Genomic DNA, 144,179 nt, shown 5'->3' with positions numbered 1-144,179 from the left:
TTTTCTTTTTACCTTGTCCAAGACGTACACAACTGGTGCCATATCCCGTGGTTTACCTTCATCTTGCACCTGCAAATCCTTTCTGATACCCAGGTGTGTCAAATCAATCCTATATTTTAAGGTATCTTTCGTCTGGCCTTCAATATTAAGAAGTGTGCCGATAATGATGTCACATATATTTTTCTCGATGTGCATCACATCAAGATTATGCCGCAGATCCAAATATTTCCAATACTCCAAGTCCCACAAAGTGGACCTGCGGGTAAACAATAATCTCTCTTCTGTCCTGCCACGCTTCCTTTTCCCGCTACCATTATCAGGATGGTTTCCTGGTGTAATATGCCTGACCTTCTCTAATTGTACTTGCAACTCATCGGCGGTGAGCCTGTTTGGCGCATCACGGTTTTCATGCTTTGCATTGAACACATGTCTTCGGTATTTTCTAGGATGCGGCTTGTCCTTGGCAAGGAAACGGCGGTGTCCAATGTAACAGATCTTGCTAAGTATTGCGTATGACAGCGGATTCCTGTCACAGCGAACACATGCATTGTAACCATGTGTCGTTCGCCCTGACATAGTGCCCAAAGCCGGATAATCATGGATGCACCAAATTGTAACAGCACGCAGAAAGAAATCAGCTAGTGGGCTGCTATATAGGTCTCAAGTGAGAACACCCCTCCATAGCTGTTGAAGTTCCTCCACAAGAGGCTCCATGAAAAAATCAAAATCCTTTCCAGGACTTTTTGGACCTGGGATGAGCAAGGCCATCATGTAGTTTGATTCTTTGGTGTAGACACTTGGAGGCATGTTGTAAGGGATAACAAGCACTGGCCACATGCTATATTTGGCGCTCTGGTGGCCAAATGGGTTAAATCCATCTGAAGCTAAGCCAAGTCTAATGTTTCTCGGGTCAGCAGCAAATGTTTCGTGCTTCTGATTGAAGCTTTTCCACTCACTACCATGAGATGGATGTCTCATTACATTCTGATCTCTGAAATCCTGGTTCCTAGAATGCCACAGTACATCCTCTCTTGTTTCAGCATCATGAAACAACCTCTGCAATCTTGGTGTAATTGGAAAATGTCTCAGAACATTATGAGGAATCCTCTTCACAGCATCGCCATCTTTCCATCTTGATGATTTGCATTTCGAGCATTCACTTTAGTTGGCATAATCCTTCCAGAACAGAACACAATTATTCTTACAAACATGGATCATATCATATCGAATTCCAACTGCACGAAGGAAATTCTTCATTTTACTGTAGGTGTGTGGCAGCTCAGACGCATCTCGGAAAGCTTTGCGGAAAGCAACCAACATCGCATCGAATGATTTGTTGGTCATTCGCTCAGATGTCTTAACCTGAAGAAAGGTGACCATAGCTGATAATACTGACAGCTTATTTCTCGGGGTGACAACCACGTTGCATTGTTCCAACGTGCGGGCCCACCATTTTTCTTCTGCAGGTGAAAGTTCACGGAATGCACGAGCATTTCGTAGCATTTTTTCAATGTTGGTCAAACTCACTGGGGTCACCACCTAGTCTTGCGCCGCCACCTCCTCTTCCACCTGAGCATCAGGCAGATCAAGATGGTGATCTGCTGCTTCCACGTAGTCAATAACATTGACGTTCACAGCTTCACCATGATGAACCCACCTAGTATATGTGACCGACATCCCATACAAGTGTAGATGATTTTGCACAGTTGATTGGGGTCTTGTAACTGAATTCATACAACTGCTACATGGGCAGAGCAGATCTGATTTCGGACCACCGTACTCAGCTCTGATGAAGTTCATGAAGTTTTCAACCCCCTCAACATATGCAGCGGAGAATCTTCGAGCAGAAGTTATCCAAGTCTTGTCCATCTGTTAGACATACAAATTAGTTCTTCTACTAGATATTATAGGAAAAACATATATGCTTTTTTATGAAGTCCAGAATAAAATACCTAGGTCGATGTCTAAAGCTATGGCAAGATATTTGGACGAGTAGATCTAAGTAACGAAATATATGTAAAGCTAATTCAGCAAACATGTTTGAGTGCTAAATTATGGCAGGTTGTTTCAGCAGTCAATGAGGCCTAGGACACAGCCATCGAACTATCGAAGGTCATCGCAACAACAAAGATCGAGTATAAAACGGTGTAGAGCTATTTCACCTAACAGATTGGCTACTAGACCATGGCAATCTACGTCACAATAAATATATGGTAGGATATTTTAGCAACTAATCGGCCTTGGCATGCCATCTCAGCTAAGCAGATTGAGTGCAGAACAGGGTAAGGAAGCTTCTTAAGCATAGCATATTGACTGTAAACTACTTCGGCAAACAGTGAGATTAACAGCGTCTATCAGCTAACATTCAGCGCTACACCGACATGCACGGGGCCTCAGTCTAGAATGCGTGTACCGTGGGAGAAGCTGACCGCCGTGCGTCTCCACAAGAATGTCGCCAGCGGTGGCGGCGCTGACCCCCGTGCGCCTCCACAAGAACGTCGCCAGCGGTGGCGGCGCGGGTAGAGGACGACAGTCTACGATAGCGTATTGTGGGAGCGAGAGGATCGCCGTGCGTCCCCTCGACGAACCGCGGCTGAGGGAGTCCTGGATTAGGGGGTCCTCGGACAGCCGGACAATATCCTTTGGCCGGACTGTTGGACTATGAAGATACAAGATTGAAGACTTCGTCCCGTGTCCGGATGGGACTTCCCTTGGCGTGGAAGGCAAGCTTCGCAATACGGATATGTAGATCTCCTCCCTTGTAACCGACTATGTGTAACCCTAGCCCCCTCCGGTGTCTATATAAACCGGAGGGTTTAGTCCGTAGGACAACAACAATCATACCATAGGCTAGCTTCTAGGGTTTTAGCCTCTACGATCTCGTGGTAGATCAACTCTTGTAATACTCATATCATCAAGATCAATCAAGCAGGAAGTAGGGTATTACCTCCATCAAGAGGGCCCGAACCTGGATAAACATCGTGTCCCCCGCCTCCTATTACCATCCGCCTTAGACGCACAGTTTGGGACCCCATACCCGAGATCCGCCGGTTTGGACACCGACATTGGTGCTTTCATTGAGAGTTTCACTGTGCCGCCACCATAAGGCTTGGTGGCTCCTTCAATCATCGGCAACGATGCGATCCAGGGTGAGGTTTTCCTCCCTGGGCAGATCTTCATATTCGGCGGTTTCGTACTGCGGGCCAATTCGCTTGGCCATCTAGAGCAGATCGAAAGCTATGCCCCCGGCCATCAGGTCAGATTTGGAAACTTGAACTATACTGCCGACATCCGCGGGGACTTGATCTTCGACGGATTCGAGCCCATATCAGGTGCGCCACAAAATCAAGACGAGGATGATTTAGCTCTGCCGTCGGACAGTGTTCGGAAGATCACACCTGCAACCACTCCGGCCCTCAATCAGGAACAAATTGCGCCATCTGTGGACGGGTGGATGGACCCCGCCACGGAGGTCGCACACTCAGTGGTGATAGCCCCGTATACCGACTTCACCTCCTACGAGACCCGTGCTGCCGAACCATTGGATTCGTCCCTAGCCATGGGCTCCGAGCCGCCTGCGTCTGTGCCCATCAAATCCGATTGGGCACCAATCATGGAGTTTACCTCCGCAGATATCTTTCAGCACTCACCTTTTGGCGACATACTAAACTCGTTGAAGTCTCTCTCCCTGTCAGGAGACCATTGTCCGAACTATGTCTGGCTAGAACGGGATGCGGACGACGAGGAAATCCGCGCCCCACCCACCACCCACTTAGTAGCCACTGTCGACGATTTAACCGACATGCTCGACTTCGGCTCCGAAGACATTGACGGTATGGACGACGATGCAGGAGACGAACAAGAACCACCGCCCACAGGGCGCTGGACTGCCACCTCATCATATGACATATACATGGTGGACACCCCCAAAGAAGGGGATGGCGATAAGACAACGGAGGATAATCCCTCCAAGAAGCAACCCAAGCACCGACGTCAGCGGCGCCGCTCTAAGTCCCGCCATAGTAAAAGAAGCGATACCGGCACAAGAGACAATAACGCTCCGGATAGTGCCGAACACGACGATAATCCCCTCCAGCCAAACCTCGAGTGGGAGGATGAACAAGCTAGCCCTCCGGAACAGGCAGCAAACGGAGAATCAGAGGATGACAATTACATGCCTCTCTCCGATGACGAAGTGAGCCTCGGCGACGAAGAATTTGTCGTGCCTGAGGATCCCATCAAGCAGGAGCGCTTCACGCGCCGGCTTATAGCCACAGCAAACAGCCTGAAGAAAAAGCAACAACAGCTTTGAGCTGATCAAGATCTGCTAGCGGATAGATGGACTGAAGTCCTGGCAGCCGAGGAATACGAACTCGAGCGCCGAACCAAGAGTTACCCAAAGCGCAGGTTGCTACCTCAACTCGAGGAGGAACCATTAAAACCTACATCACCAGCGTATGATGCGGCAGATCAGCCACCTCGTGGCCAAGACAGAGAGGCATATCAGCCCGAAGTTCAGCCCGCACCCCGCCGCCACTCAAACAAAAATACCAAGGCCCGGGGCAACACGCAGGACCTGCGAGATGTATTGCAAAACAAGGAAAAACATGCAAGATCGATCTACGGATCACGGGGGCGTGCACCAACGTGGGACGATGACCGTCACGCCGGATATACTAAAAGCAAATCCGGCCGGGCCGAATACAGCAGACAAGACTCATATGAACTGCGTCGTGATATAGCTCAGCACAGAGGCGCCGCACACCCCCTATGCTTCACTGATGAAGTAATGGATCACGAATTCCCAGAAGGGTTTAAACCCGTAAACATTGAATCATATGATGGTACTAGAGACCCCGCGGTATGGATAGAAGACTTCTTCCTCCACATTCACATGGCCCGCGGGGATGACCTAGATGTCATCAAGTATCTCCCGCTAAAACTCAAAGGGCCGGCCCGGCATTGGCTTAATAGCTTGCCGACAAACTCCATCGAAAGCTGGGATAGCCTGGCAGATGCATTCCTAGACAATTTCCAAGGCACTTATGTGCGACCGCCGGATGCTGACGATTTAAGTCATATAACTCAGAAGCTAGGGGAATCGGCCAGGAAGTTCTGGACCCGGTTCCTAACTAAGAAGAACCAAATTGTCGATTGTCCGGATGCAGAAGCCTTAGCGGCATTTAAGCATAATATCCGCGACAAATGGCTCGCCTGACACCTCGGCCAAGAGAAGCCAAAATCAATGGCATCCCTCACAACACTTATGACCCGCTTTTGCGCGGGCGAAGATAGTTGGCTGGCTCGTAGTACCAATACAGCAAGCAAACCTGGCACATCGAAGGCCAGGGATAGCAACGGCGAACCACGAAGCAACAAACACAAGCGCCGCAAAAATGGTGAAAACGCCAAAGATGCGGCAGTCAATGCCAGGTTCAGGGGCTCAAAGTTCGGTCAGTGGAAGGGGCCACTCAAGAATAATAATTCGGGTCCATCTAGTTTGGACCGCATACTCGATCACCAATGCCAAATCCATGGCACCCTAGGAGCGCCAGCCACCCTTACCAACAGAGAATGCTGGGTCTTAAAACAAGCTGGCAGGGTAGGCGCCAAAGACGGAGAAGGGGGGCCTTAAAGCGATGATGGCGACGAAGAGCCCAGAGCACCGAACACAGGAGGGCAAAAGAAATTCCCCCCGCACATTCAATCGGTGAACGTGGTAAATACCACCCAAATTACGAACTCGGACCGGATACGCACCCTTAGGGATGCCGACTTAACGGAACTAGTCGTCCCACAATATAAACTAGGGCCGGTCACCTTCAACAGCACGAATCGTCCGGTTAACGCCAATCATGGCAATCCAACCGCACTAGTCCTCGACCCGATAATAGACGGGTTCCACCTAACTCGAGTCCTTATGGACGAAGGCAGCAGTCTAAATCTGCTTTACCAGGACACAGTGCGCAAGATGGGCATCGATCATTCGGCGATCAAACCCACTAAAGCCACTTTTAGAGGCATTATACCAGCAGTGGAAGCCAGCTGTACATGCTCCATCGCCCTTGAGGTAGTCTTCGGATCACCAGAAAATTTCCGTAACGAAGAGTTAATCTTCGAAATCGTCCCACGCGGCGTCATCACGGTCAATGTCAAGGCCGAGCCTTCCCCCGGCACATACACCACTGCTTTAGCAGCAGAAGCAACGAGCAGCACCTTGCAGCCGAACCTCGAGTCAACATCCAGGCTCCCGGACACCGTCAAGGGACTCTGAACTGCTTCGCAGAAGGATAGCCCGGCTAGTCTAGAGCTTAATTAAACACTCCGGCGAAGGCCAGGACATGCCGAACTCAGCGGCTCAACCGCTCCTCGGCACGCAAATATTTCTTACATTTCCTTCGCAGGTTCACCTTTGCGCCGACCAGGACGGACTATACGGAGGCAGCTTGAACTCGCAAGGGAATCCTTAGATATTCCCCGCAATGACCATCCGGCTATATTACGGATCCGCACTCAGCTTCTCCCCCCTGGTCTCAGCAGGTTCCGCCATCATATTCCCTTTTTATCACATTACTTGTACTCATACGCATAGACGTACTATTAAATACAACATGTGGATTTATATGACATTTACCTGCCGTTATTTCTTATTGAAATTCTTATGTCAAGTGGCATCCGTACACAGCGATATGCCTTAAAATATGCCAGGGGCTTCGTTTTACCCATAGTACGACTATAAAGTCCGAACACCTTCATGGAAGTTCGGCACCCCGAAGCTATAGCATTATATGCATACGCTCCGAATCATGTCCTAGGTCAATAGTTGGGTTTGCCGGCTCCCACGTTTTGGTACCTTATGTTCCGCTATATCGGCTAAGGTAGCACTGGGAGAACTACTGCGATTGTGTCCCGGTTCTTCCGGACGAGCACCTCAGTAGAGAAAGCCGAAAACTAACTGTCATGATACGGCGAGAGCTGGTCAGCTGTTCGAGAGGTCACAAAATCTTTAAAGATTTATCCCGCATAATGCCATAACCAATGCAGTGTGCGATGGATCGGTTTTTTTCCTGATCAGGTGCTTATAGAGCCCCTAGTACGGTCTTCCGAACACCAGGGGCTGCGCCTACCATACTAAAGCTCCTATGTCTAAGTGAGAGTGATAAAGCCCTATAGTCTGATTGCCAGGTTCGTTGTGCTGAGCGCCTCCTTCGAAGGACCCAAAACTGGGATAAAGAGTGCTCAGGTTTATCCCGAACACCCCCGTACTTCTTACGTGGGGGCAGAAGCCGACAGCTGGCCAACTCTCAGGTTTAACATATAAAACGGCCACACAGGAGGGTAAACTTTTATATGACAAGCAACAAATCAATGACCCTATTCAATCATTACAAAGGACAACATGATGTGCATTCATGGGAATATAATGTCCTTGGTACATAGCTCTGCTGCAAGGTAGGATCCTTTCCGGACACTCTCATAAGACAATTCGAGCTTGCGGTGCTCCTTTCTCTCTGGCGGCCCTTCGGTCATCAGCTTCTCAGCATCCATCTTCCCCTAGTGCACCTTTGGACGGGCGAAGGCCATTCGTGCACCTTCTATACAGACCGACCGCTTAATGACGTCAAGTCGAGGGCAAGCGCTTACAAGCCGCTTCACGAGCCCGAAGTAGCTGCTTGGAATCGGCTCAGCAGGCCATAGTCCGATAACCAAATCTTTCATGGCTAGTTCCGCCGCCTTATGCAGTTCGATCAGCTGTTTCAGTTGATCGGCAAAAGCCACCGGATAATTCGGTGCCAAATACTACGACCAGAAGAGCTTACCTGCGGTGTTCCTTTCTTCGGCTCGGTAGAATTGGGCGGCATCTGTGTAACACCCCAAAAATTTAACCATATTTTGTTTATTAAAATTTTGCCAGGAAATTAAATTTTTATTTTCTGGATTTATCTTTTGATTTCAGAACCTCTCTTTTCTTTGATATTATGAGGTTTTTACCCCAAGTGAAAACATTCCAAAAATATTATTCGACTTGTATACCCTCTCAAGAAAACATTTCTTTTATCAGTGGGTTTATTTGCATAAGTTTTTCCTGAGCTTTATTCTTCTAAAAATGATTTTTCATAAGTTATGGAGCCTCTTTTGCACTGTAACCCTTTCAAATACTTCTTTAAAATTTCAACCAAAATTTGGGGATGTCATGTGATGTTTCCACATCACTTTTATGCAAAAATATCTTTTGGTCATTGGAGATTTTGAGCTCTACACCAAATTTTCAAATCTGGTCCAGTCGGTAAATTTTACACTACAACCTATTTATATATTTCTTTAAAAATTCTTCCAAGTGTTTGGAGATGTCAGTAGATGCATATAATTCAACTTTATGCAAAAACCCATGAGTGTTCTTTGAAAAATTTGAGCAAATCATCCTCTTTTGCTCTCTGGTCCAGTTTGGCATTTTCTACTGCAACTCTATTTTTGTTTGCTCTGTTGCCCATGATTCTTTTTCCTGCATATAGTCCACCCTGCAAAACCCTTAAGTCCAGGAGAGTGGACCCATTGGAGTAATTTTGGTCCATGCAAAGATAGCCTTTAGTTTCTGTCCAGATTTGGTTTTCTCAAAAACTTGCACTAACAAGTTTTTGTTTTTAACAAACTAACCTTGCCACCCTCTTTATCATCCAAAGAGACTAGGACCTGGAGTTTTTGGCCACCCCAAGAATTGCCTAGATGCCCTTAGCATTCTGTCGAACACCTTGAGTGCATGAACAGATTTGGCATAGTTTCATATTTGCATTGTGATCTTGATCCCCTGACCAAACCAACATGTCCACTAAGTCCCTAGATTACTCTAACCTAGACCTGTTAAACCCCACCTCCTCCCAAGCCTCCTGGCATGCCTTCGCATTTTGCCAAACGCCTGGCGTGCGTGCTCTGGGCGCGCCCGGAGCGCATGTTTTGCACGCGCGCGTGCAAACCGAGCTGCCGCATTCGCTCACCCCGCCCCCTGGCCTTTGCTCGCCCGCAGAGCCACGCCCGTCCTCATCCACTCGCCGGAACCATCCAAGTCCCCCCCTGGCACCCTACAGCGCCGCCGTCAGGTCGGCCGTGGCAGCGAGCGGGCGGCCGCAGCAACCTCTGCCATGGACGGCGCCGCCCAAGCCACACGCGCGCGCCAGCTGCCCCTGGAACAGCTCGAGCTCATCCGCAAGCTCGTCTGCAAGCGCTCATCGCTGCCACGTCGCCCTGCAACAACAGAACGGCGGTTCCCCATCGAGCTTATCCCCGGCTGCCGCGGAACCGACCTTCGCCGCCTATAAAAGGACCCCCGAGCTCCTCCGAACCCCCAGGCCACCTCAGGCCATCACTCTAGAGCCACCACCGCCAGCCATCGATGGGGGAAGGCCTTCTCCCTCGTCTCCGGCCAATTTGGCTGCCGCCACCCTCCGGCCCCGTTCGTCGCAAACAGAGCCCCCCCGTGTCCATCCAGTGCCACCACCTTCTTCCCCTCGACCGTGCGGAGCCGCCCAGCCCCTCAGCCTCGACGGGGAGCCACCGTAGCCCAGGCCCCCAAATCCTCCCGAAGCCACCTACGCCGCGGAGCTCGCCGCCGGCGACTCCCTTCGCCCCCGCCAGCCGTTCGACCACCGGGAGGACCGTCCTGGACCAGCGGATCCATCCCCGCCCTCGGAACCCCGCGGGAAGCCGCCATTCGTCGACGGCGATCGCCGGAGCCCCGCCTCCGCTCGGGCAGAGGAGAAAGGAGGCGGGCGACTGGTCAAACCTGACCAGTGGGCCCAAGGGACCCACTATCAGTGACCCAGAGCCGGTCCACGCTGGCATAAGTGAAGGCATAAAGCACAGAGTACGCTCCCCCCCCCACGTACCGTTTTTTCTGTTTCTTTTATTTATCTATTAAAAACAGATTTTGACTAAACTTTGACTGGCTATAACTTTTAAATATAAGTCCAATTGACTTGATTCTTTTTCTGTTGTTTCTCAAATTCTGTCTAGTTTATTTTCATATTTATTTGAAAATTTTCCAAACAACTTTTTTGTACTGTTTTGAAACTATGTGTTAATTTGAATTTTCTCAAAATAGGATTTTTGAAGAAGGAAGCAACTTTCAAAAAAATGCACCCACTTGCATACTCTTGAAGGCAAGCATTCTGAACCCTGGCATAATATTATGTGTGTTGTTTGATATGGTTACAACACCACCTTAACACAAAGTATTCATTATTTTATGTGATGATATGATCATACTCATGAGTGCATAAAGAATGTTCCTTGCTGTTGGAATTTGATATGCTTGTGATAGTAATCACCCTTGTATGCCTTTCATGCCTACCGGAAGGAATCCGGGAATGTCTCTGTCTTGGGTAGACACGACCTTGTCTCCAGTCTTCGTCGAGACGGTTGTGTCTGGTACGGCATAGTGAGGTATGATGAGTGGTGATTTTTGTCTGTTGGTTGAAACATATTTGTTATGCTAACCATGCAGGGAATACTTAAACCTCCTGAGTCGATCGTAGATCGAGTCTTGTTCCAGTAACCCCCATATTTGTTTCATACTACCACTTGTCCCTGCCACAGGTAGGGTACGGTTCAGTAAGTTGTCAACCCCTTCCTAGTACACACCGTACAGAGAGGCCATGGTGGAAGATAACGGAGGCCCCCGGTAGGCATGCCACCTGGTCCGGGGGCATGGGTGTTTTCGGTTGGAGCCGAAGGGGAAGCTCCCCTAGTTTGCGCGCGGTATAAATTTTGTGATCCCATGCTAATCGAGGTTGTAGCCTCCCCACTTAGAGTTTCGCTTAACGGGTGTCGTGGGTGATTCCAGACACCGGTAAGTTAGGCTGGTGTGTGCGGTTAGGTGTGTTTTCAATTAAAAGACCATAGACGGAATTAGTCCCGATGGACTAAAGAAATCCATTACTCGTGGGTAAAGAGTACACCCTGTGCAGAGATTATATCTATTCGAATAGCCGTGTACATGGTTAAGGACTACAGTCTGGGATGGGTCAAGTGTCGGTCTTAGTGTCGGTCTTCGAAGGAAGAACTACTAAACCAGAACATTGATTATGACCTGTGACACATGAGGATTATGATTATTATTATTATGGACTAACCATTTACATTATTTGAATTATTGAGTATCCCTGGGACGGTTCTACCTCCTGGATACTCACTGCGATTATTCTCTTATAAGCCCTTTATGTGGTGTCGCTCAGACGCCCGACTGTGGCATGCTTGTTATTTAAATTACTTGTAAGCCCTTTATGTGGTGTCGCTCAGACGCCCGACTGTGGCTTGCTTGTTATTTAAATTACTTATAAGCCCTTTATGTGGTGTCGCTCAGACGCCCGACTGTGGCATGCTTGTTATTTAAATTACTTATAAGCCCTTTTTGTGGTGTCGCTCAGACGCCCGACTGTGGCATGCTTGTTATTTAAATTACTTATAAGCCCTTTATGTGGTGTCGCTCAGACACCCGACTGTGGCACGCTTGTTATTTTAAATTATTTATAAGCCCGTTATGTGGTGTCGCTCAGACGCTCGACTGAGGCATGCTTTATATTATTATCCTTTCGAGGCATCGCTTCAGACACCCGATCGGTGCATTCTATTTCTGCTCCTTTATTGCATATTCATATGAACAACCTGCTTGCGTGCATCATGGATTTTTATTTCGTGGCTGACGTTGTGATCATTGAATATTTCAGAGCATGATCATCATTTGTTATATTATACCTGTGTTCATAATGTTTGCGAGTACATTCAAAGTACTCATTGGCTTCTCCCTGGCTATTGTCTTGGCCAGATTTCTTGCGTGGAGAGGAGCGTTGCGACAACAGACCCGGAACCTACGCAATGATGATAGCAGCCTCGTGAAGATAGGAGTTATCCTGGTCAGCTATTCCTGTGGGAAATGGAGTCCCATGGCCACTGATGAACCACAAACCGCTTCCGCCATCAACCACTAGAAGCCATTTGTTGTACTCATAGGCCAGAATGGTCTTGTACCACATATTTTGTATTTTGCTAGGAATTTCTGTATCAAGTTGGTGCCTCATCAGCTAACAGTAATCCTGGGGCTGGTGAGCACAAGGACCATTTTTGGGAAATTGATACCCCGAAAATCCGGTCCTGACAATCTGATATGCTGCGGGGTAGCTCGGCAAATACCCCTGAGAAATCCGGATTAAAAATTAGAAATATAGTTTTCCCCTCAAATACTTGCTTTACATGGAAAAAGCCTTACCTGCCACGATCTTCCTCGCCTCTTGGATCCCCTGCAGGGCGCTTTGGGTTTCCCCCCGGGCATCGCTCGCGGCCTGATGCGCCTGGGTGAGTTTGGATTTCTTCTCTGTTAAACTCTGCTCCAAGGTCTCGCACTTCCTCACGGCCCCTTGCAGCTCCTGCTCAGCTTTAATAAACCTGGCCTCGTGCTTCTCACGAAGAGCCTGCTCCGTGGCCGCCTTTTCCTTGGCCTCGGCCGCGGCCTTTTTAAGGACTCGACTTCGGTCACAATCCCTAGCACAAATCATGAAGCTTATTACATACTGAAAATTCATTCGCAATAAATGCGAACAAGGCTTGCGCACACCTTGTTTATCTCTCAACTGCATTCTCAATTGGCCAAGTTCTTCTTTGCCCCGCTCCAGACTTTGATTCAGTCCGGAGATCTCCCCAGTACGAGAGGCAGCAGCCGCTACAGACGCCTGCTTATAACAGAAGAGAAATCAATATCATTCAATGAGTCTTCCTGCGATCATAAGTTCGATCCCCTGTCCGGTTCTTTCTTTCACCGAATAGTGTATCAGGGGCTACTATCTATACTATGACACTCTTCGAAAACTCATAAAACATACCTCAAAGCCTCTTATAAGGCTGATTCAGGCTTCGTTCAGTCCACTCCCAGTTGAATGAATCTTCTCAATCACCGCACCCACAAGGGCACGGTGTTCATCAATGATGGAGGCGTTCTTCAACGCCACCAACAAAGCACCCGACACCTCCGGTTGGGAGGTCACCGATGGAACAGGCACGCCCCCACCAGCTGAGGGAGGCTGCCTGCTTGATTCTGGAGCCGTATAGATCTCCGGAATCGCATCCGGCTGGGATTCGAACTCAGGATGGCCCCCACCGTCAGCTCCCATGGGAATATTTTCCCCCACGTGTCCGGCCCCTGAGGTTTGACCCTAGGTGCCGCCTTCACAGTTTTCCCTTTCCTCCTTGGCCAGGGTCCTTCTGGGATGAAGCCTCGGTGTTATGCACCTGTTTGGAGGAAGGGGCCTTTGGGGGCGTCCCGCTCCATAGCATTTGAGCTCAGCAAGTCCTCTGATGCAGATTGTTTGGTACGAGACCTCGCCGGACTACAGAACATATGGCTTAGGTTGAAATACTATGCCATCATAAGTTCGGACGCCTAAAAAGTACTCGGACTTTATATACTTACGAGTTCACAAGGGGCGGGGCCCTGGGATCCCATGCCGGGCCGCTGTCGGCAGCGGCAGTGGACTCCTCCGGAAGAGGAGCCTTTCCCCTTTTGGGCAGCTCGGCCTCCAAATGTACAAAGGTCGTCCTCTTCTTTCTTCCACCCGCAGGGGATTCATCTTCCTCCTCCTCCTCATCCTCTTCGGAGGCGGAATGGGCATCGGAGCCTTCGGATATTGTGTCCAAGGTGCCGCGGCAACGAAGGCCGCCCCGGGTCTTTTTGGCCTCCTTCTCGGCCGTCTTCTTTGGCACCTTGTAAGGCGCCGGGACCAGCATCTTCATCAGAAGTGGGATGGCCGGTTCTTCGGGCAGCGGGGCCGGACAATGGATCCGCTCCGCCTTCTTCCTCGAGCCCTGGGGGAGTTGTATAAAACACGTTAAGCGCTTCCTTTGGGTTACGCGGATAGAAAAGTTTGATAACTCACCGAACTTGCAGGGCGGGACAGTTGGTACCCGCGTTCCTCGGCGGAGTCCGGCCACGATTTGTTGGACTTGAAAAGCACCTTCCAGATATCCTTGTGCGAAGAGCCGAAGAGCTCTCGCAGGGTTTGGTGCCTGGCCGGATCGAATTCCCATAGATTGCAAGTCCGGTGCTGACAAGGCAGGATCCGGCGAACTAGCATCACCTGGCCACATTGACAAGTTCAATGTTCTTGTCTCCCATATCTTTAACGCGCGTCTGGAGCTCCGATAGTTCATCGGACAAGGACCAGTCCAGGCCTTTCTTGACCCAGGATGTAAGCCGTAGGGGGGCGCCGGATCGGAACTCGGGAGAGGCGGCCCACTCTGTGCCGCGCGGCTCAGTGATATAAAACCACTGCTGTTGCCACTCCTTGACAGAATCATTAAAGGTTCCCGTTGGCCATATAACGTTGGGCATCTTGCTCACCATGGCGCCCCCGCACTCAGCGTGCTCGCCGCCCACCACCTTGGGCTTCACGTTAAAAATCTTCAGCCATAAACCGAAATGCGGCGAAATGCGGAGAAAAGCCTCGCGCATGACAATGGATGTCGAGATGTTGAGGAAGGAATTAGGGGACAGATTGTGAAGATCGATCCCATAATAATACATGATGCCGCGGACGAACGGGTGGAGGGGAAACCCTAGCCCGCGAACAAAATGAGGGAGTAATACGACCCTCTCATGGGTTTCCGGAGTAGGGACGATTTGTCCCGCCGTTGGGAGACGGTGGCTGATTTTCTTGGCCAGGTACCCGGCCTCCCGAAGCTTTTTGATATCCTTCTCTCGGACGGTAGAGGTCATCCATTTGCCTCCTGCCCTGGATCCGAACATCTTCGGAAGGCCTTTTGTGGGTAGAGAAGATGAACGCTTGGGCGCTGGAGCTTGAGCAGAGGGGAATGAATCGGGAAGAGGCGTGGGTGCAAAAGGGAGTCCTTGTCCCCTTATAAAGGCAGCAGGGATTCTGCGCCTCCCCACTTGCCTGGTAAAACCTCTTATTCCCCAAGCACCGTAATTAATGGCGCAGTTGGGTTACCCACACCCGTATTGATGAGAATCCCGTGATAAGGGGACACGATCTCTGCTTCGAGAAGACGTGCCAAGGAAACCTCCTCCCAATATGTGTAGTCGCTGGTTGTGAAAAAACGGTTCGAATAATGACCGGGCCGTGATGTGATGTCATGCTGCAAAATGCATCAGTAGATTAGATTTGTGGAAATATTATTCTCTCTATGGTGGTATGTGGAATTTGTTTTGCAGAGCCGGACACTATCCTTGTGTTCAAAATCTTCTACGGAGTATTCGGAGGAGGAACCTGCCTTGCAATGCCGAAGACAATCTGCGTGCCGGACTCATCGTTATTGAAGCCTGGTTCAGGGGCTACTGAGGGAGTCCTGGATTAGGGGGTCCTCGGACAGCCGGACTATATCCTTTGGCCGGACTGTTAGACTATGAAGATACAAGATTGAAGCCTTCGTCCCGTGTACGGATGGGACTTTCCTTGGCGTGGAAGGCAAGCTTGGCAATACGGATATGTAGATCTCCTCCCTTGTAACCGACTCTTTGTAACCCTAGCCCCCTCCGCTGTCTATATAAACCAGAGGGTTTAGTCCGTAGGACAACAACAATCATACCATAGGCTAGCTTCTAGGGTTTTAGCCTCTACGATCTCGTGGTAGATCAACTCTTGTAATACTCATATCATCAAGATCAATCAAGTAGGAAGTAGGGTATTACCTCCATCGAGAGGGCCCAAACCTGGGTAAACATCGTGTCCCCCGCCTCCTGTTACCATCCACCTTAGATGTACAGTTCGGGACCCCCTACCCGAGATCCGCCGGTTTTGACACCGACAGCGGCGCCGATGTATCGGCGTGGCGGGGAGGGCGGCTTCGGCGGAGCGAACGGAGTGGAGGGGGGCGGGGGAGGGGGGTTTGGGGAATATTATTGGCTAGTTGGCCGAAGGGCGGTTGAATCTAGGATTTGGGGGGAATTTTTGTGTGGGGGGAGGATTTTCGCGCGGTGGGCGGGGGGAGTTTGGCGCATGGTCGGTTTCTCCAAGTGCAGTCCCACGTGTCAGTGAAGAGGCAAGCTGAAGCGTGTTCCGTTTGCGTGACAGGGGTGCTGTGAGTGTACCGCATTTTTTCCTTTTTAAGCTAGGTGCTTCGCCCCCTCAAAAAAAGACTTGTTGCTTCGCGCGATCCAGTAATCCGGTAATCCCGACTAAAACGGCGCGGCCGGGTCTTTTCCCGCGCGATATGCTGGGAGGTTGGCTTAGTTGGGTTTTTCAGGACGAGTAATGCTACACCTACGTAGTCCCAGTTACGTAATTAACATAATGCGAAACGTGTGAGCTGTTGATTGTAGATTGGGGGGAGGGGGGGCCACCACCATGAAAATCAGGGGAGGAGAGAGAGAGGCAATTTACGTTAACCCTTTTGTAGGTTCCCGTAGATGTAGAAAAATGTGAAATGCATGAATGTGCATTTGCAGATAAGGCCTTCCCTCATTCATCCCTTTCTCCCACAAGATCTTGATCTTCCGTGCAACGAACGGGAATCTTGCTAGTACTCCTACAATATACTATATTATTGTGAAAGTTCATATACACTGGCCAAGATTAATGCAAACACGGCAGATTTTCATTACATTTCGAACTTTTATAGGACAGAAAAATAAAAGAAACACGACCCTAAACCTATTCTACGGCGGCGACCGACGTCCTCCATCTGCGATCTCCATGTACGGGGGCAGGGTTCAAGACCCGTGAAGTGAAGGTGCGGTCTTCGGCGAGGAAAAGTTGAACACGGGAGACGGACTGGCCAGTTGGCACACCATGCCCTGCCGCCTCCCATGCCCAACTCATCCTCGGAGGAGTCCCCGGCCTCGGCGGTGCCGGACGTTGGACGGCGGCAAGTAGGACGCGTGGCTGACGGTGCTCCTGTCATCGGGCGCCAGCGTGTCCACCGCTTGTGCGACGACTTGAGCAAGGGTGGCGACCCCGAGCTCCATCCCCGAAGACAAGGTCTCCCGTAGAGCGTTCGCGCTTGCGGTCATGGCGGATGTGGTGCCAGGTAGGAGGACGATGCGCTATGGTGTGGAGGTTAGCTGGGCGTTGCCGCTTTAAGTAGCGCATTCTGGTGAGGCCAAGCGTCCTGGTGCGTCATTAACTCACCGGAGTTGGTTCCTCGGGCACCGATCCTCTTAACGACGGCATACGGACGGACGGCATCAATGCGGGCAGATGGCGCCGGCTGGGACTGCACCGCGCAATGGCGCGAGGGATGAGGGTTTTTGGTGTGCCAGGGTAGTCAGCTCCGGTCGTGGCAAAGTTGGAAATTCCCTTTGCTCACATGCGATCCACGCATGTCATTGAAAAAGCAAGACGACCCGGCATGGTCTCAGGTCCTGAGGATGCAGTTGGCCACACTACACCACTCCGCGGACGCGTCCCAGCGCCCCGTGCATCCTCGACGAGCCGGGTGTTAAGGTTTGTTTGGATTGTGGCCAAAGTGCACCTTACCAAAATTTTGGTCATGACCCAAAGATTGGTCTTTGTTTGGATGGTTGTCATTTTTTTGAGGTTTTGGTCTTGACCCAAAACTGGATGGTTGCCATTTTTTGGCATGCCAATGAACTCTAGCCAACTCTAGTTTAATTTTCTTGCCGATGTCGGTCAAATCATGGGCAACCAAAACCTCAACCAAAATTTTGGCTACCCAATGCTTTGATGGGGCAACCTTGGGCACAAACCAAACATACTAGTTGTTGGTCATGCCACAGCACTAACGCCACCCTCGGCACACTGAAATCGACCGTGTCTAGCGACGATGAGTGTGTCGCTCACCGCGGTCGCCGTGTCCAGAGGCGGTGCTCGAGCTGCGCCATGTTGTTGGCCCCCACGACCCACATGAACGGTTTCCGGTGGCGAGGAGGTCGTGGGCCAGCTCCTCCATTGGACTAGTTTGCACTACGACGTCCCGACAGGTGTGCCCCACATGTCGATTTCCCTGTTTTCCCAGCCAAATTCGAGCGTCAGTGATCCGCGTTGCGCATTAGGCCTTTCACTATGTAGGCCAAGCGAGACAACTTATTGTTTATTTGAGCCGGTCAAGTATAATCATGTGGCGTTTGCTTATTTCTCATTCATCTCCAGCCCTCTTCTCCATCGATCATGTCGCCCTACGGTCGAGTCCATCCTCCCGCATGCCTCATTTGAACATTCTGCCGAGTATCATTCGCATGTGGGCCTAGACCATGCTTGTATTTCCAATGTTTATTTGTAATTTGTCCGACATGCATACAAACAAACGGTTCGTTTGAAGTTTCACTTTGCCTCCACTACGTGTCGCTTCGCGTCTTAGTTTTGGCATCCCATTCGGTTCATGCATGCCCCAACACATGTTGACGAGATCGATTGATGTTCAGAGATCAATTGCATGTCGTGCAAGGAGATAAAGGTTTGGTCTGTTTCTATGATAGAAATGACCCGCGGGGGGGGGGGGGTCTGTGTGGATCAGAGGGAGTATATTGTACGTTCATAAGCGAAACGAACATATTGTACCCACCCTAGTCCTCTTTCAATCGATCTCTAGACACCGACATGAAATCGAGAGAGAACGAGTGGGGGCATGTGTGATACCTAAGGCGGATTCAAAATTTTGAATCGGTGATCATAGCATCCGCCAATCATATATAAAGGGTATTCAATGTTCGTTTCGTTTTTGAACGTACAATATACTGCCTCCTATCCTTTCTAGTTTACATATAAGTTTTATGTGTAGTCAAAGTATCTCTACTTTGATAAAAAAAGGTATCAACATTCAACAATGCGCAATCAATATTGTTAGATTCGTACGTACTCCTAGATTTGTACTCGAGATGGTTTCCAATTTGTTTTCAACCAGGTGAATGTGCTTGTTCTCGTGCATGCTCTTCCTACTAGGATGTCGCCACATATAGCCAGTCCAATAGTAACTTTTTTAAGCTCCCTGTCCAATAGTACTAGTGGAGTACTGACAACATCTGTACTAGAGTATGCAGTGCTCATAGTTTTACTCCCTCCTTCCATTTATATAGGGCCTATGTGGAGGAGAGAGATGTGAAAAAGTAAGGGGAGTGAGCTCTCATGCAAGAGCCTAGCTATATACGCATTCCTAGTTAAATACGTACAATAAATATGTAGAAAGAGATGGAGAGGAGATGGAAAAAAGTACTAATACAATAGCCAACCTTATATTTTTTTTTGCGGGAAATAGCCAAGCTTATAGCCCACACTACTGTATGAGTGCATATAATAGATGATGGCTATAGATGACATGGCAGTTCCTTATAGCCATGGACTGGCTATATTATTAACCATGCTCTAATGCGTTTTTCAAAACCGCATTTGACTATTGACAAGATTAATAGTACATGAGATGTATAATGTGAAAATTATACCATTGGAAGCTCCTTTCACATACGTATCCCTGCCTTACCCTACCTTTCGGTCACTTACTGGCGGACCCCATGCTTGCTAGGCCCTGCATGTCAGTTACTCAATGGGTTCGGCCACGTCAGGGGATCCTCATCCGTAGTATACTCCCTCTGTTTTTATTTACTCCGCATAAAATGACGCGGGCGTGGGAGGGGGAAGGACGTCGGTTTGCTCTCAACTGCGGTCCCACAAGCGAGCGAAAACGCAAGACGAAGCGCGTTCCATTTGGTGAGTGACGTGGAGGGTCCGGCGTGCCGGGCTGCAACACGAAGGCGACAAGAGCGATGTACAATCAAAACCGATTGACCGGTCGTCACCGGAACCACTATTCACACCAGAACCTTCGCTGCTCGGCCTACGCCAGCCACAGCCCAAATACCACACCTAATCTCCAGCCCATTCCCCCACCTTTCGATCCCCTAGCCCACCTCAAGCGTCCCCTAGTTCGCCGGAAAGCCATGGTGCGTCGCAAGATCACGTACTACAAGATGCTGACGCCGGAGCGCCGCGCAGAAATCGCGGCGGCGGTCGGCGCCAGAGACCTCCGTTCCCAAGCTCGCTTTGCGGCAGGCCAATCCCCGATTTCTCTGGAGCCAAGCTACGAGGAGGAGGAAGCGGATCCATTGTTCATGGTGGATGTCACGGCGCAGAAGGCCCCCGATGGGTATGAGACGATGGACGTCGACTTCGTGCCGGTGTCCGAATCCCCCATGGTGCAAGCGGACCAGTGGTTCAACCTAGCGATACTAAAGGAGGACCGGGAGGCAGAGGCTCAACTCGACGCGGAGCGCGCGCATGCCGCTGCCATCGAGGTTCTCCTGCAGGCGGAATCAGATGTCGTGGATGTGAACCGGGCGGCGGAGGCTCAACTTGAGGCGGAGCGCGCGGATGCCGCTGCCATTGAGGCCCTCCTGCAGGTGGAACCGAACGTCTTGGACTTGAACCGGGCGGCAGAGGCTCAACTCGACGTAGAGTGCGCGGATGCAACTCTCATCGAGGCCCTCCTGCAGGCGGAACCGGACGTCCTGGACTTGAACCGGGCGGCGGAGGCTCGACTCGACGTGGAGCAGGCGGATGCCGCTGCCATCGAGGCCCTCCTGCAGGCGGAACCGGACGTCGTCGACTTGAACCGGGCGGTGCTCTCGTCCGTGCAGAGCGCCCGCACGCTCCGCGTGAACGAGTAGCTGGAGGCTGAGGACAACCATGGTCCGGAGACACATGTCGGCAGCTACGGTTGGTTCGCGCCGGCAGCCAAAGACGACTAGGTCGTCTCGTTCTGCGAGCATTGATAGTTTTTCTTTATGTTGTTGTTTTTATGGATCTTTTGTTGTGTAAAAACATATATTGTTATGCAAGTCGCCTGACTTGGGTCAGTCTACCATTTCAGGCTGTTGGATGAATATCCTACATCTCCTAACCCTTCTTCCTCACCTCTTCTTCTTCCCCAACAGACCACCGCACAGGCCGTACGGATACTCCCCAACATGCGGTTGCAGAAACATACTCTATGAACGAAAATTATGTGTCAGCGGTAGGATGGCTGAGTTTGGTTTGTTCACATGCGACAACACGTGTCAGTGAGGGTGCGTTCCCTTGGTTGGGTTTGCGGCGTGCAGGAGCGACCGTGTGAGGGTGCGGTGCGACCGCGGCGTGCAGGAGCGACCGTGTGAGGGTGCGGTGCGACCGCGACAGCCGTGCACAAGTGTACCTCCTTTTCATTTTGAAAACTTTAGGCAAGCTTGGCAAAAATGTGTGGCGAAGTATGGCAATGCAAGGCCTAGACCCAAACAGGATAAGTATGTAGTACTACGTACTAGGAGTACTAGTGTTAAAAAAGAAAGGCGGGGTTTTCCTTCGCGGGATTAATCGATACAAATCCTCGTTTCACGTGTCAATTAATGCGTATTTTTTCTCCACAGCACAAAGAGCTAACCATCTCACTCCTCATCGCTTGATTAATGCAGCGCCATGCAAACTAACCTTCTCACTTCCACATGCATGCAGGGGATATTAATGTCCCTGGTTGGTAGTACAAAGCAAACCCCATCAATTTTGCCTTGATTAGTGTTAGTGGCCTTTTGGAAATTGTAATTTTGATATACTGGCCTTGTGTACAAAAAAATGGAGGTAGTAACTATATTTGACTTCCTTCCCCATTGCGGTGAAGTCGACGATATCTCGAACGTTGTGGTTTGGCGAAGTGCGTTCGACGGAGAACACCATTGAGGGAGACCACGGTAAGTCGTTCGCAAGTGCTGCCTGCAAGCCGAGACAACCGCCTTATTTGCATCTAGGAAGTCCGTTGAACAAAAGGACGCGTAAATGTACTAGTACTACTCGTACACAATAGCGTCGTCCATCCAGCTTAGTGCGGTGAGATGGTTTCTCGAAGAAGACGATGGAGAAGCGGAGTCAGCAAAGAGTGAAATGATGGTTGCTTCGTCGGTCCTTTGTGATTTGATGCCTCACTGCTTTGTGATTTGTGATAGAAGGGATAGGGGAGTAGACTCTGTCCTCTATACTATACATGCGTCCAAGCACGGGAGAAAGAGGAGAGACGTTGCATTTTTATATTCCTTCAATCAATCAATCAATCAGGGAGCTTCGGTTCCATCCTTTTGGCTTTGGCAACACCGTCCACAATGGTTCCCATGATGCCAAAAGCTATTTTCACATTTGGCTACACATTGTGGATGCCCTTAACCGTACCACTTGGTTTTGCTCCTGTGTGCTATCTATACAAATCTCAATTATATTGATCTAAAAAATTATAGAATCAAGATTAGTAAAAAGGAGGTGATTTTGCCGCGCGGATGGCGGGGGAGGTTTCTTATATTTAGAGGACGTTGTCCTGGCGGTTTGCTAACATGCGGTCCCACCTGTCAGTGCTTTACCAAGCCGATCCGCTTCCCACATGAGGCAGAAAAATAGCAGAAGCAACACGTGGTTAACTCGAAGAAGATGAGGGAGAAGCGGATTCAGCAATGAGTGAAATGATGGTTGCTTCGTCCCTCCAACTTATTTTTTTAGCATTATTACTTCGTCCCTCCAACTTAACTGCGGGAAAGGTGCAGCTTTGTGATTTGACGCCTCATTTCTCATTACTACGCCGGCGCCATGACTGGGTGCTTCACTCCGGCTGCTCTGCACTGTATTCCGGTATGGCACGTGGACCCGGTAGCTTGATGCCCCACATGTCGGCGAAAGGGACTAGAAGATTTATGAAAGCGAGCGCTCCACTCTTACAACGGAGGAGTACACGACACGACGGCCCAGTGAACTGTCACTTGTACTGTATATAGTACTATAGTTTTGTTGTTTCGCACGATCCATCGATACAACCCCGATTAAATAGGAAAGGGCGGGATTTTTCCCGCACGGTATATGATACTGGCCATACATTTCAAAGGCAATTTTAATGTATGCAAACTGAATAATTAAGTAACAATATGATATCCAGTAAAACTAAAAACACATATGATTTATTGTGTTAGAGTGTAGTAGTAGTGGTGTATTGCATAGTTGTTAGATGTAACATGCGAGAACGTGTAGTGATGTAGTTTTGGAGGGCCTATAGAGAGAAAAGCGTAATACGTTCACCGAACTTCAGAATAAGCTGATTACGGTTACTATATACGTTTTGCGGTGATTATACGGTCACTTGCTCACGGTTCAGCATCGGATTTCACTCTGTTGACTGGCCAAATAGTCTGCGTGGCACCATGTTGACTAGTTAAATTGACCATGTTCCTTGTGGGTCCCACCTATCAGTTCACATAGGGAAAAGGTCAGATAAACACAAATTTATGCAGGCGCGACAAGACTCCACCCCGTGCGCGGGAATCACTCGATTGTGTATGTGTCTGTCAGGGCCTGATGTGTGTGCATGCATGTGTAGGTTGAGCACTTTAGCGTGAGAGTGTGTGTTGGTCGTGTGGTGTACTGGTGTGTGCATGCATGTGTGTGTGTGTGTGCGTGTGAGTGTTTCGTGCGTGCGTGGCTGCGTGTGTACGTGTGAGTGTTGCGTGCGTGCGTGGGTGCATGTGTTCGTGTGAGTGTTGCGTGCATGCAGTTCGTGTGCATGCGTGAAAGTGTGTATAATCACCACACCACCTCTTGTGTGTTAAAACAGACGGCTCAGCATACCAATACAAGGCAACCTTGTTCGATGTGCCCGCGGTCATGACTTCGAACCACCGTCCAATATTTTTTTGTCGTTTGTTTTCATTCTTACTAGCAAGATGCCCGTGCGTTGCACGTAACATCAAGATGCATTTGTATGACTAGTTTATCTTGTGAGAGAAAAGGATGAACGAGGGAATGCCTTATTTGCAAATGTGGAGAGGTGTGTGGGTACATCTTAGGCAAAATTGTCATAGTTTCTTTCCTATCCGTCAGATATAAATCGGACGGCCTATATTGTAGGATGGCAGGCACACCATCATCACCAACTCTGTTTTTTATAAGAGTGTATTTTATCCCTACTCTTATAAAAAGCATAGTCGGTGATGATCGTGTGCCTGCCATCCTGCAATATAGGCCGTCCGATCTATATCTGACGGATAGGAAGGAAACTATGGCAATTTTGCAAAAACATACCCACACCCCTCTCCACACTTGCAAATAAGGCCTTCCCTTGTTCATCCTTTTCTCCCACAGAAAAACTACTCATACAAATGCATCTTGATGTTCCATGCAACGCATGGGAATCTTGCTAGTATTTTATAGGAGTGTAGATGTAGAGTAGATACAAGCCAACAGGTGGGCCCGATGGTACTGAGATAATGTGATGCAACACTAGAGGTGCCACATGGAGCATTTAACTGGTCAACTAGTCGTGTCTTGAGCAAATACAGAGTTGTACGGTGAGCCCGTGACTGTATAATAACCACAAAACGTAAATGGTGACCGTAATGAGTGGATTCTGAAGTCCAATGTATGTATCGTGCTTTCGCTTCAAATACAACGATCGTCACTGTATATATCGCGAGAGAAAGATGAAACATGCGTGAATGTGCTGGGGGCTTACTTTTAGAGGACCTGGAGATAGTTTGTGTTCTTACCTGAAAGGGGCGTAGAGGGGGGTATGCGATGGTGCGAGAGATGCTCTTCATTTCTCTTTATTATGACTACCTTTATATATAGTATAAAATATACAAATTCACAGTGCGGAATAAATATCATTGTGGGCACCATGCAATGCAAGCGTTCATACTCCTCCATATAACTTTATAATGTTGTATATATGTAGAAATTCTAAAATATTTTTTGGCCACACTTTATTCAAAAGGAATGTTGTATGCGACATAAACGTGAAGAGAGGGCTTTTTAGATCAATGGGGTACGTGATGTAACATGTGTGAATGTGTTGTTGATGCATTTGGCAGGGCCTAGAGAGGTATGTGTGTGTACTACGTATTCGAGAGAGGCATGGATAGAGGGGCTGGCAGGGGGGCGTGGGAGAGATAGAACGAGAAATGAGAGTGGTCTAGAGAGAGAGAGACGAATATGACGTCACGGCTCGAACACATGGAACAGGAAAAAAACATGCACGGGCCGAATTGCAGCACACCGCAGCTGCCCAGGAGTGGATCAGGCCCAACAGGCCATATGTGTGCACGCTGGGGGAAAAATAAACAAAAGAGGGGCAGAAGAATTGGGGCACCCTGGGATTTGATCCCAGGACCTCCTGCAAGTGCGCGTGCGGGCTGACCAGCCGAGCTAGAGATGGAAACACTTGGGATTAGAATATATTCAACTAGATGCAAGAAGAATAAGAATTATGTTATGCGTATCCTTCACCAATTAAATTGATGAGAAACCATGGATTTGCATACTAATTATTCGCGTTGGAAAAGATTAAGGGGTGGATATAGCACAAAACTAGAGAAAGTCTTCATGAACCACCGGTAGGATTTGGAAAGAACGAATTAATTGATATGATTACAAATGACAAGGGGTCTTGAACGAACCACCGTTAGAATTCAAAATTGAATGACGAAGGAGAATGACTGACCGGGAAAAATAGGAAAAGCACAAATATACTTGAGGGAATCAAGATGCAATTGAAAGAAGAGATCGCGAGCTGATTGAAGCATACTTGAACGAAGCACCGGAAGGATATGTAAACGAACGAAGGGGCACGAATATAGAATAATTGGGGAACGAATATGAAACCTTAGGACGAAGAAATCTTCTGAAAAGATGACCTTTAGATGATCGAGAGAGAAAACAGCTCCTGAAATACTCCGGATGGATGAAAAGAATTGCACAATTTGAAATAATTTGAGAGGATAACATCAAGCTAGCACCGCGAATCTCCGGGAGAACGGGCAAGATTTAGGGGGAAACTCTTCTTCGGTCGACGAGAAACACCTTGAAGAAATAGAGAGATGCTCTGGGACAATGAATATTAGAAATGTTGATCCAAAGTTGAAAAGAATTCGAAAACGAACTCAGAGAAGGCATATGACTGATGGATTCCATACTTACGTCATATTTCGAAAAGAATTTGAGAATAACTCTAGAAAATCAGAAGAGTCAGGTAAGATTCTGGGAAAGACCTGTGGGTTAGGGCCCACTAAGAAGAAACACTGTTGGAAAGGATTGTAGAGGAGATGATGCACCGGAACAGCTGAAAGACTTGAATGAGGTGACAACCTCGAATTAATTGGATGCAAACACGAATCTTCTGAGATGTCTTCAACACTCCGGGATAATAGAATGGCGAGAGCAGGAACGAGCAAGGGGAAACACTTCAATCAAGGGACAGAATATGATCACCAACGAAAAACTTGAATTTGGATCCACCGGAAAGAAAATGCGACGAACAATGATGAACTAGACGAGACTTCACCAGTTGAGACAATTGAGGAAAGACTGAAGATACTCCGCACGAATGAAATAACTGCTCGAATAGAGGCTCAGACTCCGGGAAGAAAAAAACGGGTGGGAGGGCGGGAAAACAAAAGCAACTGGGACGACGAATAATTGAATAGAAAAGCGCCGGTTGAAATGATTGAGGAGAGAATGCTAAGGCTTCGCACGAGTAGGAAGGATACTCGATTTCGGACTCCGGTTCCGAGAAGAAAAAGGTGGGCAGGTGGGAAAAACAAGGACAACTTCGGACAGGGAAACAATGTTGTGGAGGAAGAACTGAGGATTGATCTCGCGAAAGACAAAGAGGTTTGAGTCGACTTGACAAGAGATGCACCGGATAAAATAGGATGGACAACGAACGAAAACTAACCGCGTGAACCTAAAGAAAATTTTTAAGGGGAGGAGGAGTAGTTCAAAACACCTACGTTAAGATTTCTTACCAGAGCGACGAAGGGACTGAGGAGTAAAACGAATTCCTACACTCCGATATAGCTAGACTCCAAAAAAGTTTTTTTGACTTAACAACGGCCAAACTATACTATCAATCAAGGGGGCTCCTAGGGTCGGTCGAGGCTCTGATACCAACTTGTCACGCCCAATATGCGACCCTATCCGAGAGGAACTTGAAGGTCCCGCCAAGGATAGACCCGCATATTGAAACGCTTTTGCAAGGTGGATATCATTACATCAACATTACATAATAGATGGGGATACATACACAAGGCACAAGCGCCCCAAGAAATATACAACAACGTACATGAGAACAACATCCGACTATGGATGAAACATAAACAGAAACTCAAACAATATCCACCCTGCTAGCCCAGGCTGCCGACCAGGAACCTAACCCAAGATCGACGAAGAAGAAGAAGAACTCCAACACAAGTAAACATCGCTCTCACGTCATGATCGTCGCATAACCTGTACCTGCAAGTGTTGTTGTAGTAAACTGTGAGCCACGAGGACTCAGCAATCCCATTACCATGGGTATCAAGACTAGCAAAGCTTATGGTAAGGAATGGGTAAGTGGTGAGGTTGCAGCAGCGGCTAAGCAAAGTATGGTGGCTAACTTACGCAAATAAGAGCGAGAAGAGAAGCAAAGGAAACAGTCATCAACTAGTAATGATCAAGAAGTGATCCTGAACTCCTACTTACGTCAAACATGACCCAAAAACCATGTTCTCCTCTCGAACATCCCCGAAAAGAGACAATCACGGTTACACACGCGGTTGGTGTATTTTAAAAGAGTTTACTTCAAGTTTACTACAACCGGATATTAACAAATTCCCATCTGCCACATAACCGCGGGCAAGACTTTCGAAAGTTCAAACCCTGCAGGGGTGTCCCAACTTAGCCCATGATAAGCTCTCACGATCAACGAAGGATATTCCTTTTCCCGGGAAGACCCGATCAGTCTCGGAATCCCGGTTACAAGACATTTCGACAATGGTAAAACAAGACCAGCAAGACCTCCCGGCGTGCCGACACCCTGATAGTAGCCGCGCGTATCTCGTCTCAGGCCACGACCGGATGAGCGGTCCGTACAACTAAAACCAGGCCTCGAGTTTCCCCAAGGTGGCGCTGCAAGGGGCTCTAGTTCGGACCAACACTTAGAGAAGCATTGGCCCCGGGGGGCTAAAATAAAGATGACCCTCGGGTTAATGACTCCCAAGGGAAAGGTATAGGTGGTAGGCAAAAGGTAAAACCAATGTTGGGCCTTGCTGGAGGAGTTTTATTCAAGGCGAACTGTCAAGGGGTTCCCATAACACCCAACCACGTTAGGGACGCAAAATCTGGGAACATAATACCGATATGACGGAAACTAGGGCGGCAAGAGTGGAACAAAACACCAGGCATAAGGCCGAGCCTTCCACCCTTTACCAAGTATATAGATGCATTAATAATTTAAGAGATATTGTGATATCCCAACATAAAACATAAACCAACATGGAGCAATCTTCATCTTTACCTGCAACTAGCAACACTATAAGAGGGGCTGAGCAAAAGCGGTAACATAGCCAAACAACGGTTTGCTAGGAAGGGTGACAAAGGTTAGAGGTTCATGGCAATTTGGGAGGCTTGATAAGCAAGTGGGAGGCATAGCAATAGCATCGAGGCAACTAGCATAGCAATGATAGTAATGAGATCCAAGGTGACGGTCATCTTGCCTGAAATCCCGCTAGGAAGAAGACCGAATCCATGATGTAGATGAACCAACGTAGTCGAACGGATCCTCACAATCGCAACGTTACCGGAACTATCAAGAAGAAGCAATACCGGAAAGAAGCAAACAACATAGTAAACAACCATCACATAAACATGGCATGATGCACAATCAAACATGATGCATGTCCGGTTTAAAGAGGCATGGCATGGTAAAGTGCAACAAACAATACTACAAGTTAAGTGGAGCTCAATATGCAACGAGTTGCATATTCGACGAAACACCACATTCAAATATTTAGTTCACTCTCGTTTATGAACCCAACAATATTAAATGTTATTAAACATGGCAAGGGGTGAAGCATAATAAAACTACCTATCTAGGCAAGTTTAAATGAGGCCGGAACAACAAACAACAATCCCGGAAAATCCTCATATGCATATTTCGAATTTGGTACTGTTCTGCCCTATGTACAATTTTAATATTTTTAAACAGCAAAATAAAGCGTAGCGAGTTAATCTATGCATTTTTCTAGACAAGTTACATATATAATTTATTAAATTCGGAGCTACGGTTATTTAGTTATGAAATAAACCATTTTAATAAGACATTTATGCAAATTGGTCAAACAGCAAGCTTAAACATTTTTAACATGGATGAAAGTTGCATATTGTGAAACTACACAAAATTCTAAGCTTTTTACATATTTAAAGTATTTACATATGATGCACGGTTAATTAAACATGAGCATTTTAAAATGATGGCAATTTTCTGTAAATATGCATGATAAAGAATAAATGCTCAAACGCATAGAACAGGAAAAAAACATGCTCCCAGGACCTCCTGCAAGTGCGCGTGCGGGCTGACCAGCTGAGCTAGAGATGTGTTGCTGATAGAGACAGCATCCTCATGTCCAAGAATCATACTCGAAACGCTCCAGGCTTAGCCATGGAAGCACGGACACAACCAACGATGACGGCGAGCGAAAGCGGCGGCCGTTGGGGTTAAAAACCTACGGCGGGCGTGCGGAAACTAAAGACAGTGCACGCGTGCTTGCGGAGAGCTGCTAGAGGGGCCGGAGCAACGGCATGAGCAAGGGCTCAAGAACAAGCTCAGGCAGGAGCACGTCCCGGCCATGGCAGCGAGGCATGGTGAGGCAGTGGCAGTGTGCATGAACGCGGGTAGAAACCTGCTACCATGCGGCGAAGCACAGCGAGGCAAGGCGACGGGCGAGCTACCACATGAGCGCGGGCTGCGGGCGAAGCAGAGCAAGATAGGGGAGGCGGCGGCGCTGTGCACAGGGAGCGGCGGAGGAGGTCGGACCCGACGAACCAAGGATCAAAACGGCAAGCTGAAAGAGGGAATCGGTTCTACAGAACGATCCGTCTCTATTGGATGCACACGGGCAATGAGGAGAGGTCGGAACACTCGCCAGAGACGAGGTCCGACGGGGGAGCGCTCGGGCTCGACAGAGATGGACGAAACAGGGCACAATTAGAGGAGAAGAACTGGTGGGGAGGTGCGTCTGCTCACATTGAGGGGCTTGACGGAGTCGTTCTAGCTCGAGGACGCAAGGGGCGACGAAAACGGCCAGTGACAGGTTCACCCGAGGAAGAAGACGAGACGACGGCGAGCAGAGAACAGCCTCCGGCTTGGTGTCCATGTCGCAGGGGAAGCAGAGGACACCGGTGCGCCGTCTTGACGTCCTGCGGCGCCGTAGTGGTCGGAGTCGACGAAGGCGACGTCAGGGAAGAAGATGGACATGACGGAACAGAACATGGTAGCCTCCAACCGCGCAAACAACGACGAAGCTCTCGGCTGTTCTCTGTTGGAAGAAGGAGAAACGGGGGAAGGGAAAGGGTGGCGGAGGTGAGAGGGAAACCCTAGGGGGCGCGGGTTGCTGTATTTATAGGAGGGCCAGGAGGCGTCGAGGGGTCGTGGTGAAACCACGATGGCCATGTGCAGGCGCCCCTGGAGGTTTTACTATGAGAGAAAAAGATCGGGAGGAGGAAGAAAAACAGGGGAAGGAGAGGCTGCAGGCGGGGCCTGGACGGGTGTCCAGCGTGGATTCACCACAGGATAGTGGAACGAGGCTGCGGGAGGAGGGCTGGGCTGCGGGAGGCGCTGGAGCTGGGCCGGGCTCGGCTGGAGCAGCGCTGCTTCTGCTGGGCTGCTCAGTTGCTATTGCTACTTCCCTTCTTCTCTTTTCTTCAGACAGAAAACAAGACAGAAAAGCACATGTATAATGGAGAGGGTTGAGAGAGATATGACAATATCCCTGGAGTCCAGAATTTGTGCAGGATTTGAATAAATTGACTAGGCAATTTTAAGTGGTAGAAAAATAATCCAAGTTCGAATTAAATTCAAACTTGAGCCATTTTTTAACCCTACCAAAACAACTCCAAAGGATATGAAATTTGGCAGAGAGGGTGTAGGCATGGTGTAAGATTTACAGAAAATAAGTGAACATTTTACTGGGACAGGAAAATGCCACTTGCAATAAATGTGTGAGAATTGAAAGGAAGAAGCTAGTCATGGGGTGTTGCACTTGATGATGGTTTAGATGGAAGGGCAAGATGGAACAGCAAAGAAGATGAGGAGGAGGAGTTCACAAATGTAACAAGCCCACCACAAGTATACACACGAAAAATATGCCACTACAATGATGATCATGATGCAAATGCAACATAAATGACAAAGGCAACATCACATCATGAAGCATATAACAAGGCAAGGATGGCGCAATGCAATATAATAAAAGATGAACATGAAGCAAGAAGCAAAACGACAATGGCACTCATCACGATCATGGCAACAACATAGGGAAAAGAAATATGCAAAACAATTATGATAATGCACAACCATAATAAACACACGTCAACAACTAAAATAAATGGAAGGGCAACTGAAGCGTCGGACTCGGGGCGTCACACCGGCCCTCTCTATGGCATGCCCTAGGGGAGTCCTACTCCCACCGGGAGTAGGATTCCCCCTTCCATGTAGTAGGAGTAGGAGAAAAGGAAGGGGAGGAGAGGAGAAAGGAAAGGGGGGCCGGCCCCCTCCCAATTCGGATTGGGCTAGGGGCACGCCTCCCACCTTTTCATTCCCTCTCCTCTTTTCCACAAAAGCCCAATAAGGCCCATATACTCCCCGGGGGGTTCCGGTAACCTCCCGCTACTCCGAAAAATGCCCGAACTCATCCGGAACCATTCCGATGTCCAAACATAGGCTTCCAATATATCAATCTTTATGTCTCGACCATTTTGAGACTCCTCGTCATGTCCGTGATCAAATCTGGGACTCCGAACTACCTTCGGTACATCAAAAACATAAACTCGTAATATCGATCGTCACCGAACATTAAGCGTGCGGACCCTACGGGTTCGAGAACTATGTAGACATGACCGAGACATGTCTCCGCTCAATAACCAATAGTGGAACCTCCTACATATTCTACGAAGATCTTTATCGGTCAAACCGCATAACAAAAACGTTGTTCCCTTTGTCGTCGGTATGTTACTTGCCCAAGATTCGATCGTCGGTATCTCAATACCTAGTTGAATATCGGTACCGGCAAGTCTCTTTACTCGTTCCGTAATGCTACATCCCATAACTAACTCATTATCTACATTGCTTGCAAGGATTATAGTGATGTACATTACTGAGAGGGCCCAGAGATACCTCTCCGACAATCGGAATGACAAATCCTAATCTTGATCCATGCCAACTCAACAAACACCATCGGAGACACGTGTAGAGCACCTTTATAATCACCCAGTTACGTTGTGACGTTTGGTAGCACACAAAGTGTTCTTCCGTTATTCGGGAGTTGCATGATCTCATAGTCACATGAACATGTATAGTTACGGAGAAAGCAATAGCAACAAAACAAACGGTCATCGTGCTAAGCTAACGGATGGGTCAAGTCAATCACATCATTCTCTAATGATGTGATCTCGTTAATCAAATGACAACTCATGTCTATGGTTAGGAAACATAACCATCATTGATTCAACGAGCTAGTCAAGTAGAGGCAAACTAGTGACACTCTGTTTGTCTATGTATTCACACATGTACTAAGTTTCCGGTTAATACAATCCTAGCATGAATAGTAAACATTTATCATGATATAAGTAAATATAAATAACAACTTTATTATTGCCTCTAGGGCATATTTCCTTCAGTCTCCCACTTGCACTAGAGTCAATAATCTAGATTACATTGTAATGATTCTAACACCCATGGAGTCTTGGTGCTGATCATGTTTTGCTCATGAGAGAAGCTTAGTCAACGGGTCTGCAACATTCAGATCCGTATGTATCTTGCAAATGTCTATGTCTCCCTCCTTGACTTGATTGTGGATCGAATTGAAGCGTCTCTTGATGTGCTTCGTTCTCTTGTGAAATCTGGATTCCTTTGCCAAGGCAATTGCACCAGTATTGTCACAAAAGATTTTCATTGGACCCGATGCACTAAGTATGACACCTAGATCGGACATGAACTCCTTCATCCAGACTCCTTCGTTTGTTGCCTCCGAAGCAGCTATGTATTCTGCTTCACACGTAGATCCCGCCACAACACTCTGCTTGGAACTGCACCAACTGACAGCTCCACCATTTAATAAAAACATGTATCCGGTTTGTGACTTAGAGTCATCCGAATCAGTGTCAAAGCTTGCATCGACGTAACCATTTACGACGAGCTCTTTGTCACCTCCATATACGAGAAACATATCGTTAGTCCTTTTCAGGTATTTCAGGATGTTCTTGACCGCTGTCCAGTGATCCACTCCTGGGTTACTTTTGGTACCTCCCTGCTAAACTAATAGCAAGGCACACATCAGGTTTGGTACACAGCATTGCATACATGATAGAGCCTATGGCTGAAGCATAGGGAACACCTGTCATTTTCTCTCTATGTTCTGCGGTGGTCGGGCATTGAGTCTGACTCAACTTCACACCTTGTAATATAGGCACGAACCCTTTCTTTGCCTGATCCATTTTGAACTTCTTCAAAACATTATCAAGGTATGTGCTGTGAAAGTCCAATTAAGCATCTTGATCTATCTCTATAGATCTTGATGCCCAATATATAAGTAGCTTCACTGAGGTATTTCATTGAAAAATTCTTATTGAAGTATCCTTTTATGCTATTCAGAAATGTAGTATCATTTCCGATCAACAATATGTCATCTACATATAATATCAGAAATGCTACGGAGCTCCCACTCACTTTCTTGTAAATACAGGCTTCTCCAAAAGTATGTATAAAACCATATGCTTTGATCACACTATCAAAGCGTATATTCCAACTCCGAGAGGCTTGCACCAGTCCATAAATGGATGGCTAGAGCTTGCACACTTTGTTACCACCTTCTGGTTGCATCATATACAACTCTTCTTTAAGATATCCATTAAGGAATGTAGTTTTGACATCCATTTGCCAAATTTCATAATCATAAAATGCGGCAATTGTTAACATGATTTGGACGGACTTAAGCATCGCTACGGGTGAGAAGGTCTCATCGTAGTCAACTCCTTGAACTTGTAGAAAACCTTTCGCAACAAGTCGAGCTTTGTAGACAATAACATTACCGTCAGCGTCAGTCTTCTTCTTGAAGATCCATTTATTCTCTATATCCTGCCGATCATCGGGCAAGTCAACCAAAGTCCATAATTTGTTCTCATACATGGATCCCATCTTAGATTTCATGGCTTAAAGCCATTTTGCGGAATCTGGGCTCATCATCGCTTCCTCATAGTTCGTAGGTTCGTCATGGTCAAGTAACGTGACCTCCAGAACAGGATTACCGTACCACTCTGGTGCGGATCTTACTCTGGCTGACCTACGAGGTTTGGTAGTAACTTGATCTGAAGTTTCATGATCATCATCATTAGCTTCCTCACTGATTGGTGTAGGAATCACTGGAACTGATTTCTGTGATGTGCTACTTTCCAATTTGGGAGCAGTTACAATTACCTGATCAAGTTCTACTTTCCTCCCACTCACTTCTTTTGAGAGAAACTCCTTCTCTAGAAAGGATCCATTTTGAGCAACAAATATCTTGCCGTCAGATCTGTGATAGAAGGTGTACCCAACAGTCTTCTTTGGGTATCCTATGAAGACACATTTCTCCGATTTGGGTTCGAGCTTATCAGGTTGAAGATTTTTCACATAAGCATCACAGCCCCAAACTTTAAGAAACGACAACTTGGGTTTCTTGCCAAACCACAGTTCATAAGGTGTCGTCTCGACGGATTTAGATGGTGCCCTATTTAACGTGAAAGCAGCTGTCTCTAAAGCGTAACCCCAAAACGATAGCGGTAAATCAGTGAGACACATCATAGATTGCACCATATCTAATAAAGTACGATTATGACGTTCGGAAACACAATTACGCTGTGGTGTTCCAGGTGGCGTGAGTTGCGAAACTATTCCACATTGTTTCAAATGAAGTCCAAACTCATAACTCAAATATTCACCTCCACGATCAGATCGTAGAAACTTGATTTTCTTGTTACGATGATTTTCCACTTCACTCTGAAATTATTTGAACTTTTCAAATGTTCCAGACTTATGTTTCATCAAGTAGATATACCCATATCTGCTCAAATCATCTGTGAAGGTGAGATAATAACGATATCCGCCGTGAGCTTCAATGTTCATTGGACCACATACATCAGTATGTATGATTTCCAATAACTCTGTTGCTCGCTCCATTGTTCCGGAGAACGGAGTTTTAGTCATCTTGCCCATGAGTCATGTTTCACAAGTACCAAGTGATTCATAATCAAGTGATTCCAGAAGTCCAACAGAATGGAGTTTCTTCATGCGCTTTACACCAATATGACCTAAACGGCAGTGCCACAAATAAGTTGCACTATCATTATCAACTCTGCATCTTTTGGCTTCAATACTATGAACATGTGTATCATTACTATCAAGATTTAGTAAAAATAGACCACTCATCAGGGGTGCATGACCGTAAAAGATATTACTCATATAAATAGAACAACCATTATTCTCTGATTTAAATGAATAACCGTCTCGCATCAAACAAGATCCAGATATAATGTTCATGCTCAACGCTGGCACCAAATAACAATTATTTAGGTCTAAAACTAAACCCGAAGGTCGATGTAGAGGTAGCGTGCCGACGGCGATCACATCGACTTTGGAACCATTTCCCACGCACATCGTCACCTCGTCCTTAGCCAATCTTCACTTAATCCGTAGACCCTGTTTCGAGTTGCAAATGTTAGCAACTGAACCAGTATCAAACACCCAGGCACTACTGCGAGCATTAGTAAGGTACACATCAATAACATGTATATCAAATATACCTTTCACTTTGACATCCTTCTTCTCCGCCAAATACTTGGGGCAGTTCCGCTTCCAGTTACCAGTTCCTTTGCAGTAGAAGCACTCAGTCTCAGGCTTAGGTCTAGGGTTTCTTCACTTGAGCAGCAACTGGCTTGCTGTTCTTCTTGAAGTTCCCCTTCTTCCCTTTACCCTTTTTCTTGAAACTGGTGGTCTTGTTGACCATCAACACTTGCTGCTCCTTCTTGATTTCTACCTCCGCAGCCTTTAGCATTGCGAAGAGCACAGGAATCATCTTATCCATCCCTTGCATATTATAGTTCATCACGAAACTCTTGTAGCTTGGTGGTAGTGATTGAAGAACTCTGTCAATGACACTATCATCAGGAAGATTAACTCCCAGTTGAGTCAAGTGGTTCTGGTACCCAGACATTCTGAGTATATGTTCATTGACAGAACTATTCTCCTCCATCTTGCAGCTGTAGAACTTATTGGAGACTTCATATCTCTCAATCCGGGCATTTGCTTGAAATATTAACTTCAACTCCTGGAAGATCTCATATGCTCCATGACGTTCAAAACGTCGTTGAAGTCCCGGCTCTAAGCCGTAAAGCATGGCACGCTGAACTATTGAGTAGTCATCAGCTTTGCTCTGCCAGGTGTTCATAACATCCGGCCTAGCGGTGCTTCCAGGACGTAATTCTTCTGTGCAGCAATGAGGATAATCCTCAAGTTATGGACCCAGTCTGTGTAGTTGCTACCATCATCTTTCAACTTAGCTTTCTCTAGGAACGCATTAAAATTCAACGGAACAACAGCACGGGCCATCTATCTACAACAACATAGACATGCAAAATACTATCAGGTACTAAGTTCATGACAAATTAAAGTTCCATTAATCAAATTACTTAAGAACTCCCACTTAGATAGACATTTCTCTAATCATCTAAGTGATCACGTGATCCATATCAACCAAACCATGTCCGATCATCACGTGAGATGGAGTAGTTTTCAATGGTGAACATCACTATGCTGATCATATCTACTATATGATTCACGCTCAACCTTTCGGTCTCCAATGTTCCGAGGCCATATCTGCATATGCTAAGCTCGCCAAGTTTAACCCGAGTGTTCCGCGTATGCAAAACTGGCTTGCACCCGTTATATGTGAACGTAGAGCTTATCACACCCGATCATCACGTGGTGTCTCGGCACGACGAATTGTAGCAATGGTGCATACTCAGGGAGAACACTTATACCTTGATATTTAGTGAGAGATCATCTTATAATGCTACTGTCGAACTAAGAAAAATAAGACGCATAAAGGATAAACATCACATGCAATCAATATAAGTGATATGATATGGCCATCATCATCTTGTGCCTTTGATCTCCATCTCCAATGCACCGTCATGATCACCATCGTCACTGGTTTGACACCTTGATCTCCATCGAAGCATCGTTGTCGTCTCGCCAACTATTGCTTCTACGACTATCACTACCGCTTAGTGATAAAGTAAAGCAATTACATGGCAATTGCATTTCATACAATAAAGCGACAACCATATGGCTCCTGCCAGTTGCAAATAACTGTGTTACAAAACATGATCATCTCATACAATAAAATTTAGCATCATGTCTTGACCATATCACATCACAATATGCCCTGCAAAAACAAGTTAGACGTCCTCTACTTTGTTGTTGCAAGTTTTACGTGGCTGCTACGGGCCGAGCAAGAACCATTCTTACCTACGCATCAAAAATCACAACGCGGTATAGTGATTGTTTTTTGATCTTCAGAAAGAACCCTGTTCATTGAATCCGATTTAACTAAAGCTTGAGAAACATACACCCACTAGCCACCTGTGTGCGAAGCATGTCGGTAGAACCAGTCTCGTGTAAGCGTACGCGTAATGTCGGTCTGGGCCGCTTCATCCAACAATGCAGCTGAATCATGAATGAACTAGTGACGGCAAGCAATATATATATACCCACGCCCACAAATCCTTTGTGTTCTACTCATGCATATAACATCTACGCATAAAGCTGGCTCGGATGCCACTGTTGGGGAACGTAGTAATTTCAAAAAAAATCCTACGCACACGCAAGATCATGGTGATGCATAGCAACGAGAAGGGAGAGTATCATCTACATACACTCGTAGACCGTAAGCGGAAGCGTTATGAAAACGCGGTTGATGTAGTCATACGTCTTCATGATCGACCGATCTAGCACCGAAGGTACGGCACCTCCGCAATCTGCACACGTTTGGCTCGGTGACGTCTCGCGAACTCACGACCTAGTAGAGCTTCGAGGGAGAGTTTCGTCAGCACGACAGCGTGATGACGGTGATCATGATGCTACCGGAACAGGGCTTCGCCTAAGCACCGCTATGATATGACCAAGGTAGATTATGGTGGAGGGGGGCACCACACCCGGCTAAAAGAACAATGATCAACTTGTGTGTCTATGGGGTGCCCCCTCCCCCATATATAAAGGAGTGGAGGAGGGGAGGGGCCGACCCTCTCTATGGCGGGCCCTAGGGGAGTCCTACTCCCACCGGGAGTAGGATTCCCCCCTTCCATGTAGTAGGAGTAGGAGAGAAGGAAGGGGAGGAGAGGAGAAAGGAAAGGGGGGGCGGCCCCCTCCCAATTCGGATTGGGCCAGGGGGTGCGCCTCCCACCTTTTTCTTCCCTTTCCTTCAGGGAGTCCTGGACTAAGGGGTCCTCGGGCGTCCGGCCTATTAGCCATGGGCCGGACTGATGGGCCCTGAAGATACGAAGACCGAAGGCTGCACCCGAGTCCGGATGGGACTCTCGTTGGCGTGGAAGGCAAGCTTGACGACCGGATATGTAGATTCCCTTCTTTGTAACCGACCTTGTGTAACCCTAGATCCTCCCGATGTCTATATAAACCGGAGGACTTAGTCCGGATAGGACACTCATCACTATAGCCATGCACGCTAGACATCTAGGGTTTAACCATTACGATGTCGAGGTAGATCGACTCTTGTAATACTCATATTCATCAATATCAATCAAGCAAGATGTAGGGTATTACCTCCATAGAGAGGGCCCGAACCTGGGTAAACATCGTGTTCCTTGTCTCCTGTTACCATCGACCATAGACGCATAGTTCGGGACCCCCTACCCAAGATCCGCCGGTTTTGACACCGACATTGGTGCTTTCATTGAGAGTTCCTCTGTGCTGTCGCCAAAAGGTTCGATGGCCCCTTCGGTCGTCAATAATGACGCTGTCCAAGGAGAAACCTTCCTCCCCAGACAGATCTTCGTGTTTGGCGGCTTCGCACTATGGGCCAACTCGTTTGACCATCTGGAGCAGATCGAAAGCTACGCCCCTGGCCATCTGGTCAGATTCGGGAGCTTGAACTACATTGCGGACATCCGTGAAGACTTGATCTTCGTCGGATTCGAGACCGTGGCAGCCGCTCCCGGTCACCCAGATGATCATGACCTAAATCTGTCATCTGGCCGCATCCAGGAGATTGCTCCTATAACCGCTCTTGCCCTAGATCCGGAGCAAGCCGCGCCATCCAAGGACGGGAGGATTGATCCCACTACGGAGGCCATAGATTCCACGGCGTTGGAGCGGCACATAGACTCAACCTCTGATGATGTCTTGGTCACCAGAACTCCGGACTCGTCTCCGGCCGTAAGTTCCAAACCATGTGAGCCCGCGGACGCCGAGCTTGATCGTTTATCGATCTTCGAATTTGGCTCCACGGACATCTTCCAGCACTCGCCTTTGGGCGATGTCCTAAACTCGTTAAAGAACCTGTCCTTGACAGAGGACTCACAGCCGAACTATATCCGGCTCGAACCAGGTGCCTCGTCACCGAGGATTTTATCATGCCTGAGGAACCTCTTGAGGAGGAGCGCTTCAAGCGCCAACTAATAGCCACCGCAAGGAGCCTGAAAAAGAAGCAGCAGCAACTTCAAGCCGACCAAGATATGCTCAATGATAGATGGACCGAAGTCCTAGCCGCCGAAGAATACAGCCTTAGTGGCCCAGCCAAAAGCTACCCGAAGAGTAGATTGCTACCCCAGGGCGACGACAGGGCGCTCGAGCCCACGCCATTGTCGCACAGGACGTCAGGTCAACCACAACTTGGTCCGGGTAAAGCGGCAACTCAAGCCGAACACCAGACCACCCCATCTCGCCGTAAAGGCAAGAACAAAACAGCTCGGGATTGTGCACACGACCGTCACCAGGCCCCGGGTAGCAGAGCAGGACACCCAAGAGCGACCTATGGATCGCAAGGACATACCTCGACACGCGACGACGGCCACCTATCTGGACGTGACAAACCTAGCCACGCCCGGGCCGAAAACCGCAAACAGACTCCATTGGAGTTACATCGCAGTGTGGCCCAACATAGAGGCGCCGCGCACCCTCTTTGCTTCACAGACGAAGTAATGGAGCATCAATTCCCAGGCGGGTTCAAACCTATGAATATTGAATCATACGATGGAACAACAGATCCCACGGTATGGATCGAGGACTTCCTCCTCCATATCCACATGGCCCGTGGGGACGACCTTCATGCCATCAAATACCTACCACTAAAACTCAAAGGACCAGCTCGGTACTGGTTAAACAGTCTGCCAGAAAATTCTATTGGCAGCTGGGAAGATTTGGAGGACGCCTTTCGCGAAACCTTCGAAGGAACATATGTCCGGCCACCGGACGCCGATGCTTTAAGTCACGTTGTCCAACAGCCCGGAGACTTAGCCAGGCAGCTCTGGACTAGGTTCTTAGTTAAAAAGAACCAAATCGTCCATTGTCCGGACGCGGAAGCCCTTGCGGCCTTTAAACACAGCGTCCGGGATGAATGGCTTGCACGCCACCTCGTTCAAGAAAGACCTAGATCCATGACAGCCCTTACCGCTCTAATGGCTCGCTCGTAGAAGCAATAGCGCCAGCGACCCAGGCACTTCCGAAAGCCGAGACGGCAACGGCAAGCCACGACAAAGTAAACACAACAGTCGCAATGATAATGAAAGATCACGCGACACAGTGGTCAACGCCGGATTCAGCAATCCTAAGCCTGGTGAACAGAAAAAGCCATTCAAGGCAAACAGAGACAGACCATCCAACCTAGGCAGGATACTGGACCGACCCTACCAGATTCACGGCCACCCCAATAAACCAGCTAATCATACCAACAGAAACTGTTGGGTCCTCAAGCAGGCCGGCAAGCCCAACGCCGAACACAAGGGAAGGGGGCCGCCAGGCAATAGGAACGATAGAACGGTTCACGAGCCAAGTGCCAAAGGACATAAGCAATTTCCCCCCGAAGATAGATCAAATCCGTAGTAGAAATAGCAGTTTGGCTTCCGTAGCCCATCTCATATACCCGTTAAAACTATACCGCGCATACATAACTACGCGCTTAAGATACCATGGGCATTGGCGAAAGCATAATACGGACAAGTCTGCAAGCACTCCGGTAACATTTTTAATCTACTTTCCTTTTTTCTTTTTTTCTTCATTACCTCTCAAAAACAGGTGGCGCAAAGGAGAAACATCTAAAACCGACTCTATCGGAGTTCGGATCCGTACACTCACCTACGGGGCTACTTCCTTCAAGGATTCCCCTCGCCGAGGTCAGGCGGTGCAGACGTGCGACAGGAGGTCCAAAATAACTTTTTGTAGACCGCACTCTTTTTCGAGGCTGTAACATGCCCTTTTGCTCTGCCTTCGACCCAGGGCATATCAAATAGCCGGGGTCGTGGCCTTTATATATATCAAGTAATCTTTGGCATATCACTCAGGTCCCAGTTCACATTACCAGTATTATTTATATACGTCTTTCCGCAATTGAACACACCTCCTATGGTTGTTTCATAGATATACCCCGGCTTAAACTTGCTAGGGGCTCGGTACGGGAACAATTAAGTTGCCAACAAAGTCCGAACAGCTCTTGCAGCATACTTCGTCGTCGCTAGTTTGGCCTTATATGCATCAGCTCCGAATCATGTCTTGGGTCAATAGTTGGGTTGCCCGGCTCCTGTGCTTGCTATCCTACGTTCTGCTCTATCGGCTAGGGTAGTAAAGGGAGAACTACTGCGATTGTGCTTCCGGTTCACCTGGCTCAGCACCTCAGTAGAGAAAGCCGAAAACTGACTATCATGATGCGGCGAGTGCTGGTCAACCACTCGATGACTTATCGGAATCTCTAGCGATTCCTCTGTTTCACACGAAGGACCTCTTTTCGGTCAAATATGTACACGCATCGTATGAATAAGCCGCATACATACCAGGGGCTATGTCGTAGACCCACCATAAAACTCCTTGTAACGCCCCGAGACCTGTGCTCCAGATGCCTTCCATGGATTCCAAGATTCATGATGTGATTTGTTTTGTTCATTGCATTCATCTTTACATCATGTGCATTGCATCATGTCATCTGGCACCCTTTTTTTTAAACCCAGCTAAATAAATTGTACGGATCTTCGATCCATTTAAAATCGAGGGAAATGCACATGGTGATTTTTCTTTATAACATATATCCTCCCAATATTATTAGGGAGCTATATTAAAAATATTCCATTATCTTTGGAATCACCATAACACACCTACAGTTTAAGTTCCATGCATTTTCTATCTCAATTCCTTGCCTCAAACCTTGCCAACAATTCTTATCTCTTTTATTGAGGCTCCACCAAAAATCTCAACATTTTGGTCACTCCTAAACCTTGTCCTTGTTCAAACCATTTGAATTAAATTCAAATGAGTTTGAATTTAAATCTTGCATTCGTGCCAACTTCTATTTTCTTGGATCAAGCTCATTTTGTGAGTTCGGGAAAATTATCCGCGTGTCCAAACTTCTTCCCCTAACCTCTCTTTCTTTTCTTTCTTATCTTTGTTTTGTTTTTATTTTCTTTAGAGTCAGAGAGAGAAGAGAGCCCAGCAGCCAGGTCGGCCTGCTTCCCCGCAGTCCATTTGGCCAAAGGCCCAGCCGCGCCTATAACCCTAACCCTGGTCCGATCCCCTTCTCTCCTCGATCCCCATCTCCTTCCCGTGCTCGCGCCGCCAGAGAGGAGTGAGAGCCTCTCGCTTGATCCCGCACGAAGGAGCCCCGCGCCCGATCCCCATCATCGCCAGCGCGCCCCGTCGCCCGGTCGCTGGACCTCGCCTGGACCCGTCAAGCCCCGCAAGTGGCCTGTTGCCCTGCATCTCCACCGACGCTGTCCATCCCCGCTGCCTGGGTATGCCCCTGCCTCATCCTCCGGCTGGGGTGCTCCAAGATCACGTCCGCCGCTGCAGTTCCTAGCGCCTCTGCCTCCTCGCCATGGCCCCGTGCAAGCTTCCTCCGACGCCTTGGCTCGCCTCCTACCTCCCGCGTGCCCCGATGGGCGCGTGTGTGCCCGCGTCCAGCGCCTCCCGCTCGCTTCGCCACGGCCTCCTCGACGTAGTCGAGCCCGACCACGACCCTCTCCACGCGCCACAAAGGTCTCGCCTCCTCCCTGTGGCATCGCGCGCCCGACGTCCATGGCCTCTCCAGCCTCCAGAAGCTCTGCTTCCCTTGCTCCACGCTAAGGCCGACGCCGGCCCCACTTCGTCTTGCTGCTGCTCCGCCATCGACCTCCTGTTGCTGCTCCGCCATTGACCTCCTGTTGTTGCAGGACCCTTCCCATCGTGCACTATGGCCGTTCTGTTTCTTCTCTCTCAAGGTCGAAAGGACGCCAGTTACACGAGACACCAAGAACCGCGACGATCCCGGAGACTATATACGCCAAGTACCAGGTCAACGAGGACCGGCAAGTTCGCCTTCCGCCGTCTCCGAAATCGCCAAGTACCACTACGCCCGGAGACCTCGGATCCGTCAAGTCCAACAACGACTGTGTACAACTACCGGTGACCCCGAAGCATCTACGGAACATGAACGACTACTTCCTCTTCGACTCATGAACCACTACTTCCACTACCGTCGCGAGAACGTCTACTTTCATCTACATCGCGTCGAACTCATCCCGTCCTGGTTGCACGCTTCGAAGGTATAACCACCGAGACGACCGTCGTGAACGAATGCATGAGTGATGTATGAGATGCCCGTGTTTGCACCATGTCCGAGATGTCTTTGCACGTTCCTCCTCGTTTGCCATGCCGTCGACTTGTGCGAACCCGGTAATCGGGATCACCCCACCATCTTTTGCATGTTCCGTTCATCCACACTTTCTTTTGCATTGATATCTCGACGAGTTGTCGGATCATCGGAATGTTACGATGGTATCATTTCCGTTGTCCTTGCCGTGGCACCCCTTTCGTTCCGCCATGGTGACCAAATGCTTCATAACATGCCTCATATCATATTATACGAACATTTTCATAAAATTGCATAAAACCTCTTTATGTCATCCGCATCATGATAACAACATTTAAAATGTTTAAAATTGTTGTTTCCATTAAATTGCTATTTATGCATATGGGGATTTTCCGGAATTGTTGTTTGTTATTTCCGGCCTCATTTAAACTTGCCTAAATAGTTAGTTTACTTATGCCTCACCTCTTGCCATGTTGACCAACATTTAATATTGTTGAGTACATAAACGGGAGAGAACTAAATAAGTCATGTGGTGTTTCGTCAATATTCAACCCGTTGCATATTGAGCTCGACTTAATTTGTAGTATTGTTTGTTGCATTTTGCCATGCCATGCCTCATTTAAAACGGACATGCATCATACTTGAATGTGCATCATGCCATGTTTATGATTGTGTGCGTACCATGTTGTTTGCTTCTTTTCGGTTTGCATCTCTCGTTAGCTTCGGTTACGTTCCGGAGTTGTGAGGGTTCGTTCGACTACGTCCGTTTGTCTTCTTCATGGACTTGATCTTCTTCCTAGCGGAATTTCCGGCAAGATGACCATACCCTCGAAATCACTTCTATCTTTGCTTGCTATTTGTTCCCTCTATTGCTATGCCGCGCTACCTACCACTTGCTATATCGGGCCTCACATATTTCCATGTCAAGCCTCTAACCATCCTTTCCTAGAAAACCGTTGTTTGGCTAAGTTACCGCTTTTGCTCAGCCCTTCTTATAGCGTTGCTAGTTGCAGGTGAAGCTGAAGTTTGTTCCATGTTGGAACATGGATATGTTGGGATATCACAATATCTCTTATTTAATTAATTAATGCATCTATGTACTTGGTAAAGGGTGGAAGGCTCGGCCTTATGCCTGGTGTTTTGTTCCACTCTTGCCGCCCTAGTTTCCGTCATACCGGTGTTATGTTCCTTGATTTTGCATTCCTTACGCGGTTGGGTGTTATGGGAACCCCTTGACAGTTCGCTTTGAATAAATCTCCTCCAGCAAGGCCCAACCTTGGTTTTAACATTTGCCACCTAAGCCTTTTTCCCTTGGGAGTCGCGCTCCCGAGGGTCATCTTTATTTTAACCCCCCGGGCCAGTGCTCCTCTGAGTGCTGGTCCAAACCGAGCGATGTCCGGCGCCCCCAGGGCAACTAGGGTCTATGCCAACCCGACGTCTGGCTCATCCGGTGTGCCCTGAGAACGAGATATGTGCAGCTCCTATCGAGATTTGTCGGCACATTCGGGCGGTCTTGCTAGTCTTGTTTTACCATTGCCGAAATGTCTTGTAAACCGGGATTCCGAGACTGATCGGGTCTTCCCGGGAGAAGGAAAATCCTTCGTTGACTGTGAGAGCTTATAATGGGCTAAGTTGGGACACCCCTGCAGGGTATAAACTTTCGAGAGCCGTGCCCGTGGTTATGTGGCAGATAGGAATTTGTTAATGTCCGGTTGTAGAGAACTTGACACTTGATTTAAATAAAACGCATCAACCGCGTGTGTAGCCGTGATGGTCTCTTTTCGGCGGAGTCCGGGAAGTGAACACGGTTTTTGGGTTATGTATGAACGTAAGCAGTTTCAGGATCACTTCTTGATCACTTCTAGCTTCGCGACCGTTGCGTTGCTCCTCTTCTCGCTCTTATTTGCGTGTGTTAGCCACCATATATGCTTAGTGCTTGCTGCAGCTCCTCCTCATTACCGCATCCTTCCTATAAGCTTAAATAGTCTTGATCTCGCGGGTGTGAGATTGATGAGTCCTCGTGACTCACAGATACTTCCAAACAGTTGCAGGTGCCGTTGACACCAGTGCAGGTGACGCAACCGAGCTCAAGTGGGAGTTTGACGAGGACCTTGGTCGTTACTATGTTTCATTTCCTGATGATCAGTAGTGGAGCCCAGTTGGGACGATCGGGGATCTAGCATTTGGGGTTATCTTCTTTTCATTTGGTTTTGACCGTAGTCGGTCTATGTGTGTATTTTGTATGATGTATGATTTAATTAAGTATTGTGTGAAGTGGCGATTGTAAGCCAACCCTCTTTATCCCATTCTTGTTCAATACATGGGATTGTGTGAAGATGACCCTTCTTGCGACAAAACCTACAATGCGGTTATGCCTCTAAGTCGTGCCTCGACACGTGAGAGATATAGCCGCATCATGGGCCTTACAAGTTGGTAGTTAGAGCCATCCCCGACTTAGGAGCCCCCTGCTTAATCGAATCGCTGACGTTGTTGAGTCTAGAACAAAAATGTTTTGAGTCTTAGGATTATATATATCAGAGAGTAGGATTCTTTTTACTCCTCAGTCCCTTGGTCACTCTGGTGAGGCCCCCTGATGTAGAAGTTTTGACTCTCCTCTCCTCTCCTCAAATCTCACGAATATTTTTTTAGGATCACGCGGGTATCTTGGAATTGTTCCGATGGTTTTGGGATGAGAACATTGTTCTTGGTGCCTCCTGACATTTAGGGGTTGTGGCAGTGTCCCGGGGAGTTGAGCTCCGAGGTGTTGTCGTCACAATTTTATCGTTGCAGTTCTGGAATACCTGAGTTTTGCCGACATCGACAATCTGTTTTATGCAGTTGTTCGTGAGATCACCTCGACACCACCCAGTACTGGGGCGGGAGTTCGGGAGTATTGCCATAACTCGTATAACGGATGCTTTTCGAAGGTTGAGGTACACGATTTCCGGAGCTTTCTTGGTTATGTGTTGACGGATGGATACAGCTGGATCTAGGGATTGTTAGTTTGGGTGAGATATATTGCGTCCCCTGTATCCCCAACACCTGATTGCATAACCAGAAAGTTTTGGGAGTTTATAGGTGGGAATTCAAGTAGCTCCTAGAATATCTTTTCGACAGATGTATGATTTGAGATTGGGGTCCAACGTCTAGTGGTTCGCTTTTCACGGTCGATTTACAGTGGTCGCGAGGCGTCTTAAAGAATCCTTGGCTATGCCGATTCGGGGACGTCTTGTTTGTCATTCGTGACTTCCGCTGTACGTCGTGCCCGTGGGGCCTCATCACGAACACTTTGGGCGAAATCTCTATGATATGTTTGTTTCCGACTTATTCTGCGAGCCAAGCCTTTGTTTTGTTTTAAGTTGTGGTATTCGAGTTGCTTCATTGTCACGTGTTGATTCCTTACCTTTCCTAAGCGGTGTTCTCATACTTCTATGTGAATACCAATCCTTCTTGATCATCGAGATTATCATGCCAATTCTTTTCCAACCGACGTGCTCTTTTTCAAGTGGATCCGATCATTTCAACATTCGCGAGATCAATTCTCAGTTCTTTACAATGGTGTTTGTTTCATCCGTCCCAAGTTGCCTTTGTTTTCCCGCCCTGCCACCCTTTTTCTTCAAGGACTCATATAACTTAATCAAGTATCCATCTATTGACGGGAAGTCTCTCCATTCTTTTTCGTCAATGTTCTTATCCGGTGATTCTCAGGAAGATACTAACGGAGCCCTAACTTCATCATTATTCGTTCTCTTTCTTCTCCAGTGGATTAAATTCAAGCTTTGTCGATCATATCTTTTCCTTGTTTCAAATGTTTTTCTCGTACTGGTGCACCTCTTAATCATCCACTTCTCGCTATTCAATTGTTCTAGAGTGATGAAGATATCTCAGAAGATTCAAGTGTCCATTCTCAATTCACTCAAGTTCTTTTGAGGATGCTATCTCATTCAAGCCATTTAATTCAACCAGTGCAATCTCTCTTTTCAAGCAATCGTTCAACAGTGGTTCTTTTGAGTGGGCCCTAACCCACAGGTCTTTTCCCAGGATCTTACCTGACTCTTCTAATTTTCCGGAGCTACTCTCAAATTCTTCTCCAAGTTTGACGTAAGAATGAGTTATCATCAGTCAGATGTCTTTCCCCAAGATCTTTCAAATTCTTTCATCATTGGTTCAACCTTTCCAATTTTCATTCCGGAGTGCCTCAACAGTTCATGGTGGTGTTTCTCATCGTCATTCTCAACATTTGAAGATCGAAGATGAGTTTCTCTTAAATCTTGCTCCATTCTCTTCAAGATTCATAGTTCTAACTTATGCCATCCTCTCATAATTGTTTTCGATTGTTAGAATTCTTTTCACCCATCCGGAGCATTTCAGGAGTCTTTTCAGTTTGATTCTCCGGAGCCCATCATCTCAGAATTATTCATTCAAGCTTTCAGCTCTTGTCTCCAAATCATACCGGTGCATCATTCAAGTATTATCTAATCAGCTCGGGATCTCTGCGTTCACTTGTATCTAAATTCTCTCAAGTATATTCGTTCATTTTCTAATTCTTCCCGGTGTTTCTTTATCTTTTCTTTGTTCATTTTCAATTCTTACGATGGTTCATTCAAGAGTTCTCTTCCTTCGCTATCATATAGATTCATTCGTTCTTTCCAATCCTACCGGGGGTTCGTTGAAGACCTTCCCGAGTTTGCGCCATATCTATCTTAATCGTTTCTACGAGAATAAGTAGTATGCCAAATCCATTGCTTGTCATCAATTTAATTGGTGAAGGATGAGCATAATGTAATTCTTATTCTTGTTTCACCGAGTAAATTCAATTCCTTATTCCGGAGGTTCATCAAAATTCTTGATTTCATTTGTTCATCATTCTTTCTGGAGTTCCAAGTTTTCTCGGTTATATCATTTCAAAGCTTCATCTTATCACTGCAAGGCTTCACATTGTGTTTTCAACTTCTCTTTCTTTCTATCGTCCTTTTATTACCGGAGTTCTTCATGGAGTTTCTTCATGGTGGTTCATCAAGGATTTAATTCATTCTCGAAGTCTTCTCAAGATTCTTGTTGGAAGAGCTCAAATATTCTTCTTCCTGCATTCCAAAGTGCAATTCGTTCTACCTTATCATTTGAGGTGGTGTTATGTCATTCGTAACAATTTGAGTTCGCGTTTCATGATTCACATGTTGTCAAGAATGAGATATTTTAAATCCACCAATCTCTTCGTTGGATTTATCTTGTGTCATGTTTCACCTAAAGCCTTCCCTAAGGAATGTTGCTATTATGGTGCTTATCAATGATCCAAGTTTTCTCCTATCCTCTTGGTGAAAGAAGTTTTTCATCGGCTTGGTGCTCTCACTCAAATCAATGGTTTCCTTTAGTGGCCGTTTGTCACCTCATAATGTTGAGATGTTTCCATAAGTCAACTACAAGCTTATTCTTTTCGTTGTTGGTTTTCCAACAACTCTGTTCAATCCTTCTTTTTAAGGAGGCTCTTTCAAATTCAATTGTGATAGAAGTTGTTGTTCTCTTCTTTGTTCTCTTGATTCCACTCTTTCATTTGTCCCGAAGGCATTGTGATGTTTTCTTCGACCCATCATCTCATTTTGGAGATCATGTTCTTTTCCTTGCTTATCCATTTAACCGGAGTGTCGTATTTTCATTCGAGCTATCTCATCTTATCAAGTTTTGCCTCCTTCCTCAACCAGAGTGCGGTCTGATCTTTCTTACCCCTTGTGCCATTTTTCAATAGTTCTGGAGGCAGTGTGTTGTTGATTTCATCAAGTATCATCCCATCTTCTCAAGTTCATGTTAGTTCCTTCCATTTTCAGTCGGAGTGCTGTCCAAATTATATCATTCTTAATCCTACTATATCTTGTTTTAACCGGAGTGGCTTCAAAATCTATCTTGTCCCTAAGCTCTTGGTTCTCATCATGTTCTTTGTTCTTCTCTGCTAACGCAGTGTTTGCAATCTCGTTCACCTCCATTGTATTCTTTCTTTCGATTTGTTCAACCTCTCAAGGTTCATTGGTTTCACTCGTTTGTCAAAGAAGCAACTTTGCTTTACCTCTTTCGCTTTTCTCCAGTGCCATCCTAGATCTCAGGACGAGATCCTCTTGTAGTGGTGGAGTGTTGTAACGCCCCGAGACCGGTGCTCGAGATGCCTTCCATGGATTCCGAGATTCATCGTGTGATTTGTTTTGTTCGTTGCATTCATCTTTACATCATGTGCATTGCATCATGTCATCTTGCACCTTTTTTTAAAACCCAGCTAAATAAATTGTATGGATCTTCGATCCATTTAAAATCGAGGGAAATGCACATGGTGATTTCTCTTTATAACATATATCCTCCCAATATCATTAGGGAGCTATATTAAAAATATTCCATTATCTTTGGAATCACCATAACACACCTGCAGTTTAAGTTCCATGCATTTTCAATCTCAATTCCTTGCCTCAAACCTTGCCAACAATTCTTATCGCTTTTATTGAGGATCCACCAAAAATCTCAACATTTTGGTCACTCCTAAACCTTGTCCTAGTTCAAACCATTTGAATTAAATTCAAATGAGTTTGAATTTAAATCTTGCATTCATGCCAACTTCTATTTTCTTGGATCAAGCTCATTTAGTGAATCTGGGAAAATTATCCGCGTGTCCAAACTTCTTCCCCTAACCTCTCTTTCTTTTCTTTCTTATCTCTGTTTTGTTTTTATTTTCTTTAGAGTGAGAGAGAGAAGAGAGCCCAGCAGCCAGGCCGACCTGCATCCCCGCAGTCCATTTAGCCCAAGGCCCACCCGCGCCTATAACCCTAACCCTGGTCCGATCCCCTTCTCTCCTCGATCCCCATCTCCTTCCCGTGCTCGCGCCGCCAGAGAGGAGTGAGAGCCTCTCGCTCGATCCCGCACACAGGAGCCCCGCGCCCGATCCCCATCATCACCAGCGCGCCCCGTCGCCCGGTCGCTGGGCCTCGCCTGGACCCGTCAAGCCCCGCAAGTGGCCTATTGCCCTACATCTCCACCGACGTTGTCCATCCCCCGCCGCCTGGGTATGCCCCTGCCTCGTCCTCCGGCTGGGGTGCTCCAAGATCACGCCCGTCACTGCAGTCCGTAGTGCCTCTGCCTCCTCGCCATGGCCCCTTGCAAGCTTCCTCCGACGCCTTGCCTCGCCTCCTACCTCCCGCGTGTCCTAATGGGCGCGTGTTTGCCCGCGTCCAGCGCCTCCCGCTCGCTCCGCCACGGCCTCCTCGACGTAGTCGAGCCCGACCATGACCCTCTCCACGCGCCACAAAGGTCTCACCTCCTCCCTGTGGCATCGCGCGCCCGACGTCCATAGCCTCTCCAGCCTCCAGAAGCTCTGCTTCCCTTGCTCCATGCTAAGGCCGACGCCGGCCCCACTTCGTCTTGCTGCTGCTCCGCCATCGACTTCCTGTTGCTGTTCCGCCATCGACCTCCTGTTGCTACAGGACCCTTCCCATCGTGCACTGTGGTCGTTCTGTTTCTTCTCTCTCAAGGTCGAAAGGACGCCTGTTACACGAGACACCAAGAACCGCGACGATCCCGGAGACTGGATACGCCAAGTACCAGGTCAACGAGGACCGCCAAGTTCGGCTTCTGCCGTCTCCGAAATCGCCAAGTACCACTACGTCCGGAGACCTCGGATCCGTCAAGTCCAACAACGACTGTGTACAACTACCGGCGACCCCGAAACATCTACGGAACAGGAAGGACTACTTCCTCTTCGACTCATGAACCACTACTTCCACTACCGTCGCGAGAACGTCTACTTTCATCCACATCGCGTCGAACTCGTCCCATCCTGGTTGCACTCTTCGAAGGTATAACCACCGAGACGACCGCCGTGAACGAATGCATGAGTGATGTATGAGATGCCCGTGTTTGCACCATGTCCGAGATGTCTTTGCACGTTCCTCCTCGTTTTCCATGCCGTCGACCCATGGGAACCCGGTAATCAGGATCACCCCACCATCTCTTTGCATGTTCCGTTCATCCACACTTTTTTTGCACCGATATCTCGACGAGTTGTCGGGTCATCGGAATGTTACCATGGTATCATTTCCGTTGTCGTTGCCGTGGCACCCCTTTCGTTCCGCCATGGTGACCAAATCCTTCATAACATGCCTCATATCATATTATACGAACATTTTCATAAAATTGCATATAACTTGTTTATGTCATCCGCATCATGATAACAACATTTAAAATGTTTAAAATTGTTTTTCCGTTAAATTGCTATTTATGCATATGGGGATTTTCCGGAATTGTAGTTTGTTATTTCCGGCCTCATTTAAACTTGCCTAAATAGTTAGTTTACTTATGCCTCACCTCTTGCCATGTTGACCAACATTTAATATTGTTGAGTACATAAACGGGAGAGAACTAAATAAGTCATGTGGTGTTTCTTCAATATTCAACCCGTTGCATATTGAGCTCCACTTAATTTGTAGTATTGTTTGTTGCATTTTGCCATGCCATGCCTCATTTAAACTGGACATGCATCATACTTGATTGTGGATCATGCCATGTTTATGATTGTGTGTTTACCATGTTGTTTGCTTCTTTTTGGTTTGCTTCTCTCGTTAGCTTCGGTTACGTTCCGTAGTTGTGAGGGTTCGTTCGACTACGTCCGTTTGTCTTCTTCATGGACTTGATCTTCTACCTAGCGGAATTTCAGGCAAGATGACCATACCCTCGAAATCACTTCTATCTTTGCTTGCTAGTTGTTTGCTCTATTGCTATGCCACGCTACCTACCACTTGCTATATCAGGCCTCCCATATTGCCATGTCAAGCCTCTAACCATCCTTTCCTAGCAAACTGTTGTTTGGCTAAGTTGCCGCTTTTGCTCAGCCCTTCTTCTAGCGTTGCTAGTTGCAGGTGAAGCTGAAGTTTGTTCCATGTTGGAACATGGATATGTTGGGATATCACATTATCTCTTATTCAATTAATTAATGCAACTATATACTTGGTAAAGGGTGGAAGGCTCGGCCTTATGCCTGGTGTTTTGTTCCACTCTTGCCGCCCTAGTTTCCGTCATACCGGTGTTATGTTCCTTGATTGTGCGTTCCTTACGCGGTTGGGTGTTATGGGAACCCCTTGACAGTTCGCTTTGAATAAAAATCCTCCAGCAAGGCCCAACCTTGGTTTTAACATTTGCCACCTAAGCCTTTTTCCCTTGGGAGTTGCGCTCCCGAGGGTCATCTTTATAACCCCCCGGGCCAGTGCTCCTCTGAGTGCTGGTCCAAACCGAGCGATGTCTGGCGCCCCCTGGGCAACCAGGATCTATGCCAACCCGACGTCTGGCTCATCCGGTGTGCCCTGAGAACGAGATATGTGCAGCTCCTATCGGTATTTGTCGGCACATTCGGGCGGTCTTGCTGGTCTTGTTTTAGCATTGCCGAAATGTCTTGTAAACCGGGATTCCGAGACTGATCGGGTCTTCCCGGGAGAAGGAATATCCTTTGTTGACCGTGAGAGCTTATAATGGGCTAAGTTGGGACACCCCTGCAGGTTATAAACTTTCGAGAGCCGTGCCCGCGGTTATGTGGCAGATGGGAATTTGTTAATGTCCGGTTGTAGAGAACTTGACACTTGACTTAAATAAACGCATCAACCGCGTGTGTGGCCGTGATGGTCTCTTTTCGGCGGAATCCCGAAAGTGAACACGGTTTTTGGGTTATGTATGAACGTAAGCAGTTTCAGGATCACTTCTTGATCACTTCTAGCTTCGCGACTGTTGCGTTGGTCCTCTTCTCGCTCTAATTTGCGTGTGTTAGCCACCATATATGCTTAGTGCTTGCTGCAGCTCCACCTCATTACCCCATCCTTCCTATAAGCTTAAATAGTCTTGATCTCGCGGGTGTGAGATTGCTGAGTCCTCGTGACTCACAGATACTTCCAAACAGTTGCAGGTGCCATTGACACCAGTGAAGGTGATGCAATCGAGCTCAAGTGGGAGTTCGACGAGGACCTTGGTCGGTACTATGTTTCGTTTCCTGATGATCAGTAGTGGAGCCCAGTTGGGACGATCGGGGATCTAGCATTTGGGGTTATCTTGTTTTCATTTGGTTTTGACCGTAGTCGGTCTATGTGTGTATTTTGTATGATGTATGATTCAATTAAGTATTGTGTGAAGTGGCGATTGTAAGCCAACCCTCTTTATCCCATTCTTGTTCATTACATGGGATTGTGTGAAGATGACCCTTCTTGCGACAAAACCTACAACGCGGTTATGCCTCTAAGTCGTGCCTCGACACGTGAGAGATATAGCCGCATCGTGGGCGTTACACTCCTATAGCCAAGTGAAAGTGTTAACGACCGATAGTCTGGTTGCATGGTTCGCCGCATTGACACCTCCTTTACGGACCAAGACGTTGGGTCAAGAGTGATCAAATGCTTTTCCAAACACCCCCGTACTTCCCACGAGGGGGCTGAAGCCGATGACTGGAAAACTTTCAGGTTATATTAAAACGGCCGCACAGGAGGAACACAAACTTTCAAGCAATATATAAAAACAGATTAACTATAAAATTGTCTCGTACAATTCTCATACACCTCACTCGAACATTATGTCTTTCGAGCACTGGCCCTCTATCAAGCGGGCAGCCAGAAGGACATCTTCAAAATAGTGCTCCGGTTCTTGTTGGTCCTTGCCCTTGGGTGGACTCTTCACTGCAACATCAATGGTCTTCATCTTCCCCCAGAATGTCTTGACACGGGCAAGGGCCATCCGTGCACCCTCGATGCACACCGACCGCTTCACAGTGTCGATACATGGCACCGAACCAACAAGCCGTTGCACCAAGCCGAAGTAACTATTTGGAACAGGCTCAGTTGGCCATAACCGGGTTATGATGTTCTTCATGGCAGCGCCGGATATCCTATGAAGCTCAGCCCACTGGGACATCTGCTCATTTAGCAACAGGGGGCGCTTCGACGCGCTGAATTGCGACCAGAAAAGCTTCTCCATTGCATACCCCTCTCGTGCCTGGTAAAACTGCGCCGCATCGGAAGAACTCTTCGACAAGTCTAAAAACTCGTCCGAAGAACTCCATAATTGGTTAAGCTGAGCATAGTTCGGATCGCCGAACTTAGTCTGTAGCAAAAATGGCTCACCAGCCGCAATCTCCCTAGCTTGCCGGATCTCCTCATGGGCGGCTCTTGATTCAGACCGCGCTTCCCTCACCTCTCGTAAGTCCTTGTCAACTTCAGCCGTTTTGGCTTTATTCTCCTTCTCAAGGAGTTCACAGCGGCTAGCAGCATTTTTTTAGTTTGAGTGCCATCATGGATATCTTCTCCTCGTCTTGACACCGAGGAACTCGTTCGGCCTTTAAATCAGCCGATGCCTTTTCGGCAGCCGCATTACTACACCGGGCTTGCTCCTTCGCCCGGGCTAGCGCCGCCCGAAGAATTTCAACGGCGGCAACACCATCTGCAGCCATGCATATTACGGTATATAAATTTCAGCATTATGCTTATATCACAAACATGTATGTGAAGGGACTGCCCTGAACACATACCTTGCGATTCGTCAAGATGCACATTGATTAACACAATCTCATCCCCGGCCATATCAAGCTTCCGTTGCAGCTAAGCAATATCCGTAGTCTGGGAAGTAGAGAGGGGGAAGCATCCTGTGTTCAAGTAAATCAGATTAGTCCTTGAATGTTTCTTCTTGATCCTCCGTTCGCCTCCCATGGGAAGCCAACCTGAGTGTCAGGGGCTACTATCTATACCCAGGTGTATTTTCCGAATAAAACACAATTGCACATATTACAGTACAAACCTCGAAGCCTCTTAGTAGGCTCGCAAAGGCCTTGTCCAATCCGCTCTTCGCGGACTGGACCTTTTCAACCACCGTGCCCATTAAGGTACGATGTTCCTCTGAGACGGACGCCTGCTGCAGCATGTTCGTCAAGATATCCGGCGCCTCTGGGTCTCCGGAGGCTGCCGTAAGAGTACGGCCACCCTTTGAAGGGACCCGTTCATTCGTATCCGGCTGTATATCGGATTGTCCGGGGCCCTCATTGTTTTCCCCTGGACCCTAGGCCACCGAAGTATTACCTTCGGGCAATGTCTTCATCATCCCTTGCACCACTTGTTGGTTGGGGGAGACCCTCCGTGACGACACCTCCAAGTCGTCCGCCCTATTGGACGGGGAATCCGGTGGGGGCGTCTTGCTTTCCATCATCTCTGGGAGAAGGTCCCCCGAGGAAAAGGATTGTTGAGGAAGACTGTCTGTTGAACTGCAAAAACAAAGAATATACATTCCGGGCATTATAAGAAAGGAACATGACATGTTTAAAACAACCTTGATTCACTTACGATTTGGCCTGAGGCTTGTCCTCGTCATGAGACTACGCTTCGACATCCTCCAAGCCCGAGCCGGCCTCCTAGGGCATCTTGCCTCGCTTAGAAGCCTGCTTCTCCCAATCCTCAGAGGTGGCCCTTCTCTTCCTAGGAGGAAGGGAGACAGTGGTCCCCCCTTCACTTTTGTCTTCGGATAGGGGGACTTTGATTCCTCCAGACACAATGCCCGATGCACCCTTGGAATAGGGGCCATCTTTGGTCCTCTCACACTCCACCTTGCCCTCCTTCATAGGCATATGGTATGGTGCCAGGGCCAGCATCCTTGTTAGAACAGGATTCGCTGGGCCCTCGGGCAGAGGGGCCGAACACATAATTAGTTCCTCCTTCTTTGTCCAGCCCTGGAAGAAGATAGCTTGCTTAGTACCATATTACAGTATGCATAATTATAAAGTGTTCGGGAGCCAAGTGCTTACCGGGGTATCTGGACGGTTGCAGTTAAGGCCAGCATCTTTGGTGATGTTCGGCTAGTGTTTCCGCTTCCCAAAAATAACTTCCACATCCCTTTGTTTGTGGTGCCGAAGAAGTGGTGAAGGGTTTGTGGTCCTTCTAGATTAAACTCCCACATGCGGCGGGACCTGCGCTGGCATGGCAGGTTTCGGCGAACTAACATCACTTGGATCACGTTGACAAGATCAATGTCTTCCTCGAGGAGGGTTCGGATGCGGCTCTGTAAAGTCTGTGTCGGTGTCAAAACCGGCGGATCTCGGGTAGGGGGTCCCGAACTGTGCGTCTAAGGCAGATGGTAACAGGAGGCGGGGGACACAATGTTTACCCAGGTTCGGGCCCTCTCGATGGAGGTAATACCCTATTTCCTGCTTGATTGATCTTGATGATATGACTATTACAAGAGTTGATCTACCACGAGATCGTAGAGGCTAAACCTTAGAAGCTAGCCTATGGTATGATTGTTGTTGTCCTACGGATTAAACCCTCTAGTTTATATGGACACCGGAGAGGGCTAGGGTTACACAGAGTCGGTTACAAGGGAGGAGATCTACATATCCGTATTGCCAAGCTTGCCTTCCACGCCAAGGTGAGTCCCATCCGGACACGGGACGAAGTCTTCAATCTTGTATCTTCATAGTCCAACAGTCCAGCCAAAGGATATAGTCCGGCTGTCCGAGGACCCCCTAATCCAGGACTCCCTCAGTAGCCCCTGAACCAGGCTTCAATGACGATGAGTCCGGCGCGCAGATTGTGTTCGGCATTGCAATGCAGGTTCCTTCTCTGAATACTCCACATAAGTTTTTGAACACATGGATGGTGTCCGGCTCAGCAAAACAAATTCCACATACCACCGTAGAGAGAATAACATTTCCGCCAATCTAATCTGCTGACATATTTTGCAGCATGACATCACACGACGGCCCGGTCATTATTCGAACCGTTTTTCACAACCAGCCACTGCACATATCACGAGGCGGTTTTCTTGGCACGTCTTGTCGAAGCAGAGATCATGTCCCCTTATCACGGGATTCTCATTAATACGGTTGTGGGTAACCCAACCGCGCCATCAATTACGGCGTTTGGGGAATAAGCGAGTTTACCAGGTAGGTGGGGAGGCACATAGCCTCTTCCGCCCTTATAAAGGGACAAGGATTCACCCTTTTCACCCACGCCTTCTTCCTCCTTGCTCATCCATTCTTGCGCACTCGAGCTCCAGCGCCCAAGTTCGCGTTTTTCTCCTCAAACCACTCCAAGCATGTCCGGAGCGGGAGGCAAGTGGATGGTCTCCTCCGTCACGGAGGAGAACATCACAAAGCTGCGGGGAGCTGGATATCTGGCCGCGAATATCACGCACCGGCTGCCAGATGCGGGGCAGATCATCCCTACTCCAGAACCCCATAGAGGGTGGTTTTCCTTACCCACTTCGTCCGCCGACTGGGATTTCCCCTCCACCCGTTTGTCCACGGGCTCATGTTCTACTACAAGCTGGATTTCCACGATCTGGCCCCCAATTTCATCCTCAACATCTCAGCGTTTATCGTCGTGTGCGAGGCCTTCCTCCGCATCAAGCCCCACTTCGGCCTGTGGCTAAAGACCTTCAATGTTAAACCGAAGGTGGTGCTCGGCCAGCAAGCGGAGTGCGGAGGCGCCATGGTGGGCAAAATGCCCAACGTCACCTGGCTCGAAGGCTCCTATGTGGAGACCATAAAGGGGTGGCAATCGGGATGGTTCTAAATCACCGAGCCGCGTGACACCAACTGGGTGGCGGCCCCCAAATTTTGATCCGGAATCCCCATGCGGCTCACCTACTGGAAAGAGAATGGCCTATCCTGGGGTTCCCCGGTAGAGCTGACCGGACTCCAGACATGCATCAAAAACATGATGAGCAATAAAATGAAGCTCGTCAACATGGTCCAAGTCATGCTCTTCCACCGGATCCTCCCGTGTCAAAGACGGGCATTCAATTTGTGGGAGTTCGACCCGGCTGAGCACCAGACGTTGCGAGAGCTCTTCGACACGATGCACAAGGACGTCTGGAAGGTGCTGTTTAAGGGCGCCGAGGTACCTCCTCCCCTTACCGAGGACCGCGGACTCAGCGCAAAGCGCCCCGCTAATCCGGTAAGTCTTTTATATCTTATAAGATGTTCATTTCCCCAGTATAACTACGTGCGGGATCTATGCCTCCACGCCATTTAACAGGACTGGGTAGCGACAGCGGTGCGGATTGATTGTCCGGCTCCCCTGCCCGAAGATCCGGCAGATGCTCTCCTAACGGAGATGCTGGTTCCGGCACCTTATGAGGTGCCGGAGAAGAAGGCCATGAAGAAGGCCACGGGGACCAGGAAGGGTCTTCGACGCAAGGTTATATCGGACTCATCGTCCGAAAGCACTGAGGTGCACTCCTCCCACGAAAACGAGGAGGAGGAAGGGGAAAGTACTCCCCCCAGCCGGGGGAGACAAGAAAAGGAAGGCCGCCCCGGCCGGGGCGGCCGAAGGGTCCAAGAAGGGAAGGACCCTCCTTACGGACAACTCCACAACCACCACCCACAGCGACGACGAGTGGCTGCCCAGGGATAAGCCACTGGCGAAGTCGTAAGTATCCGGATACCATAGTAATTCTGGCATGTTTCGTTTGGTTGCTTCTTATCATGCCGAACATGATCACATAGCCCATCCAAAGCTCATATCAGTGTATCCTCTTCGGAGGAGTCTTTGGGCGAGTCGGAGATGAACAACGATTCGCTCCCGACCGCCTCCTCCCCCCGCCCCACGGACTAAGCCGAGGTGTTGTCTCAAAGGGAACAGAACCAAGGGGGGACAGTTCCGGAGGTGCCCCAAGGCGACATTCCAGTTGTTGGGCGTAAGAGGGGCAAGACTCCCCTGGGCCCCAACTCCGGGGGCAGCAAGTCTAGCCCCAAGCCGAATACGGTGCCGGAACCTCCAGTGGTTCCGGATTCTGTCCAGCAGCCCCTCGCTAAGGGTGGCCAGCCGTCTGTGTCGACGGCCTCTGTTCATCCAGAGGCATCGGACAACTTGCTGGAAGTGCTTCATAGTGCTTCCATTGACGGAGAGCACCGCACCATTATGAGTGCGGTGGTAAAGAAGGTTCAGTCCGCCAAGAGCGGACTGACTGAAGCCCGTGTCAGCCTCCTAACAGGCTTTGAGGTAAGTAACCAGCTTATAAGAGAATGTTACCGCATAGACAGTAGCCCCTGATGCTCTGTTTGGCGTTCGCGAAGAAAGGCCGAATAGAGGATCAAATAATAACCGCAGGAGTCTAATTGAAATATGTCTATGTGCATATGCAGGCTTCACTGCTAGCTGCTGCCGCACGTACTGCGGAGGTCGCCCCACTGAAGCGGGATCTTGAGCGGTCCAAGGAAGAGCTCGGCCTTGCCAAGAGGCAGCTCGAAGAGAACAAAGGTAAGTGATACCCCGTCTATATATTATAAAAAAATTGGTTTTAGAATAATAGGATCATCATGAATTTTGCTAGGGGCCACGACCGAAGTGGCGTCCCAGCAGAAGGCGCTATCCGAGGCCGAAGACAAAGCGGCCAAGTAGCGCATCGAGCGAGAAAAGCAAGAAGCCTGAGTAGGCGAGGTGCAGCAAGAGCTCTAGGCTCTCGCCAAAAAACACGAGTCCTTGAAGCTTGACTCTAAGACACAAAGGTCCGAGCTTGCGAAGGCCCTTGAAAGCGCACAACATGCCAAGGTTGAAGCCCAAAAGGCCCTCCAGGAGATTGAGGCGGTTAACAAGATAGCGGCGGGTAAGGCATTCATTATGCAAAGCAAGCATCTGAAGGAAACTTTCTTTTTACTTACGCGAGTTCGGAGCTCTCCAGGAGCGTTCACAGATCTACCCCGCAGTGTGTCAGATGCCGCAGAGTTCTACCGGGCCGAGGAGGGGAGCTCGACGGAGAAGTTGTTCTGGTCTCAGTATACTGGGACCGAACACCCCATGCCCTTGAGCGACTAGCTGAAGCAACTGGTTGAGCTCCACAAGGCGGACGAACAGGCCATGAAGGGTCTTATAGTACGGATGTGGCCTGGCGATCCCCTGCCTGATAGCTACTTCGGCCTGGTGAAGTGGCTTGTGAATGCCTGCCCACGGCTTGAAGTCATAAAGCGGTCCGTCTGCATCGAGGGTGTGCACAGGGCTTTTGCTCGGGCAAAGGTGCACTGGGTGAAGCTAGACGCCGAGAAGCTGGTGAAGGAGGGGCCGCCGGAAGGCAAGGAGCATCGCCACCCCGAAAAGTATTATGAAAGTTTCCTGAAGGGTTCTCGCCTTGTGGCGGAGGAATGTGCCAAGGATGTAATATTTGAATAAATGTACTCATGTGATCCTGTAATGTTGAAACGAGTTCATTTGCGCTATGCAACACTTGTGAATTTAAAATATTACCTTCTGTGCGGCCGTTTATAAAATCTGAGAGTTGGCCAGTCGTCGGGTTCTGCCCCCATGTAACTAGTACTGAGGTGTTCGGGATAAATTTGAGCAATCTTTATCCCAATTTTGGGTCCTTCGAGGGAGGTGTTCAGCACAGCGAACCAGGCAATCGGACTATAAGGCTTTATCACTCTCACTTAGCCATAGAAGTCTACAATTTTAAATTTTGGCGAAGCCCCTAGTATTCGAAAGGCCGAATTTGGGGCGCTATATACGCCTAAGTCGGGCAAGGCCGACTCCTCGCCCGAAGCGGAAAAAGTCTTTAAGGACTTGAGACCTCTCGAACAGCGACAACTCTCGCCTTATCATGCCAGTCAGTTTTCGGCTTTCTCTACTGAGGTGCTCGTCCGGAAGAACCGGGACACAATCGCAGTAGTTCTCCCAGCGCTACCTTAGCCGATATTGCGGAACATAAGGTACCAAACACATGGGAGCCGGGCAAACCCAACTATTGACCCAAGACATGATTCGGAGCTGATGCATATAATGCTATAAGTTCGGGGTGCCGCACTGTCGAAAGTGTTCAGACTTCTCACGCCGTATTATGGGGTGTACTGAAGCCCCTGGCGCACTGGTCGTACCAGAATGTATGGGTGCAATTTGTCCTAAATAAGCAGACAATGAAAAAAGGTTAATGCAATAATAGACTAAATCTATGCCATTGTTATTAAATAATACATCGAGGTGTACGGGTACAAGTTGTGCAATAAGCAAAAAATAGGACTATTTGACATGTCCTATCCAAGGGCAAGTTGCGTATGGGTATTTATAACGGGTACTTCGATCGTTATCAGAGACCACCTCGGGATTCCCTTGTACGTCTTAGCTTCTTGCCTCCTTGGTTTTTCCTTCCCATAATGTGTCCAGCAATCAGACTACCGAAAAGGGCTTCCAGAGAGTAAAGACCTGAAAGAGAGAAAATGATCAAGATATACAACCCTTGGGGCGGTTGAGCCGCATTGTGGGACGTGCCCTGGTCATGCCCCCGCCTATGCCCATGGTATTTTTAGTGCGTAATTATGTACGCGCGGCACAGATTTCGTCGCTTGACTGGGACTAGGACGGGGGCCGAGTTGCTAGGCGAGCTCTGAACGTGCCAGGCGATCCTGTTGCAGGTTACTCCAAACTCGCTTGAAGGTATCCGGGGCTTTATCGCCGAATTGGCGGTTTGCCTTAAAAGGCTGCTTTGTGCCTCTGCTACGAGGGCCGCAGTGTGCTCGTCCATGCGGAGCGAGCGTTCTGTGTTTCCATTGACTGTTATAACCCCACGAGGTCTTGGCATTTTGAGCTTGAGGAATGCATAATGCGGTACCGCACTGAATCTAGCAAATGCGGTTCGCCCGAGCAGTGTGTGATAGCCACTGCGGAACGGGACGATATCGAAGATTAACTCCTCGCATCGGAAATTGTCCGGAGATCCGGAGACCACTTCCAGTGTGATTGAGCCCGTGCAATGGGCCTCTACACCTGGGATGACACCTTTAAAGGTGGTTTTAGTGGGTTTGATCCTCGAGGGGTCTATACCCATTTTGCGCACTGTATCCTGATAGAGCAGGTTCAAGCTGCTGCAGCCGTCCATAAGGACTCGAGTGAGGTGAAATCCGTTGATGATGGGGTCAAGGACCAATGCGGCAGATCCGCCATGACGGATACTAGTGGGGTGGTCCCTGCGATCGAAGGTGATCGGACAAGAGGACCATCGGTTGAACTTTGGGGCGACTGGCTCCATCGCATAGACGTCCCTTAGTGAATGCTTTCATTCCCTCTTGGGAATGTGGGTTGCGTATATCATGTTCACCGTTTTCACTTGTGGAGGGAACCTCTTCTGTCCTCCAGTGTTTGGCGGCCGAGGCTCCTCCTCATCGTCGCTGTGCAGCCCCTTGTCCCTGTTTTCGGCATTCAACTTGCCGGCCTGCTTGAACACCCAGCATTCTCTGTTGGTGTGATTGGCTGGCTTATCGGGGGTGCCGTGAATTTGACACGACCGATCGAGTATGCGGTCCAAACTGGACGGGCCCAGAATGCTTCTTTTGAACGGCTTCTTCTGCTGACCGGATTTAGAGCCGCTGAATCCAGCATTGACTACCGTGTCTTCGGTGTTGTCGCCGTTGTTGCGGCGCTTGTGTCTGTTACGACGTGGTCTGCCGTTAGTATCTTTGGTATCTGAAGTGCCAAGATTTCTTGATGTGTTGTTGCTATGAGCCAGCCAGCTATCCTCGCCCGCGCAAAAGCAGGTCATGAGTGTCGTGAAGGCTGCCATGGACTTCGGCTTCTCCTGGCCGAGGTGCCGGGCAAGCCACTCGTCCCGGACGTTGTGCTTAAATGCCGCTAAGGCCTCTACATCCGGACAGTCGACAATTTGGTTTTTCTTAGTTAGGAACCGGGTCCAGAATTGCCTGGCCGATTCCCCTGGCTGCTAAGTTATATGGCTCAAGTCATCAGCATCAAGTGGTCGCACATAAGTGCCCTGGAAGTTGTCAAGGAATGCATCTTCCAAATCCTCCCAACTGCCAATGGAGTCTGCAGGCAAGCTATTCAGCCAATGCCGAGCTGGTCCTTTGAGTTTTAGTGTGTGGTACTTGATGGCATGTAGATCATCACCGCGAGCCATGTGGATGTGGAGGAGGAAATCCTCGATCCATACCGCAGGATCTGTTGTACCATCGTATGATTCGATGTTTACGGGTTTAAAACCCTCTGGGAATTCGTGATCCATTACTTCATCAGTGAAGCACAGGGGGTGTGCGGCGCCTCTGTGCCGGGCTATATCCGCCCGGCCGGATTTGCTTTTAGCGTATCCGGCATGACGATCATCGTCATGCGTTGGGGCGCGACCCCGTGATCCGTAGGTCCCGCGTGTTGCCCCGGCCTTGGTATTTTTGTTTGAATGGCGGCAGGGTGCGGGCTGGACTTCAGGCTGATATGCCTCTCTGTGTCGGCCACGAGGTGGTCGATCAGCCGCATCATACCCTGGTGATGTAGGTTTCAATGCTTCCTCCTCGAGTTGCGGTAGCAACCTGCGCTTTGGGTAACTCTTGGCTGGTCGCTCGAGTTCGTATTCCTCAGCTGCCAGGACTTCAGTCCATCTATCCGCTAGCAGATCTTGATCATCTCGAAGCTGTTGTTGCTTTTTCTTCAAGCTGTTTGCTGTGGCTATAAGCCGGCGCTTGAAGCGCTCCTGCTCGACGAGATCCTCAGGCACGATAAATTCTTCATCGCCGAGGCTGACCTCATCTTCGGAGAGAGGCATGTAATTGTCATCCTCTGATTCTCCGTTTGCTGCCTATTCCAGACGGCTAGCTTGTTCATCCCCCCGCTCGAGGTGTGCCTGGAGGGGATTATCATCGTCTTCGGCACTATCCGGAGTGTTATTGTCTCTAGTGCCAGTATCGCTGCTTTTTCTATGGCGAGACTTAGAGCGGCGCCGCTGACGTCGGTGCTTGGATTGCTTCTTGGAGGGATTATCCTCCGTTGTCTTATCGCCATCCCCCTCTTTGGGGGTGTCCACCATGTGTATGTCATACGATGAGGTGGCAGTCCAGCGCCCTGTGGGCGGTGGTTCTTGTTCATCTCCTGCATCGTCGTCCATACCGTCGATGTCTTCGGAGCCGAAGTTGAGCATGTTGGTTAAGTCGTCGACAGTGGCTACTAAGTGGGTGGTGGGTGGGGAGCGAATTTCTTCGTCATCCGCATCCCATTCTAGCCGGACATAGTTCGGCCAAGGGTCTCCTGACAGGGAGAGAGACTTCAACGAGTTTAGCACGTCGCCAAAAGGCGAGTGCTGGAAGATGTTTGCGGAGGTAAACTCAATGATCGATGCCCAATCGGATTCGGTGGGCACGGACACAGGCGGCTCAGAGTCCATGGCCGAGGACGAATCCAACGATTCGGCAACACGGGTCTCGTAGGAGGTGAAGTCAGTATTCGGCTCTATCGCCGCTGAGTGTGCGGCCTACGTGGCAGGGTCTATCCACCCGTCCTCAGATGGCGCAATTTGTTCCGGATTGAGGGCTGGAGTAGTTGCAGGTGTGATCTCCTGAACACTGTCCGACAGCAGAGCTAAATCATGCTCGTTGTGATTGTGCGGCGCACCTGACATGGGCTCGAATCCGTCGAAGGTCAAGTCTCCACGGATGTCAGTAGTATATTTCAACATTCCAAACCTGACCTGGTGGCAGGGGCGTAGCTCTCGATCTGCTCCAGATGGCCAAGCGAGTTGGCCCGCAGTACGAAGCCGCCGAATACGAAGATTTGTCCGGGGAGGAAAACCTCACCCTGGATCACACCGTTGCTGATGATCGAAGGAGCCATCAAGCCTTATGGTGACGGTACAGTGGAACTCTCAATGAAAGCACCAATGTCGGTGTCAAAACCGGCGGATCTCGGGTAGGGGGTCCCGAACTGTGCGTCTAAGGCGGATGGTAACAGGAGGCGTGGACACGATGTTTACCCAGGTTCGGGCCCTCTCGATGGAGGTAATACCCTACTTCCTGCTTGATTGATCTTGATGATATGAGTGTTACAAGAGTTGATCTACCACGAGATCGTAGAGGCTAAACTCTAGAAGCTAGCCTATGGTATGATTGTTGTTGTCCTACGGACTAAACCCTCCGGTTTATATAGACACCGGAGAGGGCTAGGGTTACACAGAGTCGGTTACAAGGGAGGAGATCTACATATCCGTATTGCCAAGCTTGCCTTCCACGCCAAGGAGAGTCCCATCCGGACACGGGACGAAGTCTTCAATCTTGTATCTTCATAGTCCAACAGTCCGGCCAAAGGATATAGTCCGGCTGTCCGAGGACCCCCTAATCTAGGACTCCCTCAGTCTGCACTTCATCAACTGATCCCCAGTCCAGCCCCTTGTTGACCCTTGATGCAAGCTGTAACAGTGGGCCAGGACGAAATGTGGGTGCAGCTACCCACTTGGTGCTGCGGGGCTCCATAATGTAAAACCACTCCTGCTGCCAGTGATTGGAAGTTTCGGTAAAAGAACCTTTTCGCCAAGGAATGCTAGTGAATTGGCTGATCGTAGCACCGCCGCACTCCACCTGGTCTCCGTCGACTACCTTCGGCTTCACACTGAAGGTCTTGAGCCATAAGCCAAAGTGTGGGGGGATTCGGAGGAAGGCCTCGCATGTAATGATAAACGCCGAGATGTGGAGGATAGAGTCCGGGGCTAGGTCATGAAAATCTAGTCCGTAATAAAACATTAGCCCCCGGATGAAGGGGTGAAGAGCAAACCCTAGCCGCCGGAGGAAGTGGGAGATGAATATGATCCTCTCTCCAGATCTGGGGGTCAGAATAACCTGTCCTTGAGCTGGAAGCCTGTGGTGCACCTCCGCGGTCAAATACCTGGCTGCCCGAAGCTTTGCGATATCCTCCTCCGTGATGGAGGAAGCTGCCCATCGGCCTTGGGAGTTGGGTCCGGACATGATGGGAGGCTTGAAACGAAGAAGTCGAACCTTGGGTGCTAGAACTCAAGGTCGGGAAGGCTCAGGAAAGGTTTGGCATAAAAGACGGCCCTTGGTTCCATTATAAAGGCAGCGGGTATTAAACGCCTCCTCCCAAGCCTAAGAACCTGCCTATTCCTAATGAATCTTTCCCGCAGGATGGTTGGGTTACCCACGCTTGTATTGATGGAAATCCTGCAATTAGGGGACGCGATCTCTGCTTTGACAAGACGTGTCAATGACAACCACGCCCCGAAAAGTGGGACGGCGGGACGGGAAACGATTCAAAATAATGACCGAGAAGCATGACGTCACATTACTAAAAATTTTCAGCAGATTGGATTCGTAGAATGCTATACGCTCTACGGTTGTATGTTACAGGTCCGGACACAATCAATTCGTCCGAAGACTATTTTGGAGTTCGGAAGGAGGAACCTGCCTTGCAATGCCGAAGACAGCACTACGCGTCGGATACCTTGTCATTGAAGCCAGGTTCAGCGGCTACTGAGGGAGTCCTGGTCTAAGGGGTCCTCGGGCATCCGGCCTGTTAGCCATGGGCCGGACTGATAGGCCGTGAAGGTACGAAGACCGAAGGCTGCAACCGAGTCCGGGTGGGACTCTCCTTGGCGTGGAAGGCAAGCTTAAGGACCGGATATGTAGATTCCCTTCTTTGTAACCGACCTTGTGTAACCCTAGATCCTCCCGGTGTCTATATAACCTGGAGGACTTAGTCCGGATAGGACACTCATCATCATAGCCATATATGCTAGACCTCTAGGGTTTAGCCATTATGATCTCGAGGTAGATCGACTCTTGTAATACTCATATTCATCAATATCAATCAAGCAGGACGTAGGGTATTACCACCATAGAGAGGGCCCGAACCTGGGTAAACATCATGTTCCTTGTCTCCTGTTACCATTGACCTTAGATGCATAGTTTGGGACCCCCTATACCCGAGATCCGCCGGTTTTGACACCGGCACTCCTCTTTTCCAATAAACCCTAATAAGGCCCATATACTCCCCGGGAGGTTCCGGAAACCTCCCGGTACTCCGGAAAATGCCCGAACTCATCCGGAACCATTTCGATGTCCAAACATAGGCTTCCAATATATCGATCTTTATGTCTCGACCATTTCGAGACTCCTCGTCATGTACGTGATCAAATCCGGGACTCCGAACTACCTTCGGTCAATCGAAACACATAAACTCGTAATACCGATCGTCACCGAACGTTAAGCGTGCGGACCCTACGGGTTCGAGAACTATGTAGACATGACCGAGACATGTCTCCGAACAATAATAATAGCGGAACCTGGATGCTCATATTGGTTCCTACATATTCTACGAACATCTTTACCGGTCAAACCGCATAACGATATATGTTGTTCCCTTTGTCATCGGTATGTTACTTGCCCGAGATTCGATCGTCAGTATCTCAATACCTAGTTCAATATCGTTACCGGCAAGTCTCTTTACTAGTTCCGTAATGCTACATCCCGGAACTAACTCATTAGCTACATTGCTTGCAAGGCTTATAGTGATGTACATTACCGAGAGGGCCCAGAGATACCTCTCCGACAATCGGAGTGACAAATCCTAATCTTGATCCATGCCAACTCACCAAACACCATCGGAGACACCTATAGAGAACATTTATAATCACCCAGTTACGTTCTGACGTTTGGTAGCACACAAAGTGTTCCTCCGGTATTCAGGAGTTGCATGATCTCATAGTCATAGGAACAGGTATAGTTATGGAGAAAGCAATAGCAACAAAACAAACGATCATCGTGCTAAGCTAACGGATGGGTCAAGTCAATCACATCATTCTCTAATGATATGATCTCGTTAATCAAATGACAACTCATGTCTGTGGTTAGGAAACATAACCATCATTGATTCAACGAGCTAGTGAAGTAGAGGCATACTAATGACACTCTGTTTGTCTATGTATTCACACATGTACTAAGTTTTCGGTTAATACAATTCCAGCATGAATTATAAACATTTATCATGATATAAGGAAATATAAATAACAAATTTATTATTGCCTCTAGCGCATATTTCCTTCACAAAGAGGAACCGCTTCCGAATTCCGCCCAGCTCGGACTAGGGGCTGAAAATAGGGAATTTTACTTCCCACCCACCACCCAATTTATAGCCACTATCAAGGATCAAACTAACATGCTCGACTACAACTCCGAAGACATCGACGGTATGGACGATGATGCCGGAGAGGAACAAGCCCAAAACCCGCCATTCACCGGACACTGGACGGCCACCTCCTCATATGACGTGTACATGGTGCGCACACCTAAAGAAGGCGACGGCGATGATGAGAAGGATCCAGTCGAGGACGAACCTCCTGAGATACCACCAAAGCATCGACGTCAGTGGCGTTGCTCTAAATCGCGTCGCGGAAAGGACAGCAATACCGGCACCGGTGACGATGATACTCCGGAGAACGCCAAAGACCAAGAAGACCCCATCAACCAACATCCGAACAGGATGATTGGGAGGACGGGCAGGTCGAAGACTCGGAGGATAGCAACTATCTACCACTCTCCAAGGACGACGTGAGCCTTGGCAACGAAGATTTTTATCATGCCAGAAGAACCCCACGAACAAGAGCACTTTCAACGCCGGCTAATAGCCACGGCAAGAAGCCTAAAAAAGAAGCAGCAGAAGCTCCAAGCTGACCAAGATCTGCTCAATGATACGTCTCCAACGTATCTATAATTTTTGATTGCTCCATGCTATTATATATTCTGTTTTGGATGTTTAATGGGCTTTATTATACACTTTTATATTATTTTTGGGACTAACCTATTAACCCAAGGCCCAGTCCAAATTGCTGTTTTTTGCCTATTTTGGTGTTTCACAGAAAAGGAATATCAAACGGAGTCCAAACGGAATGAAACCTTCGGGAGCATGACTTTTGGAACAAACGTGATCCAGAGGACTTGGAGTGGATGTCAAGCAACCAACGAGGCGGCCACGAGGCAGGGGGCGCGCCTACCCCCCATGGGCGCGCCCTCCACCCTCGTGGGCCCCTCGTGGCTCCACGGACCTACTTCTTCATCCTATATATACCTACGTACCCTGAAACCATCGAGGAGCACCACAAAAACCTAATTCCACCGCCGCAACCTTCTGTACCCGTGAGATCCCATCTTGGGGCCTTTTCCGGCGCTCCGCCGGAGGGGGCATTGATCATGGAGGGCTTCTACATTAACATCATAGCCTCTCCGATGATGTGTGAGTAGTTTACCTCAGACCTTCGGGTCCATAGTTATTAGCTAGATGGCTTCTTCTCTCTCTTTGGATCTCAATACAAAGTTCTCCTCGATTCTCTTGGAGATCTATTCGATGTAATCTTCTTTTGCGGTGTGTTTGTCGACATCCGATGAATTGTGTGTTTATGATCAAGATTATCTATGAACAATTTTGAATCTTCTCTGAATTCTTTTATGTATGATTGGTTATCTTTGCAAGTCTCTTCGAATTATCAGTTTGGTTTGGCCTACTAGATTGATCTTTCTTGCAATGGGAGAAGTTCTTAGCTTTGGTTTCAATCTTGCGATGCTCAATCCCACTGACAGTAGGGGAAACGACATGTATTGTATTGTTGCCATCGAGGATAAAAAGATGGGGTTTATATCATATTGCATGAGTTTATCCCTCTACATCATGTCATCTTGCTTAAAGCATTACTCCGTTCTTATGAACTTCATACTCTAGATGCATGCTGGATAACGGTCGATGTGTGGAGTAATAGTAGTAGATGCAGGCAGGAGTCGGTCTACTTGTCACGGACGTGATGCCTATATACATGATCATGCCTAGATATTCTCATAATTATTCGCTTTTCTATCAATTGCTCGACAGTAATTTGTTCACCAACCGTAATATTCATGCTATCTTGAGAGAAGCCACTAGTGAAACCTATGGCCCCCGGGTCTATCTTCCATCATATTAATCTCCCGTTAACTAGCTATTTCTGTCACCGTTTATTTTGCAATCTTTACTTTCAATCTTTATCATAAAAATACCAAAAATATTTATCTTATTATTATTATTATCTCTATCAGATCTCACTCTCGTAAGTGACCGTGAAGGGATTGACAACCCCTTTATCGCGTTGGTTGCGAGGTTCTTATTTGGTTGTGTAGGTACGAGGTGACTCGCGTGTGGTCTCCTACTGGATTGATACCTTGGTTCTCAAAAACTGAGGGAAATACTTAGGCTGCGTTGCTGCATCACCCTTTCCTCTTCAAGGGAAAACCAACGCATGCTCAAGAGGCAGCAAGAAGGATTTCTAGCGCCGTTGCCGGGGATATCTACGCCAAGTCAAGACATACCAAGTACCCATCACAACTCTTATCCCTCGCATTACATCATTTGCCATTTGCCTCTCGTTTTCCCCTCCCCCACTACACCCTTGCCGTTTTATTCGCCCTCTCTTCCCGTTTGCCTCTTTTTCGCTTGCTTCGTCGTTATGGCTAGTCCTTTATCTACTCCTTTGTCTCCCGAGTTTGAGGTTCTTCACTTCAAACAAAGACAAGGAGAAAACTTAAAAGATGCTTGGTTTAGGATGATGGAATCTTATCATAATTGCACCCTAGAGGTGAATTTTAGAATTTTGCTTTGCAATTTTTATGTTGGACTAAATATGTCCCATAGACAACTCTTGGACTGCGTTGCCAAAGGAAATTTTATCGAAATTGATCCTAGTATTGTGCATGAATTTATAGAGGGAATAGTGGGAATACTACCTCAACAAAAGGGGCCTCGTCATACCCAGGAAGAAACTCATGTTTTTGAGAAAATTTGCAAAGTAACGAAAATATTACAAAAATCTCTTGAACCTCTTAAGAGTGTTAGTGGGAATCTTCACCGCATGAATATGTTGATCACTCTTTGTAATAAGCGGTTAGACTCTTTAGATCAAAAAAATTCCGAATATGAAGGGAAATGTAACGAACCTCCCGGATTCGAGCATGAGTCCACTAAAAAATTAAAAATCAAAGATGACAATACCAGATCTATCCTTGCTTTTATGCCTAGCTGGGGGCATTAAACAATAGTGCTTGTTGGGAGGCAACCCAATTCTATTTATGTTTCTTGCTTTTTGATTATGTTTAGTAATAAATAATTCATCTAGCCTCTGTTTAGATGTGGTTTTATGCTTTTAATTAGTGTTTGTGCCAAGTAGAACCTTTGGGAAGACTTGGGGAAAGTCTTTGCGATCTTGCTGTAAAGAATAGAAACTTTAGGGCTCACGAGAATTGCTGCCAATTTTTACTGGAGAGCGCTATTTAGTTAATTATTTTTTCAGATGATTAATAGATAAATTCCTCAGGTCCAGAAATTTATTTTAGAATTTTTGGGGTACCAGAAGTAGTCTAAACCTACGGATTACTATAGACTGTTCTGTTCTTGACAGATTCTGTTTTTCGTGTGTTGTTTGCTTATTTTGATGAATCTATGGCTAGTAATGGAGTTTATAAACCATATAGAAGTTGGAATACAGTAGGTTTAACACCAATATAAATAAAGAATGAGTTCATCACAGTGCCTTGAAGTGGTAGTTTGTTTTCTTTTACTAACAGAGCTCATGTGATTTTCTATTTGAGTTTTGTGTTGTGAAGTTTTCAAGTTTTGGGTAACGATTTGATGGATTATGGAACAAGGATTGGAAAGAGCCTAAGCTTGGGGATGCCCAAGGCAGCCCAAGGTAAAATCCAAGGACACCAAAAAGCCTAAGCTTGGGGATGCACCGGAAGGCATCCCCTCTTTTGTCTTCGTTCATCGGTAACTTTACTTGGAGCTATATTTTTATTCACCACATGATATGTGTTTTGCTTGGAGTGTCTTGTATGATTTGGGTCTTTGCTTTTTAGTTTACCACAATCATCCTTGCAGTACACACATTTTGAGAGAGACACACATGAATCGGAATTTATTAGAATAATCTATGTGCTTCACTTATATCTTTTGAGCTATATAGTTTTTGCTCTAGTGCTTCACTTATATCTTTTAGAGCACGGTGGTGGTTCTATTTTATAGAAATAATTGATCTCTCATGCTTCACTTATATTATTTTTAGAGTCCTTTAGAACAGCATGGTAATTTGCTTTTGCTATAATAAAAAAATTTCATATAAGTGCATTGAACACTAAGAGAAGTTTGATACTTGATGATTGTTTTGAGATATGGAGATAGTGATATTAAAGTTGTGCTGGTCGAGTAGTTCTGAATTTAAGAAATACTTGTGTTGAAGTTTGCAAGTCCCGTAGCATGCACGTATGGTAAACGTTGTGTAACAAATTTGAAACATGAGGTGTTATTTGATTGTCTTCCGTATGAGTGGCGGTCGGGGACGAGCGATGGTCTTTTCCTACTAATCTATCCCCCTAGGAGCATGCGCGTAGTACTTGGTTTTCGATGACTTGTAGATTTTTGCAATAAGTATGTGAGTTCTTTATGACTAATGTTGAGTCCATGGATTATAAGCGCTCTCACCCTTCCATCATTGCTAGCCTCTTCGGTACCGTGCATTGCCCTTTCTCACCTTGAGAGTTGGTGCAAACTTCGCCGGTGCATCCAAACCCCGTGATACGATACGCTCTATCACACATAAACCTCCTTATATCTTCCTCAAAACAGCCACCATACCTACCTATTATGGCATTTCCATAGCCATTTCGAGATATATTGCCATGCAACTTTCCACCATTCCTTTTATTATGACACGCATCATCATTATCATATTGCCTTGCATGATCATGTAGTTGACATCGTATTTGTGGCAAAGCCACCGTTCATAATTCTTTCATACATGTCACTCATGAGTCATTTCCCGGTACACCGCCGGAGGCATTCATATAGAGTCATATATTGTTCTAGTATCGAGTTGTAATAATTGAGTTGTAAATAAATAGAAGTGTGATGATCATCATTAATAGAGCATTGTCCCACAAAAAGAGAAAAAAAGATAAAGGCCAAAAAAAAGAAGGCCCAAAAAAAAGGGGCAATGCTACTATCCTTTTTTCCACACTTGTGCTTCAAAGTAGCACCATGATCTTTATGATAGAGAGTCTCTTGTTTTGTCACTTTCATATACTATTGGAATTTTGTATTATAGAACTTGGCTTGTATATTCCAACAATGGGCCTCCTCAAGTGCCCTAGGTCTTCGTGAGCAAGCAAGTTGGATGCACACCCACTTAGTTTCTTTTGTTGAGCTTTCATACATTTATAGCTCTAGTGCATCCGTTGCATGGCAATCCCTACTCCTTGCATTAACATCAATTGATGGGCATCTCCCTAGCCCACTGATTAGCCGCGTCAATGTGAGACTTTCTCCTTTTTGTCTTCTCCGCATAACCCCCTTTCATTATATTCTATTCCACCCATAGTGCTATATCCATGGCTCACGCTCATTTATTGCGTGAAAGTTGAAAAAAGTTTGAGATTACTAAAGTATGAAACAATTGCTTGGCTTGTCATCGGGGTTGTGCATGATGAGATCCTTCTTGTGTGACGAAAATGGAGCATGACCAAACTATATGATTTTGTAGGGATGAACTTTCTTTGGCCATGTTATTTTGAGAAGACATGATTGCTTAGTTAGTATGCTTGAAGTATTATTATTTTTATGGCAATATTAAACTTTTATCTTGAATCTTTCGGATCTGAATATTCATGCCACAATAAAGAAAATTACATTGAGAAATATGTTAGGAAGCATTCCACATCGAAAATTCTGTTTTTATCATTTACCTACTCAAGGACGAGCAGGAATTAAGCTTGGGGATACTTGATACGTCTCCAACGTATCTATTATTTTTGATTGCTCCATGATATTATATATTCTGTTTTGGATGTTTAATGGGCTTTATTATACACTTTTATATTATTTTTGGAACTAACCTATTAACCCAAGGCCCAGTCCAAATTGTTGTTTTTTTTTCCTATTTCAGTGTTTCGCAGAAAAGGAAAATCAAATGGATTCCAAACGGAATGAAACCTTCGGGAGCGTGATTTTTGGAACAAATTTGATCCAGAGGACTTGGAGTGGACGTCAAGCAAGCAACAAGGCAGACACGAGGCAGGGGGCGCGCCCTCCACCCTCGTGGGCCCCTCGTGGCTCCGCCGACCTACTTCTTCCTCCTATATATAACTATGTACCCTGAAACCATCGAGGAGCACCACGAAAACCTAATTCCACCGCCACAACCTTCTGTACCCGTGAGATCCCATCTTGGGGACTTTTTCGGCGCTCCGCCAGAGGGGGCATTGATCACGGAGGGCTTCTACATCAACAGCATAGCCTCTCCGATGATGTGTGAGTAGTTTACCTCAGACCTTTGGGTCCATAGTTATTAGCTAGATGGCTTCTTCTCTTTCTTTGGATCTCAATACAAAGTTCTCCTCGATTCTCTTGGAGATCTATTCGATGTAATCTTCTTTTGCGGTGTGTTTGTCGAGATCCGATGAATTGTGGGTTTATGATCAAGATTATCTATGAACAATATTTGAATCTTCTCTGAATTCTTTTATGTATGATTGGTTATCTTTGCAAGTCTCGTCGAATTATCAGTTTGGTTTGGCCTACTAGATTGATCTTTCTTGCAATGGGAGAAGTGGTTAGCTTTGGGTTCAATCTTGCGGTGCTCGATCCCAGTGACAGCAGGCGAAACGATAAGTATTGTATTGTTGCCATCGAGGATAAAAAGATGGGGTTTATATCATATTGCATGAGTTTATCCCTCCACATCATGTCATCTTGCTTAAAGCATTACTCCGTTCTTATGAACTTAATACTCTAGATGCATGCTAGATAGTGGTCGATGTGTGGAGTAATAGTAGTAGATGCAGCCAGGAGTCTGTCTACTTGTCACGGACGTGATGCCTATATACATGATCATGCCTAGATATTCTCATAATTATTCGCTTTTCTATCAATTGCTCGACAGTAATTTGTTCACCCACCGTAATATTTATGCTATCTTGAGAGAAGCCACTAGTGAAACCTATGGCCCCCGGGTCTATCTTCCATCAAATTAATCTCCCGTTAACTAGCTATTTCTGTCACCGTTTATTTTGCAACTTTACTTTCAATCTTTATCATAAAAATACCAAAAATATTTATCTTATTATTATTATCTCTATCAGATCTCACTCTCGTAAGTGACCGTGAAGGGATTGACAACCCCTGTATCATGTTGGTTGCGAGGTTCTTATTTGTTTGTGTAGGTACGAGGTGACTCGCGCGTGGTCTCCTACTGGATTGATACCTTGGTTCTCAAAAACTAAGGGAAATACATACGCTGCTTTGCTGCATCACCCTTTCCTCTTCAAGGGAAAACCAACACATGTTCAAGAGGGAGCACTCAACGACGGATGGACTAATGTCCTGGCAGCCAAAGAATACGGCCTCGAGTGCCCAACAAAGAGTTACCCGAAGCGTAAATAGCTACCCCAATTCGACGATGAGGCGCTGGAGCCGATACCACCCGCGCGTAACGCGGCTGGCAGACCTGACCGACCACCACGTGGCCGGGACAGAACGGCAACTCAAGCCGAACACCAGCCAGCGCCACCTCGCCGTAAAAGCAGAGAAACAACAGCTCGGGGATAAACATATGACCTACGAAAGGACCTGGAAAATAGAGCAGGTTAGACCAGATCAATCTATGTTTCGCGGGGGCGTGCCTCGGCGCGAGAGGACGGTTATCAATCCTGGTGCAACAAGCACAACCACGCCCAGTCCGAAAACCGCATACGGACTTCATCCGAATTGCATCGTGACATGGCCCGATATAGAGGCGCCGCACACCCCCTATGCTTCACCGATGAGGTAATGGAGCATAGTTCCCAGAAGGGTTTAAACCCATGAACATTGAATCATACGACGGCACAACAGACCCCGTAGTATGGATTGAAGATTTTCTTCTCCACATTCACATGGCTCGCGGTGACGATCTACACGCCATAAAATACCTTCCCCTAAAACATTAGGGGCCAACTCGACACTGGTTGAATAGCCTCCAAGAAAACTCTATCAGAACCTTGTAAGACCTGTAGGACGCCTTTAGTGACAACTTCCAAGGCACCTACATTCGGCCTCCGGATACCGATGACCTAAGTCATATTGTCCAGCAACCCGGAGAGTCCGCCCAAAAATTCTGGACTAGGTTCCTCACTAAAAAGAACCAGATTGTCGATTGTCCAAACGCGAAGCCCTAGCGGCCTTTAAACATAGCTTTCGCAATAAATGACTCGCCCGACACCTCGGCCAAGAGAAGCCGAAATCCATGGCAGCCCTCACGGCACTCATGACCCGCTTTTGCGCGCGCGAAGACAGTTGGCTAGCCCGTATCAGTAATAATACAAGCGAGCCTGGCACTTCTGAAGCTAAGAATAACAATGGCAGTCCCCAACGCAACAAACACAAGCGCCGCAGCAATAATGAAAATACCAACGACACGGCGGTCAATGCCGGATTCAGTGGCTCCAAGTCTGGTCAGAGGAAGAAGCCATTCAAAAGAAACAGAGAAGGCTCATCCAGCTTGGACCGAATACTCGATCGACCCTACCAGATTAATGGCACCTCCGGTAAGCCTAATCATACCAACCGAAGTTGCTGGGTCTTTAAACAAGCCGGTAAGTTAAATACCGAACATAAGGAGAAAGGGTCGCCTAGTGAGGATGACAACGAGGAGCCTCGTCAACCGAACATTGGGGGACAGAAGAAATTTCCCCCCGAAGTCAAAATGGTAAATATGATATACGTCACTCATATCCCCAAGAGGGAGCGCAAGCGTGGGCTAAGGGACGTCTACGGGATAGAGCCATTCGCCCTTAAATTCAACCCATGGTCAGCCAGTCCGATCACCTTTGATCGTAGAGACCATCCGACCAGTATCTATCACGGAGGTTCAACCGCACTAGTCCTCGACTCAATCATCGATGGATTCCACCTCACGCGAGTCCTCATGGACGGTGGCAGCAGCCTTAACCTACTCTATCAGGACACAGTATGCAAGATGGGCATTGTTCCGTCAAGGATCAAGCCCACGAAAACTACCTTTAAAGGAGTTATACCTGGTGTAGAGGCCCGCTGCACGGGCTCAATCACATTGTAGGTCGTCTTCGGTTCGCCGGAGAACTTCCGAAGCGAAGGCTTGATCTTCGACATCGTCCCCTTCCGCAGTGGCCATCATGCACTGCTCGGACGAACCGCGTTCACTCGCTTCAATTTGGTCCCGCACTTCAGAACTCATTCATGCATGATACTGATGAACACTACTCGGATGAAAGGCAAACACATGATGCGAGGATGGAATATGTATGAAAAACAGGATGGTGTGACATATTCACACCTATGATGTGGTAACTAAGCAGAAGGCATTTCAACAAATTAGAAGCACTGCAAGCTAGACACCATATGAAAGATGCAACCAATATCACTCTGGCAAGTTCAAACTGTATGGCGTTTGAACAAATTAGAAGCAGTACATGCTAGAAATCATATGCAAGACACAACCAATATCACAGTGGCGACTTAAAGGTGCCTTATCATAAGTGACTGATGCGGGATATGCAAGAATAGTAGTCTGATGTAGAAACAAGAACACATGTCATATTCACAAGCATTATGTGTCAAGTAAGCAGATGCAATTCAACAAAGTTAGAAGCAATACAAGCTAGACATCATACGCAACATGCAACCTCATATAATAGTGCCAAGTTAGAGCAAGCACCTGTGATGGTGGAGTAGGGGAGATGTGCTCATCATCTACACAACTACGTTGACTGTCTAGCCTTGCGTTGTCTTGCGAATCTTGTTGGGAGGATGGCGGAGTAGAATCTGTAGAGAACCTCCGTTTCAGTTGCTCGGAAGGACCACCATCATCCAATGGCTTGCCAATTTCCTTCAGCTTTATTGATTTTGCATTGTGAGGTCATACTGACAAGAAAAAGGAATATCATTCACTCTTCAGAACTCATTCATGCATGATACTGACGAACACTACTCTGATGAAAGGCAAAGTCATGATACGAGGATGGAATATGTACGAAAAAATGGACGGCTTGACATATTCACACCTATGATGTGGTAACTAAGCAGAAGGCACTTCAACAAATTAGAAACACTGCAAGACACCATATGGAAGGTGCAATCAATATCACTCTGCCAATTGAAAACTGTCTCGTCATAGGTGGCGTTCATCAAACTAGAAGCAATACATGCTAGAAATCATATTCATGACGCAAACCAATATCACACTGCCAACTTAAAGGTGTTCCATCATAAGTGACTGATGCAGGATACACAAGAAGAGTAGTTTCATGTAAGAACATGGTGTGATAGACAGATATAGTATGTACCAAAAACAGGAAAGCATGTCATATTCACATTGATGCATGATACTGACGAACACTACTTTCATGTAAGGCAGCTGCATGGTAGGAGGATGGAATATGTATGAAAAACAGGACGGCTTACATATTGACATGTATGATGTATAAAGTGTAAACTAAGCACAATGTGCTTGAACTTGTTAGAATCGATGCAAGCTAGAAACCATATGAAAGATGAAACCAATATCACTCTGCCAAATTAAAAGGGTGCCCTAACAAATGTATTTGACCAAATTAGAAGCAATACATGGAAACAGGCTAGAAATAATATGCAATATGCAACGAATAAAGGCGACTCGTCGTAAGTGATTGATGCAGGATACAGAAGAGAGGTAGTTTCATGTAAGAACAAGGTTAACACATAGATGTAGTGTGCACCAAAAATAGGAAGGCATGTCATATTCACAGGTATTGTGTGTAAACTAAGCAGATGCAATTTCCCCTAATTAGAAGCATTACAAGCTAGACACCGTATGCAACATGCAACCACATATCACACTACGAAGTTAGAGCAAGCACCTGTGATGGTGGTGTAGGGGAAGTGCGGTCTTCAGGTACAGAGCTACATTCAATATCTTCATTTAGGCTGGCTGTTTCTTGAGAATCATGTGGAGAGGATGAAATTGCATTCTTTATAAGAGTATTGCGTCTCATATTAACCCACGCACGTGACTGTCTCATCATAAGCAATAGACGCGGGATACACAAGAACAGTAGTTTGATGTAAGAACATGGTGTGATAGGCAGATGTAGTATGTACCAAAAACAGGAAGGTGTGTCATATTCACATGTATAATGTGTAAGCTAAGGAGATGCAATTTAACAAATTAGGAGCATTGATGAGGGATACACAAGAAAAGTAGTTTGATGTAAGAACATGGTTAAAAGAAAGACGTAGTACGTAGCAAAAACAGGAAGGCATGTCATATTCACAGGTATAATGTGTTAACTAAGCAGATGCAATTTACCCTAATTAGAAGCATTACAAGGTAGACAACATATGCAACATGCAACCACATATCACACTGCCAAGTAAGAGCAAGCACCTGCGATGGTGGTGTGGGGGAATTGCGGTGATCAACTAGAGAGCTACGTTGACTATCTTCATTTAGCCTTGCTGTTTCTTGAGAATCATGTGGGGAGGATGACACTGCACTCTTTAAACGAGTAGGGCGTCTCACAGTAACCCACTCGGGTGACTGTCTCATCATAAGTGATTGACGAGGGATACAAAAGAGCATTAGTTTGATGTACGAACATGGTTAATAGACATATGTAGTATGTATCAAAAACAGGAAGGCATGTCATTATCAAAGGTATAATGTGTAAAGTAAGAAGATGCAATTTAACCAAATTGGAAGCAATACAAGTTAAAGCAACATGCAACCACATTTGACAGCGCGAAGTTAAAGCAAGAACCTGGGATGGTTGTGTGTGGCAATTGAGATCATCAACTGCAGAGCTACGTTTACTGTCTCCAACTGCTGACAATGCACCCATTAGAGCGCTGAAATGCTTAGTGCTTATCTTTGAATTACACTGGAGCGACTTCTGTCTTTTCTTTTCTGCATTCATCAACACTGCGTCAGATTCTGAAATACCCATGCATAAAAAAACAATAGTGTGAGTATGGGTGAAGTGTGTGCACAATTAGTACAGTGTAAAGGTAGCAGATAGCAGGTCGGTGAAAAATAAATGACGGGAGACATATGATAGCTCACAACATGCATGGCACACTAAATTACTACAGGATTCTATGAAAATAATAGTCGACTGAAAGCAAATAGGTCAGTCCATTTTTTCTGCACCGTCCGATGTACAAAGAACGGGCAGATCGCCTTCATCTACCTCCAGCCAGTCAGTGTTGATGATCTTCCTCGAAATGCCAGTGACCACCGGCCTAGTATTCCTCCCCTGCCTGCGCCCTCCCCTTGACCTCACGGCACCGCCGTGCTTGGCACCGCCTCCCCGGCCATCCATTCAAGCCCCGCCGACCTCCAGATCAGGCGCAAGTAGCTCCTGCGCCCCACACCCCTATGATAGACACCGATGCGCCGCTTCCCCGAGGAACAGGTGGACTAGGTGCTCCGCGCGCCTAAGAGGGTGCTGCTTCTTTTAATTGCGGTTCGACTGACCCTGAATTGAAATCCAGGCGGGCTACTGACCTCTAGCAAAGGTGAAATAGTAAAAGGGAGGAAACCTTGTGCATTTAGTATCACAAAGAAGATGCAGTAAGAAGCGCTCAACTAGTTTCTTTCGTGGGATGAATACGGTGTGAGCGGAGACGTAAGATTTGCACGAATAAGGGAAGAGGAGTACCTCTTTCTGCTGGCAGTGTTGTGTCCTCCTTCTGTTTTTCCGATGATCTTCTTGTTGTTCGCTGGAAACCAGAAGTTGTGGAGGATGGTGCAGCCTTGGACGAACCCATGGCCAAGTTTTTGAGTGTGGTGCGGTGGCCGTCTGTCGGCGGCGGGGAAGCAGATCCGGGGCGGCGAACGATGGCGTAGCGAGAACAGCTCCGGTGCGGTGGACGATTGCGACAATGGAGCCGCAGAAGTGAGGCGCAGGACGGCGTGGTCGGAGTGGTTCTGGTACGGCGCACGTCGGCGTCAGCGTCGTGGAGGTAGCTCTGCCTCGGCTTCAGCTGCTAAGTCCTTGAGGGCGTTGCGGTTGCGGTTGCGTTGGAAGATGACGTCGGGGTACCGGCTCTGGCGTGATGGAGGAGGGAGGCGGTGGATTGGCCGCGATGGGGTGGAGGACGGAGGAGGCTGGGGTTTCGCGGCTGGTGGAGAGGGCGTTTTCGCGCCCACGGAGTATGAATGGGGAAACGGAGGGAGGCGGGGAACTAAGGGGGAACAATGTTTCGGTTTGAGACGCGCTTGTTTGAAATTTGGGGAAATTTACAAACTTTGCCCCCATCTAAAATTTCGGACATATTGCGGGTTGGGGGTAGGACAGTCATGTCAGGTGTCCCAAATGTGGGCGGGATAGATTTCGGCCGAGCGCATGGGTAGGCGCCCACGGCGTATGAATGCTTCTCGGAGGCGGTTGAGACTGGCGTCTTGGTGAAGTTACAAAGCTACCCCGGTTTAGACCTTTGGACATCGGGCCAATAGGCTACACGGGCTAGAGTCAGGATAGTAATTTCCTACCACCAAAACATTAGTCTTGTGACGCCCCCGATTTGACCGTACACTAATCATACACGCAAATGTGTACGATCAAGATCGAGGACTCACGGGAAGATATCACAACACAACTCTAGACACAAATTAAAATAAAACAAGCTTTAAATTACAAGCCAGGGGCCTCGAAGGCTCGAATACATAAGCTTGAAAACACAAGAGTCAGCGGAAGCAATAATATCTGAGTACAGACATAAGTTAAACAAGATTGCCTTAAGAAGGCTAGCACAAAAGTAGCAACGATCGAAAGGCAAGGCCTCCTGCCTGGGACCTCCTAACTACTCCTCGAAGTCGAACTCCACGTAGAATCATCCTCGGGATCTCTAGCTCCTGGACTCCAGCATCTGGTTGCGACAACCAGGTAGAAGGGAAAGGGGGAAAAGAGGGAGAAAAGCAACCGTGAGTACTCATCCAAAGTACTCGCAAGCAAGGAGCTACACTACATATGAAAGGGTATATGTGTAAAGGGCCATATCGGTGGACTGAACTGCAGAATGCCAGAATAAGAGGGGGATAGCTAATCCTGTCGAAGACTACGCTTCTGGCCACCTACATCTTGTAGCATGTAGGAAAGAGTAGATGGTAAGTTCACCAAGTAGCATCGTATAGCATAATCCTACCCGGCGATCCCCTCCTCGTCGCCCTGTTAGAGAGGGATCACCGGGTTGTATCTGGCACTTGGAAGGGTGTATTTTATTAAGTATCCGGTTCTAGTTGTCATAAGGTCAAGGTACAACTCCGGGTCTTCCTTTTACCGAGGGACACGGCTATTCGAATAGATAAACTTCCCTGCAGGGGTGCACCACATAACCCAACACGCTCGATCCCATTTGGCCGGGCACACTTTCCTGGGTCATGCCCGGCCTCGGAAGATCAACACGTCGCAGCCCCACCTAGGCACAACAGAGAGGTCAGCACGCCGGTCTAAATCCTATGGCACAGGGGTCTGGGCCCATCGCCCAGTGCACACCTGCACGTTGCGAGGGCGGCCGGAAGCAGACCTAGCCTAGCAGGCGTTCCAGTCCAATCCGGCGCGCGGCGCTCCGTCGCTGACGTCACGAAGGCTTCGGCTGATACGACAACGTCGAGTGCCCATAACTGTGCCCGCGTAGTTGGTTAGTGCATATAGACCAAACGGCCAGACTCAGATCAAATACCAAGAACTCGTTAAGCGTGTTATTATTAAGTATCCGCAGACGCCGACCAGGGCCAGGCCCACCTCTCTCCTAGGTGGTCTCAACCCGCCCTGTCGCTCTGCCACAAAGTAAATGTCGGGGGCCGTCAGGAATGCAGCCGGGATGGAGCCACCTGTCCTTTCAGCCCCCTCATCAGAACCACTTGCGGGTACTCAACGAGCTGCCCCGACTTTAGTCACCACATGTGTCATGTATATAAAGTATATAGTATATACCCGTGATCACCTCCCGAAGTGATCACGGCCCAGTAGTATAGCATGGCAGACAGACAAGAGTGTAGGGCCACCTCCCGAAGTGATTCGTCTCGTCGTTCTGAGCAACTTTCATGTACAAAGTATTTTCATCCGAGTTACGGTTTATTTTATATGAATTTTCAAAGATTTAAACAATTTATGGAATTAAATTAAGTTCGAAAGAAAAAAAACATAACACTTTTGTCACCTAGTACTAGTCTAGCCAGAGTCTATTACACGTGGCGCCAGAGGGGTGCTGATTCAGCAGTCAACAGTCAACACTTTGACTGTTGACTAGTCAAAACTGTGCAGTGGGGCCCAGGTGTCATAGGGACAAAATTTCATCAGAATTAATCTTAGTTTAAATATTAAGGGGTGGGTCCACCAGTCATTCTCACAAGGGGATTGACTTAGACTAATTAGACTAGGCCTAATGGCCTTGGGCCCACGGGTTAGTGGGGGGTTAGGACCCTGATCTAACAGGGCCGGCCTCTATGGCAGAGAGCCAGCCGGCTGGGCACGCAGGGACTGCGGCCAGGAGCGGACGGCACAGGCGGAGGGCGGCGCGGGCGATCGGCCGTGGTGGGGCGGAGGCAGGACCGAGGCAACGGCGGACGGAGGGCAACGGCAAGCAGCAGGGGAGGCAGCGTAGCGCCGGGAGCCACCGCAGCAGGTCGGGGCGGTGCGGCGGCTCGCAGAGGCGGGCGCCAGCGTGGCGCGAGACCAAGGCGCGCGGGACGCAGGCGCGGTCGCAGTGATGAGCAGCGGCAGCGACGGGCCTCAGCGATAGAGGGCCACGACAGTGGGCGCGACTGGGGGATCATAGCGCGAACAGAGGGCGCGCGCGTGGAGCACAGGCGCGCGTGCATGCGGGGCCCAAGGCACAGCCACGGGCGGCTGGGCGCGTACGGTGTCCGCGAGCTCCGGCCATGGCGGTCGAACGACGGCCTACGGTGGTGGATTCGACAGGGAGGAAGGGGGACGGAGTGACGAGCTCACCACCGAGCCAGGGAGAGGCCGGAGAGGGTCGGGGAGGCGTCGACGGCGGTAGATCGAGCGACGACAATGGTGGATGTAGTCGACGGAGACGACGATTGCGATCGCTCAGAGGGGCTCCAGCTGGAATCGGCGCTTGTAGTCGATGAAGAAGAGGACGGCGGTGCTCCTCGACATGGTGCAGCGACGAGGGATGGCCAGTGGCCGCGGGATCGACACGGAGACGGTGATGACAGAGCTCGGGCGACGACTTCGAGCGAGGAGGGGCGAGAGTGGGGAGGAAAAGTAAGCTAGGGTTCGGTCCGGGGGAGGGAGAGAGAGCTAGGGCGACCTTATCGGACGAGGGAGCCGGCGGATGCTCGACACGCGGCCATCTGAGCCATGGACGAGCGCTGTTTTTAATTAGTTTAGGGCATTTAAACACTTTGTAAAAGGTTGGTTCCACCACCAAAGCTAGTTAGGGATTATTTGCCACATGATGAACATTTTAGTTTTAACATTTGAAAACTTTTATTGTTTGCTTGATTTTGAATTTGAATTTGAATCGGTTTCGAACTAACGCGAGATTACCAACAGTAACGGAGGTGAGGTTCATTCTAGCTTAATTATCCGGGCGTCACAAAACTCCTCCACTACAAGAAATCTCGTCGCGAGATTTAAGAGGTAGAGTAAGGGGAAAGATGTGGTTACGAAATTCTATCGAGTCTTCTCGGTCTTGGTTGCTTTTCGCGAAGAGGTAGGTCCACAGCATTGATGTCTTCGTTCCTATGCACCAATGCATCATGATGAAATTGTCGTCCTTCCTTCGGGATCTTCACCGAACTTACGAAAGGATAAGAGGTTAAAACTTTATAAGGACGGGTTCTAACAAGATTGAGCATCGAAAGGTTAACTCATGGGAAGAAGCATAGGTATCTCTCGAATTGAAACTTAGAAGATATCGAGAGCAACGTAAGAAGGTATCATGAGAAGCTTCAAACGGATAGGTAGTTGCTCGAAGTCTGAATCAGAGTGAGAAAGGGGTTCAGAGTAGCGAGAGTAAGTATTGCGTCTGATACTAGAACGGATCATCTGTAGGACGGTGACTTGTGAATTACATATGAAGTTAAGTGCAAAGGATACTTCAGAATCAAGGATGTACGAGAGAGTCAGGTTTCGATCCTGTGGAACTTTGGGTTATGGGCCCACCATGTGGGTTAAAAGTAGGAGCGGTGACATCTTTCATGGTTATGATAGCAAGGCAGGTCAAAGGGTAGCCTGTCGATTATGTTGGCAACAACATCGGTACCAAGGGAGAGGGACGAAGAGAACCATCTTCCTGCTCGTTGAATGAGGCAGACCAATAGGCAAAGTTGTCATCCATTAGTGGTTACCAGAATGCCATCAACAAAAGCAACAGGGTCTTACTGACAGAGTTGTACATCGAGGTGTTTACATAAGCAGTAAATTATTACTGCTTAGATCATATAGATCACAAGAAAGATTAAACAAAATCATGGAAAGGAAAATATGATTATCAGATCAAACAGAACATTGGAAAGGAAAATGTGTTTATACACATATTTCAAGGGTATATCCTTCCCAAGGGCAAGCAAAGCATGATATCCATGACAGGATATAATGCAGAAAACTCTTTGGGTAAGGGGAGAGAAATTTTAAGACATTACCCCTACGGCGGTGTTTGGATAATTGAGCAGGAAACATTTAGCATTGGGCTTCAAATGTTCTTGTTGAAAATCGGAGTACCACAGACATGCTTCGAGATAGCATTGACATGGTCACTGGGTAAAGATCAGACTTTGGATACACAAAGGATCCATCAGGGACAACTTGTAGAATAAGTCTTACAATTTCATCATGGAAGAATGGATATCCTTGCTAAAAAGGAAACTATAACAATAGGGCCTCTGGCCAGGGGTGCTAAGCAAAGACACCACCTTACCGGGTTATGTAGAGACCAATGTTATAACTCTGGAAAATATGTCCCAACCATCATATCTGACCGAGATTCAGATCCGATTGGTGTCAGGATACCTCAGACTCAGGATGCCTGAGAGGAAAAGGTTCAACACAATTTGACGAGAGGACATTATGAGATTCTCGGAAAAGATCTATGGAAGCGAATTCCGAAACAAGAGTTCATCATTAAACCAAGGATAGGATGACATGGTAGCTGATGAACTAAACGACAATTCATTGAGATTTCCAAAAGATGGATTTCCACAATCATGTGAACAAAGAGATAACATTTATCAGATCAAATGATATAAGGAAATATGCTCGAGGAAAACATACCCAATTTAAACATTGGTTGAAAGGTGCATCCTAAATATGGGCTTAGGTAGCATGACCGATGTTATAATGGTGATTCGATAACCAATGATCTAAGAATGGAATGTCGTCCATTAACTTCAAAGCAATAGGGTTGCTAGAAGGAAAGAATCCAAACAACACCGTTCACTTGTTGGAAGCAACACAGGGACCAAGAAAGAATGGTGATGGTGAGAAGTATCACTATACCAAGAATTCTTAAGAGGTGGAGTAATGCTCATGACATTCTTGATAAAAAAGATGGTAATACTCCAAGGTAAAGAAGAAGAAATGCTGGATAGCAAGGAACTCAAGGTATAACACAGAACACGAACAAGTTTGTGTTGGAGGGAAGGCAATAATGTGGTCGATGACAACACAACTCATCGAGGGCAAGGATGGTATTTCTCATCATGAATTCAATTGATATCCTGGAAGAGCTCAGAATGTTGATGATGATCATGACACAATTGTTGAGAGGTTTCATGAATATATAATCGCTCATCGACGACATCAAGCAAAAGGAAGGATGGAGCGAAAAGTTATTGAAACCACGAATACGACACAAACTCGGGATCAAGCTTGTTGTTTGAGGTGAAATGGTTAGACAAGAAAGATCGACGTAAGTTTAGCTCACCGTCAAAATTTGTGCTCCGGGAAGAAGTACCAGGTAGCACAGTTTAAGCTTTAACATGACGATGTTGATGTAGCCAATCGGTTGGGAATGACATCAACGAGTACAACTCGTAGGTAATAAGGATTACAAAGAGTAGTTGAACCGTAGAACAGACTCGATTCAGTTATCGGTGTTTCGAGTGACAAACAACTCAAAACCTGGAGAAAATTGGAATCATTGAGAAATAATAGTTGATGAAGAACTCACAAGAAGTAATATGGTTCTGTGCTATTATCGAGATACCACGGGGTAATACTCGAAGGTAGATCATAATAGAGGTTGGACGGGTGCATTGATCTGCAAAGGACAAGTGGTTCAACTTGTCCGAGAAAAGGATCAAAGATGATCAATCATGGTCGGAACCACGGGTGCAAAGGACCAACATAGATACAAGATGAACTTATAACAAGGGGACCATTATTAATACAAGAAGCTTCCATGATAGATTCCCCATCGGGTCCATGGGCATGAACACAAAGTTCAAGGTCGACTCCCACTTCTCCAAAGCAGAACCTTACATTCACTTCTCATTTTAATAATGGCATTAGTGTTGAAAGTTTTACCTGGTGAAATACCAGATGAGTATGGCCCGTGAAATCCTTCGGGCTCACATAGATTAGTTAAGGCATTGGTTCAACCCATCGAGGCATCTTAGAACATATACCATGAACTTTAGGATCAAATAAGACATGCTCGAAGCAGAGCATGGTTGAGAAAGCAGAGGATACAATTTACCAAAGGCACTATGTATCCGAGGGATTGCTCACAAGGTTATTGAATATGAAGGACGCTGTTGGATAAAATCCAACAAAGGGTCTTGTGGTCTACAATGGAGCTGATGCGAGTATCGGTACTCTATCAGAGGAAGAAGGAACGAAAGGGCATCGGACTATAAAAACAACTTAGTAATTCAAAGCTCAAATGCAAAGGAATTATCATTTCCAAATCAAGGGATCAGAAGCCAATGGTCTGATTAAGAATGGATAAGTTGAATAGACTTAGGGGTACAATCGACGGCAATTTGATTGGTCGGTAACTAGCTCATGTTCAAAATGACATCTAAGCCGGAAAGATAATTTAAAAGGATCAACCGATGATTGCGTGCACTTGCACTCATGTTGAATCAATAGGTTCAAAATGACGGTGTCAAAAGGAGACTAATGGGTATTGCCAGACATATGGGAAGCATCCATCATGCAAGCAGACAAGTGTTTGCAGAGCAATAAGCTGCTAAGGAATTTTGAAGGATCGAATAGTATTTCGAAGACTTTTGTGAAACATCTGAACAACTTGGGATGAGCAGATACTCGATAAGGGCAGGAAATTATCCGTAGGGGTATTCAGGTGGCAAAGAACAGCAAGGCAGTAAGCTCAAAGGATTCTCGGAAAAATAGAGAGAATTTCGGGGTATCTTGTAATAACAAGATCAACTGGGAAGCATTGTATGAATGGTGAGTATATGTGGTTATCGATAGGGGTTTATTGATGGAAGGGAATTGCAAAAGCGATGCCATAAAGTCTCAAGAGAACATCAGAGAGTATCATCGGATTCTTCTGGTGCAGCAGACGATCATATGTAATAAGGGGCTCTCCGGGAGACAGTATTATCGAGAATCTAGAGTTGGAGTTAGTAAAATCGTTTAACCCGAATAGAAGAGATGTCAGAGTCCCAGAGTATAGGTCGAGGAATAAAACATCCTACTACCACCCAATGGCGACGTGTGCCCGTAAGACACACAGCCATGTTAGTAAAAGTTTTTGCAATGTCTAGACTTGACTTCGGCCAAGGAGTGTGGAAGGGGGATTCCTACAGGCAGTTGGCTCTGATACCAACTTGTGACGCCCCCGATTTGACCGTACACTAATCATACACGCAAATGTGTACGATCAAGATCGAGGACTCACGGGAAGATATCACAACACAACTCTAGACACAAATTAAAATAAAACAAGCTTTAAATTACAAGCCAGGGGCCTCGAAGGCTCGAATACATAAGCTCAAAAACACAAGAGTCAGCGGAAGCAATAATATCTGAGTACAGACATAAGTTAAACAAGATTGCCTTAAGAAGGCTAGAACAAAAGTAGCAACGATCGAAAAGGCAAGGCCTCCTACCTGGGACCTCCTAACTACTCCTCGAAGCCGAACTCCACGTAGAATCATCGTCGGGATCTCTAGCTCCTGGACTCCAGCATCTGGTTGCGACAACCAGGTAGAAGGGAAAGGGGGAAAACAGGGAGAAAAGCAACCGTGAGTACTCATTCAAAGTACTCGCAAGCAAGGAGCTACACTACATATGCAAGGGTATATGTGTAAAGGGCCATATTGGTGGACTGAACTGCAGAATGCCAGAATAAGAGGGGGATAGCTAATCCTGTCGAAGACTACGCTTCTGGCCACGTCCATCTTGCAGCATGTAGGAGAGAGTAGATGGTAAGTTCACCAAGTAGCATCGTATAGCATAATCCTACCCGGTGATCCCCTCCTCGTCGCCCTGTTAGAGAGCGATCACCGGATTGTATCTGGCACTTGGAAGGGTGTATTTTATTAAGTATCCGGTTCTAGTTGTCATAAGGTCAGGGTACAACTCCGGGTCGTCCTTTTACCGAGGGACACGGCTATTCGAATAGATAAACTTCCCTGGGGTGCACCACATAACCCAACACGCTCGATCCCATTTGGCTGGACACACTTTCCTGGGTCATGCCCGGCCTCGGAAGATCAACACGTCGCAGCCCCACCTTGGCACAACAGAGAGGTCAGCACGCCGGTCTAAATACTATGGCGCAGGGGTCTGGGCCCATCGCCCATTGCACACCTGCACGTTGCGAGGGGGGCCAGAAGCAGACCTAGCCTAGCAGGCGTTCCAGTCCAATCCGGCGCGTGCCGCTCTGTCACTGACGTCACGAAGGCTTCGGCTGATACCACGACGTCGAGTGCCCATAACTGTTCCCGTGTGGTTGGTTAGTGCGTATAGACCAAATGGCCAGACTCATATCAAATACCAAGAACTCGTTAAGCGTGTTATTATTAAGTATCCGCGGACGCCGACCAGGGCCAGGCCCACCTCTCTCCTAGGTGGTCTCAACCCGCCCTGTCGCTCCGCCACAAAGTAATAGTCGGGGGCCGTCAGGAACCCAGGCCCACCTCTACCGGGATGGAGCCACCTGTCCTTTCAGCCCCCTCATCGGAACCACTTGCGGGTACTCAACGAGCTGACCCGACTTTAGTCACCACATGTGTCATGTATATAAAGTACATAGTATATACCCGTGATCACCTCCCGAAGTGATCACGGCCCAGTAGTATAGCATGGCAGACGGACAAGAGTGTAGGGCCACTGATGGAACACTACCATCCTATACTAAGCAGTAGGATAGCAGGTAAGGGTAACAATGACAGGCTATGCAACAGAATAGGATTAACCGAAATCAGTGACATGCTACACTACTCTAATGCAAGCAGTATAGGGAAGAATAGGCAATATCTGGTGATCAAGGGGGGGCTTGCCTGGTTGCTCTGGCAAGGAAGGGTCGTCAACTCCGTAGTCGAACTGGGGTCGCCGGCAGTCTCGGGGTCTACCGGAAAGAAGTAACGGAGGGGTTACACAATAAATAAAAATGCAATCAAAGCATCACAAAGCATAACATGGCAATACGCAGTGCTAGGTGTGCCCTAACGCGGTAGTAGGTGATACCGACGAAGGGGGGAAACATCCGGGAAAGTATCCCCAGCGTTTCGCGTTTTTGAACAGATGAACCCGAGGGGGACAGTTGTGTGTTTGATATGCTAGGGATGTGTGGTTGGCAAACGGAATGTGTATTTAGATTCGTCTCGTCGTTCTGAGCAACTTTCATGTACAAAGTATTTTCATCCGAGTTACGGTTTATTTTATATGAATTTTCAAAGATTTAAACAATTTATGGAATTTAATTAAGTTCGAAAGAAAAAAACATAACACTTTTGTCACCTAGTACTACTCTAGACAGAGTCTATTACACGTGGGGCCAGAGGGGTGCTGATTCAGCAGTAACAGTCAACACTTTGACTGTTGACTAGTCAAAACTGTGTAGTGGGGCCCAGGTGTCATAGGGACCAAATTTCATCAGAATTAATCTTAGTTTAAAAATTAAGGGGTGGGTCCACTAGTCATTCTCACAAGGGGATTGACTTAGACTAATTAGACTAGGCCTAATGGCCTTGGGCCCACGGGTTAGTGGGGGTTAGGGCCCTGATCTAACAGGGCCGGCCTCTATGGCAGAGAGCCAGCCGGCTGGGCACGCAGGGACTGCGGCCAGGAGCTGCGCAGCCAGCAGCGGACGGCACAGGCGGAGGGTGGCGCGGTCGGTCGGCCGTGGTGGGGCGGAGGCAGGACTGAGGCAACGGCGGACGGAGGGTGATGGCAAGCAGCAGGGGAGGCAGCGCAGCGCCGGGAGCCACGGCAGCAGGTCGGGGCGGTGCGGCGGTGCGCAGAGGCGGGCGCCAGCGTGGCGCGAGGCCAAGGCGCGCGGGAAACAGGCGCGGTCGCAGTGATGAGCAGCGGCAGCGACGGGCCTCAGCGACAGAGGGCCAGGACAGTGGGCGCGACCGGGGGATCACAGCGCGAACAGAGGGCGTGCGCGTGGAGCTCAGGCGCGCGGGCGTGCGGGGCCCAAGGCACAGCCACGGGCGGCTGGGTGCGTGCGGCGTCCGCGAGCTCCGGCCATGGCGGTCGAACGGCGGCCTACGGTGGTGGATTCGACAGGGAGGAAGGGGGGATGGAGTGAGGAGCTCACCACCGAGCCAGGGCGAGGCCGGAGAGGGTCGGGGAGGGGTCGACGGCGGTAGATCGAGCGACGACAGTGGTGGATGTAGTCGACGGAGACGACGATTGCGACGGCTCAGAGGGGCTCCAGCTGGAATCGGCGCTTGCAGTCGATGAAGAAGAGGACGGCGGTGCTCCTCGACATGGTGCAGCGATGAGGGATGGCCGGTGGCTGCGGAATCGACACGGAGACGGTGATGACAGAGCTCGGGCGACGGCTTCGAGCGAGGAGGGGGCAAGAGTGGGGATGAAAAGTAAGCTAGGGTTCGGTCCGGGGGAGGGAGAGAGAGCCAGGGCGATCTTATCGGACGAGGGAGCCGGCGGATGCTCGACATGCGGCCATCTGAGCCATGGACGAGCGTTGCTCGTCCAGCACGTCCTTTGTGAACAGGGGTAGGAGGAGGTGCAGGGTGGGCCGGGCCTTATACTATAGAATTAAAGCCCAAGTGTACATTAGGTTCTACCTTCTTTATTTTTTATTTTTCTTTTAGTTTATTTTAGCCACTGTTTTTAATTAGTTTAGGGCATTTAAACACTTTGTAAAAGGTTGGTTCCACCACCAAAACTAGTTAGGGATTATTTGCCACATGATGAACATTTTAGTTTTAACATTTGAAAACTTTTATTGTTTGCTTGATTTTGAATTTGAATTTGAATCGGTTTCGAACTAACGCGAGATTACCAACAGTAACGGAGGTGACGTGGCATCATTAGCAGAGGTTCACTGTAGCTTAATTATCCGGGCGTCACAAGTCTCGCGCGGTTTCGGGTGACCAGAGGCCTATTTGCCGCTTCGTTCAACATTTGGGAGCAGAAGCATTAACGTTTTCGGTTCTCTTGAATTGAACTTTCAGGATTTTTCAAACTTCACAAAGCTTTACTCTTGAAAATCCTAAAGCTACGATTATTTTGGAATGGAGGGGGTACATTTGAATATACATTGTACATGAGTATATATTAAAAAATATGCAACTTAACTCAGTTCATGCATGGTTCCAGATATAATCTCCTTGGTTGCAAAAAAAAAGTTAGATATGCGTATGAATATATATAGCATGTTCAAACTCACAACAAAGATTGATGCCCCTTTTACATCTGATTTACAAATGCCATTATCTCGGGTTCAAATAGATGAATGCACTTCCTATGAATTTGAATCTTCGAAACCCCCTTTATGTTGAATTCGACATGTATTCTATTTCGTAGCTAGCAATTTGGAATGTATACATGCAAGTGACAAATGTATAAAGTGATTCACACTAACAACATGGAGTGCACTAATTAATGTTTATATATGAACTGCAAAAGCATCCATTGCCTGTATTTCAAACCGCTCTCACTCTATGGATCGATAATATGAAATAAACACATGCACATGCTAGAATTCAATAGAGTATGGGTGTCTGATAGACCGATTTTCGTCCATACGCAATTTGCAAAATTCATGATCTCATCCAAAAATAATAATGTCATTTATATTTTAATTTAATGCGTAGAACCGCCTTTTACACGTAGATGCACTATGCCTCGCCCCGTTCTCACAAACGCGTTATATATCTCTCTATCTAACGCATAAGTGCACACACTTTATATGCATCAGCATTTCTCTGTCACACATGCTCACAATCTCTCTCAGGGTGTCGGGGTGTCTCATGCACATGCTCTCTCTGTTTCTCTCTCTCTCTTTCTTACTACTATGTACCACTCTTTTCACTAATCTCAGTTGGAAAACACTATTTCTCTCACATGCATATATACACATGCACGGTCTCTACTAGCCCTCTATACGCACATATATGTGCCTACGTGTCTCCCGCACGCACATTATCTTTAGGCCTCTCTCGCACACATTGCCCCCCCCGACACACCTCTCTCTTAGTAGTAGGTAGATATGATTTCATCATATCATTCGGTAGGATACCCTTGGCTGTTAGGCTGGATGGTAATACGAGGCGAAGTTTTACCCTAGTTCGGATCGGACCCTTGCAGTTGAAGAAAGAGCCTACTCCTGGTACTGTATATTAGTGACAGGGGTGTGTACAAAGTACACGTGAATACCAGGCATTGTGCGTGTGTGTATACCATCGACGAACTAGTCCCCCAAGCTTGTATAACATACTAAGGGCCTAGGGTTACAAATCATATATAGTCGGCTTATCACCAGTGGGGATACAGTCCTCCGCGACTCTGGTAGCTTCGTGTTGTACGCCGAGTCCTCCACATGGGTCTTCGTATAACACGTCTCGGTCCAACCTATATGTGGCGCAGGATGGAACCAACCCATGAGTCTTCATGTTGACCCACCATAACTAGAAATGATGTGCCCACCACACCACACACACAATCAGCCACTAAGAAAATAAGCATATACAATAGTACAACGGTATCTAGCTCACGATACGTCTCCATATTTTGTTGATGACACTAACGGACTTTGCATTTGATGCGTGCTCCGTATTTTGTTGACGACACTTACGGTCATTGTATTTGAAGCGAAAGCACGATATGGTCACTGGACTTCAGAATAAGCTCATCACGGTCACCACATACATTTTGTCGTGCTAACCAACATGTGATTCGATGGTTAGAGGATAGTGGTTTCTCGAGCCCACCAAGGTTAAAGTCCCGGTGCTCGCATTTATCTTGTGTTAATTTCAGTATTTCCGGGCGATGTACGTTCAGTGGGAGGAGACGTTCCACTCAACTACGAGGCACCTATGGTGACTTTGTAAAATCTCAAGATCATATATGTTGGCCCACTCTCTCGAAGGTGCTCATAGGGGTAGGGTTCGCGTGTGTGCGCTTATAGCAGTGAGTGCTTGTGCGTATATATGAGCCCTTGCATCTGTACCGTGTTAAACAAATACATATCATGATTATACGGTCACTGGCTCACCCGTACAACTCTGTATTTTGTTGATGACATAATCAATTGACCAGTCAAACATTCGACGCGGCGCAACTAGTGTTGCACCATCGGGGCGCGTAACCGTGGGGCCCACCTGTCAGCCCGTATATGAAAGAAAGAAATGGTAGTTTGAGTCAGTATTGTGTTAATAAAATAGGAGTACATTTTAGGGTGATCATACGGTCATTGGCTCACCATACAGCTCCGTAATTTGTTGATAACACGATCAATTGACCAGTCAAATGGTCCACATTCAGCAGCGCACATTAGCATAGGGCCCACCCGTCAGCGCGTATATGAAGGTCAGAAATGGTAATAAATTAGTGGTCAGTGGGTATTCGAAGTCGTGAGACCTCTGGTTAGCAGTCATCGGCGGTTGGGGGCGTTCATTGGGCGGTGGGGTGGGGATCCCCGGAGAAAAAGCTCGGCGGGGGGGGGGGGGGGGCTCTAGAGGGACGGCCGGTGCGGCGGCGGACCGGCAGTGGGGAGTGGTTTCGGGGAGGGCGGGCCGGCCACGGGCGGCGGGGGCTGGCGGTTTGGCCGGTGGTGGCTGGCGGCTCAGGGGGGTGGAGTTTGATGATAAACTGGAGGCCCTTGATTTCGTATCCAACGGCTGGAAATCTAATGACCAGAGATGAAAAAGTCAGTCGACTGACGTGTAGCCTCACCCCTCACGTACACATGCACGCACACAAGACACGCACGCATGTAGGCGTGCTACACTGACACGTACACACGCACGCATGCTGGCGTGCAACACTGACACGTACACATGCACTCATGAACACACGCACGTACGCACCCATGCATGCAACACTGAAACGTACCCTTGCACGCACGCAACACTCGCACGCCTGCATGCACACAGCACACGACGCAAGACACACGCTCAACCTATATGTGCGTGCACCCTTTGTTAAGGACATGGATTGTTACGGGTATTAATCAATCTTATCTGTGATAAGCAGAACATTGATGTTTGCAGCGGTCTTTATGAATCACAACGTATCGAACGGGCTATCAACATTGTAGGCTTATCTACATGAAAAAGATGACGTCACACTCAATGAACAATCATCGGTTTATGAAATGCCCGCTTCTGACCGCCCTGGCCCACCAAAGGTTCCTTTGCTGTGCGCTGCCTGCGTTGGGTCACTGACATGCAGGCCATGCACCCAAAGAGCCCACACGTCAGTGGAAGAAAGGCGCGGTGTCCTAGGTCAGAGTCGAGGGCGCCACCCGAGAAACCCACTCTGGACACACGTCCGTTCATGACTGGGCCGGCGTTAAACGCAACGCCGGCCGAGCTCCTCCCGTCCGCCTTCTATTTAATCTCCTATTTAAACGAGGCCAAACGCCGGCCAAGAATCGCACACCTCCGCCGCTCCCCTATCTCCCCCACCATTTTGTCCACTCTTACAATGGCTTACGAAGAGCAGTTATTCCGCATCCAAGCCGGCTGGGTAGCCCGCCGGATACGAGCTATGCAGCTCGCTGATCCACCTCCCTCCCCTCGCCCGACGGAGCCAGTTGCCGCCCCAAGCCAGCGCGCGGTTCAGCAACTCGCCGCTCCAGGCCAGCTCGACGAGGAGCAGCGCACGGGCGTCGTTGCTGCCGTCCACGCCGCCGCCTCATACCGCGTCTCCCATTTATGTGGCCGAGACTCCCATGCCGGCGGCCGCGCCATGCAAGCAGCGACAGAAGCCGGGTGCACGGAGAGCGACGAGTCGGTGGCCAGCGCCTCCGCGTCCGCCGCCATCATCGAGGAGAAGTAGAACACGGGAGGCCGCCGCCGCTTGGGTCCCATGAAGGCCACCGCGGAGGCGACGTCGGCGTACACAACAGGTGTCTTGCCGGATCCTTTTGTTGCGAGGACCTTCGTCGACCCTGCATGGGCTCCACGGAAGAGGGGAATGTTAGGATGAACTCGAGCCGGTGCCGGCCATGGCAAAGTAGTGGCCGGTGATGAACTCGAACCGGTGCCGGCCACCATCATCTTCGGCACCAGCCAATGATATCAGTTGGGCAGTGGGGAAGCGAGTCGTCCTTTGCGGTGAAGCATATACCTCCAGGGCTCCCGGCAGTCCGGTGATTGTGTTGCCGGACATGAGGAACACAAATCGATCGGCGGGCGACCATTTAGGCCAGGTATTATATACATGTGTTGTCCAGAACTAGCACCGCGTAGTTCATTTGAATGTAATGAAATCCGTCATGTTTGTATGAAAATCCGGTATTTTATATGATTTTCGTCGTTGTTTATATGAAATATCAGTTTGTCTACGTGTTTGCGTGAATCTCGTCTGGTTGGTTGATTTGCTGTCATAATGTGTGCGGCTACGGTTGGATGGCGTAATTTGCGGGTCGCCGGTCGGTCTGCGGGCGGCTCGGGCGGCGTTGTGGGACAAAAAAACACAGCTCGTACGAGCTCGTCTCCAACGTGCGCGCTGGAGGATGCATGATAGCATGAGCACCCGAGCCATTCCTCGTTCATCGGTGGCAAAGGCACCGGTGGACAAAAGGGTCGCCAATATTTTGGCTACCCCGGGCAAGATGCAAACAGCCCCTCCCAACAGATTCAAATCCCTCGTTTGCCATGGAATTTTGCCATGTGTTGTTTTCATGGACTAGCAAGATGCCCGTGCATTGCACGGAACATCAAGATGCATTTTTTTTACAAACTCCCGCATGCATGCAAGGGATAATTAATGTCCTCCTTTGCTAGTACCACAAGGCAAACACCATTAATATTGCATCAATTAGTGTTAGTGGCCTTGTATATCTGCAAATTGTAATTTTGATAGTGGCCCCTTGTATATAAAAATGGAGGGAGAAAGATGAGAGATAAGGTGAGGAGGAGTGGGGCGTGGTGGTGACAGGTGGTCGAACTGGGCGGAGGCATGGGGATGGACGGCGCATTATGTCTAGGTTTGTATCTCTCTCACACACACCCACGTAGGTGGGGGACAGGCACGAAGACAAGAGGTGCACGCACGGCGCACGTACTCTCGTCTCTTTCCAACCACACCCGCGCGGGTACACGGTGGAGCTCATTTCTGTACAAAAAGGCAGCCCACGTGGTAATTTGGCACGTGTACTGGTTGTCCACTTGGTGGAGGGAGGATCGTCTACCACGGGTGAACAAACAAATTGCGACTTGACGCGTTATGTTAAATTAAAAAAAGAGGCAAACCATGTGGGGCCTACCTTAGAGGCAAGGCTCTATACACTGGAGTACTTTTGATGTGTCCCATCAACTCGCATAACGAGGAGAAGCTTGCTTAGTACGCCGTCTCCCCCGCACACGGGCGCGGTGGCTCGCAGGATGAGGTGAAGCTGGCTTACGAGTAGTAGTAGTACTACTACTACTACTGTACGCCTTTACGCCCGCTCCCTCGCCCACGCGCGCGGTGGCTCGCAGCACGAGGAGAAAATTTTACTACTCCCTCTGTTTACTCCTCGTCCCTACTACGTACTTTGGTTAGTACTCCCTCCATTTACTTATACAAGTCCACTATAAAAAAATACATTTTTCATCTATACAAGGCCACAAATAGTAATCGAGACAAAAGTTACTACTCCCTCCTTTCCAGTTTATGGCTCAATTTCAAAATCTCTCCAACCAAGGTAGACGGTGAGTGGTCGAATTAATTTCTTAGTTTGCACAAGTAATTAGTACGCTCGTTTTCTCAAGAAGTTATGTTTACCGAGGCATTAATTAGAACGAATGCATGAATGACCACTAAATTTCCATGAACTTGTACATGCATTGGTTAGTTTCCTCTTGACACTGCTTGCGTCGGGTGATCTAACGCACCTCGAAATCCAGCATGTAATCATACTACTACTAGTATAGTAGAATTGAGACTTATCAAATGGAAAAACGAATGTTTTTTAGATGAGCCCTATAAACCCTAGTGGGTACGTACTCCGTAAAAACAGATTTTTCCAAAACTAAGCCGCTCCCTTTCATGAATTCTGTAGTATACTCCTCCGTCGACGCTCCCTTTCATGAATTCTGTACTTCCTGTCACCGACATGTGGGACATATAGCAACCGGGTCAACGTGTCAAGCACCAAATAACAGTGCAGAACAGTAGGGGGGACACACCCCACTCGTACCGGCCCAGTAGTAGTAATGAGCAATGAGACGTCAAATCACAATGCCGCACCTTCCCAGACGGACGAAGCAACCATTATTTCACACTTCGGTTCGCCATCATCTCAAACCACGTAGTATTGCTTCTGCCTCAAGAGGGACACACGCATCACCTTGGTACATCATGACACGTGGGACCGCATGACAGGCCATGCTCCCCCGCCGATCGCTCGGTAAAATCACCTCATTTTTACTATACTTCCTCCGTATCGGTTTACTACATGGCATGCACGTCATTCTAGGTTGAGAATTTAACTGGCTATATATGTGATGAACAGTACTCTAGCCTTTTAAAAAATGTATACTTTTGTACAGTAGTACTAGCAATGGATTGCGCCATGGAGCAAAAATTGAAATTAAAAAAAGGTGGTACATATAGAGAGCGCTCGTCGCCAAATTATGCATATAGTACTATTAAAACAGCTAGTATGTGCTTAATTGGGGTGCTAAATTCTATTAAAGAAATACTAGTAGTATGTACATACTGAAGAGTTAAAGTAACGAGAAGAAACATAACATAATTCTGCTGGGGGCTCAGCACAACACACCCCTCAAATTAAACTAAGCACACCTGAAATTAAACTATGCAACTAATCCGGTAGACACTGCATTAGAAGTTTAGAACCACCATGAGCAACGACACTGCCACCTTACTCGGAGTCCTCGTCCACGTCCTCGACTTCGTCCTTGTCCCTCTTCCTCTTGGTCGATACTTCTTTGCTTGAACCGCACACTTGGCTGTTGCTCTTCATCCAACCCTTGTAGATATTGAAACAAAGGTAGCCATCCATTTCAGCGTAGTGGATGTGGTCTATATCTAGTACATTCCGCTGCCATGCATGACGATGAAACGTGTAATGAGGTTTCTCCAGTTTACGGTACGAAGGATGAACCATGGCTCCTGCCAGGGTCAGCATTGAAGGCTGGCGAGAGGGCACCAGCCGATTCTTCTGGAGGTCGAAGGGGTTGCCTACAACGAGGCCTATCTGACCCAGGACTTCTTTGTCGTTCTTAAAGTCTACAGTAATGAATTTCACTGTTTTGTCCTTGAGGAAGTTCTTAAAATCCTGGCACTCAACGTCGGCATGGCATATGTGGTAGACCAAGCAAACGTTATGTACGCAAACCTGGATCACGGCGGGCTTCTTCCTCTCTTCGTCCTTTAGATCCTTCTTTCCTCCCAGGACTGTGGTGTACTCAACATCTAGCCCAGCGACCCACTCATCATCCGAGTTTTCGAACATGCGTCTGAAGCGAGAAAGGCATCCTTTCACCGTCGTGGAAGAACGGGTGTAGATGACATCGAACTCATCGCCGGTGATGGTTCTAACCTTGTACTCACCGCCGATCGTGGAGATTTGGGACGCCATGGATTTGGGAGGAAGGTTAGGATTAGTGGAACTGCCGTAATGTGAATGGACGGGACGACTAGGAGCGAACCACCGTAGTATTGAAGGACGTGCGGGGACGAGTAGGAGCGAACTGCCAGCGTGCGAACGGCAGGGTAGTGGCTTTCATTCTCCCATGATACGGGCTTCCGAGAGCCCTTGGATCTGAGATCGAATGGTTGCATGGGGTGATTCTAGACCTATGGGTGAATATCCTATCCTGGAGGGTTATTCTGCTAATTTTCAGCAACTTAGCATGCGACCGTTTGATCTCAGATCCAAGGGCTGCCAGCAGCCCGTATCATGGTCGCGCCTACCACGACAGTCGCGTCGCTCGCGCGGTCGTGCCCTTGGAGATTTAACACGGTGCGTTAGGCTATCTGATGTTGGCATGTCATACATAGTCATCACTTAGTCACTCATACTACAACAAGGTTGGCTATAAGGTTGGCTATAAGTGTAATTTTTTTACTCCTCTCTATCTCTTTCTTCGTACTCCCTCCGTCCCATAATATAAGAACGTTTTTGACACTAGTGTAGTGCCAAAAACGTTCTTATATTATAGGACACAGGGAGTACTAGTATTTATTGCATTTGCCAAGGAGTGACCTCTTCCAATGAAATGGTGTTGCTAAGTTTGCTTCATTTAACTATCTATAGACTCAAAATTGCCTTTTCACCTAGGTACACGCGCTTAGCACCGTTTCTTCCTTGGGTCCCAAACTAGTCTCTCTCTTCTTGATTAACTTGCCACATCAGACTTTATGCCTATGTGGCAAGCTTAAGCACCTGTAGGAGGAAGTAAAAGTAAGTACAATAGTGCGCTTTACATGGCATTTTTGCATATGTGGAGGAAAGAGAGGCAAGGAAAAAGTGGAGAAGTGGGCTCTCATGCAAGAGCCAGCCTCTACTACATGGTGGAGCATTGGGAGAGGCACCTGTATGGAGGTGGTCAGGAATCCGGAGACTCACACCGGTCGTAGCGCCGCAGTTAAAATGATAATGGCAAGTCAAATCACGGGGCCCCACCTGTCCAGCAGTAACTCACTGTCAAATCACACAGCCCTACGTGTGCAGCAGCCTACTCCCTTGTCTTCTCGCGTCTCTGTCGAACCGACTAGGTGGAACTACCCCGCCTACCGCGAAGGAAAAGCCCCGCCCTCGACTTTTAAATACAACTACATCCGCTTAAGAATCCAATGATATACTTTTTGTGACATAGTAACTCATACTTAGTTAGTCAAACGGATGACCTAGAACTACGTGCAGGCCCTACAAACCGAGACGCCTAAAAATAAAAAAACCGAGATCGAGAGGGTAGTTCAGCACATATCTTTTTAGATCAATATAGTCGGGATTCACCAAGGAGCAAAACCAAGTGGTAGGTTGCTCCTGTCGTGTTGTCATAGCAACTCAAGCAGGGTCAGTCCGCACACGAAATGGCGACACACTTAACAGGACCCCTTCGGCCGACATGTGGCTCATCTACCATCTTGTTCCATGTGCGATGCACCAAATTACAGTTCAGAGCAGCGGTTGGAATTGGAGGCACCCCAGTCGTAGTGCCACAGTAGTAGAAAATGAGCGATGAGGGGTCAAATCACAAGGCCCCACCTTTCCCGCATTAAGCTGGACGGACGAAGCAACCATCATTTCCCTCTAGGGCGCAAGAGCAGAAAGAAAAGAGAAAACAATGATGTGTGCGGCAGCTACCTAGGGCACCCTAGGGTAGGGGTCTCCACTACAGAACCTTTTTTTTGAAAGCACCTCCACTACAAATCGGCTTCTCCCTGGTCCTGTTGAAGAAAACCGATGATGAGTGCGGCGGTAGGGTTTGTAGGAGTACTACAGCATGCGGGGCCACGTCGTAGTAAACGGGTTCGAGTCGACGCCTTAAATATGTGTGGGCCGCTTGGTTTTACGGGAATGAGGCAGCATTTTGGGTTCGGGGACCAGTGGAGATATAGTACGTACAAAAAATTGTGGACATAGGTTCGACCGAAAGGCAATGATGCATGGGCCCTGCATTTTGATATACCCGGGGCCGCGTGAAATTTTCTACTCTACTCAAAACTAGTAAGGTACACATGTATTAAACGCATGAGATTTCGAAACCAAATTACGAATAAATACACACTATAGCATGTAAAGCTTTGAGTCATATATGCATGATATAGATGTTCGTTTAGTTCTTATAGTTCATCTCATTCAAAATCAATTATTTTTATAAAAATGTTAAGATTCATGGGGTTGTGCATTGTAAATCATAAAGTAAAAAACAAATAATGGCAATTCATTTAAAAATAATAATCAATTATGATACAGAAGATTCTAGAACAAAGGAGAAGTGCTTGTGTTTTGAGGTTTGTGCATTATCCTTAAGTTCAACCATGGAGTCTTCTAAATTGTACATGTGGCAGATCTGCTGGAATGTTGATGATATCCAACGGCCAGTAGTGCTCGGATTTGCCTATCTCAGCACTGTCGGGTTAGCTTCATCTAGCGACCATCTTTCAAAGTTATTGGCACACTATATAGTTCTTGTGCCATAGTTGCATGTTTTGGAAAAAAGCTACTAGTGGGTTGTACTATCTATTTAGGAATAGAAGATGTATACATGGAAGTTGTAGGGAAAGAGATGACATGGAGCATCTCAATTCCTATGAGTAGGGATTGGAAAAGAGATGTCATTTGGTTCACATCATAGGAACTTTTCTATTGAATCTATAGATGACATGTATCTCAATTCCTATGCGGAGGGATTAGAAAAGAGATGTAATTTGGTTCATATCATAGGAACTTTTCTATTGAATATACGCTAATGTTTATTTTCCTTTGAAATTAAGGGAGTATAGGAATCCATTCATATGAACCAAGTGGCTCTAAAGCTATACAAATGATATCATGTTTATTTCCTTTGAAATGTGGAGTATAAGAATCTATTCCTATGAACCAATTGGCTCTAAAGGAAAAAATCCTATAAAAATCATATCATATAGAGTTCCTATGATATTCCTCGACACTAAAGGATGCTTGAAATTGCTGCGGGTGATACGATGGTCTTTCTTTGTAGACTCCTCACCCATCTTTATAGTTACGTCTCGAAGATGAATGAACTGATATATACATGGTATTCTACATGTGCAATTTGGTACACGAAAACTCGGTAAAAGTTTGCGAGTTTCGAATTTTCAATAAAGCTATATGCACTGCATTTCGGAACGGAGGGAGCATACGGCAGTTGCTAACACTCACGTGGAAGATTTGTGTGTAGGAGGAGTGTCTGTTCTGTTAAATGACATGGCAAAACTGACACTGTCGGATGCCGATCTAACGGTTCTTACGCCGTTCATCAGGAAAAGGCTTGTGGCGAACGTTTGTCGGATAATGATTTACGGACACATGCATTGCATTGGTACGTGCCCCGCTCTCTCTCATGCACACGCACCCTCACGAGTCACGACTCTCCCGAGTCCTCTCGCAGACTCGCACATCGCATCCACCGTCTATCTCCAGGTAGACGTCACGCACATATGTGCTCTTCACACCCTACCCTCAGAACTTCTAAAAAACAAAAGACGGCGCGCACATTTTATTTTAGCTCACACGTCACACACTTATACTATTACTCTTGCGGCGAACGTTCTTTGGGCATAGTATATTGTACTCTCACGAAGAGAAGCGGTGCACGCACGCACTAGTTCTCTCACACCCACTCACGGGTACACGTAGGAGCGCATTTTTTTAAGCTGGTACAACAAAATCACTCCACTATATATAAAAGCAGGAGCCTTAGAGCTTGCTTTACTAGGGTTCCTCTCGTTCACTCTCTCATGCTCTCCAGATCTAAGCAACACGTAGGCGGCCACACTCTCTCTCAGCGCTCGGCTGGTCACAAATCCGGCCGGACAACCTCGACCGGGGCAGGGGTGTAGGTGCATCATTCACGCTGTCGTCGGTGGCGAGGGAGCAGACCAACGGCTGCCCGCGCGTCCCGATCGGAGCCCGTGCCGTTCTCTCCGAGAGAGCGCCGGCTTCGGAGGGCCTCCGACCCCTTCTTCCTCCCTGCGGTATTGTGGCCAAGATGCGGCCTCCCGACGCCGTCTTCGCCACATGCCGACGACCCTCAGGTATATATTCCTTCGAAGCCTGCCTTGCTCTACTGCCCCAGCTCCCTTCGTGTGGATCCTTTTCTACTTCCGTCCGCTATTCCAAAGCCACCTAGACTTCTACTATTATTAGAAGTAAAGCTAGTTCATACAGTCAACTCAAAGCGTTGGTTCAAACAGGGAAGAAAGTGGGAAAGCTGTAGCATGAATCTAGGACTTGGTTCTAAGAGGAAACGAGGGAAAGTAGTAATATCGGTCACTGTTTAAATAACCGTATTTTGTATTTGCGCAAACAGGGATGTCTGTCTCCGTATCGTTTCTATCCGCGCAATCAAAAGCACACACCTCAGTTTTAGTACAACTACACAAAATGAGATGGCTATCCCTCGTTGCCATCGTCTAACCTCCCGTCTTCAAGGTATCCCTACATTGGTACTAGTAACTAAGGTAGAATGACCAACGCAATCTAAAAGAAGCTGATTCGTACATTTTACTTCCTGATTGCAGTGCAGGGACGAGCGAAAACAATTGCATGCTAGTTCGGAATGCACTTTCTACCAGTTCATCCATGGACCGAGGACTAGCTGGCACGGCTGCACGACGGTTTTTTGGACAGGTGCGCGGACAAGAGGCATTGTGGTCTGCTTATTTCTGCAAATAGCGGTGCTTAAATTTAGTGGAATGCACAAGCATTTCAGCTGGTCAGTACACTGCATGGTTCAGTTCAGCATTCCAGCTCAGACCACAATTACAATTGGTTATTCTGGAATGAGAGAACCTAACCCTGAATGGTGGCAACAAGAAAAAACCAGAGTGAACTACAGGAAATTTAAGCCTGCCGGGAGGCCCTTTGCTCAGAGAAGCCTTGCTTGTTTTTCCTGATTTGTAAACCTTCTCACAACTTTGTCTTTTGCAGTGAACTAGTATATGTTTTTTATGTTCTATGAATCATTGAGATGTATAAAATTGCTTAACTTATGCTTTTCAAGTTTTTTATGAAGACGAGTTTAATGTGAGTGTTCCACATGAGCGCTGGACTAGCGTGTGAACGTTTGGAATTTATTACATTGTAGCCTCAATTAACTTCATGAACCACTGTAACAAGATACATAGTTGATTATATGTCAGGCAGCAGATTGTTGATTGTTAGCTGGTCGATAACCTAGTGTTGAAGCAAGCTGAGCCAATGTGCCGTGTTTTGCACAACTGCTTACAAGTGGGGTAGCACCAACAGTGTTTACAAGTACTTATGTATACGTCGGTGCACGGTTCTCGAACGAGTTCTCTATTTCATCAAAACACACACTGCCCGTATGATAAACCGTGACAACTTATGTCTTACCATGCCATATTCATGAAAAAACTAGTGAGGACGCATCTGTTTCGGTAACAATTACGATGGTTCTCACATGATTCACGGGCACACAAAAGTAGCAGCAGTTCCCATAGACGGATTCAAACAGAGTACTAGCCCCAGAGGGTCGATAACAGGCAAGGTTCGGATAATTAGACACAATCCAAACTACTATTAAACAATAGCTGGGGCAACTATTTCATGCCTCGATCTAATTTGGGCTGGACACAAGACGGACCTTGCCATGAACATCATCGAGGACATCCCGTAGCAGCTCAATCCTGTGAACCTTCATGAAGACAACCTTGTGGCCTTGCCACTGATAAACTTGTTTGTGGAGGCATGCCACATCATCTTCATGCGTAAGCTTGACAAGAACAGTATGCCTCACAAACGAACGAGTAGCTTTGAACTTCTTGTGCTTTAGTACACCCTGGACAACACGCCTGACAACAGTGAGGCTGGAATACAACTCTTCATTGGTATAACCGCAAATGGCTTCCAGGATCCAACAACCTAAGAACTCTGTTTTCCCAGTGCGTATATTCAGGTCGTCCGCCTCATAGCAAGTGACATGTACAACCACACAATCCTTGTCTGCATCAGGGCTCTAATTGAAATAGAAACAAATTCTGAATTAGTTTTCAGTATAAGAAACACAAGTTATTTAAACCACTATGTATAGCATGGCATCGAAGCTAATAAAATTTTGCATTATTAATCACCACATACTTCCTTTTCTAAAAAAAATCACCACATACTTAGATGAAAAACCACAGTCGAGATCGGCAAAGAAGGAAATCACGTTGGGCAGCTCAGCGGGGGGGACACATCCTCGAAGGGGGAAAACTGCTCCTGCAGTGCCACGGGGGCTGTAACCTCAAATGGGGCATTGACCATCTCCGTAGTGGTCGTGAGCATATCTGGGGTCAGCTCGGTGGTTGCCTCCATCTTCTTGGAGCTCTCTATCTCGTGGGGATCAGCCTCCCGCGTCTGCTCCAATATCGGCAGATCTTTGCCTGGTTCTCCTTGGTCCATCATGAAACTGACGAATACTAGGAGACCACTGAAAGGAAAACACAATCGCAATGACAATGCAACAAAAAAGAGAGTGAGGATCGGTTACTGCTTTGCAAAAGTTCTTTTTTTTCTGAACGAAAATATACCAACATCACGGATCCGCTTACCTTCCCTTCGTTCGGAGAGAAGAACAGTGGCAGATGCGAGTGTTGCCTTTCTTGAAGACGGTGAGGGAGAAGGATAGTCCGAGGGAGAAGGGGATTCAGTGAAGAGTGAAATGATGGTTGCTTTGTCCATCAAACTTAGACTGCGGGGAGGTGGGGTTTTGTGATACGACGGCTCGTTACTGCCGCGCTACAACCGGGGTGACTCTCGGCCTGCATACTGCCTTCTAATTTGGTGGATGGCATTTGGGCCCGCGCGCTACATGGCCCGCATGTCGGTGAGCAAAAGTATAATGGCATTCAGTAGAGGGAGACGTTTCAGTGACCTAGGAGGAGCCAGAAGCGGTAGAGTGTCTCCACTGTACTAGTAGTAATTGTTTTTCTAGGTAGTTCTAGAGTGTCTCCACTATACTAGTAGTAATTGTTTCTCTGGGCCCAAGACAAAACAGCCCATGCACACTAGTAAATAGTAAAATCAATTCAAAAGCCCATCCACACTGGGTGCTCTTCTTCCTCCTCGCTCCCACCCACCTCACATTAGCTTGCTCCACTCGTACCCCCAAATTCCTCACCTCAATCCTACAGAAAACCCCAGCTCCCCTTCTTCCTCACTCCTACAGAAAACCCCCAGCTCCCCTTCTTCTTCGCTCGCACTACAACTAGGCTCTTCATTCGTTACTCTGGTCGAATCCGTGAGCGCGACGCGACGCCCTCAAGGAAAATGGAGTCGGCTGACCCCAGCGCCAAGAAGATGAGGCTCCCGCTAGCGGCGACGCCTGTTGTAGATCCCGCACCCGGCAGCGCGGGGAGAAGCGGCGACCCCGCCCCCACCGGATCCCAGGAACCCGTAGAATCTCGGGTGGACCGCATCAGCGATCTCCCGGACGCCGTCCTTGGGGAGATCATCTCGCTTCTCCCCACCAAGGATTGCTGCCGCACCAAAGTCCTCTCAATTCGGTGGCGCCTCTATGGCACGCCGTGCTACTTAATCTCGACTGTCGTCAGCTATCTCTCTTCAATGATTTTGAAATCCCCAGAGCCATCATCTCCTCCCACCAGGGCTCCGTTCAAAGCCTCTGCATCCCGTCATGCTACCTGAGCAAGCATATCATGCCCTGCACGGTGAACGCATGGCTGAAATCCCCTGAATTCACAGAACTACAGCTGCTTGAGTTCTACTATTCCCCTGGAAATCACATACCACATACCGAACGCCATGAACTTGTGCCCTCAGCACCGATGTCCACCTCGCGCTTTTCGTCCTCTCTCCAGACCACCACCTTTGCGTTGTGCTACCTACTAGACAATCTGGTACTAAACCTTCGACTCCCATTTCTCAAGAAACATTCACTTGTGCGGGTTCATATATCGGAGGTCTCATTGCACAGCATCATCCACTCCAGTTTCCCTGCGCTGGAGTGCTTGGTGCTTGTTTTCACAGTTAGAATCGGTTGTCTCCAAATAAAGTCGCCTAACCTTGTAAGAATTGGAATTTCTTTTGACGGAAGGCAGCTCATCATCCAAGATGCCCCTTCACTTCAAAGGTTGATCCTTGATTCTAGTTATTCACCGTTGCAAAGAACCGTCCTCTCTGCGCCTAAACTGGAGACCTTGGGTGTAATACATGATCTCTATGCTCATTTCAATATGGTGTTTGGCTCCACATTTCTTCAGGTACTTTATATTATCATCTACACTTGTAACCATAAGCTGCATTTTAAATTTCTGCGCATAATTTATATATCATCTTGGAGTACACATTTTGTACTAATATTATGTTCTATGCTCAATGAAGAGTTTCTCCATGGATGGCCTATCAATGGTGTTGGATTCTGTCAAGATCTTATATATCCAAATGAATAGTTTGGATCTGAACAAGATTATTGGCTTGCTGCAATGCTTTCCATGTCTGGAGAAGTTGTATATAAAGGTGATAATTTCACGCACATTGGAAGCCCGCATATAGTGTACTAGAATTAACCATTCAACTATTGCTCTTTCGACACTCTTCTTTTAGACCTTAACTGTTTTCAATCTTCATGTCTATTTAGGCAACAGGACGGGGTAAGAAAGTTATAACCAATCGGTGGATTCGTAAGCATCAGGATTTTCTCACTTCTCAAGAGATTCGATTGAAGACAATAACGCTAGAAGGATATGTAGCCAACCGTGCAAACACAAGATTTGTCACATTCTTCCTGCTGAATGCGAGGTTACTATTGTCCATCAGGCTTAAGTTTATCAGCAGCATGGTTTTGACGGATGGGTATGTCGAAGAGCAAAAAAAGGAGTTTCAGGTGGGCAAAAGAGCTTCTGAACGTGCCGGGCTTCTATTTACAACATATTGTGGTCATAATCCAGTAAATTTTACGACCCAGGATGTTCATTCTATGGACCTGACCGATCCATTTGACAATGACTGCCGAAAACAGTGCAGGAGTTAGATGTTGTTGCCCTTTTCAATCTGGTTTTTTTGTAAACCTGATGAACAATTAACCCTCGTGCTTTTGTACAGTTTGTAAGCTGGAGTTAGATGTTCCTGCCCTTTTCAACTCGGCTGTGGCTGTCATATTTTCTTTGAAACAAGGAAAATGGCTTGCCATTCGTTTAATTTAGAGTGAAATATTGTAACAAATCCCAACCAAGGGAAACAACATCACTCTCGCCGGCTGCTTGAGCTCACTGTGCATTACATAAGCCAAGTGATTAGCCCCCACCAGCACCCACAAACTTATTTCGAACTAGCACATCAAATGGGCTGTAAATTTTCATAGGAAAGGCTGCATGACCATGACAGATTTGGATTCTGACATTTGGGACCCACGAGGAAATAGCCTATCCAAGGTGGTGTCGACTTACTAGCCAGTCAACAAATGATTCTGCCTATCAGCCGTTGGATTGACATCCAACATCTGTCGTGTATCTTCTATCTCTTGTCTTCTTCTTCCTCCAGCCGCCCAAACAAAACCACCCCGTCGACTCCGCCTCCTCCCGCCTCCCATGGCTAGCTGCGCCTCCGCCGCCCTTCCGTACGTACCCTCCAACGTAGGCCAGTCCCTCCCTCTATTCCCCCACACGTCCTGTTATTCTCCGGCGACGTCAGCCCCAACACGCACCCGCGCCCGAACCAGTCAACCCGCGTACTCCCCTCCGCCTGCGACTGGACCGACGCATCTTCACCGGCTCCTGTTCATTCCGTCCGAGGCCTCGCCGTCGTCCTCCGCCTTGCGGCCTTGGTTCGCTCGCCGTGCGCCGTGCGCCGCCCTCTTGCGTTGTCAACATCGTCAACAACCGAGAGGAACAAGGAGATGACTCTACGTGGAGAGGATGACAGTAGGGACCCACCAGCGTCATGGCAGTATGTGACACCCAAGTTTTTATTTGGATTTTTCAAAAGATTTTATTTCACTTGAGGGGAGTGATTTAAATTTTTCTTTAAAGAACTCTCCCTTTCTAATATTTTTTTTATGGCAAAAGTTTTAGTTGGATTAACCCAAGATCTGTCTTTGGTCCTGGAAGTTCTTGCTTTTCATTTGGACTCAAGACAAAATGTTTTTAATTTGGGGAAAATAACTTTTGAAAATCTTTTGGAAATGCACTATGGCTTTTGGAATAACCCTTTGCCACTTTCAACAATTCCTTCTTGCCATGGCCTTAGTGCAAATCCTCTCTCCTAACCCTTCCCTCACCTTTGGATCATGATTTGCATCAAATCCAGCAAGTTGAACCTCCCCATGTGATTATTTCCATTTAAATCTTATTCAAACAAATTTCTGACTTCTCTTTTAGCACTTGGAGATTTACAAAGGAACTCCATTTTCTGTCTTGATTTTTGCCCCCAAACCTTTTTCACCTCCTAGTACTTTGAACCCTCAACCAAGATCCATGAAGATCCACTGGTCTTCAGTTCAAAATTTTCAAACTACTCTTGCTGCAAGTTTGGACCAGATTTGCCAAATTTGGTGAAATTCATTCAAAACCTTCTCCAAAAATTCCAAGTAAAATCAGGCAGCCTCTGGGTGCATTGAGTGGTCACCTCACCAAGTTACACCCCAGAAAAATTTATCTCATTGCAAAATCTTTCAGTCGAACACCTGCAGTGCATGGTCATTGTCAAGTTCAGAAATTCAGAGTTCAGTTCAGTGCCCACTGTCGTTTTCTTCAGAGATGGACGTCGATCTCGCCAGTGCCACCGTGTCGCCTTGCTCCTCGTCCCCTCCCTCTTGTTCCTGCACCGCACGAACGCCTGGCACCTTGCGAGCGTCGGCGACGAGCAGCAGAAGGTGCGCCGCCCCGTGACCGACGCCGGCGGCGCCTTTGCGGACGCCAGCTGGAGACACGGCGCCGACGACGCCACCCAGCGCCGCCCAAACCACCGGAGCTCGCCGCGTGGCCTTCCACTCCCCCGAACGCGCTGCCACCCTCGTCGTGAACCGCAGGGCACGGAGCGCGCTCTCTGCCGCCGTCGAGCCCGTGCGGTCACCTCACCATGGACCGACGCCATTACGCCAAGACCAACTCCGTTTAGCTGTGAAACGACTCCAGTAACCTCCACTGATGCTGCCTGGCCACTCAAACCACCTGCCAATCCACTGCTCCGCCGTAATCGCTCGCCGGAGATTCTCCGTTCACGGCCACCCCGTCGATCTGCCTATAAATAGAGGCCCCGATCTTCAACTCGAGCACCCACCATCCCTGCACTCCCCCTAGAGCACGCCTAGCCACTGGAAGAGCCCCGGGGAGGTCTCCTTCCTCGACTCCGGCCGCCGCGACCCGCCACGGGATCCAGCTCGATTCGCTCCTGTGCGTGCGCCTCCGCCTCCCTTCTCTTGCCAGTAGCTTCACCATGCATCCCTCTTTCTGACCCGCACTTCAATTCGAAGTTTGCAGCCCTCCACCGGAGTTCCCCATCCTCACCCGAGCAGCCGTCCGCTGGAGATAGTGTCGCCCTCGACGTGGTGCTCCCCGTTGGTCGAGTCCACCACCCACCGACGCGAAAGAAGACACTGAAGCTCTTGGTACCCTCCGATCCTCCTAACTCGCCGTGGTTCGACGCCGGCGTCCACCGCAGTCTTCGGGCGCCGGTGAACTTTTTAAACCTGACATGTGGACCCCGCGTGTCAGCCTCTGTTATTTCCCCCTCGAACCGTTTTACGTTGGCGCCTTCGGGAAAATACGTTTTCCCTCTTGAGCTTGCGCATTTCCAATCGAACCGTTTTCTGTTTTCTCAGTTAAAACCCTGGAACTTTTCTGTTTCATTACAGATAAGTCCTGGACAGAAACGTTTATAACTTTTTAATAAAAAGGTATTTTTGAGTGATTCTTTTTCTGACAATCTTCAAATTTTGTCTAGTTTTTATGGGATTTATTTGAAAAATATTTGGAGAAGTTTCTGTGTACCCATTGGTTTTCAAGTTAGTACCCGTTTTCGTGATTGCCGTAGGTTCCGGAAGAGGTGAAGGAGCCGCGAACTTCGCCGAGCTAGACTCCGACTTCTCCGAACCAGGCAAGCATGTTTTGAAGATTTGATATGACAGGTGTTTTGCATGTTTGCGTGAAAGTTGTGCGTGGCATATGAGTATCGATAAAATACCTCGTTGCGGGTAAGGCAATTACCCTCATGTTCCAAAGTCGTGACGATCTCTGATGAGAGATGGCCTAATCATGTGGTGACATGAAGGGAAGCAAGGTGGTACTGTTGTAGCATACCAGCCTTGCGTCATCCGGCTTTCTCCAACGTTAACGTGGTCGGAGCCACGTTATCGTTCTTTTCCCGCATGTTCCATAGTTGTGATGATCTCTGATGAGAGATGGCCTAATCATGTGGTGACATGAAGGGCAGCAAGGTGGTACTGTTGTAGCATACCAGCCTTGCGTCATCCGACTATTTCTGACGTTAACGTGGACGAAGTCACGTTATCGATCTTTTCCCCTTCCGTGCTACCACATGTTTCATTTCCCAGGATGCGGTTTAGTAAGTTGGTAACCTCTTTCCGTGTACACACCAAACAGAGAGGCTGGGATGATGGTACCTTGGCCCAGGATTAAAGCCAGTCATCCGGTCAGGGGGCATAGGTGTTTCCGGTTGGGACCGAGAGGGGGGGCACCCCCTTAGAGCGCGCGTATAGAAATTTGATCCCATGCTACGCGAGGTTGTAGCCTCCCCGTCTCAAGGTTTTTCTTGAACGTTGCCGAGGGTGATCCCTGGCTTCGGATGGTTGAATTGGGTGTGTACTGGTTACACGTGTTCCTTCCAAAACACCGTAGACGGAACTAGTCCCCGTGACTACTGAAATCCGTTGGCTGTGGTTAAGTACAAGCTCTGCAGAGTCAATTCCTTCCAAATCATCGTATCCATGATCTAGTAGTATAATCATTATATCCATATCTACCCGCATGGAAAACTTGTCCCCGGTGAACAAGCTCAAGTGGTAAATCCAGATTTACTGTTATTCCTGTGGATGGACTAACTTTATATTTGTCTCATGCTTGTGATGATTTATGTTCCCGAACTATTGAATTATTAAGCTACAATATAAGCCCTTTATGTGACGTCGCTCCGACGTCCGACTATGGCGTGTACTTGTTTCTTACTTAAAATATTAGCCCTTTATGTGATGTCGCTCAGACGTCCGACTGTGGCGTGCACTACCTTTATTTTCTGTTATAAGCCCTTTATGTGGTGTCGACCCGATGCCCGACTGTGGCATTACTATTCTGCATTTTCCGCTCGAGGAGTCTTTCAGACACTCGTTTGGCACCAGCATTACTATTCTGCATTTTCCGCTCGAGGAGTCTTTCAGACACTCGTTTGGCACCAGTATTACTATTCTGCATTTTCCGCTCGAGGAGTCTTTCAGACACTCGTTTGGTACCAGTATTACTATTCTGCAGTTTCCGCTCGAGGCGTCATTCAGACCCTCGCTTGGCACCCAGTATTTACTACCTCTATGTCTGAACGCACTGGTTAACTTGTTCATATGCTTCATGTTACATTTGTTATACCTTATGTCCAAACTGTCTTGCGAGTACTTTCATAGTACTCACCTGGCTTGTTGATTTGGCCAGATGTTGATGAAGGCGATCTCTTGGATGAAGAGTTTGATAGCGCGTCCGACGCCTAGAGGAGTCCCAGTCAGTCCTGCGTGATCCCGGATATTGGTCCCTTGTTTTATATACGCTTCCGCCACCCGCAATAAGTCTCCTCGAGCCTCACTCCGACGCTCGAAGAGTTGTAGTCATCTGGAATCATATCACTCGCTTCGCGGTGATATTTCCACCACCGTTTTCATCGTGAGTTAGTAGTTTGCCACCCTATCCGCCGTCTTGTTTTATCGGCGTGCATGTAATAAATTGTTGGGCAGTCTCTGCTCAACTTTGTATTATATTCAGTACTCCTGGTATTTTTCTTCTGTGACCAAGATATTGTCTACCAGTGAGAAGGAATTCTTCCTCGCTGGTCCGTAAAAGGGATTGGTCTCTCAATAATTATTTTATTGAAAAACCGGTCGTGACAAGCTTGGTATCAGAGCCAGGCTGACTGTAGGAAGCCACTAGGTGCGATAGCTAATCGGTTATTAGCATTTTTGTGTTTTTCAGCATTTTGCAATCGTAGCTATTTTCTGTTGGTCATCATAAATTTATGACATGACTACTCAGAATTTTTGCCTACTTTTGTAGATGGCTGGCAGCAGCCGTGAGAATCGAGTGTTCACCAACGTGCCCGAGGGGTTTGTCAAGCTCCTCGTCTCCATCACCAAGCTCGCGATCGGGCCAGTAGCTTGCCCGGAGTTCACTCTGTACCAGCACAAGCTCAGTGACGACGTGTCTATGCACCAAGCTGTGGTGCAATTCAAGGGAGGACGATCTGCAGCTCGCCACTTCCGTTTTGTGGGAAGGGCCATGCCTACGGAGAGGCATGCCATGCAGATGGCTGCCCGTGAGGCGATAGCTCACCTTCGGGACATCCTTCCTATGATGAAGACTCGTCGCTACCGCTACCTCCCATGCCATGTGCCTTACACCAGCCACTATGCGTTCGCCTGCCATGAGGGAGAACGAGATAAAGCCATCGAGATGGTTGTGGAGTATCTCAAGGCTCTGGAGGAGTCTTTCGAGAACCTCGTGGATGATCTTGTGGCTGCCCGCATGGACTTAGTTCGGGCGGTCCTGCCAGCAGGAAGGAGCTTCTCCACACGGCGCCGCCTTTGACATTCGTCTCGTCTTCAGCCTCTTATGCACCGGCCGTTTTGGCCACTGCTCGCCGTCTGCCTACCACTGAGGAGTTCGACCGAGTCATCGCTCCTACTCCAGTCGGAGCCGCACCGCCTGCCGCACCCGCTCTGCCATCCGTCGCTCCCGCACCATCACCGCAGCGCAGCGTCACGCGCCAGGAGCCAGCTAGAGAGGAGGTGGAGGTTGATTCTCCTGGACCGTTGAGTCTTGCCATCGGCAAGGGGAAGGAGATCTTCACCATCTCCGACTGAGAACACCGAGTAGCCGCGTGTTATGCCTGCTTGTATGATGTGCTGTTTTATCTGTATGCTAGTTTGTATTGCTGTGTTTGCTGCCTCCTGGAGTAGTATGCTAGTTTTAATAACATGTCAGGATTGTGTACGCACATCCTGAGTGCTGTATCGTGTGTTTGCTTTTCGCATGTAAGTTTTATGTTAATCAGTTCTTCTCCGTGCAAAAACGTTTGTGTTTCTTTGAAAAACCTTGAAGCCTTTTTAAATTGTTGCCTTTGCAAGATTCTTCTTGTGCTACACAGTTTTTCTCATGGGTTTTGCAAATAATACCCCAGACTGGAAAAATGTCTCGCCCGTGGATTCGCTCCATGCCCAATCAGCCAGAAGAGGTTTACGGGACACAGACCAGCAACAATTTCACTCAGGGTCAGTCCAGTCAACAAGACAGCGAAGCAGCACTGTCTCAAGTATGCCGTCTCTTCGAGCAAAGTCAGCAACAGCACCAAGAGATGATGAATCATGTCATCAATATGGGAAACCACCGTGAACCCTATCAACCACATTCCAAGTTATCCGAGTTACAGAAGATTCGCCCCTCAACTTTTGCTCACACCGATAGACCGCTGGAAGCCGATGATTGGCTTCGTGAGATTGAAAGGGAACTGATTATTGCTCAGTGCTCAGATCATGAGAAGGTGCTTTATGCACCACACTACCTCACTGGAGCAGCCGCAGCATGGTGGTAAAACTTCCTACACATGCATCCCAGGGAACACAACATCACCTGGGAAGAGTTCAAGGAAGGCTTCCGTGGGGCACACATCCCCAGGAGCATCCTAAAGATCAAGAAGAGAGAGTTTGATGACCTGAAGTAGAGAGACATGTCTATGACAGAATACAATGGTCAGTTTACCCAGCTGTCTCGTTATGCCTACGACGAGCACATGACAGAAAGCAAGAAGATGGAAAAATTCCTGGACGGCCTGGCACCAGCGCTAAGATGCCAACTAATTGTACACACCTTTCCGGATTTTAAGACGCTGGTGGACAAGGCCATTACCTTGGAAAATGAGCGCCGTAGTCTGGAAGATATCCGCAAGCGAAAGAGGGACAAGACGACTCTTGCTCGCAACAACCGAGGCAAGACTGAGGTCCCAAGGACAGACGCAAGGAGATCCACGACTACTGAGCCAAGGCCCGTCGGACAATTTCATGCCAGGGATAAGGAGTACACATACCGTCCCGGGGTCACCTGCTATGCTTGTTATCAACAAGGGCATTATGCCAAACAGTGCCCGAAGCCAAGAGACTCGACACCCAAGCCGAACAATGGTGGAAACAATCCAGCCACCAAGCGCAACAATTTCAACCCCAACAACAACCATAGGAAGGGTCACCTGAACCATGTGACCAGGGAAGAAGCGCAGAATGCCCCAGACATCGTGCTCGGTACGTTCCCTGTCAACACAGTACCTGCCACGGTTTTGTTTGATTCTGGAGCTTCCCATTCGTTCGTTTCGAAGACTTTTGTTTCGCAACATGGTTTTCCGATACTTCCCTTGGAAAAATCTATGATCATCAAGTCCCCCGAAAATAAGCAAATCGCTCAGGGTTACTGCCAAGGAGTGGTCATTGAGTTCGAAGGACTACAATTCCACGCGAATCTCATCGTGTTGGAAAGTAAAGGACTGGATGTCATTTTAGGGATGGACTGGTTGACCACCAACAAAGGATTCATCGACTGTTTCAATCGGACAGTGATTCTCACTCACCATCACGGCAAGACAATAAGAGTTTTCGCTCAAGAAAGGCCACGGTCACAGAAACCAAAACTGAACAAAATGGACATTGCAGAACTGAGAATAGTTCCAGTGGTATGCGAGTTTCCTGATGTGTTCCCTGAAGAACTACCAGGCATGCCACCAGACCGAGAGATAGAATTCAGCATTGAACTAGCACCTGGCACCGCTCCCATCTATAAGAAGCCGTATAGAATGGCACCCTCGGAATTGGTGGAGTTGAAGAAGCAGATAAAGGAGTTGTTGGACAAAGGATTTATTCGAGCCAGCTCCTCACCATGGGGTTCGCCTGTGTTGTTCGCAAAGAAAAAGGATGGGACACTGAGACTGTGTATAGACTATCGAGCCCTCAATATGGTCACCATCAAAAAAAATATCCGATGCCACGGATAAATGATTTGTTTGACCAGCTCGCACAAGCCAAGGTATTTTCAAAGATTGATTTGAGATCGGGATACCATCAACTGAAAGTGCGGACAGAAGATATCCCCAAGACAGCTTTCACTTCTAGATATGGGTTATACGAGTTCACAGTGATGCCTTTTGGACTAACAAACGCCCCCACATATTTTGTCCACCTCATGAACAAAGTGTTCATGAAATTCATGGACAAATTTGTAGTGGTATTCATTGACGATATTCTGGTTTACTCAAGGACACCAGAAGAGCATGCTGAGCACCTCAGAATTGTTTTGGGAGAATTGAGAAAACATTAGTTGTACGCCAAATTTAGCAAGTGCGAATTTTGGCTAAGACAAGTTGGTTTCTTAGGCCATATACTGAACCAAGAAGGCGTGGCCGTAGACCCAGAAAAGGTCAAGGCCATACTGGACTGGAAGCCACCCGCCAACGTTACTGATGTGCGGAGTTTCCTAGGAATGGCCGGATATTACAGAAGGTTTATTGAAGGATTCTCCACTGTGGCGAAACCTATGACCCAGTTGCTCAAAAAGGACAAGGAATTTGTGTGGACGGAAGCATGTGAGCAGAGCTTCCAAGAACTCAAGAAGAAGCTGACAACCGCACCGGTCTTAACTGTGCCAGACATACACAAGAGCTTTGAAGTGTATTGTGACGCGTCCCGAAAAGGTCTCGGATGTGTACTAATGCAGGATGGCAAAGTTGTCGCATATGCCTCCAGGCAGCTGCGAAAACATGAGGAAAATTACCCAACACATGACTTGGAGCTAGCAGCAGTTATACATGCACTCAAGGAGTGGAGGCACTTTCTATTGGGAAATCGCTGTGAAATATACACGGACCATAAGAGCCTCAAATATATTTTCACACAGCCAGAGCTGAATTTACGCCAACGACGCTGGTTGGAACTGGTCAAGGACTATGACGTTGGTATACACTACCACCCAGGAAAAGCAAATGTAGTGGCCGATGCCCTTAGTCGAAACCCCAGCCCAGACAGTGACGGTCAGCAAAACTTGAGGCCTGAGTTTCAGCGAGAGTTCACTCGGCTCAACATGATGTTAGTCTCTGAGGGCACCGTATCGAACCTGGAGATACAACCCACCCTAGTGGAACAAATCAAGAAGGCTCAACAGGGACATCCCAGCATCGAAGGCATAAAGAAGAAAATGAACCTTGGTAAGGCTTCAGAGTTCGTCACAGACAGTGAAGGGACATTATGGTACGGAGACAGACTTTGCGTACCTAACATTGAGGAACTCAAGCAACAGATCTTGACGGAGAGCCACACCGCTCCATACTCGATCCATCCTGGAGGAACCAAAATGTACAAGGACATTCAGGAAAGATTTTGGTGGCACGGTATGAAAAGAGATATAGCCACATTTATTGCTTGTTGCGATTCATGTCAACGCATCAAGGCCGAGCATCAAAAGCCAGCAGGGCTACTCCAGCCAACCAGGATACCAGAGTGGAAATGGGATGAAATAGGAATGGACTTCATTGTCGGATTACCCCGATCACAACGCGGAAATGACGCCGTATGGGTCATCACAGACCGACTAACCAAGGTTGTTCATTTCATTCCCGTGAAGACTACCTACTCCACACAAAGACTGGCAAAACTTTATCTCTCCCGTATAGTTTGCTTGCATGGACTCCCAAAGACTATAATATCAGACCGAGGCACCCAATTCGTCTCCAAATTTTGGGATCACCTACAACAAGCTCTGGGCACGCAACTAGCTTTCAGTACAGCATATCACCCTCAGACTGATGGACAAACGGAACGTGTAAACCAAATCCTAGGAGATATGCTAAGAGCTTGTGTGCTCACCTATGGATCCAGCTGGGAAGAGAGTTTGTCGTATGCCGAATTTGCTTACAACAACAGTTACCAAGCCAGCTTGCAAATGGCACCCTTTGAAGCATTGTACGGACGAAGGTGTCGTACCCCACTGAACTGGTCAGAAATAGGTGACAGTCGTATCTTCGGCCCAGACATGCTTAAAGAGGCCGAGGAGAAAGTCAAGCAGATCAGGGACAGACTCAAGACAGCACAGTGCCGACAAAAGACCTACTATGGTCAGAAGCATCGTGAGGTCAGCTTTGAACCCGGTGATTCCGTATACCTCTGAGTATCTCCTATGAGGGGTCTGCAACGGTTCAAAATAAAGGGGAAGCTAGCCCCAAGATTTATTGGACCATTTTGTATAAAGGCACGAAGAGGCACAGTAGCCTACCAACTAGACCTACCCAAGGAGCTGTCAGACGTCCATGACGTATTCCACGTCTCCCAGTTGAGAAAATGTGTGAGTAACCCAGAGAAGCATGTACCTCATGAGAACATTGATATGCAACCAGATCTCACCTAAAGAGAAAGGCCAGTAAAGATTTTAGAAGAGTCTGAACGGAGGACCCGTCAGAAAACGACAAAAATTTTCAGAGTTCAGTGGAGCAACCACACTGAGGATGAAGCTACATGGGAAAGGGAAGATTTCGTCCGGGCAGAGTATCCATATCTATTTGAGGATCAGCAGAAATCTCGAGGATGAGATTTTTCCTAAGGGGTAGGGGTTGTGAAACCCAAGTTTTTATTTGGATTTTTCAAAAGATTTTATTTGACTTGAGGGGAGTGATTTAAATTTTTCTTTAAAGAACTCTCCCTTTCTAATATTTTTTTATGGCAAAAGTTTTAGTTGGATTCACCCAAGATCTGTCTTTGGTCCTGGAAGTTCTTGCTTTTCATTTGGACTGAAGACAAAATGTTTTTCATTTGGGGAAAATAACTTTTGAAAATCTTTTGCAAATGCACTATGGCTTTTGGAATAACCCTTTGCCACTTTCAACAATTCCTTCTTGCCATGGCCTTAGTGCAAATCCTCTCTCCTAACCCTTCCCTCACCTTTGGATCATGATTTGCATCAAATCCAGCAAGTTGAACCTCCCCATGTGATTATTTCCATTTAAATCTTATTCAAACAAATTTCTGCCTTCTCTTCTAGCACTTGGAGATTTACAAAGGAACTCCATTTTCTGTCTTGATTTTTGCCCCCAAACCTTTTCCCCCTCCTAGTCCTTTGAACCCTCAACCAAGATCCATGAAGATCCACTGGTCTTCAGTTCAAATTTTTCAAACTACTCTTGCTGCAAGTTTGGTCTAGATTTGCCAAATTTGGTGCAATTCATTCAAAACCTTCTCAAAAAATTCCAAGTAAAATCAGGCAGCCTCTGGGTGCATTGAGTGGTCACCTCACCAAGTTACACCCCCAGAAAAATTGATCTCATTGCAAAATCTTTCTGTCGAACACCTGCAGTGCATGGTCATTGTCAAGTTCAGAAATTCAGAGTTCAGTTCAGTGCCCACTGTCGTTTTCTTCAGAGATGGACGTCGATCTTGCCAGTGCCACTGTGTCGCCTTGCTCCCCATCCCCTCCCTCTTGTTCCTGCACCGCACGAACGCCTAGCACCTTACGGGCGTCGGCGACGAGCAGCAGAAGGTGCACCGCCCCGTGACCGACGCCGGCGGCGGCTTTGCGGACGCCAGCGGGAGACACGGCGCCGACGACGACACCCAGCGCCGCCCAAACCACCGGAGCTCGCCGCGTGGCCTTCCACTCCCCCGAACGCGCTGCCACCCTCGTCGTGAACAGCAGGGAGCGGAGCGCGCTCTCTGCCGCCGTCGAGCCCGTGCGGTCACCTCACCGTGGACCGACGCCATTACGCCAAGACCAACTCCGTTTAGCTGTGAAACGACTCCAGTAACCTCCACTGATGCTGCCTGGCCACTCAAACCACCTGCCAATCCACTGCTCCGCCGTAATCGCTCGCCGGAGATTCTCCGTTCACGGCCACCCCGTCGATCTGCCTATAAATAGAGGCCCCGAGCTTCAACTCGAGCACCCACCATCCCTGCACTCCCCCTAGAGCACGCCTAGCCACTTGAAGAGCCTCGGGGAGGTCTCCTTCCTCGACTCCGGCCGCCGCGACCCGCCACGGGATCCAGCTCAATTCACTCCCGTGCGTGCGCCTCCGCCTCCCTTCTCTTGCCAGTAGCTTCACCATGCATCCCTCTTTCTGACCCGCACTTCAATTCGAAGTTTGCAGCCCTCCACCGGAGTTCCCCATCCTCACCCGAGCCGCCGTCCACCGGAGATAGTGTCGCCGTCGACGTGGTGCTCCCCATTGGTCGAGTCCACCACCCACCGACGCGGAAGAAGACGCTGAAGCTCTTGGTACCCTCCGATCCTCCTAACTCGCCGTGGTTCGACGCCGGCGTCCACCGCAGTCTTCGGGCGCCGGCGAACTTTTTAAACCTGACATGTGGACCCCGCGTGTCAGCCTCTGTTATTTCCCCCCTCGAACTGTTTTCTGTTGGCGCCTTCAGGCAAATACGTTTTCCCTCTTGAGCTTGCGCATTTCCAATCGAACCGTTTTCCGTTTTCTCAGTTAAAACCCTGGAACTTTTCTGTTTCATTACAGATAAGTCCCTGGACAGAAACCTTTATAACTTTTTAATAAAAAGGTATTTTTGAGTGATTCTTTTTCTAAAAATCTTCAAATTTTGTCTAGTTTTTTATGGGATTTATTTGAAAAATATTTGGAGAAGTTTCTGTGTACCCATTGGTTTTCACGTTAGTACCCGTTTTCGTGATTGCCGTAGGTTCCCGAAGAGGTGAAGGAGCCGCGAACTTCGCCGAGCTAGACTACGACTTCTCCGAACCAGGCAAGCATGTTTTGAACATTTGATATGACAGGTGTTTTGCATGTTTGCGTGAAAGTTGTGCGTGGCATATGAGTATCGGTAAAATACCTCGTTGCGGGTAAGGCAATTACCCTCATGTTCCAAAGTCGTGACGATCTCTGATGAGAGATGGCCTAATCATGTGGTGACATGAAGGGCAGCAAGGTGGTACTGTTGTAGCATACCAGCCTTGCATCATCCGGCTTTCTCCAACGTTAACGTGGTAGGAGCCACGTTATCGTTCTTTTCCCGCATGTTCCATAGTTGCGATGATCTCTGATGAGAGATGGCCTAATCATGTGGTGACATGAAGGGCAGCAAGGTGGTACTGTTGTAGCATACCAGCCTTGCGTCATCCGACTATTTCTGACGTTAACGTGGTCGAAGTCACGTTATCGATCTTTTCCCCTTCCGTACTACCACATGTTTCATTTCCCAGGATGCGGTTTAGTAAGTTGGTAACCTCTTTCCGTGTACACACCAAACAGAGAGGCTGGGATGATGGTACCTTGGCCCAGGATTAAAGCCAGTCATCCGGTCAGGGAGCATGGGTGTTTCCGGTTGGGACCGAGAGGGGGGGCACCCCCTTAGAGCGCGCATATAGAAATTTGATCCCATGCTACGCGAGGTTGTAGCCTCCCCGTCTCAAGGTTTCTCTTGAACGTTGCCGAGGGTGATCCCTAGCTTTGGATGGTTGAATTGGGTGTGTACTGGTTAGACGTGTTCCTTCCAAAACACCGTAGACGGAACTAGTCCCCGTGACTACTGAAATCCGTTGGCTGTGGTTAAGTACAAGCTCTGCAGAGTCAATTCCTTCCAAATCATCGTATCCATGATCTAGTAGTATAATCATTATATCCATATCTACCCGCGTGGAAAACTTGTCCCCGGTGAACAAGCTCAAGTGGTAAATCCAGATTTACTGTTATTCCTGTGGATGGACTAACTTTATATTTGTCTCATGTTAGTGATGATTTATGTTCCCGAACTATTGAATTATTAAGCTACAATATAAGCCCTTTATGTGACGTCGCTCAGACGTCCGACTGTGGTGTGTACTTGTTTCTTACTTTAAATATAAGCCCTTTATGTGATGTCGCTCAGACGTCCGACTGTGGCGTGCACTACCTTTATTTTCTGTTATAAGCCCTTTATGTGGTGTCGCCCCGACGCCCGACTGTGGCATTACTATTCTGCATTTTCCGCGCGAGGAGTCTTTCAGACACTCGTTTGGCACCAGCATTACTATTCTGCATTTTCCGCTCGAGGAGTCTTTCAGACACTCGTTTGGCACCAGTATTACTATTCTGCATTTTCCGCTCGAGGAGTCTTTCAGACACTCGTTTGGTACCAGTATTACTATTCTGCAGTTTCCGCTCGAGGCGTCATTCAGACCCTCGCTTGGCACCCAGTATTTACTACCTCTATGTCTGATCGCACTGGTTAACTTGTTCATATGCTTCATGTTACATTTGTTATACCTTATGTCCGAACTGTCTTGCGAGTACTTTCATAGTACTCACCTGGCTTGTTGATTTGGCCAGATGTTGATGAAGGCGATCTCTTGGATGAACAGTTTGATAGCGCGTCCAATGCCTAGAGGAGTCCCAGTCAGTCCTGCGCGATCCCGGATGTTGGTCACTTTTTTTATACACGCTTCCGCCACCCGCAATAAGTCTCCTCGAGCCTCACTCCGACGCTCGAAGAGCTGTAGTCTTCTGGAATCATATCACTCGCTTCGCGGTGATATTTCCACCACCGTTTTCATCGTGAGTTAGTAGTTTGCCACCCTATCCGCCGTCTTGTTTTATCGGCGTGCATGTAATAAATTGTTGGGCAGTCTCCGCTCAACATTGTATTATATTCAGTACTCCTGGTATTTTTCTTCTGTGACCAAGATATTGTCTACCAGTGAGAAGGAATTCTTCCTCGCTGGTCCGTAAAAGGGATTGGTCTCTCAATAACTATTTTATTGAAAAACCGGTCGTGACACAGTACACAAGCAAGTGCCTCTATAGTAGAAGCCCAAAAATATGGTTCCTCCTAATGGTTGGACATCTGGGGCTCACGCCATTGTCAACGTATTCAATAAACGAGAGAATTACACTACAAGCGGCTGACACCAGGGACCCAGCAAGTCGCGCAGTTTTTTTTGAGGAACAAGCAGTTGTTATTTATACTAGTTTTAGCGACGGGTCAGGGTAACAACGGGGCTGTGCGGGGGCTGTGGCCCGTCTAGCCAGGGTTTTATTTATGTTTGCCACATCATGAGCCCTGTTGTGTTTTTTTCTTGCTAAAAATGGCTAGCCCAGTTCTATTTTTTTAAAGAAATACCCAAACAAGGCCTAATTGCTTTATCAGCCCTGCTGGGTTGCAAATCTTTCAAGACGAGGAGAGTTTCATTCGGTTTGCCCAGAAATGGGTTGTACATTTTTAAAACACATCAAACCGGGAATTAGTTTCAATTTTTTTTCATTACAAGATCTTAAATTCCATTGATTTTTATGCGTGGACAATTATTTGGATTTTATATTTACATAAATTATTTTTCAAATTAGTTTGAATGTGAATCGATATTTCTGGATTAAAACAGTTGACCGCACCGAAATATGCAAAATTTCATATACTTTTTAAGCGTGGCCACGATATGGGGTGTAGTGCTAACAAAAAGAAGATGGGCTCCAAAAAAATTCTTAAGAATTAGCAAATGGGCTGTACATTATTAGAAATAATGGCAGATGGGCTGTATGCTGTTTTCCATAGATTTAAGGCTGACTTGTGCGCTTTCATAAAAAAAAGGTTGACGCACACGCAACGCCCTGTCAACTTAGTCAACACACGAGAGCAGTGAATGTTGGATGTCCATCCAATAGCTGTCGCGCTTCTTCAATCTCTGCTCTTCATGCTCCAGCCGCTCAAACAAGCGCCAGCGGGACTGCCTGCTCCCTCCTCCCGCGGCCGGCTATGCTGCCGCGCAGGCCTCACGGCCCCACCGTACTCCCATCGCTGGCCTAGCCATCCCTCTACTCACCCACACATGCTGTTATTCTCCGGCGACGGCAGACGAACCAGTAAACCCTCGTACTCCTCCGCGTGGGAAACAACTGCCAAGTATTCCCTGGCTCCGTGTCGTTCCCTTCCTAGGCCTCGCCATCGTCCACCGCCCTAGTGCTCTCGGCGCGGCCTGGTCAACGTGGTCAATGAACGACATCCATCGGAAGTGGACTGTACGTGGAGGGGCTGACAGCTGGGTCCACGGCCGCACGCAAGGAAATGCCTACTTATTACACGCAAAATAATGATTCCTCCACTTGACAGCTAGGACCCACAGGAAGGGCCTCTATATTTCGCGAAAAAAAGTTCCCCCCGCTGATAGGTCGGACCCACCAGCTATATCTTCGCACGCAAGGAAGTGCCTCCGTATTACGCCCAAAAAAATGAATACCCCCCTGCTAGCTGGGACCCAACATATTATTGGGCTGACTTGTGGGCCTACTAAGTGGACGGGGACGGAGGGCTTTTTCAAGTTAGTCAATACTCCAGTGACCGCATGATGTCCATCCAACGGCCATAGTGTTTCTTCAACCTCTGGTCTTCTGTCTCCAGCCCCCCAAAGCAGCGCCGGTCGTGCCGTCTGCCCCTGCCTCCCGTGGCCGGCTGTGCTACCGCGGAGGCCTCACCGCCCCCATACTACTCCCACCACTGGCCAGGCCATCCCTCCACTCACCCACACCCCTTGTTATTCTGCGGCGATGGCAGCCTCACACCGCAGCCGAACCAATGAACTCTTGTACTCCTCTCCGTGTGGGAATCCACTGCCGCGTCTTGCCCGGCTCCGCATCGTCCCCTTCGTAGGCCTCGCCGTCGTCCACCGCCGTGGTGCTCTTGGCGCGGCGTGGTCAATGTGGTCAACGACCGACTTCCATCGGAAGAGTACTGTACGTGGAGAGGCTGACAGCTGGGTCCACGATAGCCGCAAGGAAGTGCCTCCTTATTACGCGGAAAATAATTATTCCTCCACCTGACAGCGGGGACCCACCGGACGGGCCACCAGTATTTTGCGAAAAAATCATTTCCCCCTGACTGCTGGGACCCACCGGACGGGCCACCGTATTTCCTGAAAAAAAACGTTCCCCCCGCTGTCAGCTCGGACCCACCAAAAATGCCTCCTTATTACGCACAAAAAATGAATACTCCCCCGGCTAGCTGGGACCCACCTTGGTGGGAGGCTGACTTGTGGGCCTACTAAGTTGACGGGGACGAAGGGCTTTGTAAACTTAGTCAATATGAACGATTCTAGCTCCAGTGACCGTACGATGTCCATCCAATGGCCGTAGTGCTTCTTCAACCTCTGGTCTTCTTGCTCCAGCCGCCCAAAGCAGCGCCGGTCGTGCCGCATGCTCCTGCCTCCCGTGGCCGGCTGTGCTGCCGCAGAGGCCTCACCGCCCCCTACTATTCCCACCGCTGGCCAGGCCCTGCGGCGACGGCAGGCTCACACCGCAGCCGAACCAGTGAACCCTCGTACTCCTCTCCGCGCGGGCTTCCACTGCCGCGTCTTCCCCGGCTCCGCGTAGTCCCCTTCCTAGGCCTCGCCGTCGTCCACCGCCATGGTGCTCTCCGTGCGGCATGGTCAGCATGGTCAAGGAACGACTTCCATCGGAAGAGTACTGTACGTGGAGAGGCTGACAGCTGGGTCCACGGCCACAGCCCAGTTTTTTGTGATTTGCCAAGTAAGTCGCTTTGTCAAGCCTGTTGGGCTGCAAATCTTTCAAGATGAGGAGAGCTTTCATTCGGCTAGCCGATAAAATGGCCCATCAGTAATGAGAAATGGGCCGTACATTTTTAAAACACATCAAACCGGCAATTAGTTTCAAATATCTTTTTTTCCATTTCAAGATTTTAAATTACATTAATTTTTACGCGTGGAGAATTTGTTGGATTTTATATTGATATACATTTATTTTTAAAATCAGTTTGAATGTGAGTCGAAATGTCAGGATTAAAAACAGTTCGGACCGCACCGAAATATGCAAAATTTCGTATAATTTTTTAACCGTGGCCACAATATGGGCTATAATGCTAACAAAAAGAATATGGGCTCCAAAAACACCTTAAGAATTAGAAAATGGGCTGTAAATTATTAGAAATAATGGCAGATGGGTTGTATGCTGTTTTCCACAGATTTGAGGCTTTCCTGAAAAAAAGGTTGACGCACAAGCACTGACTGTTGGATGTGCATCCAACGGCCGTCGTGCTTCTTCAATCCCTGCTCTTCCTACTCCAGCCGCTCAAACAAGCGCCGGCGGGACTGCCTGCTCCCTCCTCCCCGCGGCCGCCTGCGCTGCCGCGCAGGCCTCACCGCCCCACCGTACTCCATCGCTGGCCTAGCCATCCCTCTACTCACCCACACCTGCTGTTATTCTCCGGCGACGACAGACGAACCAGTAAACCCTCGTACAGTCGTACTCCCCTCCGCGTGGGAAACAACTTTCGAGTCTTCCCTGCCTCCGTGTCGTCCCCTTCCTAGGCCTCGCCGTCGTCCACCGCCGTGGTGCTCTCGGCGCGGCGTGGTCAATGTGGTCAACGACCGACTTCCATCGGAAGAGTACTGTGCGTCGAGACGCTGACAGCTGGGTCCACGGCCGCAGCAAGGAAGTGCCTCCTTATTACACGCAAAATAATTATTCCTCCACCTGACAGCGGGGACCCACCGGACGGGCCACTGTATTTCACGAAAAAAAGTTTCCCCCTGACTGCTGCGACCCACCAGCTACACCTTCGCACGCAAGGAAGTGCGTCCGGGCAAAAAAACAAAACGATTCGCCCCCCTGACTGCTGGGACCCACCAGCTACATCTTCGCACGCAAGGAAGTGCCTGACAGTCGGGACCCACCTGGTCGAAGCGTACGTAGCGTTGTCATTCTGGTCGTGAACGTGTACGTACATATATACTGGTGGATGTAGAGGCGCGCACGTGTCGTAGTAGAGGCGCGCACGTAGCATGTACACGTACGTACAGCGGCCAGGGTGCAAGAAAGAAAATACGGCCACGTATGTGTACATACGGGCGGGGTCTCGAACGCCTACTCGCGCATATGTACGGCGAGGGCTCGTTGACATGGCTGGGTCGGAACGGAGAAACAGTGTCGTCGTCGTGTTCATGGGGAGGCAACGGAATTCATCGTGTTAATGTGGAGGAAATGGAATGCGTCGTGTTCATCGGGAGGCAACGGAACGCGTGGGAGCCAACCGGCTGGGTCGGAACAGAATGCGTGGTCGTGTTCATCGAGAGGGCTTGGACGGAGCAGGCGATGAAAACGAGGCCTGGCGTACCGCAGAACGGAGGAAACGGCCTTGTGTTCGACCGGCCACGTTCGAAACGGGATCCTGTTCATCGGGAGGGGTCTGGCGTACCGCAAAATGGATGAAACGGACCTCCTACGGTCGAAACGGGGGTCCTTTTGATCGGGAGGGGTGTTGCGTACCGCAAAACGGACGAAACGGACCTCCTACGGTCGAAACAGGGGTCCTGTTGATCGGGAGGGGTGTGGCGTACCGCAAAACGGACGAAATGGACCTCCTACGGTCGAAACGGGGGTCTTGTTCATCGGGTGGGGTGTGGCGTACCACAACACGGGACTCTACGGGATACTGTTCATCTCCACCGTCGACCTCCTCCAGCCTCCACGGGCTCCTGTTCATCCAGCCTCCACCGCGCGCTACTCCACCGGCTACTGTTCAACCACCCCTCTACGGGCACCCCTCCACCGTCTACTGTTCATCCAGCCCTCCACACCATGGGGTCCTGTTCAACCACCCCTCCACGGGCACCCCTCCACCGTCTACTGTTCATCCAGCCCTCCACACTACGGGGTCCTGTTCAACCACCCCTCCACGGGCACCCCTCCACCGTGTACTGTTCATCCAGCCCTCCACACCACGGGGTCCTGTTCATCCAGAGGCAACGCCACCGCTCACTGTTCATCCAAACCACCCCCCCCCCCGCAACGCTCACTGTTCATCCAATCGACCGGCTTCAGTTAGCAGCAGTAGCGAAGGAATCGCTCGATCGGGTTCAGTTAACAGCCATCGATCGATCGCTCGGGTTCAGTAACGTGTAGCCTGCAGTGCAATCGCTCGGGTTCAGTTAGAGCCCAACGCCTCGCTCGGGTTCAGTTAGAGCCAACGCCTCGCACACACGCGCGTACGTGTACGAGAGAAACGCGCATCGCTCAGCCCCCGACCTCCCATTGTAACCGGGAACTCCCCGAAATTTTCCTCCCCATCGCTTCTACCACGGTTTTTTCCGTCATGGACGGCCCAAAGAATGTCATGCAGCTACGTCTCCGGCCCGCCCAGGACGAAAAGCCCATTTTCTGTCATGGTTTTTTGTCATAGAAGTAGGAGCCCACCACATCTATGATGATACAGGGTTTTGTCACAATTATCGCCATAGAAGTGTCATATGTATGACAGAAAAAAATCGTTCGGCCCAAAATGTCACGGATGTGTCTTTTTTTTGTAGTGCTAGTCCGCGAAGGAAATGAGGAATGAATACTACCCTCTCATGGGGCTTCGGAATAGGGACGATCTGTTTCTTGGCCGGAAGCCGATGGGTGATTTCCTTGCCTAAATACCCCGCTTAGCGGAGCTCCTTGATGTTCTCCTCCATGACGGAAGAGGCCATCCACTTGCCCTGCGTTCCAGATCCGGACATGGTTAGAGTGTTTGTCGGGGACGGAAGGGATCGAAGCTTGGGCGCTAGAGCTCGAGGGTGGATGGGCCGAGGAAGAAGTAGGCATGGGGTGAAAAGGTGGATTCTTATCTCCTTATAAAGGCCGTGAATATATAACGTCCCCCACGAGCCTTAAAACTCGCCTATTCCCAAGGGGTCGTGCGGACGGCACGGTTGGATTGCCCAGGCTCGTATTGATGAGAATCCCGTGATAAAAGGAAACGATCTCTGTTTTGACAAGACGTGTCACCGAAGGCTGCGTCTCGAAATGCGAAACGAGAAATTGAAAAAACGATTCGAAATAATGGGATGGCCGGACATAATGTCTCGCCAAGAAACGCTGTCAGTAAAGACATATTATGTTTTTTAACTAAGTGTTGTACCCTTGTGGTAGTGGGTTGTAACTGCTAAACTGAGCCGGCTATAGTTAACATTGATTAGCTATTTTTGAAGTGTTCGGAGGAGGAACCCGCCTTGCAATGCCGAAGACACTCTACACACCGGACATATCATCATTGAAGCCTGGTTCAGGGGCTACTGAGGGAGTCCTGGATTAGGGGGTCCTTGGGCGTCCGGGCTATGTGACGTGGGTCGGACTAATGTGCCGTGAAGATACAAGACGGAAGACTTTTCCCCGTGTCTGGATGGGACTCTCCTTTGCGTGGATGGCAAGCTTGGTGTGCGAATATGAAGATTCCTTTCTCTATAAACCGACTTTGTACAACCCTAGCCCCCTCCGGTGTCTATAAAAACCGGACTATAATCATACAGGCTAGACATCTAGGGTTTAGCCATTACGATCTCGTGGTAGATCAACTCTTGTAACCCTTATACTCATCAAAGTCAATCAAGCAGGACGTGGGGTATTACCTCCATCACGAGGGCCCAAACCTGGGTAAATACCATGTCCCTGTCTCCTATTACCTTCGATCCTTAGACGCATAGTTCGGGACCCCCTACCCGAGATCTTCTGGTTTTGACACCGACACCCGCTGCTCCAGCCATCGACCCACATCGCCATGACTTCCCTCTGTTGGGAAACATTGCATGGAAAACAAAAAAAAAATCTACGCACACGCAATGATCTATCCATGGAGATGCATAGCAACAAGAGCGGGAGAGTGTGTCTACGTACCCTCATAGACTGTAAGCGGAAGCATTTCGTAACGCGGTTGATGTAGTCAAACTTCCTTCGCGCTCCGACCGATCTAGTATCGAAAGCATGATACCTCCATGTTCTGCACACGTTCAGCTCGGTGACGTCCTGCGCCTTCTTGATCCAACAACACGGCGAGATAGTAGATGAGTTCCGGCAGCACGACGGCGTGGTGATGGTGATGTTATCTCCGCACGGCTTCGCCGAAGCACTTCAAAAATATGACCGAGGGAGTAAACGGTGGACGGGGGCGCCGCACACGGCTAAGACAATGTTCTGGTCCTTGTGTGGCACCCCTCCCCATGTATATATAGGTGGGAGGGGAGGAGGCTGTCTGCGCTCTGGGAACGGGGGTCCCCGGACTTGCCTGCCGGCGGCCCACGGCGTGGCTACGCTAGCAGGCCGTAAGGACCATCTTCATCGACAAGGCGTTCAAGACCCTCGCGAGGGGCCAAGCCTCGCGGGGCGGACGACACAAGACCTCCTCAGCAGCGGCCACGCTCGATAGGCTCACGAGGAGCGGAGATATCAAGGCGGGGCAAACCTCACGAGGCTCTCATGACGTGAGCCATGACGACCGACACCAGGCGGGCGCCAGCGCGCGCAGCGTCCTTGTTTCCTCTTTGGTGCTAAGGAGGCAGGCGCAGGCGCCGAGTACGGAGGCATCAAGCAAAGGTTTCCATATCGGTGCAACGAGACCGAAGACTAGCAGGACGGCAAGACGGAGGTCACCATGGAGCCCAAGACGGCGTCACCACCAGAGCCTTTTGCAGGCGAAGACCACTTTTGTCAGGATAGCTTGTACTAGCTGCCCCCTTTCGAAATTGCCCGCCGTTGTTGGCTGCCTTCCCGCTCAATATTTGGGGAGAGGACCAGGGCCTATATAAGTAGAGCTAGCCACCATCGTAGGGGATAACTTATTCAGAGGCATCTCGCCCACACAAGTTCGTCGAGCACAAGAACTCCTCAACCTCAGGAGGCTGTTCTTCCCCTTGTACTGTTCATCATTAGCCCAAGAGGCAATCCACCACCGCCACACTGGAGTAGGGTATTACACCACAACGGTGGCCCGAACCAGTATAAATCTCGTGTCTTTCTGTGTTGCAAGTTCGTCGAGTTCGTCCGCGAGATCTTAGCGAGCTAGGGCGCAGATCGGTAGGAGGGAAAGAACTTCGCGCGCACCCCAGAGTTCGAACCTTAAGGGTTTTGCCGGAACCCGAGATCCGACATTTAGCGCGCCAGGTAGGGGTGCGTCGTAGCTTCTCCTCCATCGATCTGCACTTCGCCCTCATGGCAGGCGCCCCGCCACCGGCTCCAACGACCGGTGCTGACGACGGGGCCAGGGGGCTCCGAGCCCCGGCCCCCGCCCTTCGGTAGGTGCGATGGCCACCCAAGTTCAGGCCGGAGATGCCGCCGTGCTACGAGGAGGCCGTCCTCGAGGCCGGGGGCGACGACAAGGTCATGGCCAACTGGCTCCCCATGGCCCACGCTAGCGAGCCACACGCCTGGCTGCTCAACCTCCCTAGATCCACGCTGGCATCCTGGGGGGAACTCGGCGACCTCTTCACTGCTCGCTACGTGGTGCCGGCGCACCACGCAGTCGCAGCCCTGCTGGGCGGCTCTCAAGCACCGCCTTCAGATCGCCATGTCAAGCCGTTCCTCCGCCAGATTGGTGCCGCTTCCGAGCGCCCGGGGGCTCCGCCGGGTTGGGCTGCGCCAGAGGCCGACCTCACCTTCGGCTCAGAAGACCACCCCAACTCTACCGCCGGCTCGGGCAAGCTCCCAATGCTCTGCACGCCCACCATCTGCAACGTGGATGTTACAAAGACCCTCATCGACGGCGGTGCAGGCCTCAACTTGATCTCCGTAGAGGCCTTTAGCCTTCTTCATGTGCCACTCGAGCGGCTCAGTCTCAGCAAGCCTTTCTCAGGAGTTGGTGGCAGCACTGCCCGCTCTCTGTGGCAGATCCACCTCCCGGTCATCTTCAGCACACGCGACAACTACCGCACCGAGCTGGTCGACTTCTACATCGCCCGCATCAGCCTCCCGTACAACGCCATCCTCGGGTACCCAGCTCTCGCCCAGTTCATGGCGGCGACTCATCCGGCCTACAACCTCATGAAGATGCCTGGGAGCAAAGGCGGCGCAGCAAGGAGGCCGTGACGGCACTCAAGCTCGCCCTCAAAACCGCTGCGGCGGCGCAGCCTGCCGACGCGGGCGCCTCCGAGCCCAAGGTAGCCATACCGACCAAGAAGAATCAGTTGTTCACACAAGACAAGGCGGAAACCAAGCAGGTGCCGGTCAACAAGGACAGGCCCTCATGAGCCACCTTTACCATAGGTGCCAGCCTCGACCCAGGTCAAGAGGAAGCATTGGTGAAGTTCCTGCACCAAACAAGGATATATTCGCGTGGGAGCCCAATCAGCTGGTAGGAGTCCCGAGAGAGGGGATTCAGCATCATTTAAGGGTATGCCCCAATGTACGCCCCGTGAAGCAGCGGGCGAGACGACAGTCCACTGAGAAGCAGGCCTTCATCATCCAAGAGACCCGCCAGCTGGAGGCGGTGGGTGCCATTCGCGAGGTTCGCTATCCCGAATGGCTGGCGAACCCCGTCGTAGTGCCGAAGAAAGGCGGGAAGGAACGGGTGGGTGTCGACTTCACCAACCTTAACAAAGCCTGCCCCCAAGATCCGTTCCCGCTCCCACGCATTGATCAGGTCATTGACTCCACCGCCGAGTGTGACCTGCTGTGCTTCCTGGATGCATTCTCAGGGTATCACCAAATCAAGATGGCGGTTAAAGATGTGGAGAAGACAGCCTTCCTGACCCCGTGTGGGGTGTACTGCTACACCTGCATGCCCTTTGGACTGCACAACGTGGGCGCAACCTTTCAGCAACTGATGCACATCGCCTTGGGGCGGCAGCTCGGGAGAAACACAGAGGCCTACATCGACGACATTGTGGTGAAGTCTCGGGAGGCGAGGACCCTGATTCAAGACCTAGAGGAGACCTTCGCAAGCCTGCGCCAACTGAACTTGCGGCTCAACCCAGAGAAGTGCGTGTTCGGCGTCCCTTCCGGCAAGCTGCTGGGCTTTCTCGTGTCCCATAGAGGGATCGAGGCGAATCCAGAGAAGATCAAGGCCATCGAGGACATGAGCCCGCCGCAGACCCTTAAGGAGATGCAAAAGTTGGCTGGTCGGGTAACTGCGTTGGGACGCTTCATCTCCAAGCTAGGGGAATGCGCCCTACCCTTCTTCAAGCTGATGATGAAGAAGGGCCCATTCGAGTGGACCCAGGAGGCCGACCGAGCTTTTCAAGACCTCAAGATATACCTGACCAGCCCTCCGGTGATGGTGGCACCACGGCCCCTCGAGCCCTTAGTACTATGCCTCGCCGCTACCCCATACTCCGCCAGCGTAGCACTGGTGGCAGTTCGGGAGGAGCACCAAGCCATGGGTGCGCTGCGCCAAGCTACAGCTGAAGCAATACAAGATCAGGAAGTCGCCGCAAGAGACGTGGCAGCGCCGAAAGAACACCAAGCTCAGCAGGACGATGCCGTCAAAACTCCCGCAAACCATCAGGCGTCAGGAGTCCCGTCACCTCAGGAGACATGTCAACTTCCGCAAGGCGCGAGCCCAGATAGCGCGCCCGCCCTCGTCGAGCACCCGGTGTATTACGTCAGCACCGTGTTGCGAGATGCGAAGGCGTGATATCCCATGCCTCAGAAGCTCCTGCTCGCACTCTTGGTGGCCTCGCGCAAGTTGCGGCACTACTTCCAGGGGCACCCCATCAAGGTTGTCTCAGCCTACCCGTTGGAGAGGGTTCTCAGGAGCCTCAATTCTGCTGGAAGGGTCGCTGAGTGGAACATCGAGCTGCAAGCATTCCAGTTAGAGTTCAGCACTACCAGGGTCATCAAGGGAGCCGCGCTCGCTGATTTTGTGTCAGAATGGACTCACGTCCCGGCGCATGAAGTAGGCGAAGACCGGTCCACCTCACCAGGAAGTGAGGCACCAGACGGTTGGGTCATGTACTTTGATGGTGCCTTCGCGCACCAAGGCGCAGGGGCTGGAGCAGTACTCATCTCGCCCACTCAGGATAAGCTCTACTACGCCGTGCAGCTCTGCTTTCAGCATGGCGAGAAGGTCTCCAACAACATCGCAGAATACGAAGGCCTCATAGCTGGCCTGAAGGCCGCGGCAGCTTTGGGCGTGAAGCGCCTTACCATTAAAGGCGAGTCGCAGCTCCTCGTCAACTTCTCCAACAAGGTATACGAGCCGAAGGACGAGCATATGGAGGCATACCTCGTGGAGGTGCGCAAGATGGAGAAGCAGTTCTTGGGCCTGGAGCTGCAGCACATGCCCCGAGGCACCAACAAGGAGGCCGACGACATCGCCAAGAGAGCATCCAAGCGGCAGCCGCAAGAGCCCGGCGTTTTTGAGGAACGGCTCTTCAAGCCATCGGCGACACCACCACTTTCAAGCACGGCTCAGCCTCGGGAGGAGCTCCCACAGCCTCCTGCCACAGGAGCCCCGGCCTGTGGCCCGACCTCAGGAGCTCGCTTATTCCTGGCACTCGAGCCCCAGGAGGGATGTTGGACCAAGGAATTCAAGGAATATCTAATGCAAGGGGCGCTGCCGGAGAAGGAGGAGGATGCAGAGCGTGTAGTTCGGCAAGCCACGGCGTATTGCATCCAGGACGGTGAGTTGTATAGGAAGCGGCCAAACGACGTCTCTCTGCGCTGGATTTCCAGGGACTAGGGGAAGGAGCTGCTAACTAACATACACGGTGGGGACTGCGGGCACCACTCGTCATCATGGACCCTCGTCGGCAAAGTATTTCGTACTGGGTTCTACTGGCCCACTGCGCTCAACGACGCAGCTGAGCTGGTGAAGTCGTGCAAAGCCTGCCAGTTCCACGCCAAGCAGATTCATCAACTGGCTCAGGGTCTCCAGACCATTCCGCTCATGTGGTCATTCGTAGTCTAGGGGCTGGACATCTTGGGCCCGTTCCCTCGAGCACCTGGGGGCTACCGCTACCTCTACGTCGCCATCGACAAGTTCACCAAGTGGGCGGAAGTGGAAGTTGTCCGCACCATACCAGCTGGCCCTGCTGTCAAGTTCATCAAGAGCCTCGTGAGCCGCTTTGGGGTCCCCAACCGTATAATCATAGATAAAGGCTCGCAGTTCACTAGTAACCTCTTTAAAACCTACTGTGCTAACCTTGGAACGCAGATTTGCTACGCTTCAGTGGCGCACCCCAGGAGCAATGGTCAGGCCGAACGCGCCAACGCGGAGGTCCTGAGGGTCCTCAAGACTAGGACCTTCAAGAAGAAGCTCGAGGCATGTGGCAGGGGCTGGCACGACGAGCTCCAGTCCGTGTTGTGGTCCATCCGCACCACCGCCACCAAGCCAACGCGCGAGACCCCATTCTTCCTTGTCTACGGAGCTGAAGCGATCCTTCCTCACGAAGCTGCACTGAGGGCGGCAAGGTACCAGCAAGCATGGCGGTGATACCACTGCCGCAACATCCGCTCTAGGACGCTCGAGGCGGGCGACCTCGTCCTGAGGCGGGTCCTCTCTAGGGAAGGGCTGCACAAGCTTTCACCCATGTGGTAGGGCCCGTTCAGGGTCGTCCATGTCTCCAGGCCTGGCGCCGCGCGCCTGGAGACGCAGGACGGGTTACCCATCCAGAACACCTGGAACATCCAGCACCTCCGGAAGTTCAACCCATGAAGCAAGGCCTAGAGCATGTGAAGAAAGGACCAGAGCCTGTGAAGAAGGCCCGGTGCCTGTGAAGAATCACCGCCCATGACACTCTCACGTAATAATGAGTGGGCTGTACACGCCCCGGAGTCTTAGGACCGCTGGCGTCAGGCCCTGGGGCTCCCTCCCACGCCTAGTGGCGGCACTTAGCTCCGCGCTGGTGAGAAGACTTGAAGACTAGATTAGGTGCCGGACGCGGCTTTTCGTTTGCTTTCCGTAGTTGGCTCGCTTTTCCTTGATCGAAGTTTGCTTCTGGTGTCGCTTTTCCTTAATTGAAGTTTGCCTCTGGTGTTCCTTGTTGATTCGATTCCCCCGTCTCTTGCCGCGTTTTCCGGCTCTGGTTCGCTCCTATTCTCTCTCTCGCATACCTCGCAACGGGGGCTGGGCAGGTGCCCTCGCGAGCGTTTTTTCTGTCTGCCTTCTCTTGAGCGTTTTTCCTTCCCTCTGCCTTCTCGCGAGCTACCCTTGCTCAAGCCCGAAAGTTGGTGCATCTCTCCTAATCCGTGCCCCTCAGGTATCGCGATACAAAGCACCGGGTCAAGGCTTGGGTGGACGACAAGTCTCCTGGCAAACTCCCTAATGAATTTCTTGCAGTTCCTGAGCAATAGTGGGACACAGGGTCAAGATGGACACAAGGAAACAAGCGCTTCGTGAGGAGGAGGGTGCCTCGAGTGCACCAGGATAAGCTACTTTGCGCAAAATAGCAACACAACACTAAAACAGCAAGCGTAGCTTAATAGTTAATAAGTTATAGGTTCGATACACGCCCCTCCGAGCCCATGCTGGTTTCATTTCGATGCAGGAGGGAAAAGGGGAACAAGACAAAAGCGGCGCTCGCCCCTACAGCAGCCGACGAGGGCAGGGCCTAGGCGACGTCCTGGGACTAGTCGGACCCCTCCTCGCGCTTCACCGATGCGCGGTGACGAGACAACCCGCTACCGCCTTCGAAGCGGGCGCAGCGGTGTGGAGGCTGGTGAAAGTGCGTTATATCGACTAGAGGGGGGTGAATAGGCTATTTTAATGAATTCTTCACTCGGGAATTTGCGGGTGAGGAAATTCCTTAGCGAAGAACTACTTGCAGCGGAATAAGTACTCAAGAGTAAGCATAGCAGAACATAGGCATGGTCATCATGATGAAATGAAGACAAACACAGAGTACAGAAAGCGTAAACATAGGATAGCACAGGATGAAGACAAACAGACTAAAGAAATTGAACTGAGGAAATTGAGAAAGTCTTCATTCAAAGTCTTCAAACACAGATATGACAAGCACACAACACAGCAATGAGGAAATGAAAGAGTTGAGGAAATATAACCAGTAGGCTTGGTGAAGACAATGATTTGGTAGACCAGTTCCAACTGCTGTCTCAGTTGTACATCTAGTTAGGGTGGCTAGGTATTTAAACCTGAGGACACACAGTCCCGGACACCCAGTCCTGAAAACGCAGTCCAGGACACTTAGTCCTCACCGTATTCCCCTTGAGCTAAGGTCACACAGACCTCGCCCAATCACTCGTGGTAAGTCTTCAAGTGACTTCCGAACCTTCACAAACTCGGTCACTCGGCGATCCTCGATTCCTCTTGGATGCTCTAGACCATGACGCCTAACCGTCTGGAAGAAGCACAGTCTTCAAAGGTATTAAGCATCGGATCCACGTAGGATCAATCTCTTCAGTGATGCTCAATTACTTTGGGTTTGTAGGTATTTGGGTTTGGGTTTTCCTCACTTGGTGATTTTCGCTCAAAGTCCTCGGAGGATGGGATGGTCTCAAATGACAAGTGTCAGTTTCTCTCGGAGCAGCCAACTAGCTAGTGGTTGTGGGGGCGGCTATTTATAGCCTAGGGAGCAGCCCGACATGATAAGACATAAATGCCCTTCAATGATATGACCGTTAGGTGGGTAGATATTTTGGGACAGCTGGCGCATAGCACAGCAACGGTCGGAAATTTGTGTATCAAATTCGTCAGGGCTATCATGTTCCTCACTGTGTAGGCAATCCGCACTGGCGAATTCCTAACTCCTCAGTCAGGACAAATTCATTAGAGACCAGAAGAACTTCGTCTCTGTCACTGAAGAATATGACTGAACTGTATGAGATTTCCAATGGCTTCACTCCAAGGGATTGGTAGGTGTAGGATTTTGAGTTGAGCATCACATGGAAATTTTTCCTTAGTATTTCCTCAACCCCTTTTAACAGTACGGTGTTTCCTATGACTCAAGAAAGGGAAAATGAAACTATCAAAACAAAAGTCTTCACGCTTCATGTTCCTCAAATGAATACCAAGTCTTCAAGGTAACACCAATTTCTTCACTTTCAAAGTCTTCAGAAATCCAAAGTCTTTAGTCGAAGAACTTCATTTTTAGGGGTCGAATTTCTCTGTAAATATCAAACTCCTCGTAGACTTAGAGACCTGTGTACACTCATAAACACATTAGTCCCTTAACCTATAAGTCTTCAATACACCAAAATCAGTAAGGGGCACTAGATGCACTTACAATCTTCCCCTTTTTGGTGATTGATGACAATATAGGTTAAGTTTTCAACGGGGATAAACATATAAAGTGTAAATACTGATATTGAGGAATTTGATTGCAAGATATCGAAGAACTGCCCCTGAAGATGTCATAGTGAGGAATTTGCTTTTGAAGCAATGCACACTTGAAGAGTAAAATCATGGAGATCTCCCCCTATATCTTGTAATTCATACATGCATTTGACATAATATATGAAGAATTTGAAATGCATGATGAAATATGGTGACTGATGTAATTCTGCATGCGTGCAATAACATTAACAAGGAATAAGCATGCAGAAGAAACAACAAAAGTATCAGGCCACCATAGAGTTTAAGTTTTACAACTCGATCCAACAAAGTCATCAGAAGATCGAGAGTTGTAACTTAGAAAAAAAAGCCCATATAGATAGACCCGCTTGAAGACTAACTCAAATTTCTCCCCCTTTGTCATCGAATGACCAAAAGGTTCGAAAATGAGGACTAACGCCCCTGAAGAATATCAAGTTGATGAAGGAGCGCCAACGTTGTTGGGGTCGTTTGTTGATGTAGGGCCTGCCGCAGTGTCGTCCAAGTCTTCATGCTCGTCGGTGTCACGCGATGAAGAATAGGAGCTGGCCACCAAGGATGGAACCTTGACCTTCTTGTATTTCTTCGGTGGAGGTGCAGACCAGTCAAAGTCCTCCTTGATACCCATTTTCTTCAGATCTTCTGTGCTATAAATGTGTGACAAAACAGCCCAGGTGCGGTTGAGGGTTTCATGAAGGTAGTAATGGTTTTTTATCACTGCATTGTGGGTAGCAGTCATGTTGTGAAGAATTGAACCAAACTGACGCTTGACCCATTTGTGATTGCGATCAACCTTCTGGTGAAGACTGAGGAGAAGCTCACGGTCAGTCATCACCCTGGGAGCTGTACCTTTAGGATTTGGCTTGGTTGCGTTGGCGGCAGAGTCATGGGTGGCAGAGTCATCATTGGTGGAGTAGGATGCAGCCTTGTGAAATTGACCATCCAATGGACGAATGCCTTCATCAATAATAGCAGTAGCCTTTCCCTTTTCATCAGCTGAGGAAAATGTCCGTTTGAGGACTTCAATCGGGGGCAAGTAGCTGCAATGGTTCAGTGTATCAGCTTTGTAGTTGAGTGAAGACCTTGTTCTGATGAATCTTATAATCCATGGAGCATAAGGCTTCAACTCAAACGGTGACATTGCGACATTGGCCAGAGTCCTCATGAAGAAATCATGGAAGTTGACGTGAACGCCATGAATGATATTGAAAAGCAGATTCTTCATGATGCCAACGACTTCTTCTTCATTCGAGTCATGGCCCTTGATAGGACTCAATGTCTTCGTCAGAATGCGATAGACAGTCCGAGGCACATATAACAATTCCTTCACAAGGAATTTAGTTCTTGGGGCCTGACCTGGCTTCAATGGCTTCATCAGCACTTGCATATAGTGATCTGTAAGCTCAGGTTCACGAGAGCTTCAAGGGGAGGACTGAGAGGCAAAGCACGAAGCAATTCAGTAGCTGGTGCCTTGTAGTGAGTATTTTCAGACATCCAGTCCAGCACCCATGAATTCACATCTTCAGAGTCTCCAGTGATGTGCAGAGTTGCATAAAATTGAAGAATGAGCTCTTCATTCCAATCACATATATCAGTGCAGAAATTTAACAGTCCAGCGTCATAAAGAACACTGAGGACTGGCACGAAGCACGGCAGAGATTCCATATCCACGTGAGGAATGTGCTCATGATCGAAGACTTTGTCTTTGTTGAACAACACTGAGGAATAAAAATTTGCCTGGCTGGCAGTCCATAAATGCCTCTTCCTAATGCGAGCAGAGTCATAGGGGTTGTAATCAGTGAAGAATACATGCTCGCCTAAGAAATCATTAGCCTTGAATTTTTGCTTCCTTGAGAATGGATCCTTTGGCTTGGGCAGAGGAGTGTCAGTCAATTGCATTACACCCTCAGGAATCGCAATCTCAGGTTCTTTAGGCTGAGGAATTTCTGGTTCCTCTTTAGTGGCAGCCTGGGTCTTCAATTCTTCATTTTCATTTTCTTCAGCACTAGTGGCTGGAATTTCTTCATGAGCTTCATCAGATCCCATTTGAACTGTAGTTGCTGGGGATTGAGGAATTTGTTGCAATGGTGTGAAGACTGGAGAGTTGGGGTGCTGACTTTCCCAAAAGTCATCATTCATCACTGGTGTGGTATAGCTAATGTCCACGTCTTCATCTTCTATTTCTTCAACGCCGGCCTCTTCAGCAGTAAACTGAGGCATAGGCGAGGAAACTGTGGGGGTTGAAGGGATTTTATCCACTTCAATTTCTTCATCCATCTGCTCTGACGAAGCAGCAGAAGGATTTTCTTCATCAGATCCGCTAGGGATCACATATTCTTCATCAAAAGGGACAATTTCCTTTGATGGCATGGAGGAAACAGGAACAGCATCAATTGGATTAGCAAATGAGCTTGTCAATTTCTTCATCTTCTTTGGTGCTGAAGAATCTAAAGGAGCTGATGCTTTCCTTTTCTTCACTGCTGCACGCTCTGCAGCCTTGGTCTTCTTCACATCTGATGCAGATGGAAGAATTGGAGTTGGGGTAGGCGCAGGAGGAGCAGAGGAATGTGGTTGATTTTCTGCAGGTACAACTGATGCAGTTGCCCTGACCTCAGGCGCACCACTAGTGGATGCCCTGGCAATTTCATCAGCGGCTGGAATGCAGTCATCAGCTCTGGAACTTACATTTTCTTCAGCAGCCTGAATGTCATCAGCGGTGCTGGCATGTTCTTCAGTTGGCTGAGCAGATGCTTCAGCCTGAGGAATTTCTTGTTGCAATGGGGCTGCAACATTGGAGGTGAACTTCTCAGTCAGTTTAACAAACCTGACCTTGGCTCCTTTCCAATCAGCATAGTAAGCATTGAAATCATCACTGAGGACTTTGATTTCAGACTGGATCTTCACAAGTTCATTAGTTGTCATAGAGACAACGTTGTTCTTCAGGAATTTCTCCTTCCTGTACTACGCTTTCTTGAGCTGCCTGGCCTTCTTAAATTTCCATTTCTCTTCTTGGATGAAGGCAGTCAGCATTTGACTTTGGCCAGGAGTCAGCTTGAAGTCAGGCATAGGAGTGTTTGGGTACTTGTGCCAGAGATCAATGTAATCGAGGATCAACTTTGGATCCAAAAGCAGAGGCACATTTGTGCCCTTGGCTCTAGCGGCCCTGACTTGCCTATCTATGATGATTTCAGCAAGTTCTTCATCATCAGCTTCGTCTTCTTCAGACGGCACTTGGAAGGCGACCTGCTTCTTGTGAGGACTTGGGCGAGCCTCGTCCAGCAGTGGTCTTTGTCTTCAGCAGAGAGGGTCCTTTTGAAGAATTTGGTGCAGCTGAGGAACTAGCTGAAGCTCTTGAGGCAATAGAGATGCATGTACTCCTTTGACAAGTGGCAAGATGCACATGTGCTGAGGATTTGGTCGGAGCAGCTGAGGACTTTGGAGGAGCAGGAGCAGCGTGAGGAATTGGTCGTGAGGACATTGACGGTGAAGCACTTGGCTTACGCGCAGGCTTCTTTGCCATGGATTTCTTCGGCTTGACAGAGACCTCAGCGGCAGCAGCAGCAGCAGCAGAGTCTTCATTGAATTTCCTCACTGCTTCTCTAGCTTGTTTAGCTAGCTTGGCCTGGCGCTTGGCCCATTCATCAGGATAATCCTCACTACGCTTGAGGCTGGGAGATCAGCTTCTTGGCCAGGTGCCAACGGAGGTCTTGAGCATGGAGGATTGAGTGCGAATTTCTTCATGTACTTGGGAGTCACATACCTGTACTCCCTCCACTCTCTTGCCCATCTCCTCTCTATCTTCTGAATGCGCACCTTGCGCTGATTTTTATCTTCCTCAGGGGGTGTGCAGTACCCTGCATAGATGTCCTCAGGGATTTCAAATGCAGTGTTGATCTCAGGCCTCTTTGCTCCTTTCTGTGGCTTCTTTCCATCAGCCATTTTCTTCAGATGAGGAATTTGAACAATTGAATTCTTTGAAGAA

This window comes from Aegilops tauschii, chromosome 6 (genome assembly GCF_002575655.3).
Source record: "Aegilops tauschii subsp. strangulata cultivar AL8/78 chromosome 6, Aet v6.0, whole genome shotgun sequence".
Taxonomy (NCBI): Eukaryota; Viridiplantae; Streptophyta; class Magnoliopsida; order Poales; family Poaceae; genus Aegilops; species Aegilops tauschii.
The sequence above is the reverse complement of the archived record's forward strand: the minus strand, read 5'-3'. Positions refer to the sequence as shown.